Source organism: Delphinus delphis, chromosome 9 (assembly GCF_949987515.2).
Source record: "Delphinus delphis chromosome 9, mDelDel1.2, whole genome shotgun sequence".
Classification (NCBI taxonomy): domain Eukaryota; kingdom Metazoa; phylum Chordata; class Mammalia; order Artiodactyla; family Delphinidae; genus Delphinus; species Delphinus delphis.
In genome coordinates, this window is record NC_082691.1 from 47,294,672 (window position 1) to 47,438,850 (window position 144,179).

The 144,179-nt window shown below is 38.1% G+C and overlaps 1 protein-coding gene across 1 annotated transcript; it reads right to left on the reverse strand.

The window, feature by feature from the left end:
* Positions 1 to 2,087: 2,087 nt before the first annotated feature.
* SDHAF3 (succinate dehydrogenase complex assembly factor 3) lies at positions 2,088 to 84,011 on the reverse strand. The gene is made up of 2 exons (XM_060020476.1): positions 83,757 to 84,011; positions 2,088 to 2,324 (listed from the first exon to the last, which is right to left on the reverse strand). The coding sequence occupies exons 1-2, from the start codon at positions 83,928 to 83,930 to the stop codon at positions 2,121 to 2,123; spliced, it is 378 nt and encodes a 125-aa protein (XP_059876459.1). The 5' UTR covers positions 83,931 to 84,011; the 3' UTR covers positions 2,088 to 2,120.
* Between the last annotated feature and the right edge of the window lie 60,168 nt (positions 84,012 to 144,179).

Consider the following 144,179-nt stretch of genomic DNA (forward strand, 5'->3'; position numbering starts at 1 on the left):
AGAAACTAACATCATTGTAAAGCAATTATACTCCAATATAGGTGTTAAAAAAATCAAAGTACACATACATAATTATATATGCAAGTTGTTTTAGTGTACAATATTTTTTTTAATTCATAATCCCAGTCACATTCTAAAATGCTTTTTTTCTTTTCAGTGTATAAATTGACTTAAGTGTAAGAAAAAAATAATGAAAGTGTTTTTATCTCCCCATGAATTAGGCCATAAATGAGATTCTCAAAGTAACTACAAATTAAGGGGTCATCTGTTATTAACAAACACCAGAGAAATGTATTAAACATTGTAAAATCTAGTAGACAAATGGTAATATGTATAATACTGAATCCTAAAGCTTCTTTTTAACCTTTCATTGTAAATAAACAATGACTCAGGGAAAAGGGACATTTAAAAGAATAATCATATGTATTATTAAAGCAGAAGTGATGAAATTTTCAGGATAACAATGTATTTAAATAATAACCTTGCTGGACTTGAGCTCACCTCCTCACGCAAAAACTCCAAAATCACAATCAGCTGATTTTTCAGCAGAAACTCTGCAGGCCAGAGGGAGTGGCATGATATAATTAAAGTGATGAAAGGAAAAAACCTACAATCAAGAACAGCCAGCAAAACTCTCATTCAGATTGGATGGAGAAATCAAAAGCTTTACAGACAAGCAAAAGCTAAGAGAATTCAGCACCACCAAACTAGCTTCACAACAAATGCTAAAGGAACTTCTCCAGATTGAAAAGAAAAGGCTGCAAGTAGAAACAAAAAAATTCTGAATGGGAAAGCTCACCAGTAAAGGCAAACATACAGTGAAGGCAGGAAATCATCCACACACAAATATATCAAAACCAGCAATCATGAAGAGAGTTACTAATGCAGGATATTGGAAATGCATTTGAAATTGAGACCAGCAACTTAAAACAATCTTGTATATATATACACATATATATATATATATGTATATATATATATATATGTGTATATATATATATACATATATATATGTATATATATATATAGACTACTAAATCAAAACCGCATGGTAACCGCAAACCAAAACTACGATGCACACAAAAAAGAAAAAGCAATCCAAACACAACACTAGAGAAGAGCACAACAGAGGAAGGGGGGGAAAAAAAGGGCCTTCCCTGGTGGCAAAGTGGTTAAGGATCTGCCTGCCAAAGCAGGGGTCACACAGATTTGATCCCTAGTCTGGGACATGCCACAGAGCAACTGAGCCCATGTGCCACAACTACTGAGCCTGTGCTGTAGAGCCTGCAAGGCACAACTACTGAAGCCTAGAGCCCGTGCTCTGCAACAAGAGAAGTCACTGCAATGAGAAGCCCATGCACTGCAACGAAGGGTAGCCCCCAGTCACTGCAACTAGAGAAAGCCCACACACAGCGACAAAGACCCAACACAGCCAATAAATAAATAAATAAAATGAGGAAAAGAAAAAAGACCTACAAAAACAAATCCAAAACAATTAATAAAATGGCAGTAAGAACATGCATATCAATAATTTCCTTAAATGTAAATGGATTAAATGCTCCAACCAAAAGACACAGACTGGCTGGATATGAAAACAAGACCCTTATATATGCTGTCTACAAGAGACCCACCTTCAGATCCAAGGACACTTACAGATTGAAAGTGAGGGGATGGAAAAAGATATTCCATGCAAATGGAAATTAAATAATAACCTCAGAATTCTACATCTATCAATCAATCATTATCATAATAAATATACTTATAAAGCTAAAGCCATGAAGCTAATGGTTGAACAAGAATAGCATTAAAACGAATTTATACATAAAAAAATTTTTGGCAAAATTTCACAAGCTTGTCCATTTTAGAGCCATTCTTTCTTGTTCAATCCAAAAAACAAATCCTAGCCAGCAAGTGCTGTTACTTCAATAATGTAAAGTTTCATCCACTTATGATCCTGATCTGTATATTACAAAGAGCATTCATCCCCAGATAAAAGAATATTTCATTAACACCAGGCATTCTCAAAGCCTAAAAGCTTAAGAAATAATTTTTTAAAACCAATGACAGTTAAAATAAGGGGCTCTGAATTTGAAATGCTTTGTTAAACTTTATTGTATAGACTAAAATTTTGGTTTCCTGGACTCAGTAATACTAAACTGCCTATTGGGTTTAGTGGCTTCTTGCATCAGCTCCTGCAACTGTCCAATTTGTTCATCACGAAAGTCATTAAGTCTTTCTTCTGGTAGGGAGATTCCAAAACATGCTTTTTCAGTTGAATTGCGTCTGTTTTCATTAGCTTGTTGCCATAGCACCGCTGCATATGCCTAGTAAAAAGAAAAAAAAATTGAAGGTTATAGATATTAAAATCAGATCTGTATTCATTCATTTAATGTTGAAGAACTTAAAGAATCCTATCACTGAGTCTTGTGCATTTGGCAAATAAGACACGAACAATATAGAGCTGTGTCTTTACTATTCAGTGATAGTTTCAAATACATATATCTTATTTTTAGCATTTTAAGAGTTTTATTACCAAAGTCCTGAATCTGGAAATCTAGAAGGTTCAAGGCAGGTAGGAGTGGTCCATGAATGGGCTTCAGGAGCATGCATAAACCACCCAAAAATCATACACAAAATTGTATGTACACAAACATGCACGTAGTTCTGGGGCCATAACTTTCATCAGATTTTCAAAGGGGGAGTCATGGGTCTTATAGGCTTAAAAGTGGGTCTCAAAATTCTTTAGGTTCATTCCCCTGTCTTCAGTTTAAAAACGAATTTAAATCACACTTAGAAAAAATTTTCAAACCTTTAAGCTTTCAATATTTAACAACCATCTTTGCCAGAAAAAAATTCTACATTTTTCACACTAATTTTTCTCTCATTCTTTTAATCAGGCAGGAAGTACTGCTGTATTTCAGTTCATGAAGTTAAATTATGTGCACCCTCTGGGTAAGTAACAAATTAGTTAACTCTGGATAATGCTGCTATTGTATCTGGTTTAAGATAATTAAATTGCTTATAACTGTTAGATACCAGCATCACCAAAGAAACTTTAATTTCAGATATTCCAAACCTTTATTTGAATTGGAAATAATATCTTTGTCACATTTTACAGAAACCCATTTCATATAATACTAAAAAACTGCACATACCCTAGGGCTTTATAAATTCCACTTCTAAGTATATGCCCCAGAGCATAGTTTCTCAACCTCAGTACTATTAACAAAGTGTATAATTTGGATAATACTTTGTAATAGGGTGGGTGGGAATTTGTTTTTGCATTGTAGGATGCTTAATAGTGTCCCTGGTCTCTACCCACTAGATGCCTGCAGCACCCCTCCTCTTAGTCTTGATAATCAAAAATGTCTCCAAAGACTGCCAAATGTTTCCTTGCAAGCAAAACTGCCCAGGTTGTGAACTACTGTCCTAAAGACACTTTACAACATGTGGACAAGAGGCATTCAAAGAATGTTCATTGTGGCATTCCTTATAAAAGCAAAACATTGTTTATTAATAAAGTGTTTAGACACTTCTTTATAATCCATTAAGTAATTATATGTCTGTATTAACATGAATAAATCTCTAAAATAATCAGAATCCAAAAAGCAAGTTAAAAAAATTTATACATTTGTAGAAGTAGAAAAACCAATACTCAAATTCATATGAAAATGTGAGAGGCCTTGAAGAGCCAAAACAATCTTGAAAAAGAAACAAAGTTGGAGCATACACAGTTCCCAATTTCAAAACTTACTGGCTTTAGGGTAGATATATAGAGAATAATGGAATAGAACTGAGCATCCAGAAATAAACCCTTACATATATGGCCAACTGACTTTTGACAATGGTGTCAAGTCCATCAATGGAAAGAATATCTCTTCAACAGATACTGCTGGGAAAATTGGATTTCCACATGCAAAAGAGTAAAGTTGCATCCCTACCTCCCACCATATACAGAAATTAACACAAAATGGATGAAAAACAAACATAAGAGCTAAAACCATAAAACTCCTGGAAGAAAACAGGGGTAAATTTTCATGACTTTGGATTTGGCAACAAGTCTAAGATATGACACCAAAGGCATAAGCAACAAAAGAAAAACTAGATAAATTGGATTTCATCAAAATCAAAAACTTTTGTGCATCGGAAGACACTCAGAGTGAAAAGAAACTGCAGAATGGGAAAAAATATTTGCAAACTATGTCTGATAAGCATTTAATAACCAGAATATGTCAAGACAATAAAAAGACAACTCAAAAAATGGGCAAAAGACTTGAGTAGACATTTCTCCAAAGATATATAAACCATCAACAAGGACATGAAAAGATACTCAACATAATTAGTCATTAGAGAAATGAAAATCCAAATCACAATGAGATACCACTTAATACCCACTAGGATGACTATAATAATAGACAATAAATAAAAGGAAAATAACACATATGGGTGAGAATTTTTAGAAACTGGAAACTTGTACATTGCTAGTGGGAATATAAAATGGTATAGCCACTGTGGAAAACAGTTTGGCAGTTCCTCAAGAAGTTAAAGAATTACCGTCTGATCCAGCAACTCCACTTACAGGTATATACCCCAAATAAATCAAAGTAGGAACTCAAACAGATACTTCTACATCCATGTTCATAACAGCATTCATTATTCACAACAGCAAATATGTGGAAACATATCCATCAACAGATGAATAGATAAATAAAATGTGGTGTGAACATACAATGGAATATTATTCACACTTAAAAAGAATTCTGATACATTCTACAACACAGATGAAACTTGAAAACATTATGCTAAAACTGAAATAAGCCAGACACAAAAAAACAAATACTGCAGGATTCCACTCATGTGAAATATGTAGAACAGGCAAACTTATAGAGACAGAAGTGTAATAGAGGACACCAGGGGCTGGGGGAGAGGGAGTGGGGATGTACTGCTTTTGGGGCACAGAGTTTGTTTGGGTAAGAAAATGTTTTGGGTATAGACAGTGGTAACCGATGAACAAGACTGTAAATGCAATCAATGCCCCTGAGTGGTACACTTAAAAATGGCTAAAGTGGGGCTTCCCTGGTGGCACAGTGGTTGAGAGTCCGCCTGCCAATGCAGGGGACACGGGTTTGTGCCCCGGTCTGGGAAGATCCCACACGCCACGGAGCAGCTAGGCCCGTGAGCCATGGCCGCTGAGCCTGCGCGTCCGGAGCCTGTGCTCCGCAACGGGAGAGGCCACAACAGTGAGAGGCACGCGTACCGCAAAAAAGAAAAAAAAGAAAAGAAAAAAAAGGCTGAAGTGGTAAATTTTATGTTATATGTATTTTTACCACATTAAAAAAAAAGCTATGCAAGGAGTTCTACTCCCATTAATAGTGCAGTACCTTCTATCAAACCAACCCTCCTGCAGATAACATAAAGTCTACACAAAATATAATCAAACAACAATCCCAAGACACTGGAGAGCAACCAAATCAGAAAGTAGAAAGGAGCTGACAGAATGGTGAATGGCAGGGAACACAGGGTTAGACTGCCACTTTTATGGCATTTTTTCCGAGGGAAGATGCCAGTTGGTGCTGCAAGGTTACTGAGGACTCAGAGCACAGTGTGGGAGAACAGCAGCAGCTGGAAAGTAAGAAAGGGAAATCTCAGAAAAAGAACTACAAAAGGGGAACCCCAAATTCTGCAAATAAACTCTGCCAAAATCTCTGGCTAACCCCTTAACTAAGCATGCTCATGACAGACTAAAGCCCAGCTAAGGCAAAAAGAACTAAATAGACACTTTTTGTCAAGGGGGACACAGAGTTTGGAATATGAGTTCTGCCAAGTTAACTGCTTGATAAAACAAAAATCAATACACTTTGGAAGAACACAGTGGAATAATGTCTCTACAATGTATCTATCATTCACAGTGTCCAGAAAAAAATCCAAAATTACAAGAATCATGAAGAAACAGAAAATGTGACCCATAATCAAGAGAAAAGGCAATGCCTGAAATGGTTCAGACATTAAAACTAGCAGCAAAGGATTCTGAAGCAGCTATTATTTATGTTCAGATACATAAAAGAAAATGTCATAATAAATGCATAGATGAGAAATCTCAGCAGAAAATAAGAAACTGTAAGAACCAAAAGAAAACTCTAGAACTCTAAAATGCAGTTATCTGAAATTTAAAAATCCTCATTGACTGGGTTTAACAGCATACTAGAGATGAGAAAAGAAAGATTCAATGAACTTGAAAGTATGTCAGTAAAAATTATCCAACCTGAAAGTGAAAAACTATTAAAGAATGAACTTAATCTATATTCCTGTTTTTCTGCCAGTACCATACTGTCTTGATTACAGTAGCTTTGAAGGGAAGGCAGGGGGCCTGATTCCTCCAGCTCCATTTTTCTTTCTCAAGATTGCTTTGGCTATTCGGGGTCTTTTATGTTTACATACGAATTGTGTGATTTTTTTGTTCTAGTTCTGTGAAAAATGCCAGTGGTAGTTTGAAAGGGATTGCACTGAATCTGTAGATTGCTTTGGGGAGTATAGTCATTTTCACAATGTTGATTCTTCCAGGAACATGGTATATCTCTCCATCTATTTGTATCATCTTTAATTTCTTTCATCAGTGTCTTAAAATTTTCTGCATACAGATCTTTTGTCTCCTTAGGTAGGTTTATTCCTAGATATTTTATTCTTTTTGTTGCAATGGTAAATGGGAGTGTTTCCTTAATTTCTCTTTCAGATTTTTCATCATTAGTGTATAGGGATGCAAGAGATTTCTGTGCATTAATTTTGTATCCTGCTACTTTACCAAATTCATTGATTAGCTCTAGTAGTTTTCTGGTAGCATCTTTAGGATTCTCTATGTATAGTATCATGTCATCTGCCAACAGTGACAGCTTTACTTCTTCTTTTCCGATTTGGTTTCCTTTTATTTCTTTTTCTTCTCTGATTGCTGTAGCTAAAACTTCCAAAACTATGTTAAATAATAGTGGTGAGAGTGGGCAACCTTGTCTTCTTCCTGACCTTAGTGGAAATGGTTTCAGTTTTTCACCATTAAGGATGATGTTGGCTGTGGGTTTGTCATATATGGCCTTTATTATGTTGAGGAAAGTTCCCTCTATGACTACTTTCTGCAGGGTTTTTATCATAAATGAGTGTTGAATTTTGTGGAAAACTTTTGCTGCATCTATTGATATGATCATATGGTTTTTCTCCTTCAATTTGTTAAGATGGTGTATCACATTGATTGATTTGCATATATGGAAGAATCCTTGCATTCCTGGGATAAACCCCACTTGATCATGGTGTATGATCCTTTTAATGTGCTGTTGGATTCTGTTTGCTAGTATTTTGTTGAGGATTTTTGCATCTATGTTCATCAGTGATATGGTAATCAAGACAGTATGGTACTGGCACAAAAATAGAAATATAGATCAATGGAACAGGAGAGAAAGCCCAGAGATAAACCCACACACATATCGTCACCTTATCTTTGATAAAGAAGGCAAGAATATACAATGGAGAAAAGAAAAGTGGTGCTGGGAAAACTGGACAGCTACATGTAAAAGAAGGAAATTAGAACACTCCCTAAAACCATACACAAAAATAAACTCAAAATGGATTAAAGACCAAAATGTAAGGGCAGACACCATCAAACTCTTAGGCAGAACACTCTATGACATAAATCACAGCAAGATCCTTTTTCACCCACCTCCTAGAGAAACAGAAATAAAAACAAAAATAAACAAATGGGACCTAATGAAACTTCAAAGCTTTTGCACAGCAAAGGAAACCATAAACAAGACCAAAAGACAACCCTCAGAATGGGAGAAAGTATTTGCAAATGAAGCAACTGACAAAGGATTAATCTCCAAACCATACGAGCAACTCATGCAGCTCAATAACAAAAAAACAACCCAATCCAAAAATGGGCAGAAGACCTAAATAGACATTTCTCCAAAGAAGATATACAGATTGCCAACAAACACATGAAAGGATACTCAACATCACTGATCATTAGAGAAATGCAAATCAAAACTATAATAAGATATCACCTCACACTGGTCAGAATGGCCATCATCAAAAAATCTACAAACAATAAATGCTGGAGAGGGTGTGGAGAAAAGGGAACACTCTTGCACTGTTGATGGGAATGTAAATTGATACAGCCACTATGGAGAACAGTATGGAGGTTCCTTAAAAAACTAAAAATAGAACTACCATATGACCCAGCAATCCCACTACAGGGCATATACCTTGAGAAAACCATAATTCAAAGAGTCATGTTCCACAATGTTCATTGCAGCTCTATTTACAATAGCCAGGACATGGAAGCAACCTAAGTGTCCATCAACAGATGAATGGAGAAAGAAGATGTGGCACATATATACAATGGAATATTACTCAGCCATAAAAATAAACGAAATTGAGTTATTTGTAGTGAGGTGGATGGACCTAGTGTGAAGAGTGAAGTAAGTCAGAAAGAGAAAAACAAATACCGTATGCTAACACATATATATGGAATCTAAAAAAAGAAAAAAAATTGGTCAGAAGAACCTAGGGGCAAGACAGGAATAAAGATGCAGACCTACTAGAGAATGGACTTGAGGATATTGGGAGGGGGAAGGGTAAGCTGGGAGAAAGTGAGAGTGGCATGGACATATATACACTACCAAACGTAAAATAGATAGCTAGTGGGGAGCAGCTGCATAGCATATGGAGATCAGCTCAGTGCTTTGTGACCACCTAGAGGGGTGGGATAGGGAGGGTGGGAGGGAGGGAGATGCCAGAGGGAAGAGATATGTGGACATATGTATATGTATAGCTGATTCACTTTGTTATAAAACAGAAACTAACATACCACTGTAAAGCAATTATACTCTAATAAAGATGTTTAAAAAAATGAACTTAAGATCAGTTATCTGTGGGACAATGTCAAAACTTAAGATCAGTTATCTGTGGGACAATGTCAAAACTGTGTTTAAATGGAATCCCAGAAGACAATGAGGCAAAAATTCTTTTTGAAAAATAAATGTACAGGTTCAAAAAGATTAGCAAGCTCCAAGCAAGATAAATACAAAATGAAGCCACACCTAGGCATACAGTAGTCAGATTGTTGAAAAGGACCCATAAAGTAAAAATCCTAAAAGACACTTACATAGTATGACCATATGTGTAGAAAATATATATTCTTTAGAGTTATATACATATGTTCAAAATGTATGAAAACAAGCGTGGAAACAACAGACACCAATGTCAGGATACTGATTTCCCCCTTCCTTGTTTTTCGAGGCGAAGACTGGGGTAAAGTTTTAGCTGTACTTTTAGTATTCTATTTGCTTTTTAAAAGACTGATTTAAGCAAATACTGTAAAATGTCAGTATGTGTTAAATCTGGGTGGTGGATATATGAATGTACTTTATACAATTTTCTTCTTCCTATATTTTGGAAATTTTCATAATTTTATACTTAAAAATTTAAGTATACAAAATTCTAGAACATTTCACTGGGGTATAATTTATAATAATTAAGGTAACAATCTAATGCTTATCTTAAATTCTTATGTTTCTTGAGAAAACTAGAAATGCATTTCACACAGAAGTGTGAGGAGGAGGTCCCAGTTCAAGATGACAACAAAGAAGGCTCCTGAACTCTTCTCTTCCCACAAACACACCAAATCTACAGCTATACATAGAACAATTTTCCTCTGAAAAAAATCCAGAAACTAGCTGCACGACTCTTACATATTGGGTAAATAAAAAAAAAAATCCACACTGAAAAAGGTAACAGAGGCTGAGACACAATCTCCCCATAAACCCCAACCCAGCACTGAGGATCTGCAAATAGGTGGGCACCATCCTGGCATGCTCCCATTACCCTGCCACAGGTTGTCAGTATCTCTACGAAAGAAGCTTGTAAGGCTGGTCTAATAGTGATGAACTCTTTCAGCTTTTGCTTCTCTGTCAATAGTAAGTCCGTATCTATCAACAGTTATTTTAAATGTCATGAACTAAATTATTCAATCGAAAGACACAGAGTAGCTGAATGCATTAAAAAAACAGACATAACTATATGCTGCCTACAAGAGACTCAATTCAGCTTTAAGGACACAAACAGACACATGGAAAAAGATATTCCATGCAAGTGGAAACCAAAAGAAAGCTGGGGTAGCTATACTTACATCAGATAAAACAGACTAAGACAAAGACAAAAAGAGATACAAGGAAGGTCACTGTATAATGAAAAGGGGGTCCATCCAAAAAAGAATGACATTTTTAATATGTATGCAGCAAATATTAACAGATCTAACGAGAGAGACAGGAACTACAATAATAGTAGGGGGCTTTAATACCATACTTTCATCAATGTACAAATAATCCAGACAGAAAATCAGTAAGAAAACATTCAAGTCCATCTCGTGTAACATGCACTTTAACGAACATTTACAGAACATTTCATTCAAAAGCAGCATAGTACACATTCTTCTTAAGCACACATGACACATTCTGCAGGATAGACCTTATGTTAGGACACAGATTAAGAAGACCGAAATCACATCAAGCATCTCTTCCAACCACAATGGTATTATTACACTAGAAATCAATTCCAGAAAGAAAACTGGAAAATTCATAAATATGTGGTGATTAAATACCATGAAATTGAACAACCAATGGGTCAAAGAAGAAATCAAAAGAGAAATCAAAAAATATCTTGAGACAAACAAAAATGGAAATACAACACACCAAAACGTATAGGATGCAGCAAAAGCAGTTCTAAGAGGGAAGTTCATAGTGATAAATGACTACATTAAGAAAAAAGAAACACCTCAATAAAAAACCTAACTATATACCTGAAGGAACAAGAAAAAGAAAAACCTAAGCCTAAAGTTAGTAGAAGGAAGAAAATAACAAAGATCAGAGCAGAAATAAATAAAATAAAGACAAGAAAGGACAATACAAAAGTTCAATGAAACTAAGCTGATTTTTTGAAAAGATAAACCAAGTACACATACCTTTAGCTAGATTCACTAAGGAAAAAAGACTCAAATGATATTAGACATGAAAGAGAACAATACAACTGTTCCCACAGAAATGGAAAGGATCATCAGAGACTACAATGAACAATTATCCATTAACAATTCAGACAACCTACAAGAAATGGATAAACTGCTAGAAACATAAAACCTACTAAATAAGACCGAATCATGAACAAATAGAAAATCTGAACAGACCAATTAGAAACAAGGTGATTGAATCAGTAATCACAAACCTCCCAAAAAACGTAAGTCCAAATGGATTTACTGATAAATTCAACCAAACATTTTAAGAATTAATACCAATCCCTTTCAAACCCTTCCAAAAGACAGAAGAGAAGAGAATACTTCCAAACTCATTTTACAAGACCAGCACTATTACTCTGAGACTGAAACTAGACAAAACAAACAAGAAAAGAAAATTACAGGCCAATATTCCTCATAAACATGAATGCAAAAATTCTCAACAAAACATTAGCAAGCCCAATATAACAATACACAAAAAGGTTCATACACCATGATCAAATGTGATTTATCCCTGGGATGACATGGTTCAACATCAGCAAAACAATGTGATACACCACATTAACAAAACTAAGGATAAAAATCATATGATCATCTGAATAGATGCCAAAAAAGCATTTGACAAAATTCAAATTCAATTATGAAAACTCTCAACTGGGTACAGAGGGAACATGCCTCAACATAATAAAGGCCATATATGACAAGCCCACAGTTAATATCATACTCAGTGATGAAAAACTGAAAGCTTGTCCTCTAAGATCAGCAATGATAGAAGGAAGTCCACTATTGCCCCTTTTATTCAACATACTACTAGAAGTCCTAGCCAGAGCAATCAGAACAAAAAGAAAAAAAAAAGAAAAGGCATCCAAATAAAATAAAGTAGTAAAGCTGTCATTATTTGTAAACGAATTACATATAAAACCTTAAAGACTCCAAGAATTAGGTAAAGTTACAGGATACAAAATCCATATACAAAAATTAGCTGTATTTTTATACACTAGTAACAAACTATTAGAAAAATTAAGACAATCCCATTTACAACTGGATCAAAAAGAATAAAATACTTAGGAATAAATTTAACCAAGGAGCTGAAAGACCTGTATACTGAAAACTGTAAGACATGGATGAAAGAAATGGAAGAAGACACAAATGAAGAGATACTCCATGCTCACAGACTAGAACATTGTTAAAATCCATACTACCCAGGGCAATCTATGTATCCAACGTAACCCCTATCAAGATTCCAATGGCATTTTACAGTAAACAATACTAATATTTGTATGGAACCACAAAATAGCCAAAGCAATCTTGAGAAAGAAGAACAAAGCAAGAGGCATTACACTTCCTGCTTTCAAACTATATTACATAGCTTTAATAATCAAAACAGTATGGTATTGCAATAAAAAACAGAAACAGATCAATGGAACAGAAATAGCCCAGGAGTAAATCCGTGCATATATGGTCAACTAATTTATGACAAAAGAGCCACAACTATACAATGGAGAAATGACAGTCTCTTCCTGGATAAAGAAAATGTGGTATATGTGATTTTATATATATAATACCATATATAATACGATATATATACACGCACACAAAGGAATATCATTAAGCTATTTGCAACATGGGGGCATTGTGCTAAGTGAAATAAGTCAGATAGAAAAACACAAATATAGTATAATCTCACTTATATGAGGAATCTTAAAAAAAAAACCTCACAGATTCAGAGAACAAATTGGTAGTTACTAGAGGGAGGGAGCTGGGCAGAGAAGGGAGGAAATGGGTGAAGGTAGTCAAAAGGTACAAACTTCCAGTTATAAGATAAATAAGTCCTTGGCATGTAATGTATACATGGTAACCATAGTTAACAATACTGTATTGTATATTTGAAAGTTGTTAAAGAGTAAATCATAAAAATTTTCGTCACTAGAAAAAATGTAAATGTGTGGTGATGGATGTTAACCAACTTATTCTGGTAGTCATTTCACAATATATACACACATTAAATCATTATGTTGTAGACCTAAAACTAATACAGTGTTATACAATCATCCCTTGGTATCCACAGGGTATTGGTTGCAGGACCCCCTGTGGATACCAAAATCCAAGGATGCTCAAGTCCCTTATATAAAATGGTGTAGTACAGTCGGCCATCTGTATTAGTAATTGCGGAACTCACAGATACAGAGGGCCAACTACATGTCAATTATATCTCGATTTTTAAAAATTTGATAATTCAAGCCCATATTGGTTTGATAAAATGCCAAAAAAAAAAAAAAGATCTAAGGGGAATGATCAGTGAACATTTTGAGTGTAAAGACTGTCACAGCAGGGAAAAAGAACACCCTTCCCCCCTGCTGTCACCCTCTATTGCCTACCAGTCTGCCCCATGCACTTTCAACATTCCTCTATTGACAGGATACAAGAAAAATGTAAAACAAACAAACAACCCAACAACTTTAAGACAATCTGTATGTGTCCAAATATAGGGAGAAGCAGCAATAAAATATTAATTTTCTGACTAGATCCCCTGCCATGAAAACCTCCCTAGAGGGAGAAAGACAGAGAATAGAAAAACATCTCATATGAGCTACAGCACCCTTTGGTTTCAAGCTTGTCATGCTAGCCTCTAAGAATAAAGCTATCCCAGAATTTTCCTCAAGTTAGAAGACTCCTATGATTTGATCTCTTGAACCAAAAAGAATGCACAGTGCTTCCTCAGGTAGCAGAAAGCCATCAAAGGAAGACTCTTTGAGTATGGTGAGAGAAGGTGTAGTGAGTTGAATGATGTCCTCCAAAGATAACAAGTCCTGATTCCTGAAACCTGTATTACCTTATATGGTAAAGGGTTTGCAGATGTATTTAAATTACGAATCTTTGAGCTGAGGAGATTATCCTGGTGGGCTCTAAATACCATCACAAATGTTCATAAAGGAGAGACTGAGAGAAATTAGACACACCAGAGGAGAAGGTGTTGTGAAGACGGAGACAGTCTGGAATGACATGGCAACACGTCAAGGAATGCCTTCACCCACCAGAAGCTAGGAGAAGCAAAGCACGGTTTCTCCCTGAGAACCTCCAACATCTTGATTAGGACACAGAGCCTCCAGAACAGTATGAGAATAAAATTCTGTTGTTTTAAGTCACCAAGTTGTGCTAAGTTGTTACAGCAGCTCCAGGAAACTAATACAGCAGTAAACTACAGAAATACGATGTTAGGAAAGGCTTTTAACAGGAAAAACTACCCTTCATGCTATGGTAACAACTTGAAGTGTGGCTTGCTAATTCTCTTTCTCACTAGAGTTTTTAAAAAGGCAGAGAACCTAGACTACCAGAGTACCTAGTCTTATCAGTGACAATAATTAGAAATATTTTAAGAGACTAGTTATGCCTTCACTGTACTTTCTTATTCTTTATGTATTAAACTTGTCTATAGTCTGAATCCAACTGATTACCATTAAATTACTGGTAACAAAGTAGATAGAATCTTTTATAACATGACTTTCACTTAAAAGATAAAAATAAACTAAGTAGATAGAATCTTTTATAACATAACTTTAACTTAAAAGATAAAAATAAACTGTCCATCTAATAAAATTACCTCTAAAGCAAAGTATTAGCAAAATGCAGGCAAAGACTTTTTTAAGAATAAAAATGAACTGTATTAGATTTTTTTAAACCAGCTTTGGGACTTAAAAAACTAAAGGAATAACTCAAAAAGAGAAACAACCAGATATTATGGGCCTCCTCAGGGAAGTACTTAACACAGAAAATCTATCTGCACTGAATATCCTCTACATTTAACCCAATTTACAGAATACGTTAAATATCACTATGGAAATTCAATCAGCAGAATCCAGACTATGAAAAGCTACAAAAACAAACAACCCCAGTCTTAGAGCTAATAAAGAAAAAATAACTTTACAGTGGAGAAACCTAGAAGACACCACATTAACCAAATGATCAAGATTAACATTACCAGTAATAAGTGATACTGAAAACATCATGGTAAAGTAAGATGCTCCCTTTGTCTCTCCTCTTCAATCTGCAACCACTAAAACATCTGCCCTCAACAAAGGTACCTCTGCCCAACACATCAGGATGCCAGAGATCCACACATCTGTACATCTAAAGGTGGGTAGACTGGAACACATAGAGAAGACAGAACCAGAAAAAGAGCAAAGGCAGTGCCTGCAATCCCAGCTACCTGGTTGTGGCAGCAGAGCCCACAGCCCCAGGGAGCCCAGTAACAGCAGAGGAGTAGCACACATGACTCCAGACACCTGGCCACGTTGGCACTCCTGGCCATGATAATTGGGCAGCAGCAGCAGAGGGGCCTATGACCACATTCCTCCAGCCACAGAGGCACCCACCACTCTGACCCCTTGCTCAGAGCAGTGGTGCCTGCAAACACGACAACCCCAGAAACAGAAGAGGCAACCTTGCCCCAGCTCCTCCCCATTCCCCTCCCCCCACAGCAGCAGAGCCTGTGGCTTGGGAGATCCTGGACACAGCAGAAGCGCTTACCATCCCAGTGTCCCTGGTGGCAATGCCAGCAATACCGCAGCAGCAAGGCACCAACAACCCTCGAGGCACAAGCAGCAACAAGGTCAACTGGCAACGCCTATGACAGGTGGTAGAGGGTGGAAAGTGCCAACCCTCAAATATAACCAGAGGCAGCTAACGTAAGAAAAACGAAAAACTTGTGTCATAGTGTCACCCACTGGAAAACAAAAGAAAGGACTCTAATTTCTAACCTGTTGAATCCTTAGAATTAAATTAAAAAACCAAAACTAAAACCAATAACTTTAAAGAAGAAAGATGTTTGCTATTTCAAATGCACCAGCAGAGGAACAAGTCATCAAGTACCATGAAGAACCACAGTAACACTATATCAGCAGTCCCCAACCTTTCTGGCATCAGGGACCAGTTTTGTGGAAGACAGTTTTTCCATGGACCAGGGCTGGGTGGGAATGGGAATGGTTTCAGGATGATTCAAGCAATTTACATTTATTGTGCACTTTACTTCTACTATTATTACATTGTAATATATAAAGAAAGAATTTTACAACTCACCATAATGCAGAATCAGTGGACGCCCTGAGCTTGTTTTCCTGCAACTAGAGGTCTTGCCTGGGGGTGATGGGAGACAGTGACACCTGAAGTGTGTTGCTTATTTCCAGTCTACTCCATAAGATGCAGCTTAATTGTCACTTGACACTCACTGATAGGGTTTTGATATGAGTTTGCAAGCAACTGATTTATTATGGTCCCTGTTCAGTCAAACCTCGCTGCTAATGATAATCGGTATTTGCAGCCACTCCCCAGCACTAGCATCACCGCCTCTGCTCAGATCATCAGGCATTAGATTCTCATAAGGAGCACGCAACCTAGATCCCTCACATGCACAGTTCACAGTAGGGTTCACGCTCCTATGAGAATCTAATGCTGCTGCTGACCTGACAGGAGGCGGAGCTCAGGCAGTAACGCGAGCAATGGGGAGCAGCTGTAAATACAGATGAAGCTTCGCTCCCCTGCCCAGCACTCTCCTTCTGCTGTGCAGCCTGGTTCCTAACAGGCCATGGACTAGTACCAGTCTGTGGCCTGGGGGTTGGGGACCCCTACACTGTATCACAAAAAGAGAATGACAATTCTCCAGAAACCAAACTTAAAGGCATGTAATATTGTGATCTAACTGATAGAAAAGTCAAAATAGCTGCCACGAAGAAACTAATAAGCTTCACGAAAACTCTGAAATGAGCTCAGGAATAAAATTAATGACAAGAAGGAATACCTTACCAAAAAGATTGAAAGGTAAAAGAACCAAACAAATTCTGGAGATGAGGAACTCAATAATCAAAATGAAGACTGCATTAGAAAGCACTAAAAACAGAGCAGACCCCGTGGAACAGAGAATTACTAAGCCTGCAGATAGAAATCTATAAATAATATAGATAGAAGAAGAAAACGAATGAAGATCCAAAAAAATTGAAAAATAAAAAAGAAAGAATGCCATTTGCAGTGACATGGATGGACCTAGAGATTGTCATACTAAGTGAAGTCAGACAGAGAAAGACAAATATATGATATCACATATGTGGAATCTAAAAAAATGGTACAAATGAACTTATTTACAGAACAGAAATAGAGTCACAGATGTAGAAAACAAACTTATGGTTACCAAGGGCGAAAGGGGGAAGGGACAGATAAATTGGGAGATTGGGATTGTCATAAACACACTACTATACATGAAACAGATAACTAATAAGAACCTACTGTACAGCACAGGGAACTCTACTCAATACTCTGTAATAACCTATATGGGAAAAGAATCTAAAAAAGAGTGGATATATGTATATGTATAACTGATTCACTTTGCTATACAGCAGAAACTAACACAACATTGTAATCAAATATTCTTCAATAAAAATTAATAATAAATAAATATTTTTTAAAAAGAGGAAATTCTCTAAGACCTATCCAACTCTTTTAGGAAAGGCAACATTAGGATAATGAGTATCCCAGAAGGAGAAGGGAGGGAGAAGGAAACAGAGTTTATCTAAAGAAATAATAGCTGAGAACTTCCCGATCCTGGGGAAGGAACTGGATATACAAGTCAATGAAGCTAAGAGAACACCTAATTACCTCAATGCAAAAAGACTTTCTCCAAGACATTCTATATTTAAATTGTCAAAAGTCAATGACAAAGAATTTTAGAGGCAGCTAGGGGAAAATGTATGATAACTGACAAAGTAACCACCACTAGGAAATGAGCAGATTTCTCACCAGAAATTCTACAGTCCAGGTGAGTATGAAATGATCACCTCAAAATTCTCAATGATAAACACTGTCAGCCAAGGACACTCTATCCAGCAAAGTTATTCAGATATGAAGGAGAAATAAAGACTTTCCCATCTCTGAGGGAGCTCATCAACACTAGACCTGCCTTACAAGAAATGCTGAAAGGAGCTCTTCTACCAGAAACAAAAGGCCAGAGTACACAAAACTTTGCATAAAGTGATAAATCTGAACATTTCAACTCTACATCAGAATATTATTATAGAATAAAGGTTAAAGAGGAAAAAAAGCAGCAAAAATAACTATAGCTACTTCAATTTGGTAACGAACTCACAATATAGAAAAGGATAATTTGAGACAACAAAAACAAAGGCAGCAGGGGAGAGGAAAAGGACAGAACCCATTTAGGCAAATGAAGACAAGATGCTGTCATCACAAAAGAGACTATTTTACCTATGAGACATTTTATACAAACCTCATGTTAACCACAAAATACAAATCCAGAACACAGACACAAAATATAGAAAAAGAGGAAACTGAGAAAACACAGAAGACCACCAAAGGAAAACGGCAGACAGAAACATAAGGAAAAAGAAACAATGGAGACAGAGAGCAACCAGAAAACAAAGCATAAAATGGCAAACTAAGTTCCCATTTATTAATAATCATCCTCAATGTAAATGGAATGAATTCACCAATTCAGACCCAGAGTGCACAGCTGCATTATAAAACACGACCTAACTATATTCTATCTCCAAGAGACTCATCTCAGCTCTAAAGACAAACTTGGGCTCAAAAGTGAAGGGATAGAAGATGATACTACAAGCAAATGGCAGCCAAAAGAAAGCACGCATAGCCATAATCACATCAGACAAAACAGACTTCAAGCCAAAAAAGGTAACAAGAGACAAAGATGGACATTAATAATGATAAAGAAGATATTTCATCAAGAAGACATAACAGTTATTAATATAAATGCGCCTAACATAGGAGCACAAAATATATACAGCAATTATTAACAGACCTAACAGGAGAAATTGACAGGAACACAGTAATAGTAAGGGACTTTAACACCCCACTTACATCAACAGATAAATCATCCAGACAGAAAGTCAAAAAGGAAACAGTGGCCTTAAGTGAAGCAGTAGACCAGATTGATTTGATATGGTTTTATAGAACATTCCATCCAAATGCAGCAGAATACACATTCCTCTCAAGTGGACATGCAACATTCTTAAGGACAGACCATATGTTGGGATGCAAAACAAGATCAATAAATTTAAGACTGAAATAATATCAAGCATCTTTACTGATCACAGTTGTATAAAATTAGAAATCAACTCTAAGAAGAAAACTGGTAAAATCAGAAATATGTGGAGACTGAACAACAGGCTACTGAACAACTACTGGATCAATGAAAAACTCAAAGAGGAAACTTAAAAATACCTGAATAGAAATGAAAATGAAAATACAACATACCAAAATCTACGGGATACGGCAAAAGCAGTGCTTAGAGGAACATTTATAGCAATATAGGCCTACATCAAGTAACAAGAAAAAATCTCAAATAAATAAACTTACACCTAAAGCAATGAGAAAAAGAACAAACAAATCCCAAAGTCAGCAGAAAGAAGAAAATAAAAGAGATCAGAGGAGAAATAAATGAAATAGAAACTAAAAGGACAACAGAAAAGATCAATGAAACTAAGAGCTGGTTCTTTTAAAAGATAAAATCAACAAACCTTTAGCTAGACTCACTAAGAAAAAAGAGAAGGCTCTGATAAATCAGAGATGAAAGATAAGAAATAACAATGGATGGCACAGAAATACAAAGGATTATAAGAGAATATTATGAACAGCAATATGCCAACAAATTGGACAACCTAGAAGAAATGGACAAATTCTTAGAATCATACAACCTTCCAAGACTAAATACTGAATAAAACAAATCTGAATAGGCCAATCACTAGTTAAGAGATTGAAACACTAATCAAAATCTCCCAGCAGACAAAAGTCCAGGACCAGACAGCTTCACTGGTGAATTCTACCAAACATTCAAAGAAAATTTGATAACTATCCTTTTCAAACTCTTCCAAAAAACTGAAGAGGGAGGAATGCTTCCTAACTCACTTTACGAGGCCAACATTACTCTAATACCAAAACCAGACAAGGACAACACAAAATTACAGGCCAATATCTCTGATGAACATAGATGTAAAAATTTTCAACAAAATTATTAGCAAGCCCAATACAACAATACATTAAAAAGATAATACACCATGATCAAGTGGGATTTATTCCAGGTATGAAGGATGGTTCAACATCATCAAACCAATCAACCTGATACACCACACTAACCAAATGAAGGATAAAAACCATATGATCATCTCAACAGATGCATAAAAATGATCTGAAAAGATTCAATACCCATTTATCACAAAGTCTCTCAATAAAATGGGTATAGAAGGAATATACCTCAACATAACAAAGGCCATATATGACAAACCCACAGCTAACATCATACTGAATGATAAAAAACTGAAAACGATCCTTCTAAAATCATGAACAAGACAAGGATGCCCACTCCCAGCACTCTTACTCAACACAGTATTGGAAGTTCTAGCAAGAACAACTAGGCAAGAAAAAAATAAATAAAAGGCATCCAAACTGCAAAGAATTAAGTAAAACTGTCACTATTTGCAGATGACATTTTATTTAGAAAACCCATAAGACTCCACCAAAGAACTATTATAAATATTAAACAAAGTAAAATTGCAGGATACAAAATCAACAAAAGAAGTCTGTTGTGTTTCTAACACTAACAGTGAGTTAGCAGAGAGAGAAATTAAGAAAACAATCCCATAAAAATGTTATAGACAAATGTTACATGTGCTTTTCCTTTCCATTATTAATTCATGTATTTATCATTTTATACTCTGCTCTTTATTAAATATTTCATCATAAAATTAATCCATATCAAAATTCATCACAAACTTAAAGAAAAAAGAAAATCCCACTTACAATCACAATAAAAAGAATAAAATACCTAGAAATAAATTTAACCAAAGAAGTGAAAAACCTATACACTGAAAACTATAAGACACTGTTGAAAGAAATTGGTGAAGACACAAATAAATGGAAAGACAGTCAATATTCATGGATTGAAAGAACTAACACTGTTAAAATGTCCACATTACCTAAAGCAATCTATGGGTTCAATGCAATATCTATCAAAATCCCAAGGACATTGTTCATAGAAATAAGACCAAAAATTCTAAAATACAAATGGAACCACAAAAGACCCCAAATAGTCAAAGCAATTCTGAGAAAAAAGAACAAAGCTGGAGGTATCACACTCCCTGATCTCAAACTGTATTACAAATCTATAGCATGTTATAGCATGTTATAGCATCAAAACAGCATGTTAGCAGAAAAACAGATACGCAGATCAATAGAACAGAATTGAGAGCCCAGAAATAAACCCCTTATATGCGGTCAACTAATTTATGACAAAGGAGCCAAAACTATACTATGGGGAAAGGACAGTCTCTTGGGAAAACTGGACAGTCACATGCAAAAGAATCCCTGCCTTATACCATACACCAAATTAACTCAAGATGGATTAAAGACTTGAATATCAGACCTGAAACCATAAAACTCCTAAACAAAAACTATAGGCAGTACACTCTTTGACATCAGTCTTAGTAATATCTTTCTGGATATGTCTCCTCAGGCAAGGGAAACAAAAGCAAAAATAAACAAATGGGACATCAAACTAAAAAGCTTCTGCACAGCAAAGGAAACCATCAACAAAATGAAAAGACAATCTATCAAATGGAAGAAGATATTTTCAAATCACATATTTGATAAGGAGTTAATATTCAAAATACATAAAGAAGGCATATAACTCAACAAACAACCTGATTAAAAAATGGGAGGAGGAACTGAATAGACATTTTCCAAAGATGGCCAACAGACACATGAAAAGATGTTCAGCATCACTAATAATTAGAGATACGCAAATCAAACCCACAATGAAATATCACATCTTGCCTGTTAGAATGGCTATTGTCAAAAACAAGTGTTGGCAAGGATCTGGAGAAAAGGGAACCCTCATACTGTACTGGCAGAAATGTAAATTGGTGCAGTCACTATGGAAAACAGTATGAAGAGTCCCCAAAAAAACAGAACTACCATATGATCCAGCTATTCCACTTCTGGGTATTATCCAAAGAATATGAAAACACTAATTCAAAAAGAAATAAGCACCCCTAATATTAATGGCAGCATTATTTACAATAGCCAAATATGGAAATAACCTAAGTGTCCATTAACAGATGAATGGATAAAGAAGAAATGGTGTGTGTGTGTGTGTGTGTGTGTGTATGTGTGTGTGTATAACGATTCAGACATAAAAGAGATGAAATCTTGCCTTGTGACAACATGGATGGATCTTGAGGGTATTATGCTAAGTGAAATAAGTCAGACAGAGAAAGAAATATATGACTTCACTCATATATGGAATATAAAAAACAAAATAAACGAACAAGCCAAACCAAACAAAAAACAGAAACAACAAACACATAGGTCAGAGAACAGATTAGTGGTAACCAGAGGGGAAAGGGTTGGCAGGGCAGGGTGAAATGGGTAAAGAGGATCAACTGTATGTTTACAGGTGGAAACTAAATTTTTGGTGGTGAGCACAATGTAGTGTATAGAGAATTAGAAATACAATGTACACATGTTTAAAACATATGTGAAGTTATAATCCAATGTTACTTCAATAAAGAAAACTAAAAATAATACATGATATTAATATCATGACCCTCAGATAATTACACACTGAGATGGGTATTAAGCTCTGTAATATTCATCTCAGTAATATACAACTTCAATCTAAGCACAAGAAAATATCAGACAAACCTCAATTAAGAGACACTCTAGAGGGACCTCCCTGGTGGCGCAGTGGTTAAGAATCGCCTGCCAATGCAGGGGACACCACTTTGACCTCTGATCCAGGAAGATCCCACATGCCACAGAGCAACTAAACCCATGTGCCACAACTACTGAGCCTGCACTCCAAAGCCATGAGCCACAACTACTGAGCTCACATGCCACAACTACTGAAGCCCATGCACCTAGAGCCCATGCTCCACAACAAAAGAAGCCACCGCACCACAACGAAGAGTAGCCCCCACCCACCACAACTAGAGAAAGCCTGCACGCAGCAACAAAGGCCCAATGCAGCCATAAATTAATTAATTTTTTAAAAAAGACACTCTAGAAAATAACAGACCAGGAATCTTCAAAAGCTTTAATGTCACAAAAGACAAGGAAAAACTAAGGAACTATCACACATTAGAGGAAACTAAGGCAGCATAACAACCAAATCCAACGTGTAATACTAGATTAGGCCTTAGAACAGAAAACGAATATTAGTGTAAAAACTGGTGAAATTGAATACACTTAGTAACTAATATTGCACCAATGTTAATTGCTTACTTCTGATAATTGTACTATAACTCTGTAAGAAGCTAAAAGAATAAGGAAAAAATATCTAAAACAGATTTAATGGACATATCAACTAATCACAATGCATCAGTTTATTTGGATTCTTATTCAAATGAAGTGCTATTAACAAATAGACAACTAGGAAATTTAAAAAACTGATTAGATGTTTGATGATACATGAATTAGGAATTATTTCTAATTTTGGAGGTATTATGGTCATTATTTTAAAGTCTCTTAAATATTGAAATATTTGTGAATAAAATTATATGCTTGTGATTTGCTTTAAAATAACCTAGGGGTGAGAGGAAAAGTAGGTGGGAATACGGATGAAACAAGACTGGCCTTAAACTGATGTTAAAATGTTGGAAGCCAAGTGATAGGTACATGGTGGTTTCTTATATTTTCTCTATATTTGTATACGTTTGAATTTTTTTCCATTAACTAAAAACAATACGTACATACATATACACGTGCATATATAACATCTAACTTAAACAGAATTAACTGTGTACAAACAGCACTAAACTAAAACTATTCCCATCACTTATAAATTTCAACTATGAGTATGAAATTTAACGTACCTCCAAAGCTTCCCAGACACTGAAACGCTACCATTGGCCTAATCTAACCCCAAGCCTGCAACTCTAGAGAGTGCTCTCATGTTGCTTTAACTTCTCAAACCAAAAATCATAGCTCTCAATTATTTTTGTTTCAGTGAGTGATATTAGGTGTCTTCAATGCTAAATTTAAATTAATTTTTATGAATCAGCACAGAAAAAAGCAAACTTTTATTCAGATTCAAGTATTATTTGTTCTTTGCTGCCTCAACTTCTAAAATACCCTTCGGGGTTTTTGTTTGTTTTTGTGGATTCAGCAGGGTTCAAATAAGAAAACTAGGTAGCTTTGAGGGTATCTTTTTTCAGTCCTGAGAACTTTGTTTCCAATGATTACCTGGGTAACAAAGTTTCATCCCTTTTAGTCCTTGTTAATTAATCTTATTTGAGCCTCAGTCTCTCCTGCACCAATTAACCATTTCCTTAGGTTTCTCCTTCTTAAGTGTTCATTAGAGAGCACACTAAGGTTCTTTAATTTAAAAATACCCTACATTCATCATCCATTTTTCTTTTTTGTTTCTGACAATATTCTTAAACACTTTAGAATTACTATAATTTTTAAGACAGACACATTTTTAAAATTGAAGTAAAACATACCAAAATCTTTTTTTTTTTTTTTTGCGGTATGCGGGCCTCTCACTGTTGTGGCCTCTCCTGTTGCGGAGCACAGGCTCCGGACGCACAGGCCCAGTGGCCATGGCTCACGGGCCCAGCCACTCCGCGGCATGTGGGATCTTCCTGGACTGGGGCATGAGCCCGCGTCCCCTGCATCGGCAGGTGGACTCTCAACCACTGCGCCACCAGGGAAGCCCCAAAACCATTTTTAAATAGGCTTCACAACAATTTCCTCACCAAAAGAATAGAATTTTGAATTGATACTTTAACACATGCTTGTGACTGTTGATTAAATTCATTTTGTGCACCACTTAATTACTATTTGTATTTATAATTAATGTAAATCACTGAATTTGTGCTACCTGCCCCACAGGCTAGCATCAAAGTAGAATAAAATTCCTTATACACCTGACGTACAAAACTTGACACTGATTGGTTCTTATAAACAAAGCTGGGCCACAATTTTTAAAGATGCCAATGAGAAACACAGTTGGCAAGAAGAGAAGAGAATGGGATTGAATATGAGATGGTGATAGAATCTCAGAAAGCCCAGAAGCTATAGATTTCAGAGAATTGAGACTTTAAGTGCAAGTAACAGGAACATGTGGGCAGAAAAGATACTGGACATATTCATATCTTAAAAAAATACATGTATATAGAGAAAAATATAAGGATTGGTCAAATTAACTATGGTACATCTATGCTATAGAATAGTATGCAACAGTTAAAAGGAATAAAGTAAAAAATGTACTGACATAAAGAGCTCCCCAAGACAAGTAAAAAAAAAGCAACTTGCAGATTATGTGAATACAATTCCATTTGCATATGTTTTAAAAATATGTACAAATTTATACATGTAATAGAATTTTTATATATTTATGTAAACACAGAAGCTGAAAGAATGCCCACAAAAGTTTAGGGGGATGTCTTTCATATTTTGTTCTGAACATCTCACCTCTGTACTGTTTTGATCTTTTATAATGAACACTATTTTAATAGTTAATATTATTTAAGTAGTTAAATGGGAGGGAAAGAAAGCAAAGAGAAGCTTATATGAGAGATTTTGGAATGGAGGAAGTTACAACTCTGCTTTTTCATGATTTTCCTAACAGCAGAGACCAAATCAATTTGCCTATTGTGCTTAATTAACTTGGCCATAAAGATTAACAAAAGAAAACCCAAATTCCATTATCTTGTTTAATCACATACCTACTACTTGTCTTTCTTTGTTCTTTAAAACAAAATTACAACTAAATATCCCAAAAGCACAGTCAGAAACACTTTTGGTTCTGTAAGAAACCATGACATATGACAATCCAAACCGTCAAACTTTGTAAATAAAAGGATTGCGTCCCAAAAGGATATTCATATTTAGAAAAGCATTTATCATAGACCCCCTTTAATGAAACCAAATGGTTTAAGATATCTTTCTTTTGAACTATATAAGTCATATTATTAATTCCATTACAAGATAGGCATGTATGGTGCTGCCATGCCCACAATTTCCTGGAAAGCTAAAATGACAATAATTTTTCAGAGTTTTGGCAAACTAAATTATTTATACTCCTTCAGTGTAAGCTCACAAAGAGAAGGACAACTACTAGATCTAAAAGGAAAAAATTACCTTTTGCCCAAATTACTGAATTATTTAAAAATTTTATTTAGCAACATTGAACCAATAAACTTGTTTGGAGCATTTAGTCAAGCTTTCCCCAGAGAACTGATTAAAAATGCCATGCGTCCTCCTCCTCAAGGAACAAAACCAACAAAAACAGCCGCTCTGTAAGAAACCTGAAAGTTACCCGAATTACAATGACTAAATTCAAAGACACCTTGGGGATTTGAAGCACAGCTGCCTAAGTCATTAATACAGAATACTTTATATTACAGAATAAAAAAGGAATCCATGTTGTCAATAATAATAAATTTGACTTCTTGGCTCTCTTTAATCAGGTTTTATGATTTTCAAGTCACTGATGACAGATTATCCCTTTTTACAGCACAAAAAATATCAAATAACCACCTATGCTATTTCTTAGCCCCCCAACTCTTTTATTACATCACACTGACTCACAGAATACAAACAAACAAGAATACAAAGTAGCACCAGTGTCACCAATCATTGTATTTCTCAGGTGGCCATGAAGCTGGGCCTCCCTGGAACCAAGTTTCCCAGGTTCCTCTGCCCAGTGCAGTAAAGCAAACTCAGGTCTCACCTGTGACTCCAGGGATGAACAAAAAAGGTATTAATTACTACCTAAAGCAGGAAAAAAAGACTGGAACAAGAACATGGAAGATTCTTGGTTAGGAAAATAATAAGGAAATGTAGACAATCTGGTTCACAAATGCTCCTTACACTTGTTTACTATGAATTCTGTAGTCACATACAAATCAAATATGTCATGATGGCAGAAATGAGACGTCAGTGCAAATAAATAAGTTGTCAATTATCTAACTGCTATAAGGATTTAACAAAAATAAAATCTAGGAGAAGACCTTCAAGATGGCAGAGGAATAAGATGTGGAGATCACCTTCCTCCCCACAAATACATCAAAAAGACATCTACATATGGAACAGCTCCTACAGAACACCTACTGAATGCTGGCAGAAGACCTCAGACTTCCCAAAAGGCAAGAAACTCCTCACATACCTGGGTACGGCAAAAGAAAAAAGAAAAAACAGACCAAAAATAAGGGACGGGACCACACCACCCAGAGGGAGCTGTGAAGGAGGAAAGGTTTCCACACACTAGGAAGCCCCTTCACTGGTGGAGACAGGGAGTGGCAGGGGGGAAGCTTCAGAGCCACGGAGGAGAGCGCAGCAACAGGGGTGCGGAGGGCAAAGCGGAGAGATTCCCGCACAGAGGATCGGTGCCAGCCAACACTCACCAGCCCGAGAGGCTTGTCTGCTCACCCCCAGGGGTGGGGGGGGGGGGCTGGGAGCTGAGGCTCGGGCTTCGGGTGGATCCCAGGGAGAGGACTGGGATTGGCTGCGTGAAGACAGCCTGAATGGGGCTAGTGCACCACGGCTAGCCAAGTTGGGAGGGAGTCCGGGAGAAGTCTGGAGCTGCCGAAGAGATGAGACCACTGTTTCGGGGTGCACGAGGAGAGGGAATTCGGAGCACCGCCTAAACGAGCTCCAGAGATGAGGGCGAGCCGCGGCAATCGGTGCAGACCCTAGAGACGGGCATGAAACGCTAAGGCTGCTGCTGCAGCCACCAAGAAGCCTGTGTGCAAGCACAGGTCACTATCTGCACCTCCCCTCCCGAGAGCCTGTGCAGCCCGCCACTGCCAGGATCCCATGATCCAGGGACAACTTCCCCGGGAGAACAGGCACACCTCAGGCTGGTGCAACGTCATGCTGGCCTCTGCCGCCACAGGCTCACCCTGCATTCCCTACCCTGCCCCACCTGAGTGAGCCAGAGGCCGAGTCAGCTGCTCCTTTAACCCCTCCTGTCTGGGTGAAGACCAAATGCCAGAGGGCGACCTACATGCAGAGGTCGGGCATTATCCAAAGCTGAACCCAGGAGCTGTGTTCTGAACAAAGAAGAGAAAGGGAAATGTCTCCATGCAGCCTCAGGAGCAGTGGATTAATTCCCCACAATCAACTTGATATACCCTGCATCTGAGGAATACCTGAATAAACAACAAATCATCCAAAAATTGAAGTGGACTTTGGGAGCAACTGTACACTAGGGGTGTGCCTTCTGCATATAATTTGTTTCTAGCTTTATGTTCATCTTAGTTTACGATCTAGAGCTTATTATCATTGGTAGATTTGTTTATTGATTTGGTGGCTCTCTCCCTTTCTTTTGTATACAATATTATATTTATATATACTGATTTAAATATTTATATATTTTTTCTTTTCGTGACTGTGTTTGTTTCTTTGTGTGATTTTGTCTGTATAGGTTTGCTTTTACCATTTGCCCTAAGGTTCTGTCTGTCCATGATTTTTTACTACAGTTTTTATTAGCACTTGTTATCATTGGTGGATTTGTTTATTGCTTTGGCTGCTCTCTTCCTTTATTTTTAAATTACTTTTTTATTTTAATAACTTCATTTTCTTTTTTTCTTTTTTTTTTTTCTTTTCTCCCTTTTCTTCTGAGCTGTGTGGCCGGGTGTCTGGCCTGAGCCTCTGAGGTTGGAGAGCCGAGTTCAGGACATTGGACCACCAGAGACCTCCTGGCCCCTCGTAATATCAATCAGTGAGAGCTCTCCCAGAGATCTCTGTCTCAAGGCTAAGACCCAGCTCCACTCAACAACCAGCAAGCTCCAGTGCTGGACACCTCATGCCAAACAACTAGCAAGACAGGAACACAACCACACCCAGTAGCAGAGAAGCTGCCTAAAATCATAGTAAGTTCACAGATGCCCCAAAACACACCACTGGACGCAGTCCTTCCCACCAGAAAGACAAGATCCAGTCTCATCTACCAGAACACAGGCACCAGTCCCTTCCGCCAGGAAGGCTACAAAACCCACTGAACCAACGTTACCAACTAGGGGCAGACAACAAAAACAATGGGAACTACGAAACTGCAGCCTGCAAAAAGGAGACCCTAAACACAGTAAGTTAAGTAAAATGAGAAGACAGAGAAACACAGCAGATGAAGGAGCAAGGTAAAAATCCACCAGACCAAACAGAGAAAGAGGAAATAGGCAGTCTACCTGAAGAAGAATTCACAGTAATGATAGTAAACATGATCCAAAATCTTGGAAATAGAATGGCGAAAATACAAGAAACATTTTAGCAGGACTTAGAAGAACTAAAGAGCAAAGAAACAATGATGAACAACACAATAAATGAAATTTAAAATTCTCTAGAAGGAATCAATAGCAGAATAACTGAGGCAGAAGAACAGATTAAGTGACCTGGAAGATAAAAGAGTGGAAATAACTACTGCAGAGCAGAATAAAGAAAGGCTGAAAAGAATTGAGGACAGTCTCAGAGACCTCTGGGACAACATTAAATGCACCAACATTCAAATTATAGGGGTCCCAGCAGAAGAACAGAAAAATAAAAGGACTGAGAAAATATTTGAAGAGATTACACTTGAAAACTTCACTAACGTGGAAAGGAAATAATCAAGTCCAGGAAGTGCAGAGGGTCCCATACAGGAAAAATCCAAAGAGAAACATACCAAGACACATATTAATCAAACTATCAAAAATTAAGAACAAAGAAAAAATATTAAAATCAGCAAGGGAAAAGCAACAAATAACATACAAGGGAATCCCCATAAGGTTAACAGCTGATCTTTCAGCAGAAACTCTGCAAGCCACAAAGGAGTTGGTAGGCCATATTTAAAGTGATGAAAGAGAAAAACCTACAAGCAAGATTACCCAGTAAGGATCTCATTCAGATTCGACAGAGAAATTAAAACCTTTACAGATACGCAAAAGTTAACAGAATTCAGCACCACTAAACCAGCTTTACAACAAATGCTGAAGGAACTTCTCTAGACAGGAAACACAAGAGAAGGAAAAGACCTACAATAACAAACCCAAACAATTAAGAAAATGGTAATAGGAACATACATATCAATAATTACCTTAAATGTAAGTGGGTTAAATGCTCCAACCAAAAGACATAGAGTAGCTTAATGGATACAAAAACAAGACCCATCTATATGCTGTCTACAAGAGACCCACTTCGGACCTAGGGACACATACAGAGTGAAAGTGAGGGGATAGAAAAAGACATTCCATGCAAATGGAAATAAAAAGAAGGCTGGAGTAGCTATTCTCATCAGACAAAATAGACTTTAAAATAAAGACTATTACAAGAGACAAAGAAGGACTCTACATAATGATCAAGGGATCAATCCAAGAAGAAAATATCACAATTGTAAATATTTATACACCCAACATAGGAGCACCTCAATACATACAGCAAATGCTAACAGTCATAAAAGAGGAAATCGACAGTAACACAATAAGAGCAGGAGACTTTAACACCCCACTTTCACCAATGGATAGATCATCCATAATGAAAATAAATAATGAAAATAAATAATGAAACACGAGCTTTAAATGATACATTAAACAAGAGAGACTTAATTGATATTTATAGGACATTCCACCCCAAAACTCCACCCCAAAACAACAGAATACACTTTATTCTCAAGTGCTCATGGAACATTCTCCAGGATAGATCATATCTTGGGTCACAAATCAAGCCTTGGGAAACTTAAAAAAACTGAAATCGTATCAAGTGTCATTTGCGACCACAATGCTATGAGACTGGATATCAAATACAGGAAAAATTCTGTAAAAAATACAAACACATGGAGACTAAACAATGCACTACTAAATAACCAAGAGATCACTGAAGAAATCGAAGAGGAAATCAAAAAATACCTAGAACCAAATGACAATGAAAACACGAAGACCCAAAGCCTATGGGATGCAGCAAAAGCAGTTCTAAGAGAAGAGTTTATAGCAATACAATCCTACCTCAAGAAACATCTCAAATAAAGAACCTAACCTTACACCTAAAGCAATTAGAAAAAGAAGAACAAAAAAACCCCAAAGTTAGCAGAAGGAAAGAAGTCATAAAGATCAGATCAGAAATACATGAAAAAGACATAAAGGAAACAATAGCAAAGATCAAAAAACTAAAAGCTGGTTCTTTGAGAAGATAAAATTGATAAACCATTAGCCAGACTCATCAAGAAAAAAGGGAAAAGACTCAAATCAACAGAATTAGAAATAAAAAAGAAGTAACAACTGACACTGCAGAAATACAAAGGACCATGAGAGATTACTACAGCAACTACAGGCCAAAAATGGACAACCTGGAAGAAAGGGACAAATTCTTAGAAAAGCACAAACTTCCGAGACTGAACCAGGAGGAAATAGAAAATATACACAGACCAATCACAACCACTGAAATTGAAAACGTGCTTAAAAATCTTCCAACAAACAAAAGCCCATTTAGAGAAGAGCTAATACGCTATCCTTCTCAAACTCTTCCAAAATATAGCAGAGGGAAGACTCCCAAACACATTCTACAAGGCCACCATCACACTGATACCAAAACCAGACAAAGATGTCACAAAAAAAGAATACTACAGGCCAACATGACTGATGAACATAGATGCAGAAATCCTCAACAAAATGCTAGCAAACAGAATCCAGCAGCACATTAAAAAGATCATGCACCATGATCAAGTGGGGTTTATCCCAGGAATGCAAGGATTCTTCAATATACACAAATCAATGTGATACAGCATATTAACAAATTGAAGGATAAAAACCGTATGACCATATCAATAGATGCAGCAAAAGTTTTCAACAAAATTCAACACTCATTTATGTTAAAAAAAAAACTCCAAAAAGTAGGCATAGAGAGAACTTACCTCAATAAAGGCCATATATGCAAACCCACAGCCAAGATCATTCTCAGTGGTGAAAACGGAAACCACTTCCACTAAGATCAGGAAAAAGACAAGGTTGCCCACTCTCATCACTACTATTCAACGTAGTTTTGGAAGTTTCAGCCACAGCAATCAGAGAAGAAAAAGAAATAAAAGGAATCTAAATCGGAAAAGAAGTAAAGCTGTCACTGTTTGCAGATGACATGATACTATACATAGAGAATCCTAAAGATGCTACCAGAAAACCACAAGAGCTAATCAATGAATTTGGAAAAGTAGCAGGATACAAAATTAATGTACAGAAATCTCTTGCATTCCTATACACTAATCATGAAAAATCTGAAAGAGAAATTAAGGAAACACTCCCATTTACCACTGCAACAAAAAGAATAAAATACCTAGGGATAAACCTACCTAAGGAGACAAAAGATGTGTATGCAGAAAACTATAAGACACTGATGAAAGAAATTAAAGATGATAGAGATAATTAAAGATGGAGAAAATTAAAGATGGAGAGATATACCATGTTCTTAGATTGGAAGAATCAATATTGTGAAAATGACTCTACTACCCAAAGCAATCTACAGATTCAATCCAATCCCTATCAAACTACCAATGGCAGTTTTCACAGCACTACCACAAAAAATTTGACAGTCTGTATGGAAACAGAAAAGACCCCAAAGCACCAAAACAATCTTGAGAAAGAAAAATGGAGCTGGAGGAATCAGGCTCCCTGACTTCAGACTATACTACAAAGCTACAGTAATCAAGACAGTATGGTACTGGCACAAAAACAGAAAGATAGATCAATGGAACAGGATAGAAAGCCCAGAGATAAACCCATGCACATATGGTCACCTTATCTATGATAAAGGAGACAAGAATATACAATGGAGAAAAGACAGCCTCTTCAAAAAGTGGTGCTGGGAAAACTGGACACCTACATATAAAAGAATGAACTTAGAACACTCCCTAACACCAACACAAAAAGAAACTTAAAATGGATCAAAGACCTAAATATAAAGCCAGACAGTATAAAACTCTTAGAGAAAAACATAAGCACAACACTCTATGACATAAATCACAGCAAGATCCTTTTTCACCCACCTCCTAGAGAAATGGAAATAAAAACAAAAATAAACAAATGGGACCTAATGAAACTTCAAAGCTTTTGCACAGCAAAGGAAACCATAAACAGACAGAAAGAGAACACTCAGAATGGGAGAAAATATTTGCAAAGGAAGCAACTGACAAAGGATTAATCTCCAAAATATACAAGCAGCTCATGCAGCTCAATATCAAAAAAACAAACAACTCAATCGAAAAATGGGCAGAAGACCTAAATGGACATTTCTCCAAAGAAGATATACAGATTGCCAACAAACACACAAAAGGATGCTCAACATCACTAATCATTAGAGAAATGCAAATCAAAACCTCAATGACCTATCACCTCGCACTGGTCAGAATAGCCATCATCAGAAAGTCTACACACAATAAATGCTGGAGAGGGTGTAGAGAAAAGGGAACACTCTTGCACTGTTGGTGGGAATGTAAATTGATACAGCCACTATGGGGAACAGTATGGAGGTTTCTTAAAAAACTAAAAATATAACTACCATATGACCCAGCAATCCCACTACTGGGCATATACCCTGAAAGAACCGTAATTCAAAAAGAGTTATGTACCACAATGTTCACTGCAGCACTATTTACAACAGCCAGGACATGGAAGCATCCTAAGTGTCCATCAACAGATGAATGGATAAAGAAGATGTGGCACATATATACAATGGAATATTATTCAGCCATAAAAAGAAACGAAATTGAGCTATTTGTAGTGAGGTGAATGGACCTAGAGTCTGTCATACAGAGTGAAGTAAGTCAGAAAGAGAAAAACAAAAACAAACACCATATGCTAACACATATATATGGAATCTAAAAAAAAAAAGGTTCTCATGAACCTAGAGGCAGGACAGGAATAAACAAGCAGACGTAGAGAATGCACTTGCAGACACAGGGAGAGGGAAGGGTAAGCTGGGACAAAGTGAGAGTGTAACAGTGACATATATACACTGCCAAATGTAAAACAGGTAGTGGGAAGCAGCTGCATAGCACAGGGAGGTCAGCTGGGTGCTTTGTGACCACCTAGAGGGGTGAGATAGGGAAAGTGGCAGGGAGACACAAGAGGGAGGGGATATGGGGATATATGTATAGTTGATTTACTTTGTTATACAGTAGAAACTAGCACACCATTGTAAAGCAATTATACTCCAATAAAGATGTTAAAAAATAAAAATAAAATCTATATAAACAAAAAACCTGATGTCTTTTTTATTTCTATTTGGGAGAAAACATGTCAAAATGAGATGTATGGGCAACTCAGTAAGATATAAAATAAATGAGATATAACTATTAGAAAAGAGGAAAACTGATTTGTATATAATATAGTTATCAAGAAAACTTTAAAAAATTGACTAAAAGTATTAGGATTAATACAGGCACTCAGGAAAAAGGAGTTAGTACCAAAATGAATAGCACCACACACACACACACACACACACACACACACACACGCACTCACAAAATCAGAGACATACCTGTGTCAATTCTCCCCAAACTGATTCACAGATTCAATGTAATCCCAATCAAAATTACAGTAGGGTGTTTGTAGGAATTGACATGTTGATTCTAAAACACTTATGGAAAGTCAAAGGAAGTAGAAAAGTTCAGTTTTGAGAAAGAACAACAAAGTTGAACGACTTGCTTACTTGATTTCAAGACTTCACTATGAAAGTACAATAATCCAGACAGTGTGGTACTGGCAAAAAAGACAGACACAAAGAACAACAGAATGAAATAGAGAACCCAGAAGTAGCCCCAACAGCCAAATGATTTTTTACATGGCACAAAGGAATTCAATGGAAAAAGGATCATCTTTTCAGTAAAATATACTAGAACTGAACATTTATATGCAAAAAAGTGAAAACTCAATCCTTCCATCACACCATGAGCAAAAATTAAGTCAAAATTAATCATATACCCCAAAGTTAAAACCTCTAGAAAAAAACCCAAGGAAACATTTTTGTGACCTTGGGGTCACAAAACTTTCTTATGTACAACACTAAAAACAATCCATATAAGATAAAATTGATAAACTGGGCTTGCTTTTCTAAAGGCACTGTTAGAAAAATGAAAAGGCAAGCCACAGATTGATGAATATGTTCATCAAAACATATCTGACAAAGGACTTGTATTTAGGACATTTAAAGAATTCTCATAATTCAGTAATAAAGAGACAACTCAATTTAAAAAGGAGGGTGCGGCTGAGAAAGGGTTAATTTCCAAAATATACAAACAGCTCATACAACTCAGTATCAAAAAAAAAACCCAATCAAAAAATGGGCAGAAGACTTAAATAGACATTTCTCCAAAAAAGACACACAGATGGCCAACAGGCACGTGAAAAGATGCTCAACATGCCTAATTATTAGAGAAATGCAAATCAAAACCACAATGAGCAATCACCTCACACCGGTGAGAATGGCCATCATGGAAAAGTCTACAAATAATAAATGCCATAGAGGGTGTAAAGAAAAGGCAACCCTCCTACACTGTTGGTGGGAATGTAAATTGGTGCAACCACTACAGAAAACAGTATGGAGATTCCTTAAAAAAACTAAAAAAAACATATGATCCAGCAATCCCACTCCTGGGCATACATCCAGAAGAGACAAAAACTCTAATTTGAAAAGATACATACACCCCAATGTTCATAGCAGCAGTATATACAACAGCCACGACATGGAAGCAACCTAGGTGTCCATCAACAGATGAATGGATAAAGAAGATGTGGTATACATATACAATGGAATACTACTCATCCATAAAACAGAATAAAATTTCGCTATTTTCAGCAACATGGATGGACCTAGAGTATATCCTAAGTGAATTAAGTCAGAGAAAGTCAAGTATTATAATCACTTACATGTGAAATCTAAAAAATAATACAAATGAATCTATTTACAAAACAGAAACAGACTCACAGACATAGAAAATAAACTTATGGTTACCAACGGGGATGGCAGGGAGGAATAAATTAGAAGTATGGGATTAACAGATACACACTACTATATACAAAATAGATGAGCAACAAGAATTTACTGTATACCACAGGGAATGAAGTTCAATATCTTGTAATACCCTATAATGGAAAATAATATGAAAAAGAACATATATAACTGAATCACCGTGCTGTACACCTGAAACTAACACGATATGGTAAATCTACTATACTTCAATTTGAAAAAAGGGTAGGGGAGGAGGCAAAAGATTTGATCAGATACTTCACTGAAAATATAGGGATCGCAATAAGCACATGGAAAGATGCTCAAAATCATTAGTTATCAAGGAAATGCAAATTAAAACCACACTGAGCTACAACTACACACACATCAGAATGGCTAAAATTAAAAGGATTAACCATACCAAGTGTTAGCAAGGATGCATAACTTGAACTCTCCAACACTGCTGGGGGTGAAGTAAAATGGTACAACCACTTTGGAAAACAGTAGGGTAGTTCCTTAAAATGTGAAAAAAAATGACCCAGCTATTTCAATCTTAGATATTTACCCAAGAGAAATAAAAGCATATGCCCACACAAAGACCTGTACACATACCAACCAAAGTTGGAAACAACCCAAATTGTTCAATAAGGGGTGAATGAATAAACAAATTCTGTTATGGCCAATGTATTATTACTCAGCTACAACACTGATAAATCCCCAAAATAATTATGCTGAGTGAAAGCCAGACAAAAGCAAGTACTTACTGTATGATACCATTTATATAAAATTTTAGAAAATATAAACTGATTTGTACTGACAAAAAACAAACAAACAAACCCAGTGCTGTCCTGGGCCCAAGGCGGAAGGTGGAGTACAATAAAGAAAATAGAATAAAGTAAGGCACAAGGAATCTTTTTGGAGTTATTTTCTACATTTAAATATTATTTGAATGAACCAAATGAGGGAGTGTAGAATTATCATTATGACAATTATGTTACATGAGTTACCCAGAATCTACATATCTATAACTAAACCAAAAAACAAAAATAACTCAATCACTAAAGGAGACTACATGATTAAGCATACAAAAATGAACTTACGATATTTATTCATAGGTTTAAAAAGACATAACAGGAAGAGGGAACAAAAATTAGTAATCTTTTGTTACTTTAGTAGTGGTGATGGCTTCATGGGTATATACATAGGCCAAAATTCATCCAATTATACACTTTTAATATGTGCAGCTCACTGTACATCAATGGTACCACAGTAAAGCTGTTAAGAAAAAGGAACTAGCCAACCCATCCTTACCTACTCCCTATTTGCAACCTGATGCCACTGAATGGGGGAGGATTCAGAAAATTAGCAAGGAAATAAAATTAACTATAATAAAGATTGCAAGAATACAGTGAAATAAAAATGCATATACCCAACTGATGTAATAAATCATAGGGAACAGAAACAGCTTACATCACTGATACACTGATCGAAGAAAATAGAAAAAAAGGAAGATAATAATATACAGAATCAACATTATACTTTGTTTTTTCTTCTTAAATTGATACATTCCCCCCGCAGTTATCTTATTTATACAAGGTAAAAAAAAAAAAAATCACAAAAACATACAAGAACTAAAATGATAAATTTTTATAATTCATTTCTTTTTCACTCTACAGACATGTATTTTGTAAATAAAAAGCTGTATAAATTTATATATTTTTCTAAAACTCAATTTTCTGCATTTACCAATAGAGGATTTTTTTTTTACTATCCGTTTATCTACTATGCAGAATAATTCCATATTTTTTTAAAAAGAGAATAAACAATTATATAAAGAAAGATGATGCATTCAAATTATACTTTCGTGTAAACTTTTTAGAAAATCTTCGAGATTTTATCAAGAAAATAAAACGAGCAGTATGTTTTCTAACTAATTACTGCTTAATATTCTGGGTTGCATGAAAAAATCCATAGCAACCTACAAAATTCTCAGATACTCTCCACAGCAGTCTATTAAAAGATCAAGTGAGTTAGTCTATCGAGTTAAACAATGTATTTTAAAAATCACAGATGAAATTGACAGTAATTCCACACTTCAAATTGGGGTTGTGTGCCATGATCCAAAGCAGGCTATTATTACATTAAATACTACTTATTTCTGAAAGACAAATTTTAACAGAAAATTAAAATACACTATGTCTTAACAGTTATTTTCTACATTTAAATATTATTTGAATGAACCAAATGAGGGAGTGTAGCATTATCATTATGACAATTATGTTACATGAGTTACCCAGAATCTACACGTCTATAACTAAACCAAAAAACAAAACAAACAAAAATAACTCAATCACTAAAGGCGACTACATGATTAAGCATACAAAAAATGAACTTAGGATATTTATACATAGGTTTAAAAAGAAAAATAACGGGAAGAGGGAACAAAAATTCGTTTATAGAGCAATGATTTTTTAAAAAGTAAAAGGCATGAGGAAAACACAAAGCCAAAGTGTAAATCCATCTGAACACATCCCTCTTTAACTGCTCTGGCATGAAAAAGGCACTGAATATTGTAAAATGTTACCAAGTATTTTCAAGTGAGAGGGTGCCTAGATCAGCCAAATGAGTATCTTTATCCTTGAACACGACCTTCGAGTGGAAGAAGGTTTATCACTGTAAAAGCTTAATCGTAAAAGCTCTTTTACATCGCTCTGAGTATGCTTAATGAATAACTTTCAGACATGCATTTGATTCCTCAAATTGCAAGGATGGTAGCTATTATTTCTACTAATCTATAAGATCCTTCATCATCTGGCCCCTGCTGATGTCACCAGCCTCATTACAAACTGCCTGTAGTTCCCAAATATATTCCTGCTCGTTCATGCATCAACATCCATTTATTCCCTCTATGTGGACTGTCCTTATTTATTTCATGGCATACAACTTCAACACTCAGCTCATCACTTTCTTCTCCATGATGTCTGTACCCTCACTCTAGGTTTGCCTTTAGTGCTCTGCTGGCACTCTGTACACATTTCCTATAACACACATCTTAAGGAAGTTCATATATGTTATGTTGTTTGTGTTAGACTTTGAAGGTTTCACAAAGGAAATTGCCAATTTAACACCACAGTCTAAATTACCACAAAAACACAGAGAACTTGACAAATCTGAATGAACTTGCAAATTTAAACATCAGATTTCAGACCCTGATTTATCCCAATAAAATGAGGCTATTCAGTGAGGATTAATATAAACATGATTATTTGAGAGTGGTTTTAATTTCTCCTTTATACTGTTTTACAAAATCTTCCCTAATATCACTTTATTTTTTAATCAAAAAATATTATTAAAGAGGCAGAAAGGTCTCTTTAATCCCACATTTGAAAGTCAAATGTTATTTTTCAAATAAATAAAATACTTAAAAAACTGCCTAACAGAATACTAAACAGTAACCAAAATGAAAGCGAAACAAGCAAAAAAACAAACAGGAAAAAAGTTTCAGATACTCTAATTTGAAATCAAGAAATTAATTTTGCCAGTTATAAATACAAGTATAGTCTGATCTCTTAAAAATTCAACCTCAAAGCAGTTCTAAGGATGTCCATGCCTTCCTCTTCTCTTTTCTCTCTATACATGTAAAACCTGCATCACTAAAAATAGTCTCTGTAGTAAATAATTTATCACATCAGTTTCCTTTAGCTTTTATTTTTATTTAAAGGACAGTATCAATGTAGCCACTTTGCATATGTGTAAACTTTTTCAAATGATGATAAACCTAAAAGACTGCTTAATAAAAAACCACTGTTTCAGAGGATGATTCTCATGGAGACACTGTCTCTTTGCTCTTCAGCCAGCTACAGTTTAATCTTTTAAAAAGTGAGTTACTCCACTGATCAAAGAACTCCAAGCTATTGCTTTCCATTAGAATTTCCTCATAGCCATGATACATCATTTTAAACTATGTTCCCTAATATATTTATTTTGCCATCTTTCCTATAGTTTAAGTTCACTAGTTATTTACACGATAATAATATATTGCTTCAGTATGCAGCAAATTATAAAAAATTATGTTAGTCTGTCCTCCCTCCTTCCCCAAACTGGTAGACTACTTTCACTCTAAAACTTCACCCCCAGTTATTCACTGTGAACAACTCAAAAACAATTCATCAAGATGGCTGGTGGCCTAACTGTCAGAGCTATATAAAAGAACCATGAATCGCCCTGTGTTTAGTTTGGAGGTAATTATTACCTTTCCACTATATATTTAGAAACAATGACATTAACACAGTCATTCTCTTATGTTAGAAACCACAATGACATTAACACAGTCATTCTCTTATGTTAGAAACCACAATGGTGTCCTAGTTCCCACTGGATCAAATTTAAATTCTATCAACCAACCCCAGTTAACCAGTCCAAAATTATTTTCAACTTAAATTTAATTGGTATTCCCTATTCCCACAGTAATATATATATTATATATATATTATATATATATATTATATATATCTCCAACTCTACTCCGGCATTTATCACAGTTTTATTAATTTTTTATTTATACACCTATCACAGCTACTGGACCTAAAGCTCCTCCTTGGAAGGGAAGATGTTTTATTCACATAATAGACAATGAACAATCAATGAATGAACTAATAAGCAAGCAAATACCAAATCACCTTTCTCATTAGCTCCATCTCTATATCTGCTTTATTCTGCTTCTAAACTTTTATTCCAGCTATTCTCTCCACCTGAAATGCCATCTCTTTTCTTGTTTATTAATCTAAAACCTTACAGGATGGTAGGGAGACCAAGACTGAAACTGCAGCTATAAAAGCCCTTTGTATTTTGGGATTCATACTTTAAAAAGAACAACAATACTAGACAGCTAATTAAATAAGGTATCAATGATATATATATTAAATCAAAATTATTTATTCAATCTATTTGCATATTAGAAATTTTTATGCTTTCTCCTTTCCCTTTTCTGTACTTCAACCAGATGCTTACCAATTTTTCTTCATTATAGGTAATATGCATACAGTAAAAAGGCATTTTTGTGTTTATATGTAAGATCTATCAGCTGAACATCTAATTACGTGACTTAAAACTTAATAAAAAGTGATTGCCTCTGGGAAGCAAAAATGCAGGAATGGAGAAGGATAAGATAGGGTAATGATTTTTTTTTTTATTATAAATGTTTTGGTACTACTTGACTTTTGAAACTATGTAAACTTAAAACTGAAAAAAATTTTAAAAGAACATGTGATGATATTGCCTCTCTGGCAGGTAGGGTAGGTGTTTGTGAACTAGAACCAATTTTTCCATAACCCTGTATCTAATTGCTTCTTAGATTTCCAATCTGCCTTCATTTTTAAAGTGTAGTCTTCCTTCTGATTTTCCTGTCAGCCTTATCTGTCTTAAGTCTCTGAAACAGGAAACAGTCAGCGCCAGCATCAGCTGGGAACTTGTTAAATACGCAAATAATCATGTCTCATCCCAGATCTTCAAAGCAGAAACTTCAATTGGGATCCAGCAATCTGTGTTTAAGAAGCCCTCCACGGGCTTCCCTGGTGGCGCAGTGGTTGAGAGTCCGCCTGCTGATGCAGGGGACACGGATTCGTGCCCTGGTCTGGGAAGATCCCACAGGCCGCGGAGCGGCTGGGCCCGTGAGCCATGGCCGCTGAGCCTGCGCGTCCGGAGCCTGTGCTCCGCAACGGGAGAGGCCACAACAGTGAGAGGCCCGCTTACCGCAGAAACAAACAAACAAACAAAGTCCTCCACATGATTCTTATGTACACTAAAGTTTGAGAATGACTACTATAATGGTTCAACATTCTCTTTTCCTGACTCCTTCCTTCAGGAAGGCTGCAATCTGTCAATTTCCACACAACCATGTATGTAAGTGCACAGCCCACACAGAAGATCAGTTCTGCTTAACATAAATACCTGGGGAGAAGGCACCAATTATGATAAACACTGCTCTTTATTCTGCCCTCTAATATCCAGGGACGACAGGTGTTTAATGATAAATTTGAAATGTCATAAGTGTTTAATGAAAAGAAATAGTACGAAAAGGATGCCCTGGAGAACTTGTCACCAAATAAAAGTATCCTTTTTAACTGTAAGGTGCAACAAAGACAACTACTATAACAGTAAAAAACTGAGTGTACATAAAATATCACATTTTTGACCACTTTTACTTACCGTCCCTTAATTCTTACAATCAAATAAAACCACAGAACATGTCCTATAGCATATGCTCATAAATGCTAATAAACCAAAACACAGCTTCTAAGGATTATTTTTAGATTAAAATTTTAAAACTTTATAGTAGCAAAGAAAGACAGCTTAAATTTAATAAAGGATTCAAATAAAAATACTGTTTTTTTAAATGTCACATCATAAAGTGTGTTCAGTACTTCACAACAATAAATATTTGGAAAAGTCAACTCCCATTCTAAAGATAAAAAGCTAATATGGACCCTGGAACATTACTGAAATCAACTGAATGTCTGTTGGAAAAGAAAGTAACATAGTTAAATGGAGCTTAACTTAGTACCAAAGTAAACTTCAACAGAGGTACTGTGATCATAATCTGTTGGTAGTTTTAGTTTCTAAAAAATTATCATTATAAAATTAAAGTGATTCTAAAGGCCAGAGTCTAACTTGGCAAGATTTTTTTGTAATTTTATTCTACTTTGGTGTATCTTAAATTTCAAAAACTTTTAAACAAACACAAAAATATTAACATTCAGATGCTATCAAGGGCTTGGAGAAGGGTTACTTTCTTCAATAAAGTCTTTATTGAATATGTTTAAATGGCAATTTAACATATTCAATATGATCTCAGGATGAAAATAACAGACGTATAATTCATTATTAACGTAAGAACAACATTCTACAATATACACATTTCTATATATCATATTTAGCACAGGAAAATTTCTGGGATATTCATGGACATGAACACGTTAGCCTAGATTTACTAGAAACTAAGAGGTGCATGTTACGTTACATGTATCAAATAATCCCACCATTATTAAGTAAAAATTCTACACTTTAATCACAATAAAGAAAAACTGGACACATTTGCATGATGGTCAATCACTAAAATGACTCAAAATGAAAACCATGAAAAAATTTCTGGTTATTTATAATGCATGCACCTACTCAAGCTCAACTGTAAGTTCTGGCTTACTCCTCATAAATGTTATACCATAGTGTAGTAAAATCAGCTTAAGAAAAATAATTCTCTCTTACAAAACAAAAGTGCCATTTCATACAGTCTTATCCATTCTTTTTAAAGAAAATAACTTCTCAAACAGAATTAGGAACCTATCTTTAAAAGCCTCTTAAATACAGCTTAACTATAAAATTTCTAAGTGTAAAAATTATTAATTTCCATAACAGCAATTCTTAATCATCAGAATAATGAAGAGACATACAGGTCACACAGGGTTAAATTTGATGTACACTCCTCCTAGGTGAACTGGACCTTAGAATCTTTTTCCAAAGGCAGCCTGCCCTGCTAGACCACAACTTTAAACTTGAGATCAGAACCAATACAGCTACTAAAAATCTTAGTCCCTACAGGTACCAAGAAGAATGAGACAATGACTGAGTAGGCTGGACCCGTCTCCCATGCTGCCAAGTGAGTAAAGGGGAACCCTGCCAGCATGCTGTAATTGTCACCTTCCTCATTTCCCAGTTAAGCCCATATTAAGACAGTAAGAAAATGCAGAGAACTGGAGATGCTGCACTCCACAGGATTCCTGCCGCCATGTCCCTTAACAAGTTTCCCCATTTCACTGAGTTAAGTCCTGGGCTTATAATGAAACCAGCCTTCAAGGCGTGCACATATTCTCCAGTGCATACAGATTAATGTAAGTTTTTATACTACTCCTCATACAATAGAGTAAGAATACTTTAAAGAATACATATTCACAAAACTGAATATTCAACTCTAAACAAAATTTCCTTAAAATCTCTATACTTCATTAGTTGATATACAAATTAACATGTTCTAAACCAATATGCTAGGGGAAATGCTTTTGGTGTTTCTCCTTTCAACAACACAGTCTAGAGTATACTGTCCTATTCCAATTTTGTTTTAATGTTATTACTTTGGTAAAATACACGTAGGGAGCAATTAAAACTTTCATGATCATGTCCTTTCTTTTACAGTCTAATTACGGATTGATTTTTAAAAGACAACTTATGAGTCACTAGAGAGAAATTATTTTGCAATACCCAAGAGGTTATGATTCAGTCTATATTTATGAACTACAATTTTGAAATTTAATGAGATTTTTGGCAGTTGTAAATAATTAAAGCCTCTGGTATTTCACCCTGGAAATTAGTGAAATATATTGGAATTTTTAATAAATTTCATCTCATTGCCTTTTCATATATGCCTATAAGCCTGTAATAAAAGCGTTAAATATGAGAGAAGTAAAAACTGGAAGGGAAAGGAGAATGAGAAGTGGAAAACGGGGTAAGATTGGTTTGAATACTTGAAGGACTGGCTAGATAACAGAAAGTTAGTTTCGCTAAATTGGTTGTTCAAGATGATTCAGCAGAGATCAAAAAACTCTGGTATTAATAGTAACTACAAATAATCTACCTGAGTTTGAGGAGGGTAAGAAATTGGGAAAGTAAAAGAAAGGTAACAAATCAGTGACTCTCTGATAAAAACTAAGCAGAGAAACACTACTATTGATATCATTCCTTCTTCCAATCCCAACCAATGGCAGCTAATTGTGAAGTAGAGTCCCAAAGACTCTATACACTAAATAACTTTTTCAGAAATGACAAAGAAACTGGCACAAGGAGAAATTAATGTTAGTTTACACCAAATTCCAAAAATAATTTTCCCATTTGAAAAAGTTCTACTGCACCACACCAATTTCAGTTTCATTTTACACAACTACAGACTGTTCTCCAAACCTAAAGGCCTCAGAAGCCCTTTACTATTCTTTCTACAAATTCACTTCTGAGTTCCAGAGGTTCAACATTACCAAATCCAAACTCCAATCTCAAACCCTGACACCTCTGCCTTTCACTACAGTTCCACATTTACAACTGCCTACAGTGCATCTCCATTTCGGTACTTTTCCATTAGTATCAAATGGGTAATATCTCCTTGTCATTATCACCTCTTCTTTCCCAATGTCCTCAGGATAGAACCATTCTTAAACATTAAAAATCGTAGAACCAGATGTCAGCAACAATGGTGGAGTAGGGAACCCCCCAATAGTTAACTCCTCCACAAAAGCAACAAATACACTGGTGTAAATTGTCAAAACCAACTTTTCCAGAATTCTGGAAACTAATGGAAAGCTTGCAGTAACCAGGTAAATGTTTAGTCAAGGAAAAACAGCTGAATCTCAGTCAGAGAGCCTTGGGCTGGTCTTGAAGACAACAGCTCACGGTCCCAGAACGCGTACCCAGTATCAGAGGGAACAGAACAGACCTTATTCTCAAACAATTGGGATTATTTGTTGTGACCTGTTTGGTTACTCCCCGGAGGAGCAGCGTTCCTTTATCTCGTCCTACTCGGAAATCACCCAGTGCTGGGGGACCACCAAGGCACATTTGTCAAAAACATGTAAGGCAAATGTACACTGATACCTGGGGCAAGGGATAACAGTTGAGGCAAGCAACAGACTAACCAAAAACCCTAGAAGAAAAGGCTGAGGAATGAGATACCTTTGGGGAGTAAGGGTTTTGAAAAACACCCACATATTTCTGAGAATTTACAAGGTCATGCAAATGGCCACATGTCTAAAATGTTGACGGAGTTAAGATTCCAAAGTCACTGCTTAGAGGAGATCCTTCGGGAAAGCTATCTGAATAGGAACATCTACACACACTTCTCAAGAGCAAGACATAAATTTTTATATTAAGCCACCAAGATTTGGGGATTATTTGTTACAGAAGTTGGTGTTAATTCTATGAGTAATTCAGACCTAGAATCTAAAAAACCTAGAAGATATGCATGCTATTTTGCTGTGAAATAAAGAACCTGTTTAAAGAAAAATGAGTGACTTCTTTATACTATGTTCTTGTTTAATTAGGCTCTTAGCAAATATATTTTATTTATATTGTTGACTAACAAAAAAATTAAAAGGAAAAAAATACCAAAAAAATAGGCTGTTTAAATGTGTTTACAGATAGATATACTTTCCAATAAGTTACTTAGAGCAGTGTATGTTGGCTAGCCCAATCAAATCTTATATTTCATAATATAAGTCATTAGGTAAATGGAATTATATATGCTCAAATGTAACTTTGCTAGAATCTATCTTACAAGGTGAGTTTCTTCTGAGTCAGAGTTTTAGTATTAACATCTGGCAGAAGTAACTGTGAAAATAATAACTATCACTAGTTTCAAGCTAAAATTGTAGAGTAACATAGTCAATATAAATCTATTCAAATCCATTCAATTACTCTTCTGAAAATGCTTTAGATGAGGAATATATGACAAGAGAATAGCTCTGAATAATAAAAAGAGAATCATTTGAAACAATGGGAAGGCAAAGTAACGAATGCAAAAACATGCAATTGTTAAGTTTACCAGGAATGACCAAAACCTGCATTCATCTTGAATAAATATTTTTAAACAAAAAAATTAACAAGAGTTTCACGAAATTCACTAAAACATATACATTAAAAAAAATTCAGGAAACAGTATCTCAAAAATGTCAAACAGACATAAAATACTAATAACTTCCTTAAGCATGCTGCCATACGTCACACTTAAAAGTACCATGAGGGCTTCCCTGGTGGCGCAGTGGTTGAGAGTCCATCTGCCGATGCAGGGGACATGGGTTCGTGCCCCGGTCCGGGAAGATCCCACATGCCGCGGAGCGGCTAGGCCCACGAGCCATGGCCGTTGAGCCTGCGTGTCCAGAGCCTGTGCTCCGCAACGGGAGAGGCCACAACAGTGAGAGGCCCGCGTACCGCAAAAAAAAAAAAAAAGTATCATGAATTTCTTCTCCTTACAGCAGCATCAAAATGCCAGTTACTGAATTTTGCAATTTACCTTTCATATTTAGAGACTTAGCATTTAGTATTATATAGTTAATGTTAGGTTGGAATTTTCGGACTATTACATAGACCGTAAACGTTGAAATAAGTAAAAGTCATAGAAATATTATATAATGCTTGTAATACTGTATAAAATGGAATATATTATACTTATTTTCCTTAAAAAGATTATAGATACCCCCCAAGATCCCCCCCAACAAAACATGTATCGTTAACTATTACACTTGTGAAGTATAATAATATATAGTAGCACAGCTTGCCCAAATATTGCTTTATATAGAATCCATTAACTGGAATTCCTTAACAACAGGAATCAGTCATAAATGCCTAGAGATATATGCCTCACTTTATAGTGGAAAATTCTGAAAAAGTTTCATGAGTCAAATTTTGATAAGTTGAAATATATTAAATGAACTACAGAATGAAAGGGTTTCTTCCTAAATACTTTGTTAAGGCTTAAAAATCCCTTCAGAGATAAAATAGTCCTAATTAATCATGATTTAGCTTTATATGCTATACACTGGATTTCCTTAAAATGATCTTGGTCTATATTATTTTCTAATTTTTTTCCCAGTGTTACAGCACATGCATCTTCCCATTTCAAAGAGTTACTCATAAACATTGGGAAAATAGGAAAGTGTTTATTATAAGATGAAAAGAAATGAAGACTTGTTTTGAATAAAAGGCAAAAGAGCAAAAGCATTCATCTATACTCCTAGAGAATATAAATGTCAGCCTCCTAGAAGTACCCTCCTAATTAACCCACTCCCCAAAAGAAAATTTTTAAGACAGGTAATCTAGCAATGGCTGGGGTTTCTATATGGATTCCCAGGTTCTAACTAACTGGAATGTAGTAATGTACATCCAGTCTTGTTATCAGAAAACAGAAGGAAATGTCATAACAAGGAAACTGTGCACAAAGGAATAATAATGTGAGGAAGCCTGGAGAATACAGAAAAGAATCAATTTAGGGAGGTAGTAAAATGATCTCTAAAATTCTTCCAGTAGATCATTCGTCTCCAGAGCAGATGTGAGCACCTCAGGGATACAGGGATTACAGCAAGGCAATCCACTGGGGTAAAGGTAGAAAATATCAGAATTTCTATTTAAGTTTTTCATTCAAATATAAGAGAAATTTTATTTTATTGCTATTTAAATTACAGGCTATCACTGGCATCCTCATAACTGTGTAATATAGTCAAGGTCATGGAGGATTCAGGCAAAAGATAACATGAGGTTAGTTCTCCAGTTCCCCCATGTCACCGAACTGACAGAGACCTGTCCCTATAACCCGTGCATCTGCTTCTGGTGTACAGTATTTGGATGTACTCCAATGTGATGGGTCAGTTAAGTATATTTATAATTTATATTATCTAGTTTAATTAACTCTTATAAAATGAACAATGGCTTTAAGAGATGCCTATAGAGAAACTTCTGGTTGAAGACAATATTAATAATGCAAGCACAAGCAAAGAAGATAATGGAGAATGGACACTTTTCCAATGACGAGTACAAGCTCATCAGCCACATTAACAAGGTAAAAACAATGGCAATAATGTACCTTGATATGACGTGATGAGAATGGCATTTACTTCTTCTGTGGTCTTCCCCCCAAAACCTGTAATTTCAAGTCTATTCATGAGGAAAATATTAGATGAATGCCATTTGAAGGACATTCCACAAAACAGTTGACTTATACTCCTCAAAACTTAAGGTCATCAAAAACAGGGAGAGCCTGAGAAACTGTCACAGTCTAGAAGAGGCTAAGGAGACATGTAATATGGTCTCCTGGATGGGATCCTAAATCAGAAAAAGGTCCTTAGGTAAAATCTAAGCAAATATGAATAAAGAATGGACTTCAGTAAGCAACAGTGTACCAAGACTTGTTCATTAGTTGTGACAGAGGTACCATACTTTTTTAAAAAATGGAAATATAATCAGATCTAAAAAAAAATCAGCCACAAATTTTCAGAAGTATCAAGACTATTTGAAATACAAATTGACATCCACTGTTGTTAATGATGAATGCTCTACCCTAAGTTATAATTTGCTGCAGATATTAGCTAATCATAAGACATGTTCAGATTTTATAATAAATATATATACACATATGTAATACATGCTCCAAAAGCTGAGACCACAATTCTAGAAAATAAGTAAATTAACTAGATGTGATACTACTATTCATATCTCACCAATTATTTACTGAGCACACAATGTGAAGTACTAGAGATACAAGGATAATCACACAATTTGATTCAAGGCAGCTTATAATTTAGTGATGAAGCAGACAAGTAAGAAAGGTAATTAGCATACAATGTAATAATGAAGAGGAATGACCACATAATAATCGCCATAAATAGAAATGAACAGAGTTCAGTGGGAGAACTTGGGCTGAGAAACGAGACATGGGGCAGAGAAGGTGTCCAGGACAAGGTGCCATCTAAGCTGAGTCTACAGGAATAAGCTTAAAGTTGATTAAAGCTAAATAGGAAGAAGGGTTCCAGAAACAAGGAACAGTAGGTACAGAAGTCTAGAGCTACATTGTCCAACAGAGTAGCACAAACCAACATGACTACTGAGTACCTGAAATATGATTACTGAGAATACGAATTCTTAATTTTATTTCATTAAAATTTAAATTTAAAAACTGAAGCAGTTCAGCATGGTAAAGATGTCAATGCTCCCTAAGTTGATCTCCCCAAGTTTTAACACGATCCCTATCAAAATCCCCAAAATTTTTTTTTTTTTTTACACATAGATAAACTTACCCTAAAATGTATATGGAAAAGGAAGGGCCCTAGAATGGCCAAAACAGTTTTGAAAAAGAAAAATAAAGTGACAGGAATCACGCTTCCTGATGTTAGGGCTCACTATATCGCCATAGCAAACAAGACAGTGTGGTGAAGCATAGACACAAAGATCAATGGAAAACACAGAACCCAGAAACAGACTCACAGAAACATACCTAATTGATTTTTTAGGTGCAAAAGCAATTCAATGGAAGAGAAACAGCCTTTTCAAGAAACTGTGCTGAAGCAACTTGACATCCATAGGCCAAAAAATGAACCTTGAGTTAAACCTCACACCATATACAAAAGTTAGTTCAAAACGAATCACTGCCTTAAATGTTAAATGTAAAACTATAAAACTTTCATTAAAAAAAAAACTGGAGCAAATCTTCAGGACCTGGGAGTAAATGAGTTCTTAGACTTGACACCAAAAATATGACCCATAAAAGGAAAAAAACAGTACGTTGGACTTCATCAAAATTTAAAACTTTTTCTCTGAAAAAGATCTTGTTAAGAGGATGAAAAACAAACTATAGACTACAAGAAATATGTACAAACCATGTATCTGACAAAAGACCAGTATTAGAATATATAAAGAATTCTCAAAACTCAAGAGAAAGAAAATCTAATTAGAAAATGCACAAAAAGGCATGAACAGACATTTCACCAAAGACAACATACAGATGACAAATAAGCACATGAAAAGATGTTCACCATCTTAGTCTTTAGGAAAATGCAAATTAAAACACAATGAGATATCACTACACACGTATCAAAATGGCTAAAATTAAGAACAGTGACAATAAACACTAATGAGGATGTAGAGAAACTGGTCAATTATACATTACCGATAGGTATATAAAATGGCAGTCACTCTAGCATATAGCCTGGAAATTCCTTTCAAATGGACTTACCATATACCCCAGCAATTGTACTCTTGGGAATTAACCCAGAAAAATGAGGACATTTTATATAGGAGTTTATATACAAATGTTCATAACAGTTTTATTCATAATAGTCAAAAACTGCAAACTACCTAAATGTCCTTCAGTGGACAGTGGTTTAAGAATGGTTAAACCAACTGTGGCACAACTACACCGTGGAATATTACTCAGCAATAAAAAAGGAACTGTTGCTACACAAAGCAGTTTGTATGAACCTCAAGGGAATTGTGCTAAGGGAAAAGGCAAACCTCAAAAAGTTACATGATACCATCTATATAACATTTCTGAATAACAAAATTATTAAAATGGAGACCAGATTAGTGGCCAGGGATTAGGAATAGGGTAAATGTGCCTACAAAGGGGTAGCACAAAAAAGCCTTCTAGTGATGGTACATATCTATCTTCATTGTGGTGGTGCTTACCTATCCATATAAAATTGCACAGATCTATAACACACACACACACACACACACACACACACACACACACACAAAGTGCATTTGTAACTAGAGGAATATGAATAAGTTCTCTGGACTGTAAACAATGCCAATTGCTTGGTTTTGATATTGTACTATAGTTATACACGATGTTAACACTGGGCAAAGATGGGTCAAGACCCCTGTACATTTCTTTGCAACCTCCTATGAATCTATAATGGATTCAAAATAAACTTTAAAAAAAACAACTAACATAAAATACCTTCCTAGTAAACACAACTTTCTTGTTTTGATTTCGGTTTAACAGTTGCTTTGTGTAAGATATCATTACTGTATTATACTAGGGGGACGGGAGTGCAAGCATTATTTCTAGTATTACACACAAGCATATTAACCAATCCAGTTAGTGTGAATGGATTGGTCCCGCTCAAGTGATGTTTTTATAGGCACCAAGGTAACATGTATTAGAATACTTTATGCAAGACAGAATGACTTACAGTGATACCTATTAATTGGTAATTAAATCAAAATACTTACTTTTAAAGTTAAAATATAATTAAATTTGTTTTTAAGCTTAAAAATTTAGTACGGACAACTTTTAAAATTTAATAGAAAGGCATATTACTGATGCAGAATCGAGTAGATGCAAAAGCTAGTACAATGACCAAAACATTAAAAAAGAAAAAAAAAAGGACTGGAAGAAGGTACTACAAATTTCATGATGAATGGCAACTGCAATTTACTAGAGCACAGCAAAATGAGAAGGCTATTTGTTTTTGTGCTGGTTATTAATTTACAGCCACAGCTCCAAATTCGCTCAAAGCCTGCTCTGTGAAATGCATCTGGGCCCTTTAACTATTCTTCCTTTGCCAGCAGGCTGGATGTTAAGCTGCGTCAGGAGAGGGCATGGGAGAAAGTGCAGGAGGAAGGTTTTGCCTTCTTATTCTGGAGTGCTTAAGCATGCACAGCTTTCTCCAGAGCCACTCCTGTAGCACTCACATCTCCTGTGGTGCCCGGTAGCCAGCAACAACCAGCAGCCCACAGCTCCTCTAGTCACCCCGCTCAGAGGTCCCCAGTGAGACACCTCCCTGTAAACAGCTTTCCTCAGCACCCTTAGGTGCTAATTTCTGGCAAGTTCTGACAACACCGCACCACAGCAACTTCTCTGCCATCCAGAGAGCTATTGCTGTGCCCTCTCCAACAAGGTCTGGCTCTCACCTGGAGTGGGGGGACATGGCTTTGTGCACTCTCCCTCAGCCCTGAGGGGAGTGGTTGCTCATTTTATGTTATTCCTATTCTCTTCACTTCTTCCTAGCCAATCTCTTGTTACTCCAATCTCTTGTTATAATTACTAATTCTTTATATTACACCTTCCTATTCAAATTACTGTGTGGTTTCCCCTGCTGATTGGTCCCAGTCATGTAAAAGAAGTACTTTTAAGATAAGAGACAATCTAAAGAGACATTTTTAGTAAACGGTGATTTTGATAAGTTTCCTTTCAAAAGTTAAAAAAGAACTGATAAAATTAGTTACCTAAAATCAGAATTACATGTCAAGTAAAGAAATTTTAAACAATTTTTAATAGGATCTGAGCCAGCTATGAAACAAATAAAATCAAGTGCACAGAGGCACAGAGGGTCCAGAGATATAACTCCTTCTGGTTGGGAGTAGAACAGTCAAATAAGTTTTTGACTCTACTTCCCTTACCAAATACTTAGTCTACCAGGCAGTTCTGCTCTGGTCTGTGCTTCACCCAAATACAAAGCTGCCATTCTGTAGGCTCAGCAGGAAACATGGTTAGGTACATGTGAAATATGTAAGGGAAATAGAGTATATAGGGAAAAAAACACAGAGTTTGAACCTACCAGAGTAGTTTCGTCATTTAACATACAGCACAAATCTACAACTATTTATGTATATTGTCTGGCAACGCTTTTTTATTTTGTTATCAACTCTTTTGGTACCAGTGTTAAAAAAAATGCATCTTGAATAAAAAATTAAGTACAGAATTTCCATTTCTTAAAAAAATTTGATAATAAATGTGCAACATGGACACTACTGCAGGCAGTATCACTGACCACATGAAAAGCAGCAGATACAATTCACTGATTCAGCACCAGTATCTACTTTAAAGTTATAATGAAGTATTTTAAGAAGACTGTGCATGGAGACAACCTAACATGTGTAGCTACAGATACTATGTTTACACATTACACTAGAAGCATTTTTTTCAATTAGATCAAATCTCTAATCGTCTAAATTAATTTTACTCATTTCTACTCTAGATTATCATCTGCTTAAATAAAAAGCAATCACTGTTAAACTGTTTGCAAAAGAGTAACTTTGCAAAAACTTAAATGATGTTAGCTTGGTATCAGTGATACCAGATGCTTCAAATAGAAAACCAATTAAATAATAGCTTGATTTCTTTATCCAATTCATGGAATCAAAGTAAAGCTATTAGAAATTCATTCTTAAAGGTGAAATATCTGACACTATTGAGCTACTATAAATTCTGTTTAAAAGTTCAACATGAAAGATAAAATTACTTGTTTTTACAGTGATAACATGAATATAAATTTTGGTAGAGCAAAATGCCAAGAAAAAAAGTTACTATTAAATTTAGAGACCCTTAGAGAAGCAATGTACTTGGCATTGGTTGTGGTATGTACATAATTTATAACTATGCCCAAACTGTGATATTCTACTAATCAAAGCAGAATCTGTTGTCAAAACTGATACATTTTTTTAAAAACTCTGTAGTTTATACAGAAAGAATAATCTACAAAATCTTTATAACAAGGCTGACATTGAATGCAACAATTCAGCATTGCTGTATGAACTTTCTCTTTGTGCTATCACATACAAATTTTAGAAATACTGAACCTTTTAAAAACCTAATTTATAAATCAACTTAAGTGTCCTACACAGATACTGAACTTTTTTGTAAAGGAGTTCCTTACATTTTGGTTGCATTTTGTTAAAATCAGTAGGAATTCTTCAAATATGAGACAAAGAAGCAAAAAGCTTAACCTTTTAACTCTTAACAAATGGCATTTTTTGAAAATAAAGCTTATAAACAGGAAGACTGAGATTTACTGCTACAAAAACAAGAAACAATAAATTAAAATTAAATTTTAAGAACACAAATGGTATACAAGACATAACTATGAAATTCTATCATTGCATATTTATCTCAACTTCTAGGAACAATCTTTTTTTTTTAAGCAAGGTAACTTCTTTCATTTTTTATTTTTTTAATTTATTTTATTTATTTATTTATGGCTGTGTTGGGTCTTAGTTGCTGCGTGCGGGCTTTTTCTAGTTGCGACAAGCAGGGGCTACTCTTTGTTGTGGTGCATGGGCTTCTCATTGCAGTGGCTTCTCTTGTTGCAGAGCATGGGCTCTAGGCATGCGGGCTTCAGTAGTTGTGACATGCGGGCTCAGTAGTTGTGGCCCGTGGGCTCTAGAGCGCAGGCTCAGTAGTTGTGGTGCACGGGCTTAGCTGCTCCATGGCATGTGGGATCTTCCCGGACCAGGACTCGAACCCATGTCCCCTGAATTGGCAGGCAGATTCATAACCACTACACTACCAGGGAAGCCTCCTGGGAACAATCTTTTGAAGGATCTCCAATATTTACAGTTGGATGTATTTATATTCATACCAAAATGGATGAAAAATTAAAAGGGCCTGTGATTTTGGACCAGCTGAATCTGATAAAACATTCAAAATAATCAATAAATAAAGACAATTTATCTAACGAGTTTTGTCTTATAAAAATATTTGTTGGGACTTCCCCGGTGTCCAGTAGATAACACTGTGCACGTGGGGTGAGAGAGAAGTCAAGATGGCAGAATAAGAAGACACAGAGTTCACATTTCCTCACAACTAGGGCACGTACCAGGTTGGGGCTCGGACACCTAGAGGGACGGGACAAATCCCCACACAACTGGGTAGGACACGGGCAGTGAAGGATGGGGAAAGTTAAAGTAGAGGCGGGTCATGACCAGCACCCCTGAGGGGCGGCTGGGGGAGGGGATGGGTTCCCAAGATCAAAGAGGCCCACCCACGGAGCAGGGATCAGTGAGGACAGGGAGAGACCTTGAGGGAATCAGGGGATTGGAGGGAAACACGACTAGTGACTCCCCCAACCACTTGGGCCCCGGCGAGCCAGCTGGGGTCCCGGACCTAAACCTCTGCCCTCCAGGGCTCCCCTCCATCCGAGTGGGTCCTGGGGGCGTGGGAGTGAGGGATAGGGGGAGGAAAAGTGGAGGTGTGAAGGGACCGGCACCCCTGAGGGGTGGTGGGGGAAGGAGTTCCCACTCTGAGGGGCCCACCCACAGAGTGGGGATTCACAGGAATGACGAGAGACCATCCAGAGATCAGGGTGGAATGCAACCAGCGTTTCCCCTGTCCACTCAGGCACCCACGAGCCTGCTGGGGTCCCAGGACTAAACCTCCGCCCTTCAGGGCCCCCTCCATCTGTGCTAAGCCTAGGCCCCACCCCCTACCTAAGCCCCCCCCTGCCTGAGCTGCCCCCCCCCCCCCGCACCACCAAGGCCTTTTCTGGTCTTTTTGGCACTTGTTTCATTTATATTTTTATTTTTTCAAACATATTTTTCATTTTTCTAATTTTATTTTATATTTTATTCTTTGTCTTTTTTTTTTTTTCCCCACACAGCTTACAGGATCATAGTTCTCAGGCCAGGGGTCAAGTCTGAGCTCCTGTGGTGGGAGCGCTGAATCCGAATTGCTGGACTAACACAGAACCTCAGACGCCGGGGAATATTAATCGGTGTGAGGTCTCCTGGAGGTCCTCATCTCAGCACCAAAACCCAGCTCTACCCAACTTCCTGCAAACTCCAGTGCTGGACACCTCAGGCCAAACAACCAGTAAGAGAGGAACACAGCCCCACCCATCAAAAAAAAAAAAATGAGATGACAAAAAAATGTTACAGACAAAGGAGCAAGGTAAAAACTTACAAGATCAAATAAATGAAAACAGTCAACCTACCTGAAAAAGAATTCAGAGTAATGACAGTAAAGATAATCCAAAATCTCAGAAATAGACTGGAAGCACGGATTGAGAAAATACAAGAAATTTTTAACAAGAACCTAGAAGAACTAAAGAACAAACAGTGATGAACAACACAATAAATGAAATGAAGAATACACTAGGAAGAATCAATAGCAGAATAACTGAAGCAGAAGAACGAATAAGGGGGCTGGAAGATAGGATGGTGGAAATAACTGCTGAGGAACAGAATAAAGAAAATAAACATAAAAAGAAATGAGAACAATCTTAGAGACCTCTGGGACAACATTAAACACTAAAACATTTGAATTATAGGGGTCCCAGAAGAAGAGAAAGAGAAAGGGTCTGAGAAAATATTTGAAGAGATTAGAGTCAAAAACTTCCCTAACATGGGAAAGGAAATAGCCACCCAAGTCCAGGAAGTGCAGAGAGTCCCATACAGGAGAAACCCAAGGAGAAACACACCAAGACACATACTAATCAAACTAACAAAAATTAAATTCAAAGAAAAAATATTAAAAGCAGGAAGGAAAAAGCAACAAGTAACATACAAGGGAATCCCCATAAGGTTATCAGCTGATTTGTTCAGCAGAAACTCTGCAGGCCAGAAGGCAGTGGCAGGATATATTTAAAGTGATGAAAGGGAAAAACCTACAACCAAGATTACTCTACCCAGAAAGGACATCATTCAGATTCGACAGAGAAATCAAAAGCTTTACCGACAGGCAAAAGCTAAGAGAATTCAGTACCACCAAACCAGCTTTACAACAAATGCTAAAGGAACTTCTCTAGGCGGGAAACAAGAGAAGAAAAAGACCCAGAAATACAAACCCAAAACAATTAACAACATACATATCAATAATTACCTTGAATGTAAATGGATTAAATGCTCCAACCAAAAGACACAGAGTGGCTGAATGGATACAAAAATAAGACCCATATATATGCTTGTCTACAAGAGACCACTTCAGACCTAGGGATACATACAGACTGAAAGTGAGCAGATGGAAAAAGATGTACCATGCAAATAGAAATCACAAGAAAGCTGGAGTAGCAATACTCACAGCAGATGAAATAACTTTAAAATAAAGACTTATAAGAGATAAGGAAGGACACTACATAATGATCAAGGAATCAATCCAAGAAGAAGATATAACAATTACAAATATTTACACAACCAACACAGGAGCATCTCAATACATAAGGCAACTGCTGCCAGCCATAAAAGGGGAAATCGACAGTAACAAAATAATAGTGGGGGACTTTAACACACCATTTACACCAATGGACAGATCATCCAGATAGAAAATAAACAAGGAAACACAAGCTTTAAATGACACAGCAGACAAGATAGATTTAATTGATATTTATACGACATTCCACCCGAAAGCAGCAGAATACACTTACTTCTCTAGGGCACACAAAACATTCTCCAGGATAAATCACATCTTGAGTCACAAAACAAGCCTTGGTAAATTTAAGAAAACTGAAATCGCATCAAGCATAATTTCCGACCACGATGCTATGAGATTAGAAATCAATTACAGGAAAAAAAACTATTAAAAACACAAACACGTGGAGGCTAAACAATGAGCTACTAAATAACCAAGAGATCACTGAAGAAATCAAAGAGGAAATCAAAAAACACCTAGAAACAAATGACAGTGAAAACACAATGACCCAAAACCTACAGGACACAAGAAAAGCAGTTCTCAGAGGGAACTTCATAGCAATTCAATCTCACCTCAAGAAACAAGAAAAATCTCAAATAAACAACCTAAGCTTACACCTAAAGCAAACTAGAGAAAGAATAACAAAGAAAACCCAAAGTTAGCAGAAGGAAAGAAATCATAAAGATCAGAGCAGAAACAAATGAAATAGAAATGAAGAAAACAATAGCAGAGATCAATAAAACTAAAAGTTGGTTCCTTGAGAAGAGAAAGAAAATTGATAAACCTTTAGCCAGACTCATCAAGAAAAAAAGGGAGAGGATTCAAATCAATAAAATTAAAAATGAAAAAGAAGTTACAACACACACTGCAGAAATACAAAGCATCATAATAGACTACTACAAGCAACTCTGTGCAAATAAAATGAACAACCACAAAAAAAATGGACAAATTCTTAGAAAGGTACAACTTTTCAAGACTGAACCAGGAAGAATTAGAAAATATAAACAGACCAATCGCAAGTAATGAAATTGAACTGTAATCTAAACTCTTCCAGCAAATAACAGTACAGGAACAGATGGCTTCACAGGCGAATTCTATCAAACATTTAGAGAATAGTTAACATCTATCCTTCTCAAACTCTTCCAAAAAACTGCAGAGGGAAAAACACTGCCAAACTCATTCTATGAGGTGACCATCACCCTGATACCAAAACCAAAGATATCATCGAAAAAGAAAGTTACATACCAACATCACTGATGAACACAGACACAAAAATCCTCAACAAATTTCTAGCAAACAGAATCCAACAACACATTAAAAGGATCATACACCATGATCAAGTGGGATTTATCCCAAGGATACAAGGATTCTTCAATATGTGCAAATCAATCAATGTGATATACGATATTAACAAATTGAAAGAATAAAAACCACACGATCATCTCAATAGATGGAGAAAAAGCTTTTGACAAAATTCAACACCCATTTATGATAAAAAATGGGTTTCTCCAGAAAGTGGGCATAGAGGGAACCTACCTCAACACAATAAAGGCCATACGACAAACCCACAGCAAACATAGTTCTCAATGGTGAAAAACTGAAAGCATTTCCTCTAAGATTAGGAACAAGACAAGGATGTCTACTCTCACCACTATTATTCAATATAGTTTTGGAAGTCCTAGACATGGCAATCAGAGAAGAAAAATAAATAAAAAGAATACAAATTGGAAAAGAAGCAGTAAGACAGTCACTGTTTGCGGATGACATGATACCATACATAGAGAATTCTAAAGATGCCACCAGAAAACTACTAGAGCTAATCAATGACTTCCGTAAACCTGCAAGATACAAAATTAATGCACAGAAATCTCTTGCATTCCTATACACTAACAATGAAAGATCAAAAAGAGAAATTAAGGAAACAATCCCATTCATCACTGCAACAAAAAGAATAAACTACCTACAAGTAAACCTATCTAAGGAGGCAAAAGACCTGTAACTCAGAAAACTATAAGATATTGATGAAAGAAATCAAAGATGACACAGACAAATGGAGAGATATACCATGTTCTTGGAATGGAAGAACCAATATTGTCAAAATGACTATACTACCCAAAGCAATCTACAGATTCAATGCAATCCTCATCAAATTACCAATGGCATTTTTTACAGAACTACAACAAAAAATCTTAAAATTTGTATGGAGACACAAAAGACCCCAAATAGCCAAAGCAATCTTGAGGGGAAAAAAACGGAGCTGGAGGAATCAGACTCCCTGACTTCAGACTATACTACAAAGCTACAGTAATCAAGACAATATGGTACTGGCACAAAAACAGAAATACAGAACTATGGAACAGGATAGAAAGCCCAGAGATACACCCACACACCTATGGTCAACTAATCTATGACAAAGGAGACAAGGATATACAATGGAGAAAAGACAGCCTCTTCAATAAGTGGTGCTGGGAAAACTGGACAGCTACATGTAAAAGATGAAATTAGAACACTCCCTAACACCACACACAAAAATAAACTCAAAATGGATTAAAGACCTAAATGTAAGACCGGACACTATAAAACTCTTAGAGGAAAACACAGGAAGAACACTCTTTGACATAAATCACAGCAAGATCTTTTCTGACCTACCTCCTAGCGTAATGAAAATAAAAACAAAAATAAACAAATGGGACCTAATGAAACTTAAAAGCTTTTGCACAGCAAAGGAAACCATAAACAAGACAAAAAGACAACCCTCAGAATGGGAGAAAATATTTGCAAACGAATCAATGGATAAAGGATTAATCTCCAAAATATATAAACAGCTCATGCAGCTCAATATTAAAAAACAAACAACCCAATCAAAAAATGGGAAGACCTAAATAGACATTTCTCCAAAGAAGACATACAGATGGCCAAGAGACACATGAAAAGATGCTCAACATCACTAATTATTAGAGAAATGCAAATCAAAACTACAATGAGATATCACCTCACACTGGTCAGAATGGGCATCATTAAAAAAATCTACAGGGGCTTCCCTGGTGGCGCAGTGGTTGAGAATCTGCCTGCTAATGCAGGGGACATGGGTTCGAGCCCTGGTCTGGGGGGATCCCACATGCCGCGGAGCAGCTGGGCCCGTGAGCCACAACTGTTGAGCCTGTGCGACTGGAGCCTCTGCTCCACAGCAAGAGAGGCCGCTGTAGTGAGAGGCCCATGCACCGCGATGAAGAGTGGTCCCTGCTTGCCGCAACTAGAGAGACCCCTCGCACAGGAACGAAGACGCAACACAGCAAAAATAAATAAATTAGTTAAAAAACTCCTACCCCCAACATCTTCTTTAAAGAAAAAAAATCTACAAACGATAAATGCTGGGGAGGGCATGGAGAAAAGGGAACCCTCTTGCACTGTTGGGGGGCATGTAAATTGATACAGCCACTATGGAGAACAGTATGGACGTTCATTAAAAAACTAAAACTAGAACTGTCATATGACCCAGCAATCCCACTACTGGGCATATACCCTGAGAAAACCATAATTCAAAAAGACACATGTACCCCAACATTCACTGCACCACTATTTCCAAGAGCCAGGACCTGGAAACAACCTAAATGTCCAGAAACAGATGACCAGATAAAGATGTGGTACATATATACAATGAAATATTACTCAACCATAAAAAGGATGAAATTGGGTCATTTGTAGAGATGTGGATGGACACAGAGTCTGTCATACAGAGTGAAGTAAGTCAGAAAGAGAAAAACAAATATTGTATATTAACACATATATGTTGAATCTAGAAAAATGGTACAGATGAACATATATGCAGGGTAGGAATAGAGACACAGACGTAGAAAACGGACATGTGGACACAGCAGGGGAAGGGGAGGGTGGGACGAATTGGGAGATTAGGATTGACATATATACACGACCATGTGTAAAAGAGATAGCTAGTGGGAACCTGCTGTATAGCACAGGAAGCTCAGTTTGGTGCTCTGTGATGACCTAGATGGGTGGGATAGGGTGTGGGGTGGGAGGGAGGTCCAAGAGGGAGAAGATATATGTACATATATAGCTGATTCACTGCGTTGTACAGCAGAAACTTACACACATTGTAAAGCAACTATGCTCCAATAAAAAAAAAAGTTTTTTAAAAAAAAGACCCCACACTTCCACTGCAGGGGGCACAGGCTAGATCCCTGGGTGGGGAACCAAGATCCCACATGCCACACGCCACGGCCAAAAAATATATATATATATATAGATCAAAAAAAGCTACTATAAATGGAGATAAAAAGACAGTACCTGTTAAAATATTGTGGCTTAAATATTTATACAATTCCAATACAAAAAATATTGATTTGAAAATATCCTCCATCGAGCAGAATTTGCCTGGAGCTCCTCTGATATCTCAACATTTATAGAAAGTTTTCTCAATTAAAGAAGTCAACAATTCAAATGCATTAGCCATAAAATGTAACTTTGATAAAGCTTGTTGCAAGCAATTGTAAGAAAACAATTTAAATAACAAAACCATATTGCAAAACCTATATTCTTCAGAAAAAATGACACATTACAGACAACAACATCTAAAAAAAAGTACTTTAATATATCCGAGTAATTATTCTATTTATCTTCTTTTTGTAATGGTCAGATAATCATTATAAAGGCCATGTTTTTGGCCTTAAACAGATATATATAATTCTCACATTTTAAAAACTTATTTTTGAGAACAGTTTTCATAAAGAACTATTTTATAGCTATATCAATATAATAAACCAAATTTATAAGTCAGTAAGTATACATTTCAGATGTGTATGTGTGTTTTATGATTTTATTTTAGTACTTCTAAACTTCCAAGTGTCCCAGTTTTAACAAATTATACAATCAAATTCAGACATAAGATAAAACTGCACATTGAAAAAGACCAGATCAACTATACTTCAATAAAAAATTTTAAAAAGCTTAATGAACATCAATATGTAAAAATAGGAGGAATGGGGAAGATGGCAGAACAGTAGGATGCGGAGATCACCTTCCTCCCCACAGATACATTAGAAATACATCTACACGTGGAACTGCTCCTATAGAACACCTGCTCAATGCTGGCAGAAGACCTCAGACTTCCCAAAAGGCAAGAAACTCCCCAGGTACCTGGGTAGGGCAAAAGAAAAAAGAAAAAACAAAGACAAAAGAATAGGAAGAGGACCTGCACAAATGGAAGGGAGCTGTGAAGGAGGAAAGGTTTCCACACACTAGGAAGCCCCTTCGCGGGCAGAGACTGCGGGTGGCGGAGGGGTGGGAGAAGCTTTGGAGCCGCGGAGGAGAGCGCAGCAACAGGGGTGTGGAGGGCAAAGCGGAGAGATTACCGCACAGAGAATCGGTGCCGACCAGCACTAACCAGCCCAAGAGGCTTGTCTTCTCACCCGTCGGGGCTCGGGTTTCAGTTGGATCCCAGGGGGAGGACTGGGGTTGGCAGTGTGAACACAGCCTGAAAGGGTTAGTGCACCACGGCTAGCCGGGAGGGAGTCCGGGTAAAAGTCTAGAGCTGCCGAAGAGGCAAGAGACTCTTTCTTCCCTCTTTCTTTCCTGGTGCGCGAGGAGAGGGTAGATTAAGAGCGCTGCTTAAAGGAGCTCCAGACTGGCGCGAGCCGCGGCTAACAGCGCGGACCCAAGAGCTGGGCATGAGACGCTAAGTCTGCTGCTGCAGCCACCAAGAAGCCTGTGTGCGAGCACAGGTCACTCTCCACACCTCCCCTCCCGGGAGCCTGTGCAGCCCGCCACTGCCAGGGTCCCGGGATCCAGGGACAACTTCCCTGGGAGAACGCACAGCGCACATCAGGCTGGTGCAACGTCACGCCGGCCTCTGCCGCCGCAGGCTTGCCCTGCATCCATACCCCTACCTCCCCCAGCCTGAGTGAGCCAGAGCCCCGAAGCAGCGGCTCCTTTAACCCCATCCTGTCTGAGCGAAGAACAGACGCCCTCAGGCGACCTACACGTAGAGGCGGGGCCAAATCCAAAGCTGAACCCAGGGAGCTGTGCAAAGAAAGGGAAATCTCTCCCAGCAGCCTCAGAAGCAGCAGATTAAAGCTCCACAATCAACCTGATGTACCCTGCATCTGTGGAATACCTGAATAGACAACGAATCATCCCAAATTGAGGAGGTGGACTTTGAGAGCAAGATTTATTATTTTTCCCTCTTTTCCTCTTTTTGTGAGTGTGTATGTGTATGCTTCTCTGTGAGATTTTGTCTGTATAGCTTTGCTTTCACCATTTGTCCTTGGGTTCTGTCCGTCCGTTTTTTTTTAATTAAAAAAATTTTTTTTCTTAATTATTATTTTTTATTTTAATAACTTTATTTTTTATATTTATTTTATTTTATCCTCTTTCTTTCTTCCTTCCTTCTCCTTTCTTTTTTCCCTTTCTTTCTTTCTCTTTCTTTCCTTCTTTCTTTCTTCCTTCCTTCCTTCCTTTCCCTCCCAGTTCCATGTAATATCAAACGGCGAAAATCTCCCAGAGATCTCCATCTCAACGCCAACACCCAGCTTCACCCAACGACCAGCAAGCTACAGTACTAGACACCTTATGCCAAACAACTAGCAAGACAGGAACACAGCCCCATCCATTAGCAGAGGCTGCCTAAAATCATAATAAGGCCACAGACACCCCAAAACACACCACCAGACGTGGACCTGCCCACCAGAAAGACAAGATCCAACCTCATCCACCAGAACACAGGCACCAGTCCCCTCCACCAGGAAGCCTACACAACCCAGTGAACCAACCTTAGCCACTGGCGACAGACACCAAAAACGGGAACTACGAACCTGCAGCCTGCAAAAAGAGACCCCAAACACAGTAAGATAAGCAAAATGAGAAGACAGAAAAACACACAGCAGATGAAGGAGCAAGATAAAAACCCACCAGACCTAACAAATGAAGAGGAAATAGGCAGTCTACCTGAAAAAGAATTCAGAATAATGATAGTAAAGATGATCCAAAATCTTGGAAATAGAGAAAATGCAAGAAACATTTAACAAGGACCTAGAAGAACTAAAGAGGAAACAAGCAAGGACGAACAATACAATAAATGAAATTAAAAATACTCTAGAAGGGATCAATAGCAGAATAACTGAGGCAGAAGAACGGATAAGTGACCTGGAAGATAAAATAGTAGAAATAACTACTGCAGAGCAGAATAAAGAAAAAAGAATGAAAAGAACTGAGGACGGTCTCAGAGACCTCTCGGACAACATTAAACGCACCAACATTCGAATTATAGGTCCCAGAAGAAGAAGAGAAAAAGAAAGGGACTGAGAAAATATTTGAAAAGATTATAGTTGAAAACTTCCCTAATACGGGAAAGGAAATAATTAATCAAGTCCAGGAAGCACAGAGAGGTCCCATACAGGATAAACCCAAGGAGAAACATGCCAAGACACATATTAATCAAACTATCAAAAATTAAATACAAAGAAAACATATTAAAAGAAGCAAAAAAACAACAAATAAGACACAAGGGAATTCCCATAAGGTTAACAGCTGATCTTTCAGCAGAAACTCTGCAAGCCAGAAGGGAGTGGCAGGACATATTGAAAGTGTTGAAGGAGAAAAACCTGCAACCAAGATTACTCTACCCAGCAAGGATCTCATTCAGATTTGATGGAGAAATTAAAACCTTTACAGACAAGCAAAAGCTGAGAGAGTTCAGCACCACCAAACCAGCTCTACAACAACTGCTAAAGGAACGTCTCTAGGCAAGAAACACAAAAGAAGGAAAAGACCTACAATAACAAACCCAAAACAATTAAGAAAATGGGAATGGGAACACACATATCGATAATTACCTTAAATGTAAATGGACTAAATGCTCCCACCAAAAGACACAGATTGGCTGAATGGATACAAAAACAAGACCCAAAGACATAGACTGGCTGAATGGACACAAAAACAAGACCCAATGGACACAAAAACAAGACCCATGCTGTCTACAAGAGACACACTTCAGACCTAGAGACACATACAGACTGAAAGTGAGGGGATGGAAAAAGATATTCCAAGCAAATGGAAATCAAAAGAAACCTGGAGCAGCAATTCTCCTATCAGACAAAATAGACTTTAAAATAAAGACTATTACAAGAGACAAAGAAGGACACTACATAATGATCAAGGGATCGATCCAAGAAGATATAACAATTGTAAATATTTATGCACCCAACATAGGAGCACCTCAATACATAAGGCAAATACTAACAGCCATAAAAGGGGAAATCGACAGCAACACATTCATAGTAGGGGACTTTAACACCCCACTTTCACCCATGGACACATCATCTAAAATGAAAATAAATAAGGAAACACAAGCTTTAAATGATATATTAAACAAGATGGACTTAACTGATATTTATAGGACATTCCATCCAAAAACAACAGAATACACATTTTTCTCAAGTGCTCATGGAACATTCTCCAGGATAGATCATATCTTGGGTCACAAATCAAGCCTTGGTAAATTTAAGAAAACTGAAATTGTATCAAGTATCTTTTCCGACCACAACGCTATGAGACTAGATATCAATTACAGGAAAAGATCTGTAAAAAAATACAAACACATGGAGGCTAAACATATATACTACTTAATAACGAAGTGATCACTGAAGAAATCAAGAGGAAATCAAAAAATACCTAGAAACAAATGACAATGGAGACATGACGACCCAAAACCTATGGGATGCAGCAAAAGCAGTTCTAAGAGGGAAGTTTATAGCAATACAATCCTACCTTAAGAAACAGGAAACATCTTGAATAAACAACCTAACCTTGCACCTAGAGCAATTAGAGAAAGAAGAACAAAAAAACCCCAAAGTTAGCAGAAGGAAACAAATCATAAAGATCATATCAGAAATAAATGAAAAAGAAATGAAGGAAACGATAGCAAAGATCAGTAAAACTAAAAGCTGGTTCTTTGAGAAGATAAACAAAATTGATAAACCATTAGCCAGACACATCAAGAAAAAAAGGGAGAAGACTCAAATCAATAGACTTAGAGGGCTTCCCTGGTGGCGCAGTGGTTGAGGGTCCACCTGCCTTTGCAGGGGACACGGGTTCGTGCCCCAGTCCGGGAGGATCCCACATGCCACACAGCACCTGGGCCCGTGGGCCATGGCCGCTGGGCCTGCGCGTCCGGAGCCTGTGCTCCGCAACGGGAGAGGCCGCAGCAGTGAGAGGTCTGCGTGCTGCAGCAGTGAGAGGCCTGCGTACCACAAAAAAAAAAAAAAAAAAGAATTAGAAACGAAAAAGGAGAAGTAACAACTGACTGCAGAAATACAAAAGATCATTAGAGAGTACTACAAGCAACTCTATGCCAATAAAATGGACAACCTGGAAGAAATGGAAAAATGCTTAGAAATGCACAACCTGCCAAAACTGAATCAGGAAGAAATAGAAAATATGAACAGACCAATCACAAACACTGAAATTGAAACTGTGATTAAAAATCTTTCAACAGGGCTTCCCTGGTGGCGTAGTGGTTGAGAGTCCGCCTGACAATGCAGGGGATATGGATTCATGCGCCGGTCCAGGAAGATCCCACATGCCGTGGAGCAGCTAGGCCCATAAGCCATGGATGCTGAGCCTGCATGTCCAGAGCCTGTTGCTCCATGACGGGAGAGGCCACAACAGTGAGAGGCCCGCATACAGCAAAAAAAAAAGAAACTACAATGAGATATCATCTCACACCGGACAGAATGGCCATCATCAAAAAATCTAGAAACAATAAATGCTGGAGAGGGTGTGGAGAAAAGGGAACACTTTTGCACTGCTGGTGGGAACGCGAATTGATACAGCCTCTATGGAGAACAGTATGGAGATTCCTTATAAAACTAAAAATAGAACTACCATATGACCCAGCAATCCCACTACTGGGCATATACCGTGAGAAAACCATAATTCAAAAAGAGTCACGTACCAAAATTTTCACTGCAGCTCTATTTACAACAGCCAGGACATGGAAGCAACCTAAGTGTCCATCATCGGATGAATGGATAAAGAATGGCACATGTATATGTGAATGGATATATATATATATGAATGGATAAAGTGGCACATATATACAACGGAATATTACTCAGCCATAAAAAGAAACGAAATTGAGTTATTTGTAGTGAGGTGGATGGACCTAGAGTCTGTCATACGGAGTGAAGTAAGTCAGAAAGAGAAAGACAAATACCATATGCTAACACACATATATGGAACCCAAGAAAAAAAATGTCATGAAGAGCCTAGGGGTAAGACGCGAATAAAGACACAGACCTACTAGAGAATGGACTTGAGGATATGAGGAGGGGGAAGGGTAAGCTGTGACAAAGTGAGAGAGTGGCATGGATATATATACACTACCAAACGTAAAATAGATAGCTAATGGGAAGCAGCCGCATAGCACAGGGAGATCAGCTCGGTGCTTTGTGACCACCTAGAGGGGTGGGATATGGAGGGTGGGAGGGAGGGAGATGCAAGAGGGAAGAGATATGGGAACATATGTGTAACTGATTCACTTTGTTATAAAGCAGAAACTAACACACCATTGTAGAGCAATTATTCTCCAATAAAGATGTTAAAAAATATGTAAAAATAAAATAGCTTCTTGATACACATCATTTAAAAAAAAAAACAGAATGTTACTAACCAAAACAAAAATTGCCATGTTATTCCCCCCCTTTTTTTAACTAGATCATCTATCACCTAGTGTTCAAAAAACAAACAAACAAAATACCTTGGTCTATTTACATTTTCACAAAATTTCCATATGTTTATTTTGATGTTTTTCAGGTCACTGTTCTTCTAATTCATGCTTTCAGAAGTAATCTACCATAACTATGTAAAAGCTGCATACTCTTTAAAATTTTATGCAAAGTATACTGCTTTATAAGAACCACAAACATCAACTCAAACACAATAATGTATTTGGTAGCTATCTGCCTTGTAAGATTGTGAACTCCAGCAAATGAAGATTACATCTAGTGAATTTTTTTTTTTTTAACACTATCAATTATCATTGTTGAGGGCACTATGTGAAGCGTGGTAAATATTTAACAAACATATACAGAATGAATGAATTTTTTTTTTTTTTTTTTTTGCCACACTGTACAGCATATTAGTTCCCCATCCAGGGATTGAACCCTAACCCCCTACATTGGGAGTGTGGAGTCTTAACCACTGGACCGCCAGGGAAGGCCCCAGAATGAATGAATTTCTTAAATTAATACAGGGAAGATTTCAGAGAAGACCTGACAGTGATAGAGAAAGGGAGGCAAAAAACAAAACAGTCAAGAGAGCATGAGGCGCATTCACACAAAAGAATGTATGTTGAATTGATTCCTTAATTTCCAATATAAAGTTGAATAAAAGTCCACATATTTGGTTTCACACATTTATCTATAAATAGTAAATAACTGAACTCAATCTCCACTAAACTGGCTTACTAAGAAAAAAGACATTTACCAAAACAAGTATTTAAAACACTATTCAGAGGAGACCCATGAAACCTTCAAAAATGAATTTAAATTATATAAAAGAAATCAGGAAAAAAATTCTTTTTAAAATTTTAAAATTAGTGAAAACATTTACAATGTTCAAAATACCAATAACTATCTCTATCAGACAATACAAGTGTGAAAATTACTAGCAGAAATGTGAAAAGACACTATTTCAGATAAAACTGAAATACAAAGTTTTCTGAATTTCATTCAATAACGTGTTTCCAGATATCTTCTGCCATCATGTGGAAATTTTTGAAATTACACTTACACAAAAAATTCCTGTATCTGACTGGAGTATTCCAGTCAATACTAGAAGGAATGAATGAATCTGGTTGTAAACAAGGTAAATATTCTTAGAAGAATTTAGTGAAAATGACCATGCACAGTTGCTCCTAGTTTCTCTCTTCTTCTGGAGAGAAGATGGTGTTCATTGTAGCTTAAGGAAACTGCATGACAGACACCCAACTTCTTTTTCTGTTTCCAAGATTCTTAGCAATTATGCCTGTCCTAGGACTCTCCCAGTTCTTGATCTTAAATTTCCTAAATACTCTTTAATTATCTCTCTCCATTCTTAGGCACTTAAAACACTATATTAAATGGAAAAAGAAAAAAATATATATATATAAAAAAAACTGAACCAGGACATCCCTGGTGGTGCAGTGGTTAAGAATCCGCCTGCCAATTCAGGGGACACGGGTTAGAGCCCTGGTCCGGGAAGATCCCACATGCCGCAGAGCAGCTAAGCCCGTGCGCCACAACTAAGCCTGTGCTCTAGAGCCCACGAGCCACAACTACTGAGCCCGTGTGCCACAACTACTGAAGCCCACACGCCTAGAGCCTGTGCACTGCAACAAGAAAAGCCACCACAATGAGAAGCCCACGCACTGCAACGAAGAGTAGCCCCCACTTGCCGCAACTAGAGAAAGCCCGCGTGAAGCAACCAAGACCCAACGCAGCCAAAAATAAATTCGTTAATTAATTTTTTAAAAAAACCTGAACCAGCTATTCATGCATTCATATGCCTACTGACTTGACAGCATATCTAGATAAAAACATGGATTAAAGTGCTTGGAATAAGCCTAGTACACTATGAAATATAACACTGAATTCTCATTTATTTATGAAATACAATTTAAGAATTGCCATAATCAGGCTAAAAGCCTTTGCTTAAACTATTAATCTTTATAAACTATAATTCACATATTTGGTTAACTTTTTATCCAACATGTTTGGTCTTCATCTGAAAAATCACACATTTTTCTTTTGGAGGAAAAAACCAAGATTTACTGAGCATCTATCATAAGCAAAATACTGTCCTAGGAGCTTTAAGGTACACAAAGATACATAAAGCATAGTTTTCGTCCTCAAGGAATTTACCCTCTACTAGCACCAAAAAGGATGTACACAAATAATTATAATACACTGTAGAAAGCATGAAGAAAACAAAAATACAAAATAATGTTTTAGAAAATTAGAAGACAGAGTTTTGCTTTTTATTGGGAGAATTAATCAAGAAACAGTTGATAGCAAAGGATTGGAGCTGTTATGAAAGACATTTTAGGATTTGGCTATACAGAAAAAGACAGGAAAACATTTAGGGCAAATGAATAGTGAGGCCAAGACAACTTAAGGCCACATTCTCTGTTGAGTATGACTGGAACTTAGGAAACTTGAAAAAGAATATTGAGATGTAAGGTAGGAAAAACATATTCAAGTCAGATTTTGCATAGTTTTTAACTTGGGTTCAAGAGAGGTCAATCGGGAAAACAGTGATGGCTTTTTACAAGGGCAATAATATGATCAAAGTTGTGTTTTATAAGCTGACATTTAAAAGGGACTAAAGGCAAGCTTATTTATGAAATTACTACAAACATCCAGAGGCAAAGAGAATGGAGACAACAGGTCAGAGTTCTGATATGGTAAAAGGAATCAACCAGATTTGGAAACTAACTGGATATGGAAGATAGGAAAGAAGGAAGAATTAAGAATAATGAAATAACAAAATTTGTTTTCAGTACCTTCAAAACTCCTTCCTATCAAATCTCCTTCCTACCACACGCTACAGCTAAAATAGTTAACACTTATTGAGAACTTACCATGTACAAGGCAACTATTGCGCATATATTATCTTATTTCATCCTTAACCTTTGAAGTAAGTACTGTTGGTATTCCCATTTCACTGATGAGGAAACTGAGGCTTGGAGTGGTTAATCAAATTATCCATTCACACAGTAAGTAGCTGGATGTTAATCAATGTCATTGTTAATCATTAAAGTGTTAGCTGCCAATAATTTAAAATGGAATCTCTCATAGGGTAATTATATTTTAAAAAGACACTCAAAGATAAAAAGATCTTCAAAATCCAACAGAACAGAGTCAGAATAAGGAACAGCAAGTGACAGGGTAGATATACTGGTTAGAGAACTGCCTAACAATCATAAATTGAATGGCTAAGGGAAAGAGAAGTTTCCTCCTGTAATCACACCACTCTGTTTGCCCTGCTGCCAGAAGACCAACATTCTCAACTACTACTCTTTAGAGTACAATGAGTCTTCTTCTATCTTATACAGACATGTACCACGCTTATGAACTCCTTACAGATACTGACCATTAATCTCTGTATCCCCTGAAAAATAGTAGGCATTGAATGAATCAGTGAACAAATAAACTCAGTTGGGCTCCTCCTGTCTAGTCCTCCCAGCCTCACACAATTCAAGACCTACATTTGGAACAATTTCTCCATGTCCCACCTTGAACTTGTTGCTGAAACCTCTCCTCCTGATTCTTTGCTTTCTTTCCAGTTTTTGTCCTTAATAATGTCGTCTAGATTATCCCTGACACTCAACTTGTTAAGGCCATGAACAAACAAATGGCTGGCCTTATTTATATTAGAAGACGTGTCTCTACTAGATCCCAGGACATTTCCAAGGGTTCTCTAACCCACTGACTTCTTCCTCAGTTATCGAGGAAAGGCTTTACTTTCCATGGAATCAAACAGTACCCATGTTAAATCATGAGGGCTTCTCCTTTGACTGACTATCCAATAGGTTGTGCAGCTGGTCTAAGAGATGGGGCCAAGTTCCCAATGCTCTAGACTTTAATTTGTATATACTTTCCCAAAGAAACAGTATAACAAATAGTAGTAAGGCTCCCAGACAGCCCTGCAGAAAAAGTCTATTTAACCACAGTACAGTTAAAATATTACACAATGGCAATTACATTTTTATTTTTTCATCATAAATATACCACATTTATGCTATACTGTGGATTAATAGCTGTTTATGGTTAATACTGGTTAACAAGATTTCAGTATCCAAACTAAAAGAAGGATGAGTTATCTATCATCCAAGTATCAAGCAGAGGAGTAAACTGCTGGGTATCACCCAACTACAGTTAAGTAGAAAGCTAACAAACATAATTAAAAGCAACATATACATCTACCTCTGTAAGTACAGGCTAAGATAAAGCAAAATTTTTAAAGACAAAAATCATTAAGATTTGAGATTCCAGTTATGCTTTTAAGAAAAGATAAAACTACTAAATAGCTTTTTAAACTTTTATAACTTCACACTAGCTCTATTACTATTTAAGAAAATATACTTTAAAAATATACTACAGTTCAATCTTAACATATGAACTTCTTGCCACCCCTTAATTAAAGGTGCAGAGCATATTTTGATAGCAAAATGCTATCTAAAATATGCTTTAGTTGAAAAGAATAGAACTAAAATAATCTGGTATGTCTTACCTTATCAAAAGTGCCAAATCTGAATTTGTTCTTCACAAACAGAAATTAAATTTTTCTTTTTAGACACATGCATCGACATTTGTAGACAAACCCTATTTAAAACAAATTTCATGTATGCAAATGCAGGTTTACACAAAGAAGGAAATTATGGGCTGATTATTCATTTTACAAAAGGATTAACAAAAGAATTTCTTTAAATAGTTAATCTGCCAGTATACTTAAAATACAGTTAAAATTTTTAAAAATCAACTTATAAACAACTTTTCAGAAATGCACTCATAGCATAAAAGTAGTTACAAAAGTATCAAGCTTCCAAAACGTTATTATTACAATCTTTGTCCCAATCGCTTGACTAACCTAGCAGGTGACACAAAAAGATTAAATACAATAGCTGAAAATGGCACAGAAAAGCAAATTTTATATAGTTCTTAACTATATACATGTATGTCTACCATAATCATTAATACTGGTTTCTTGTTAACTGTTTCTTTACTGCGTGCAGTAAAACTGCACGCAGAGGCTAGCAAACAATGAATCAATACGGCTGAAGGTGACCTAAGAAACCACAGAGCAAAGGGTCTTCTCTGCCTTCATTGTGCAGGCAAGCCAGAGGTACAAAAGAAGAAAAATCCAAGAGATCCCATCAGCGTTGCAGCTTGTTTTTGATTTTTCCTTTGCAGTTTTCTAAGAAGTGCTCTGAGATACAGAAGACAATCTCTGGGAAAAGGAAATCCAAATCTGATGATCCAGAAATGGAGCATTGTGGAAGAACTAAGAGAAGCAGGAAGGACCTAATGCTCCCGAGTAGCCACTACTGGGAGTGTTCTGTTCAGAGTTCCACCCTGAGATCAAATCCACAAACCCTGGCACCTCCACTGAAGACCAAACAGACGTGGAGTAATCCGAGAGCAAAAAAAGCAGCCTTACAATAATAAGGTAGTGAGGCTGAAGGAGAAATAGGAATAAGGTTTAGCCAACTCAGGAAAATCTGATGGTGCAAAGGAGACAGATGTTGCCTAAAAAACGGAAGATGAAGAGGATGACAGGAGGAAGAAGGGGGTTGAGAAAGAGGAGGATAGAGAAATAAACTTGAGTATCTAACTCCACATGAATTCCAGAGTAGGGAAAAATACAACAAACTTCTTTGAGATGGCTCTGCCCTCATTAGATTTAATTACAAAATTCGAATATAATCATATTGCAGTTTCTAGAAGTGTACTAGAAATTTTAAGTAATTTACATGAAGTAGCCAAGGTCGTTATTAGTACCCTGAAACTGTATCAAAGTTGTATATATTTCCAAGTATTTTAAAATAAGACTTTTTCTCACTCTGTGCATCTTGCTTAGCCTAGTAAAGGCATTTAAATATGTTCATGGTGTTTTTTAAGTGGTGTTAACTATGGTTATTGGCTAGAAATCCTGCATTATCAACTGTACATACTTATACCTTATAGAATGAATAAGTAGGCAGCCAGGCTGGGAAGTGTGAGGCAGTGAACAAGCTACCTTTTGGAGGGGTTAGAGCTTTGGGTCTGTGCTGTGAGGCTAGACCCATTGATGCTGCATGCTGATGTTATTATAGTTGTTTGTTTGTTTATAAATTTATTTATTTATTTTGGCTGCATTGGGTCTTCGTTGCTGCATGTGGGCTTTCTTTTTAGTTGCAGCGATCCGGGGCTACTCTTCGTTGCGGTGTTCTGGCCTCTCATTAAGGTGGCTTCTCTTGTTGTGGCGCATGGGCTCTAGGTGCGTGGGCTTCAGCAGGTGTGGCACATGGGCTCAGCAGTTGTGGCTCACGGGCTCTAGAGCACAGACTCAGTAGTTGTGGCACACGGGCTTAGCTGCTCCGTGGCATGTGGGATCTTCCCCAGACCAGGGCTCGAACCCACGTCCCCTGCATTGGCACCACTGCACCACCGGGGAAGCCCTATAGTTGTTTTTATATATACGTATTTGCCATGCCATCAGCTGCCATTCTTAGTGTGGAAAGGGGAAAGTTCCTATGAGACGTGTGTGATTTTTTTTTTTATTCAATGGGATAGTTTTAAACAAACTAGACAACTTCATCTGCAGCAAAGTGAAGAGTCCTGCAGCAAAGTCCAGAAAGCTTTGCTACTTAAACATACAATATACAACATTCTGCTATTTTTTTATGTTTATAATGATGAAATGTTTTTTGAAAAAAAATAGGGCATGTTTAAAATCTATTCAAATAAAGCATAAATATTTAGTGTTTGAAAGCTTAGAAGTCAAAATTCAATTTATTTTAGAAATGCTCCAAGTTTACTAATTTAGAATTAGGGAAGACCAAAAACTTCTAAATAAGATAAATATGATCCTCCCTTGGGAACTGAGCTAAAAAAAAAAAATCACACAATGGGAAACATCTGAATTCTCTCAGGCCCAGAAGACCAATTAGGTAGCTTAATCTATCAACACACTGATAATAATAATAATGCTTTGGCAGGAAAAAATGTGCTTAAAATAAAAATAAAGTATCAAGAGGGGGCAAACTTCCTAACGTGTGTTCAGCACTGTCCAGGAAAAAAGGGCAGTGAAGCATGAGGACCCACAATGTTTTCTACTACAAGGCCTGATGAAAAATCTCTCATGCCTACCCAGTTCCCATTATTTTAATTCCGTGTTTACGAGGCAACCTTCTAAACATTAATTCAGTTTCCTAGAAAGCTTAATAGAGGTCCACAATCCCTTACTTGCAATTCTGATGTCAAAGAAGTTTCAAAAAACAAAAGCTGTTTCAGAACTCATCTGGTAGCAAATCCGGACCTAAATGGATTATGTGAAGCATTTATTTACTCTGCTTAATATGAACAGTCAAATGCTTTACTGCAGAAATATTAATGTACTTGATTACAGGGTACCACTCCAGATCCCACAGGGGTGTGTCTTAAAATTCAATCATACTCCTTCTTACCTTTCTAAAATCTAAAAAATTCTAAATTCTGAGACACCTCTGAAAGAAGTGTCCCTGGATCTAACTATGAATATTCTGACTCCTGGAAAAGGAAAGCCCTCTTCATCGGCCCCCACTCCCCAACCCATAGAAATCAGCATTCTAGCTTATACTTCAGTATTACATAAATTTAGTGTGAATCTGAAGTCAATATTCAATCATCTCTGAGTATGCTGATAAAGTCCAATTCCAAATGTACAAGATCAATTACCAGAACTTACAATGACAATCTTGGGTGGCACAAACCTACCTAGAATCTCCTTCCTAAGCCTACTGGTTTCCAAGCCACCTTTCATCCTCTCTGTCTCACTCGCCAGAAGACAAACCAACAGTTCACCAATTTCCTCTGCCAGTCCTAATACACTGTCAGCCTTCATGCAACCTTCTACAATACTCAGAAAAAGGTAAAAAATTAAAATAGATTTCTAACAGTTATTAAGTAGCAACTTAATTTTGATTAAATGAAGTTATTGGAGAATTATGACTATTTAAGTATGATCTCTAAGAAATGAACATGAGAAGATTCTTCACGTTGCTTAAAAAGACTTAAAACTATACCAGATAGATGGCCCTGATGACTCTTTTCTGATCTCAGTTTAGAGCCCTAAAGATTCTAAATTCTAAATATGTCTTCTAGTGGTTAAGGAAAAAACAGTAACTAGATAAAAGTTTAATTTTTAATCCACACGTTTATTCTTTCCCAGCAATGCTTTGTAGTTTTCAGTGTACAGGTCTGAACATCCTTTGTCTGAATTTTCCCTAAGCATTTCATATTTTTTGATGGTAAGTGATATTTAAAAAGTTTAATTTCCAAGTTTTCACTGCTAGTATATAAAAGTACAGTTAATTTTTATATACTGACCATGTATCATACAACCTTGCTAAACTGACTTATTAAATTCCAGAAGTTTTTTAGTAGATCACATCAAATTGTCTACATAATCATATCTCCTGTGAATAAAGGCAGTTTTCTTTCTTTCTTTTCAATCTGGGTGCCTTGTATTTCTTCTCTTATTTCCGTGGCCATTTACAATACTGAGTAAAAAAGTCTACACATTTACATTGTTTTAATTTTACAAAACTCAGCAAGAAATAATTAAGGTACATAGCTGACATTATTTATGAAACATGAAGAAGTCTAAGTTTAACCTACAAAATTTAAAGAGCAAAATTAGGAACTATATTTATAAGGTGCTAGTTGACTCAATGTATGTGTTTTCCTGTGCTTTGTGACACAAGATTGGTAACAAAAATGCTGAGCATATCCAACTGCATCGTTTAAAATCACATTTATTGGCTTTCTTATAATCACTAAAGTAGCACATGATCTGGAATTCTGAGGTACAAGAAAGAAAATTATAATCATCCTTAATCCCAGCACCCAAAGATAAACACTGTTTATTTTTAATTGTATCATGAGCAGTTTTCTATACCATTAATTCTTCTGAAACACCATTACTAAGAGCTGCATACTAACCCATCCATCATATGGCTATGTTATAATTTCATTCTTCTGCCATCACTGGACATCTATACTGATTTAAATTTTTCACTATTACCATATACATTCAACACAGAAGTTAAATTCATATATAAATGAGAGAATGACCTCTTATTAGAGTCCCTTTTGCCCATTCCTGTATTAAAGCTGTTAAGTGTTTTCCCAGTCCAAGCTAAGTTCTTTTTATACTAATGCTATCAAGCATCTATCACATTAATCCCAAATACATTCCATTTGCCTTTTATTTTAACTAATTTTTAATTCAGGAATTATTAACTTTATGTTAATGGTAAGTATTACAAAGAGAAATAAAATGTACTGTATTTTTATTGTCCGTGGTATTACTATGGTAACACACAACCCTAAAACTAAAAGAAGATTAAAGAGAGAAATCAGTGGTGCCAATGAAAAGTGTAAAGTGGGTTAAGCCGTTTGATATAGTTTTAACTCATCTCCTAATATAATCATATCTTAGAGGTAAAAGAGAACTTTTTGGTCCATCTGTAATTTCAAGGGTAAAATATTACTTCCCCTACTAAGACAACTGAAGCCAAAAATCACACAGGAAATATATGTGCCTGACTAGCACAACAGTTTAACAGTTACATTACAGCAACTTCTATTCTCATGTCATTAACGAAAAAAATCTTTGAGAAAGAAATGTGTCGCAATTAGCACCTTGGGATAATAAACATACAAATAAATCATCACCTAAACATTTCCTAATTATGCTAGAGGTGTATTAGGTAGAAACATGATTTAAAAAAAATCTTCCCTGTCCCTTAGGAAAAATACCAAAAATGGAAAACAAACCAAATATACAAATAAACTGTAATAAGCAAACAAGCAAAATTCAAAGAAAAAATATATAATCATTTTACATTAAACAAAAATTGAATAGTCTTTTGGAAACATTAATTTCCAAAATCTTAACTGATTTTCATGAGGCGAGAGCACAAGATTTTCATCGTACCTAGTTGTGTGGCACCAAACAAGTCATTTTACTTCCACAGGCCTTAGTTTCTTCATCTTTAAAATGAAAACACTGAGAATCCCCAGTTTGAGATGGCAGATTGGAGAAATCACAGAAGCTTATTTCTTATTTCTTCTCCCTTCCAAAACTCCACTGAACTAATAAAAAAACTTTTAAAGGAGCGATCCATAATGACTAAGAAAGGAGCCATTAGAAGCCAAGAGATTTCAGTAAGGTTCTCAAAATGGAAAGCAGGTGGAGAAGTTTAACTAATAAAACAGCCTCAGTAGAAGCAGCCACAGCTTAGAAAACAAAACAGAGAATAACAGCTGAAGATAAAGCCAAACTGCCAGAACCAACGGAACACAAACACCAGGGAGGTAAAGAAAATGAGGAGCAAGAAGCAAATCCAAGGGAGATTTACTGAAACTCTGTGATCCTAAAAGTAATTTTCTAATCAACAAGCCTACCTATATACAGAGTTCTCAGTTTCTTATTGCTTTACTTGTAAATTTGGACAGATAACAAAATTCACAAGATACCTGAAACCTGAAAGACACCAAAATAAAATGAAAAATGTCCCCAGAACAGATAAATTAAGGAATAGAAAAGAATATATTGCTCTTTATTATAAGCCCTCCCACACTAATTTTTTTAACCACATACATACATTACTTTGGTTTTTCAAAAAAGCTGAAGAGCATTAACCTAAAAAACAAGTTTACTGAAGCAATGTGAAGCCCCTTTCAATCAATTCTAATACTCCCTATGTAAAATTTCAAACATCTGTTCTTATTAAGCAACCGTAAAATAATTTATCTCATAAAATAATAGGTAAACCAGTAAAATCAATATTATTAAACCAGTAAAATCATATTATGCATATATATAACTGCATATATATATAATGCATATATATATATATATAATCCTTTTATTAAATTCTACGGAAAAACTTACTTCAAATTCTTAAGTCTGTGTGGTATATAGACATACACACAGCCCTACACACACACACAGATCTGTTTTAGAACCATAACTAATAGCATATTAATACTATCATTCTATTACCATTATTTTAAATCTATAAATTCCAATAACTTTAAAATCACTTAAATAAAAGGACGTACCTCTGTGTTCCAGTAATATAGTATAAAGTCAATAATATTTGCAATGTTGATCAAACTATGATTTTTAAAAACATCTTAAGTTACTTTATAACATAAGCACTGTTATAACACAACTGACACCAATAAAAGTTAAGTATTTCTAAACAAAAAATATCGTAAAAGCTTCCAAATACTTCAGAAATGAAAAAAAGAAAAAAAAGAAACATTTTATGTTCCAAGGATATACTGTTTCAAATCCTCACCTTCACCCCTTTTTCAACCATTAGTTAAGGACCACAGTACGGCTAAAATTTTTTAAATGGTAAAGCTTAATGTGGAAAACACACATGTGTAACATATCAATAAACCATCACCACCCAATAAACCGTCACAAAAACACCACACTGAGTAACATGCGGAATAAACAGTACAACTAAGAGGTTCCCAGATGACTCCCTCATCCTTGGTAGATGATCCCCCACACACACAATCCATCTACTGAACAGAGAGGTAATTCATTCCTTTTCTCCCACAAACTAAAATACAAAGTTCAAATCAGGATGTTCAAAACCAACAAAATGAGGTCCTCAAATTAGGTAAGAGAGACGTACAATTATAAAAACTGCAAAATATCCATCCAACCCTAATTATATTAAGTTAAGGAAACTCTAAATATAGATGACATGCAATGTAATCATACATTTTTTTAATCTGATGATCCACTTCCAACTCGTAAGATATCCCACATGAGTTACAAATGCACAGTTACATGAAATTTGAAGCATTTCCTCCTCTCTAAAATGAATACAACAAAATAAAACAAAAAAGCAAATATTATGATAAAGACTATCATACAAATCTAAAGTATGTTCCTTTGCAGAAGTAGCTTAGGAACAACTGAGTACAGAAAAAGAAAAGAACAGAACAGTTCCAGCACTACACTACTACTACCTTCATTCTCTTTAACTCCTAAATGTTAGTGGTCTATCTTTGACCACTATCTATCTAGCTTCCCCCTTTATACCCAGCCTGGGCACTTTAATTCACACCTTTGGACCATCAATTACAATTAATGAATTCCAAATCTCTATCTCCAGCCACAATCTGTCTCCTGAGTATCAGGGTAAATATATCTCAAAACATCTCCACTTGACTGTCCCACCAGAATTTTTAACACAAAAATGTACCATACTGAACTCATCCTCCACCTCCTCCTCCTATATACTTATTCTGGTTATTGGTATCGTATTCCAAAACTTGAGAGTTATCCATTCTATGGCCTCCCCTCTAATTAATCCTGTATCAGTCACCAAGTCAAATCCCATTCTACCTTAAAAAGGGTAACGCAAAAGCCCATACTCTCCATCCTCAACATCTCTGTCTCGGTTCAGGCACATACATATTTGGGATTACTACATCTCTCCTAACAGTTCTCCCTACCTTCAATCTGTCTCATTCTTCAATCATTCCTTTCTATTGCTGTTAAAGTGATCTTTCTAGAATATAATTTGAATCATTTTCACCACTGCTTAAAATCTTTCAATGATTCAAAATAAAGACCTAAAATCCTTAACAGAATATCCTGTCTCTTGTCACCTCTTTAGCTTTATCTCTTCCTTATCTCCCATGTAATACACTAAATTCTAAACACATCACTGCATATCCTGGGAAAAGTCATACTGTTTCTTACCTCAATAACTCTGCATAGGTTATTCCCTCTTTCTAGAGTCTTTTTCTCGACAAGGTAACTCTGACCTGCTCAAACCTCAGCTCAGACATTACATGTGGCCTCAGTTTCCTCCACTCCCTCCTTGCCCCTATAGCACTTCAGAGACACCTTTTCATACTATAATCGTCTATTATACTCTAAACTTGCACACCATAAAAGTAAAACACATATATTATTCATTATGTGTCCTACAATGCCTAGCACTTTGCCTGGCAATAAGTGATCAATAACTATTTAAAGAATGTTTAAGCATTTTGCTTTTTCCAGAAACTTCCACCATAAACCTCCCCCAAGAGACACAGAGCAAAGCAGCTACTTAAGGAAAACAATGGAAACCAGGCAAGAAAGCAACAGACATAAATAAATGGGGCAAAAAAAATGAAAAATTAAACACACGGAGTCTTTTCAAAGTGGCTCCTAAGGAGCTGTGTTTCGTCTCACATTCTAACACGAAGGTCTTCTACTTGCTATTTAATTTTCAACGTTTATTCTAATTTCCCAGAAAATAGTGGTAAGAAGTTCTTCTCTCCACAACTGGGTCGGCGCAGAAAGAAAAATGGAAAGCATTACCTAAAACAGCTATTCTTCAAAACTGAGCATAGTCAGAACTTTAAAAGTGTCATAATAAGTAAGACCCCCTGATCTATCCTGCCCCAATTCCACTTTTAACATTTGTCCCCTAAAAGGCTCGGGAATAAGATTACAAGGGGTATTTTACTAACCAGTTATCAAACATCTCTCCCTGAACTTAACATTTTTTCTCTATGGTAAGGAATTATACAAATTCACTATTTACTCTGTAAATATGCATTTACATTTTTATCCTTAAGATAAAATGAAATACTTTCCTCATACCTTCCCCCAAAGGTCCTTGAACAGAAATTTCCCCCGATGAATTTGCTCTAATATTTGCCAGTCTTCTGTGATCAGAAGGGAATAGATGAAAGGGAATAGGGAACTCTCCTCCCAATACCGAGTCCTCTCATATTCCTGACCCTTCCTTTCTCTTCTCGTGGTATCCATACCCAACTTTGCCTTTTAAAGTAAAGCAAATTCAAGTTCATAAGCAATTTTAGAAGTGTGTGAAAGAATCCTAGAGACCAAATGCCACATAGCACTAGGAGAGTTTTTTGGTTTTTTGTGGGTTTGTTTTTTTTTAAGCTGAACGCCTGACACCAAGTCTCCTCAGTTGATCAACACATTTTTTTTTTAAACCAGTTTTTTAAAAATGTCTCTTTCCTGTAGCCTATTACCAATTTATTCTGGGTTCCTACTCTTTCCCTAAAAAGCTTCCCAGTTCTTAGGACCTCCCAAAGTGCTTCCCAACATAGAGGTAGACTTCTTCCTGTCCTGCCACAAACTGACTTGGCTTAAAAGATGTCACTTACATTTACATACACTAATTTAGAGGTGCATATTGTAAATACTGTTATGATTTTACAGATAAGAAAATAAGACTAGGAAAGGTGACCTGACATTTAATAAATGCCGGTACCTGAGTTTGAATCCAGTTCTTCTGGCTTCAAGACCAAGTTACCATATTAAAAGAGAGCAGTCTGCAGCAGTCTGCATTTTAAGATTCAACCTCCCTGGCTCTAGGCAGCCTCACTACATCTAATACACATAATTTTTAGGCAAGTTCTAAATTTCACCGTTGTCCTAAATGTCCCTCTTGCAAGCGTACATGAGTCTACAATAAAAAATTCTGCAATTCAGTGAAAGAGTTCGGTGTTCACCCTAATGTTCACCCTGTGTTCACCCTTTATGATTTTTTTAAAAAAACAGACTTCAATAATCTCTATAGCCATCAACTTTTTAGGCTGAAAAATTGCTTACCTCAGTTCTTAAACCAACACTGCTTCATGCTTTCAAATACCTGTCGCTCTAATTGCCAATTTCATTCATTTCTTTATATTTGCAAATAACGAGGGGCAGTGCTGCATGGCTCCCAACCCCACGAAACACTCTAAATGAAACACGCTGAATATCATTTGACTTCACTCAAAAAAGGGAGGGAAAAATCAAAGGGTTAATCCCTAATGCATGTGTCTCATTAAGATTTAGTGCAATGATGCAGAGCAATTCAACAGAATAACGTGACTTGAGACTACGAAGAAACCAACTTTCACCTGACTTACCTCTGACCAGCACTTTTGCCCACCGCTTGTAATTACCCCCAGTCTTATCCGATTTCTGTTATCAGTCAACTGAGAATATTATTAAGACCCAACAAAGAGCACTGGGATTTTAAAAATAGTAATTATAGAAACAAGCCTCTAAAACTCTGAAAACTAGTAACGAGAAAACCATTAATTTATCAATAGGCGCTTGCTACGTGCAAGGCACTGGAGGAGACAAAAAAGCTGCCAAACGGTAAGCTCTTTAAGCACCTGACGGTGACTTATTCAATTTTGTAACCTCCATCCTCACCCCTCCAGCGCCTGGCAAAACTTGAACTGAACTGGACACGCTGTTGTAACGGGATGTGCTCCAGCGAGGAATCTGTGGGATAAACAGACCAGCTTGGGACGTAACTTTGGGAAGTATTGTTTGAACGGCTTTGCGCTGTTTAATTCAAACGGAACAGGCTGCCGCTGTGTTCGAGCTCGTGAGGCCCGGGGAAACCAGCCGGGTCAGGCGGCCTCTCCCAGAGACAAACCGGGACACCGCTGAGGGACCTCAAAGATCTGGGGCGAAGAAAAGGGGGTAGTTACTTGCCTCCCATTCCTGCAAGAATCGCTCGGCCTCGTCAGAACCAACCGTCTTATGTCTCCTAAATTCGTCCTTCACGTACTGGTCACCAAGGGCTTTGAGGTCTGGGGGCAGAACCCGGTGCAGCAGCAAAATGCGCCGATACAAGGCCCGGACACGCGAGACCTGCCGAACAGGCATAACTCCGAGCGTGGACCACAGGCCGCGCCTGCGCAGAGAGACCGCGCGCGCCTGCCTCTCCTTACATGCTGAGTATAAGTAACCCAAATACAAGCGGAAGAGGGCGTGCGACTTGCATCCGGTTGGGTCCGGCGTAATATCAGGACCTTCCGGAAACGCGAGGGGCAGCGGCGGGCAGAAATGGGCCGGTCCTTCTCTGAAAGGGGCGTAGCTTTCGTGGAGCGCCAGCGCAGCGACTACTTAGGGCCTGCGTCTGGGGCGGAGCGGTCGTCCACCAGGAGTCTGGCTTGGGTGCTTGTTAACCACTCCGTTACACCCCATCATCTTTTCCATTCATCTTACCCCTTTTCCTCCTGATAAAGGCTTAAGAAAGGCTCCGTCAAAATCGGACTCCTCCAGGAAGCCTTCCATGGTTGGCTAAAGACACTTCAGATGTCTTTGCAGTGTTCCTGCGTTCTGCGAGAGGGATCGGAATGGGATTAATCTCTCCATTCAGAAGCCCACCCACCCACGTACCTTGCACAGGGCTGTGCTCCTAATTTGTACCCTGAAGGCGTGGCCTGTTTCATGTAACTCAAGTGAGACCTGAGCCAGCAGGTTTCAATCCTTAGCTCATGTCAAGTTGGCTTTAGAAGAATAATTAGAGACCATTTTAAATGTATTGTGTCCAAGGTCACGATCCAGGAGATTCTGATTAAATAGTCTGAGATGAAAACGTAGAATCAGAACGTTCACAAATCTTCACCTTTTACAACGGTGATACTGAGAGTGTGACCAATAAAAGCTGGCAGCAGTTTAGCCTCGTTCTTTCTGTCCCATCACACCTTTGGACCTTCAACAAATCCTGATGGCTCCACCAACAAAATGTATGCAGAATTCGATCATTTCTCACTACTCCCTATTCCACAATGGTCTCTCTTTACCGGATGCTGTAGTCACTTTTTGTGTTTCTGCTTCTGCCATGATCAGCTTTGATCATGATCCACCTAAACTGTAACAGCCTCTGCTACTGGTAGTATCTGGCTGCCTTAGAAATCCTTGCTGGTTCCCATCATTCTGACCACACCTTTTTACATAGCTTTTTATTAAATTATTAATAGGTTTAAAAAAATAAACAACAGGGCTTCCCTGGTGGCGCAGTGGTTGAGAGTCCGCCTGCCGAGGCAGGGGACACGGGTTCGTGCCCCGGTCCAGGAAGATCCCACATGCCGCGGAGCGGCTGGGCTCGTGAGCCATGGCCGCTGAGCCTGAGCGCCCGGAGCCTGTGCTCCGCAGCGGGAGAGGCCACGACAGTGAGAGGCCCGCGTACCGCAAAACAAAACAAAACAAAACAAAAACATGTCACTACTCTGCTCGCCAAAATCCTCCAGTGGCTTCTCACTAGAGTAAAACGCAAAGCCTCTCCGCTTCTTAGCTGTCTAAATTTTCTCCTACTGCTCTTTCCCTAGTTGGCCTGTTCCAGCCACACTGGCCTTCAAAGCCCCTAATTCATCTTTGAACAGGCCAGGCACTCTCCCAACTGAGGGCCTTGGTATTTGCTCTTCCATCTGCTTGGAATGTTCTGCTTCAGGTATCTTTCTTGGCTAACACCCTTATTTCACTCAGCTCATTATTTCAGGTCTCTTTCTGATTAAGATCCTCCCTGGCAAGCATATGTGATATTGCTACAACATCATGCTAAGAACTCCCTAAGCCCCCTCTCTGCTTTATTTTTCTCTGTAACACATACATATTTTATTGTTTGCCTATTGCTTGCCCCCACTAGATTACAAATTCCCGGAGGGCAGGGATTTTGTGATTTTAAGGGTGTCAGGTGATTTATATGACCTGCTGGTGATGAAAGGGCAAGAATGTGGGAAAATTTATGTGATTCCCTCCGAGACCCCAGATTTTTTTTTATGCAAAGACTTCTCGAAAGACAAAAAGACACACACCCCTCTACCAAGGGCAGGGACTTAACTCATTTTAGTATTCTTTTCAGGGTCCACCGCAGTGCCTTACAAATAGTAAGCACTCTAATATTTATTACCTTGAATGGACTATTTTCCTTTTGCTGAAATTGTAGAAAAATATTTGTTTAAAAGAACACAGAACATCTTTTTAAATGAATTTAATTTGGTTTTTTGACAAACCACATTCATGGCAAGGATTGAATGGCAGCATGGTTATTTTACTTCAGGAAATCTTTTTCTAACCATACTTCATCTCTTAATATCCCTGTAAATTAAAAATTAATTTATTGTTCCAGTTTACTTTTTTTCTGATTTCCTTTGGGGTTAAAGTACATGTATAATAAATGCTTCTTTTAGAGCCAAAGCTCTTATAAAAATGTGGGAAAAAATTCTGCCGGTAAATTAATAAAACATAATAAAAGAATTAATTCAGCATAAAGGGAGCAGAAAAGGTCCATAAAGCTTTGAGTAATCAATGCTCAAAAATGACAAATGATGGGTAAGAGAAAAGCCAAGACATAATGGTTAGAGGAGAGGAATCAAGAATAACAGTGAGAATAATGGTAGATGACCTTTATTTTTTTACAGTGGGCTGGACAATGAGTTATGTTTTGAGGACAAAATTTTCTGTTCTTTTGACCTACCAATTTAGGCTGACCAGTTTTCCTCTTGTGGTCAAAACAGCCACGAACTGAAAATAAGATCTGAGTTCTATTCCTGGCCACTAATCCAGATCAGTACACTTCATGCAGGCCTTTCCTTTATCCTTCCTCCATGTAATTCATTTTCCTGTGTGTTATTCAGCAAGTCACTCAACCATTCTGCACCTCGATTTTCTCACGTGTCAAATAAATTGGGTTAGGTAATTCTCAGTACCTTTCAACTCTGCTAATCATGATTTGTCCCCAGTCCCTTCCAAAATTTTTTGTAAAAGGAGCAGCAGATATGCACCCACTCTGAAATAATTGCTTTGAAAAGATTTTTGTTTAAGAAGGGGAAACTCCTCAAAATTTGAATCAAAGCGGTCTCCATGTTTTCCTTTATGGAAGTGCAATTGACAAAGAAAAATCAGGAGGGAAAATTACTTTTGGAAATGCATTTTACTTTACTCATACTGAGTTTGCAGGGACAGCCTATGTTAAATGATGCATTGAACAAGTTGCCTAATAGTAAAAGTGCTGTTGGTCTAAGTCAGTGGTTTTCAACTTTGGCTGTATATTACAATCACCTGGGAAACTGGTTTAAAAAAACTGATAAGACCCACTCCAAACCACTTGAATCAGCATCTTTGCGAGTGGGGTGAGGCATGGCTATTGCTTAGAAACCCCTCCAAGTGATTCTAATGTGCAACCAGGATTGATAACCAATGGTCTAAGTTTCCAACTTGGAAACACCTGGGTTCCAGGAATAGTACCCAAGTTATTGACACTGTTAAAAACTGATTACTAAATATCCAGTCCTTCAATATTAAAGTGTTCCTGCAACAATGGGGTAAAGATTTTGATATAGCTAAAAATATTTTAAACATAAAAGTAAAATGGGGGGGATAAATTGGGAGATTGGGGTTGAAATGTACACACTACTATACATAAAATAAGTAACTAATAAGGACCTACTGTATAGCACAGGGAACTCTACTCAGTACTCTGTAATGACCTATATGGGAAAAGAATCTAAAAAAAGAGTAGATGTGTGTATATATATAACTGATTCACTTTGCTGTACACCTGAAACTAACAGCATTGTAAATTAACTACACTGCAATAAAGATTTTAAAAAACATAATCAAAACGAAAGAGAAAAACAGTAAAACATCTCTGAGAAAGAGGATGTAAGAGTGAAAAATAAGTTATATAACTCCAGGCTATATGCACAATTATCAACAGGAGGTGATTAATAACTTAAGGGCTATCTGAAGAGCTCACTCCAGAATCATCCCACTTCCCACATGCCACATCCACAGCACCACCGTGTCTCCCAGAGGACATGGTTTAAGCTTTCCAAATAAGTAATGAACATTTAGAACACAGCTTACTTATGCAAACTTGGCACTCAATAAAACTCCACAAAATCTCTATCATCTGTACTCTCCTCCAACCCAAGCCTTCCACTAGAGCTCTTGATTGTATCCCAACTCTTCTGAGAGGTAGCTTCATAATTATCCCCTCATTCTTTCTCTCACTGGCATCTTCAATTATTCTCTTCATAAACTAGTCCATTCAGCTCATAAACATTCACAAGAACACTTCACATTAAAAAAAAAAAATCCCTCCATTCTACCTCCCCCTCAAACTACCATCCTATCATCCTGCTTCCTTCGTTGGCAAACTTGAAACAAATATTTCTCCATTTCCATTCTCATTCCCTGCTTAATCCCTTTTAATCTATTGTCCCCACTACTCCTCTAAAATCACTTTCTTCAAATTCCCTAGTTATTTGCTTCTGTTCACACATCTACTCTCCCCTGACCTTCTAGAAATCTTTCCATCTTTCGGCTTCCATATGTTTGTACTGTCCAGGTGATCCACCTCTAGGGCCCCACTGTCTCTGTGTCCTTAGCTAGCTGCAGTTCTTCCTGCCTCCAAATGAGAATGCATCAGTCCAAACAAACATCGGTGTCAGTGCCCTTGTCCTGGCCAGCTGTCCTCAGCAATTGGTGATGCTCTGCTGCCCCCACCTGGCCAACCCCATTCTAACCATTTTGGAGGCCCTCGCTGGACCCTTACCTGGAAAGGGTAAGGACATCTTAACCAACTCTCACACCCACCCCGACCTCTCTACAGTTTCAACCTTCCTTGCTAAGCACTGGATAAATTCAAATTGGATATCCTGTCATTCCTTCAGAGTCTATGTCGCAAATTAAACTCATCATTTTTCTCCAAAGACCTTTCTCTCGCCACCTTTCTTAAATTTACCTAGGCTCAAGACTTAGGGTTCTGGGGCTTCCCTGGTGGCGCAGTGGTTGAGAGTGTGCCTGCTGATGCAGGGGACACGGGTTCGTGCCCCGGTCCGGGAAGATCCCACATGCCGCGGAGCGGCTGGGCCCGTAAGCCATGGCCGCTGAGCCTGCGCGTCCGGAGCCTGCGCGTCCGGAGCCTGTGCTCCGCAACGGGAGAGGCAACAACAGTGAGAGCCCCACGTACCTCAAAAATAAAAAAAAGACTTAGGGTTCTGTAACATCTTTCACCCTCTTCATGTATCTTGTTATTGAGGAGCCCTTGTTGAGACTTCTTTTGTAAATCAGTCACTTTTTTCCCATGTCATTGACCCACCTGCCTTGACTCCATATCCCTCGTTTAAATGACTACAACAGTCTTCCGATTGGATTCCCTTTCTTCAAAATTCGAAAGATTTTTCCATTGTCTTCAGTGTGAAGTATGTGCCCCAGAATATAAAATTGTATTTAAAAAATCACATTGCAACCAAAGGCAAGACTTGCAGCTGAGCTATTACTGATCTACTTTTTCATTATAATATACATGTATAAAATTATATTTTCATTATAATATACAACTATACATTATACAATTTTCTTAAAATTGAAGGAAAAATTCTAAATGATAACTTCAGACAGAGATTTCAATTTCATAATGCCATTACACTTTTAACCTGCAGAAAGCAAAAGTAAGTAAATAAACAAATGCAAAAAGTAATTGTCTTACAAGAGAAGGCATTCCTCTCCCCACCCCCCAAATTAGAATAAGTTCACAGTATGTGTTCTTCAGGCTCACAAATTTAAAGTGACTAAATTATATTCATATATCATTAGATTCCAGCTTTACCATTTCTTAACTATGTGATCTTGGACTAGTTGTTTAAGCTTTCTGAGTCGCAAGTTTCCTTCTCTTAAAATGAGAATAGTATTACGTACCTAAAAAGCTTCCTGTGTGCTTTAATGATTTGATATGTAAAAGGGATTTAGACTAGTTTGTCTGCAGCATATAGAAAGTGCGCATAGTGTTAGCAATGATGATGATGACATAAAATGATAGCCAGGGGACTTCCCTGGTGGTCCAGTGGTAAAGAATCCACCTTACAATACAGGGAACGCGGGTTCGATCCCTGGTCAGGGAACTAAGATCCCACATGCCACGGGGCAACTAAGCCCACGCACCACAACTACTGAGCTCACAAACCTCAACTAGAGCCCACGTGCTGCAAACTACAGAGCCCAGGTGCTCTAGAACCCGTGAGCCACAACTACAGAGCCCACGTGCCCTGGAGCCTGTGCACCACAACTAGACAGAAGTCCATGCACCACAACGAAGAGCCCGCATGCCACAACTGAGACCCGACGAAGCCAAAAATAAGTAAATAATAAATAAATCTTTTTTCAAAATTAAAAAAAAAAATGATAGCCAGTAAAAACTGTGAATCTTAGTTTAAGGTTTTTTAAAACAATTTCCCGCTTCAGAATACAACAATCTTAGAGGTATGAAACTTAAACTAACTGAAATGATATAATGCAATTACACTGTGACACCTAAAATTATAAACCAACATTTGTGCCTGAGCCCCTACTATACACAAGCATGATGGCTTTCCTTTGAGCAACAAGAACAGTTGCTCTTGAGGTGAGAATCTCCTGTAAATCTGGACTGTGTTTATTGATTCAAGATAAATCCTGCAGTATCTAACAGGCCCTCAGCATCAACAATGGGAACAGAACTTTTCAGTCTTGGGCTTGTGTTGTGAAATCACTTGAATTGCTATTACTCATGATGGCTGGGAATGACTAACAAATTAAAGGAAAATTAGTGTTTAGTCTCTGTCTACGATACTGTAGCCATGAGGATGAGGAAGGAGGATCATTTATCTACAGAATAAAGAGTGGGGGCTGGATAATTCTTGAAACTACATAATTCTGAACCAATAACTTCTTAAAAATTAATTTCAAGATTGCACTAAGAGTGGTTAAACAAAGAAGCATTTGTTCTTGCTTCATTAGACAAGACTTTGACAACAAAAGATGACAGTATTTCTTTAAAAATATAACAGCAATTATCATATACATATTAAATTCAGCTCAAGTTTTAGAACAAATCATAAATTTATTTTAATTACTTTGTTTAATCGAACCCCAAATGGCCTTTCAGATAGTACAATAACGTTCTTAAGCAGATGAGATTATTTTAAAATTGTTACATTCTTTCTCAAGAATGTGACAACACATGCAGCCAGTGATGAAATATCCATTTCAGTTAGATCAAATAGCGTCTATATTAATGAGAAATTTCAAAAGAAGAGCGTAACTCTAGTGTTCCTTTATGGATATATGATGTGATTATAGCCTTTTTCAAAATCTGTGGCAGAATAAACATTCTATAGAGAAGCTACTTTGCCACATATAGGTATATAATACTAAAGAAAATTTTTTGTTCACAAGTACCCAATTTAAATGTATTCATAAATGAATAGTAAATCGATTTTTAATGTACTAATTATAGTCCAGAACCATTACAAATTAAATTCAGACATAATTAAAGGGGAGACTTAAAACCTTGTGCAGTGATTCTTCATTTTTATTCTATGTAGCAGACTTCTAATGAGTCCATAAAAAGGCCATTCAAGATGCCTAAGGAAGAATCTAACCTGAGCATACAGGATGTTTTCCACAGTCTTCCTACTGGAGAACCTACATAATGTCTCAAGGAGATGAGTCTGAGGGAATTGGTGCTTCTCCAACTGTAATGTACTCACTAATCATCTGGGTATCTTATTAGAATGCAGATTCCAGTTCAGTTGGCCTGGGGATGGCCCTGAGAGTCTGTAGCTCCAGCAAGCTCCCAGGTGATGCTAATGCGGCTGGACCACTCGCTTTAAGAAGTGAGGTCCTAAAACATAATACATATCGGGAGCAAACAGAGAAAGACATCTTAGTTCCCCAAACTTCATCTTCTTGTTTAGATGTATATCGAATGTGGATATTTTGGCTGACTTGTAAACATTTAAAATTTCTCCAAATTGAAGTCCTATTTAAAATATTTGCATTGCCCTCAGAGAGAAGTGGTATGAAAAGCAAAGAGAAAGGAGAGTTATTCTTTGTCAAATAAATATATCATCTGAAAGGATAACATAAATCATTGAGAGCAGAGAAGAACAAAAATAAGGCTCAAGTATGATAACCTTGAGTGAAAGAACCAAGGCAGGAGGGAAAGGAGACTACAAAGGGAAGATGAATCAGTCCAGCCTCAGACGTATTGCCTTCAGGGGTGGGGCTCGCCCAGCCTCAGTGGATAACCTTGGTATGGGGTATGGGGGAGATTAAGTCTTAAGTACTTAAGGCTCAAAGTATTCACGAAGACCTACAGTTGCCTAATCAAACTGCTTTTATGCCTTTGGATCAGCGTTACATTACCCCACAGGGAACTTAAACACAACATAAACATGTATTTAAATGAACTTAAAAGAAAGCTCGTTGTCCCGTCTCCCGTTTTAATTAGATGTGTCTTATATAAATGCAGACTCTGTGGTTTCCCTGGCAAGGCTACAGCACTAAGTAAATCCACTATAGCATTATTTTGTTTGCTTTTTTCCCCTTAATTAAGTTTTTAAAGTTTCCTTAGCTCTCTGTGTGGCTGCTTCAGCTTAGGCAGCCGGGTTTGTGGTGAAGGGTTGGGAGAGCACATACCAGCCACCTCATATCCCTCCTGGGCGCCTTATCCTACCTCCTGTGCAGCTAGATAGAAAAGCAGGAGGAAAAGGAGGGCAAAACATCCCAACTGCACAAGTAAATGCCCTTCATGGAAACCTCCTTATATCATACATAAGAAAAGCCCATCATCTTCCTAGCATATTGACAGAGTGGGGATACTCAAAACCCTTAACATCAAGTACGTGGACAGCCTTCCAAGGCTTATGCAAAACAAGGATACTGTCCAATTTTATAGTGCCAACGTATTACAATATTTTGCTGGCTCCTGTGCTATCTTCACCGTAGATCTCTGGCCTGGAGGCTCCCTCGACAAGCCAATTTCAGAGGCTGTAATCATGTCTTAGCAAAATAACCAACAAGGGGGCAATCAATACACAGGCCTCTAACATCTTTTGTGCAAGCCTTAGTGAGGAAGGCAAGGTCTGACTAATGGTCACACGCTGAACAGCTGCCTGATTAGAAGGCTGAATGGCCTCAAAACGTTGTGAGGTTTTGCCTGCCTTTTTGTTTTGGATTTTGTTTTTAGTTTAACATTAATTCGACTTTAAATTAATGCTGCTAAAATGGAGAGCAAAGAGGAGCACAGGTATAATACGACGTGTGTGTGTTGACACAGCAGGCTCCAAATGTGTGATTAAGCTAATGGTGACTCACATAAAATATAGGTATATGTTTACATATCTTTTTTATGTTTTCAGACTAGAGCAGAGAAGACAATAAATCCATATAGTATTCTTTAATTTATGCTTCTGTTCTTCAGGTTATATACTTGGTTTAAATAAATGACAATTTATATATGAACAAAGATATACATAGGAAAAAGACTGGAAGGAATATACCTACATGTTGGAAGTGATTACCTTTGAAAAGTGAAATGAGAGGTGATTCTTTTTATTTTTTATGTGTTTCTTCTCTCCTCCCTCCCCAAATTTCTGAGCTGTTTAAAAGAAAAGCAAACAAAGAAGACTATACTACAAGCAGAATTAACGATTCTTCTTATTGATACTTGTTTCCACAGCTATTTTACATAGGTTACTTAATTCAGTCATTCAACGCAATTTATTAAGAATCTCCTATGTCCTAGACACTGTGCTTGGCACTGCAATGCACTAATATGCATACATTACATGTGTTTATCAAACAAATATTAGCCAAATCCTCTTCATTGACCTATGGAAGGGTGCTAGAAATGCAGGCTCCAAGTTACACCTGGATCCTTACTCTCCACCTTTTCTTAACGTCACTGAGAGTAGACTTACTCTGACTAAGCAAACGTTTTTTAATCACTTTGTTTTGATCTTTAGTGAAAGTAATGTCACTTGATGTTTGCAGCGGAACCGCCTTCAACCCTGAAGGCACAAGTGCGCAGGCCTCACATCTGTCTTTTTGTGGCTCTGTGCTAAGAACAGCAATGCCACAGCAGCTCCCACACCCCCTCGAGGCAGAGGCAGGCTTGGGGAGATGTCTGCTCCTCTCCCTTCTGAAGACACTCATACTTAGGAAGCCCCAAAGAAAGCTCTGTGAGAGCAGGCTCATCAAACAGAATAAACAAAAACTGATTAAACACTCAAAGACCAAAGTCTGGAAAAGATGCTTAGCTAGTTAAATATAGATCTCTTCAAAATGAAACTTTTGTGTATGCCCCCAGGTTCCAGAAGAAACCACCGTGATTAACAACTTCCAGCTAACATTTAAATTCCAATGTGGCTAAGTGGTGTGCCTGCACTGTCTAGGTGTAGCGTGTTATTTAAAAACATCTTTTGTCAAGCCCAGCCTGTTGCTTTCCACAACAGACAGCATATTAGAAAGATTTCTTGACTGGGCACTCACAGTCCTTCATACACTGATCCCAGCCCTTGTTCCTCACACTCTGTGTCTGCATGACCTTTCTCTCCAGTCAACTGTCATAACTAGTTAGTCCTAGAACATGCCTCTCATTTTCCCTTTTTCGTCTCTTAATCTCAAAAGACTTCCTTTCTTTTCTCTATTTTATCCATTCTCCAGGTGACATTTACTTCTTCAGTAAACTTCTTAAGAGGACTTCAACCTCCAGAAGGCCCTCTATCCTTGGACTCCATTGTGATTCTCTCTATAGAACTCATTAGGCCATGAGTGGGACTAAGGGGGCAGATGGTTGCAATTGGGTGAGGCTGTCGATCCCCAGTCTACACACTCTTAGAGCATCTTCTCTCTCCAGCTCCTTACTGTTGCTTTGGCTTTCTTGTCTTTGGCCTGCATAAGGCAGCCCATCTAATAGCGAGCTTAGATGGATCTTCAATGGGCCATAGGGTTCTTTTGTGTTACAGAGCACACGAAGAGTAACCAAAGAAATGTTAAATCATCATTTTATAACCTCGTGGCTCTTTAACTTTTCAAGATTGAGTCTACGCAAGTAGACTTCATGTTCTTTGGAGACAAGTATCATCTCATACTCCTTTTATCTCTCAGGTTCCCAAGGCAATGCTCTGCATTATATTTGGTGCTCCGCAGATTAGTGTTTCTTTATGTTTTTATTCAATACTTTCAATGACAAAGTGGTCCCCTAGAGATACCACAAAGCAAAATACCCATGACATTTTTCACAGAACTAGAACAAATAACCGTAAAATTTATATGGAACCATAAGAGACCCAGAATTGCCAAAGCAATCCTGAGGAAAAAGAACAAAGCTGGAGTCATAACCCTCCCAGACTTTAGCCAATACTACAAAGCTACAGTAATCAAAACAGTATGGTACTGGCACAAAAATAGACATATGGACCAATGGAACAGAATAGAGAGACCAGAAATAAACACACCTATGGACAATTAATCTTCAACAAAGGAGGCAAGAATATACAATGGGGAAAAGAGAGTCTCTCCAGCAAGTGGTGTTGGGAAAGTTGGACAGCTGCATGTAAATCAAGGAAGCTAGAACACACCCTCACACCATACACAAAAATAAACTCAAAATGGCTCAAAGACTTAAATACAAGACAAGACACCATAAAACTCCTAGAAGAGAACATAGGCAAAATGTTCTCTGACGTAAATCATAGCAATATTTTCTTAGGTCAGTCTCCCAAGGCAAAAATAAACAAATGTGACTCAATCAAACTTATAAGCTTTTGCACAGCAAAGGAAACCTGAAACAAAACGAAAAGGCAACCTACAGACTGGGAGAAAATATTTGCAAATGATGTGACCAAGGGCTTAATTTCCAAAATATACAAACAGTTCCTACAAGTCAATAACCAGAAGAAAACCAAACAACCCAATCAAAAAATGGGCAGAAGACCTAAATAGACATTTCTCCAAAGAAGACATACAGATGGCCAGGAGGCACATGAAAAGATGCTCATCATCACTAATTATTAGAGAAATGCAAATCAAAACTACAATGAGGTACTACCTCACACCAGTCAGAATGTCCATCATTAAAACATCTACAAATAATAAATGTTGCAGAGGGTGTGGAGAAAAGGGAGCCCTCTCACACTGTTGGTGGGAATGTAAACTGGTACAGCCACTATGGAGGTTCCTAAAAAAAACTAAAAATAGAGTTGCCATATGATCCAGCAATCCTAATCCTGGGCACATATCCAGACAAAACTCTAATTCTAAAAGATACATTACCCCAATGTTTATAGCAGCACTATTTACAATAACCAAGACATGGAAACAACCTAAATGTCCATTGACAGATGAATGGATAAAGAAGATATGGTACATATATACAACGGACTATTACCCAGCTATTAAAAAGAATAAAATAATGCCATTTGCAGCAACATGGATGGACCTAGAGATTATCATACTAAGCGAAGTAAGTCAGAAAGAGAAAGACAAATACCATATGATATCACTTACACGTAGAATCTAAAACATCTACAAAACAAAAACAGACTCAAAGATATGGAGAACAGACTTGTGGTTGCCAAGGGAGGGGAAGGGAGGGCAAGGGAAGCATTAGGAGTTTGGGATTAGCAGAAGCAAACTATTATACATAGAATGGATAAACAACAAGGTCCTACTGTACAGCACAGGGAACTATATTCAATATCCTGTGATAAACTGTAATGGAAAAGAATATTTAAAAGAATACATATATGTTTAACTGAGTCACTTTGCTGTACAGCAGAAATTAACACAACATTGTATATCAACTATACTTCAATAAAATTAAAAAAAAAGAAATACCACAAAGTAAAAACTGTCCCTTGTAAATCTGGAGCTGATCAGCTATCTGGCTCCATTCCTTTTGGACCCTCAGTCAGACCTCTTTTATAATCTGGATATTCTGCAAATATACTCAGACTAGATATGGTTGCAGTGGCTCAGACTAGAGTGAAGGGGGCACAAGATCATCATTGTAATCATACCTTCTACCAGCATTTCTATGTGGACTCTGTAACTCCATGATAACTTTGTGGCAGAGACTATTTATTGTCCCTGATACTATCCTCACATCTCCCTTTTAGAAATAGAAATCTCACATTTTAACTGAACCCATGGCTGCCAAGCTGGCATCATACTGTCTAGTTCTCCTTGTACCTAGGGAGAGGCATATGACTAAATTCCAACCAGGATACAATCTCAGATATACTCCCACCCAGTTTGCTGAAACACATGTGTTGAAGCCCTGAGATGCCATGTTAAGAAATTCTACCTTTCAGCTGCCATGCGGTGAGGAAGCCCAAACTAAACCTACAAAGAGAGTCCACAAGGAAAGGCCTCTAGGACTATAGGAAGAGAGAGATGACTGGCCAGCTTCCAGATGTTCTAGTCGTCTACTATTCCAGCTCCAACCACTGTCTAACTATAATTAGATGAGAGATTCTGAGACAGAACTACCTAGCTGAGCCCTTCTTGAATTGCTGTCCCATAAAAACCACAAAATATTATAAAATATGCTGTTATTTTAAGCCACCAGGTTTTGGGGTAGTTTGTTACACAGCACAGATAACTAGAACAGTCACCCAAAGTACAGAGCTCACTACCCAGTTTTGCTGGGGCCATGAGGGAAAAGGAGTTTTTCCAGCCAGAGGCCTGGCTGCCTGAGAATTTCAGCATACAGACCACAGGGTTTGGAGGTAAGAGTCTTAGTCTTTCCCCTTTGCCCCAACTTGCCTGAAAAGGATGAGTTTAAGCAATTCACCTGAGTTTTTGGATTCCACAGACTCTTCTACAAAGAGCCTATGTGGCTTTTAGGAAGGCTGTGAGCGTCAACAGGACACAGAAGGAACAATCCTCCCAAGGCAAGTGTTCAGTAACTGTCACCTGTGGCTTGATATCCTCATGCCCGCTCATCTTCATGAAAATCTATGAAGAAGCTGAAGCTGCATGACATAGATAACAATTTGATGAGCAGACTTCCTCTAGTGCATCTCCACAGACTCAGTAGAGCCAATGGACTCCAGGTCAATGTCAGTTACCTTCTGACTTGTTAAATTACAGATGAAAGGCACTAGCCCTTCCATGATTTGCAGAGGGGAATGCTGCTTCCCATCCTAAATCTCTCTTCCGTGTAACTCCACAGGGGGAGGCCCCATTGCTTTTCAATGGGAGGAACAGTAGAAAAAGTCTTCTCTAAATGGCCTCTTTTTCTGGGCTTTGCTCTCTGTGAGATCTCAGAGAACACATGTGGTCAGCATCATTTCTTCCAGCACCACAGCTCTTTTCAAAATTCCTTCTTGGGCAGCCAGCACATCTCTTACAATCCCCCTGGAAATAGCTTTTCCCTGAGAATAATCGCCCTGGCAATGAGGCAGGAAAGAACACATTACAGTGTCCCAGGAAAGCCCTAAGGCCATCATTTAATGGCAATCCTAGCATGGTATGGTGACCACTAAAGGAAAATAATGCTTTACTACAGAAATCAGGCTCTGTGGCTTCTCAGCATGGGTGGCCAGCCAACCAGGTGGGCAGCAACTGCGGACACAGTCCTTAACCTAGGATACTTCTAATGTTCAATGGTTAAAGGAAAATACTGAAAATTAATTATTTTTACTATATATTTCAGTATTTATCCTGCCTGCAACCAGACAGAAGCAGAACCAGAAATAGCTGCTACCCTAAAAGCTAAAATTGAGACTATTTTCTGAAAAATAATATGTCTATACTTCTACACATATGCAAAATGAATTGTTTAATCATTGTAATTTTTGAGTGAAACTCTTAAGCAAGCTACTTATTAATAGTAAGGTGAGCCAAGCTCAATATTTTTGAAAAAAGAAAGTTGGGCACAGATCATTGATATTGCACTACTTAGGATTCTGGAAATGTAACTAAATACTTATGTTGAAATCGATTTTGATTGCATCAGTATAACTGATAACATCCCATAGAAAGGTATAAATTTAGAAGAACAGGCTGTATTTCATAGGCTATGTTTTCGGTAATATTTTTCTCATCTTTCGATCTGTTCCCACAACCCCGTTTTTGCCAGAGCAGGAACACAAAGAAATTCTGTTTCTGGCTTCAATTTTTAAAAATCTAAAGTGAAGCAAAACTCAATTCTGAAGACTACTTTGCCTCTCACTTTTAAAAATATTAAAAATACTAATTATTGGACATAGGAAAAGATATATGCTTTTGAAAAGATTAATAGATTCAAAGCAATTTTTAAATCAGCCTTTTTCCTACTATTATAATTTTTAAGTGTTTCAGGCTTTTTAATGGAAGCTTTCAGAGCTGTATCCTGAGTCATTTAATTTCTGTTAACAGATCTGTCCTGGCTTCTCATTGGCATTTATTCCTGTGCCACCCACGTAGAACTCCAAATGTGGATCCAACGACTGCTGAGCTGTGAACACTCTATTTGTGTAATTCTGCCAATGACCACCCTTAAACCTCAGAAGAATCAAAGGAAAGCAAAGATATGCTGAAATGTTAAAAAAAACACACACACACACACACACCAATTTTGAGGACACAAACAAGAATGTGAGTTCTTCTATACTGCACCCTGTCAAATAGGGCTCCTAAGGGTCAGGACCACCAATGTACAGTTTTTAGCTGTGAAGGGCATGATCTGTGGCAAAGCTGTATATGCATCTGTACCAGCCTGCCCAGTGCTCCACACAGAAACCAAGACTAACCACAGCTGAAAGAGGAAACCTTCATCTGGTGCAAAGAATAGGTGAATTGTGAGCCCTGGGTCAAAATACCTTCTTTTACCTTCCTCTGTCCTTAAATAGGATTTGTGTCTGTGTGCGTGTGTGTGTGTGTGCACACGCACACACATGCTTTGTACCTTAAATCACAATAAAAAGACATCAGACAGTAAGGCTCAGCAACTATGGATTGGGCAAAAGCTAAACAAAAAGAATCTATAGTAGTCATTTGAACCTTAACTACCAACTTTCTTGCCAACATCACTAACACTAAAACCTTTGTTTCATTTTGATTTCAATTTGTAATTTCAGTTTTATTCAGTGCTCTAAATTAAAGTGAGGGTAACATCAGTTAATTATAAGTTAATTTTGGCATAATCTGGAATAAATTAGAAGATTGCTTCGTTCCCATAAATATATTGTAATCATAAATTGAGACTTTAGACTCTGAAGGGTGCTTTGAAATTATTTCCTGTCTAAACCTCTCATTTTAGAGATAAAAAAATATATATATGGAGTTCCATTGTGATTAAGTGACGTGCCCAAGGTCATACAGCTAATTAAATGTTGAGTAAGAACTAGATTCCATGTCTCCAGCTTCCCCATCTGCTGTTAGTTTTTTCTATTACACCTCAACTTTTGATTAATCATAGTAAGAGGTAGCAGTGAGCTGGATTAAACAAAATAGCAAATAAATTCCGTGCCCCTTCCTTGTTCCTGGGCTCCTTGAAAATGGGGTTTTTTAGATTTGTTTGTTTATTTAATTATTTTTATATCCTCCATAGTATCTAACACAGTATAGGTTTTCAGCAAAAACGTGTTGAGTTAAATAAGCACTGAATAATTGGGGGAAATCAACTGAGATATCTTTCGAGGAGCAGCAAATTAGGTTAACATTAGCATTACAGATGGTGAAGGAAGTCTGCCAGAGAGATGGAGAATGACGGGGGAAGTTGGTCTGGAATTTACATTTTCCATTTCTATACCACAAAGAATACACTTCATGGAGGTAGCAGAGATTTAACAGGAAAATACAAATAGCAGTATTATTTATATTATGTGAATAAGCCATTCCTTTTTCTCATTATCCTCCTCAAGTTGCTAATGAATCATATTCTAACACGTATAACTCTCACAGTTTGTTCTTATTTCTCAGATATAACTTAAGTCATCTCCCCATTGTGTATAGTACAACTAGTTCTGAGCTTATGAAGATTCAAAGTAGGTTGCTAATTTAACTTGTAGCAGAAGGGGTATCATACATTATAAAAAGCATTTGAGCTGGAATTTGGAGACGTGGTTTCTAGTCCTGAACGTGTCAATAATAAGCTGTGTTACTCTAGACCAGTAGTGCAAACCCACTTCTCCTATCTTCCTTCCAGCTTTTTTTTTTTTAAACATCTTTATTGGAGTATAATTGCTTTACAATGGTATGTTAGTTTCAGCTTCACAACAAAATGAATCAGTTATATATATACATATGTTCCCATATCTCTTCCCGCTTGCGTCTCCCTCCCTCCCACCCTCCCTATCCCACCCCTCCAGGCGGTCACAAAGCACCGAGCTGATCTCCCTGTGCTATGCGGCTGCTTCCCACTAGCTATCTACCTTACGTTTGGTAGTGTATATATGTCCATGCCTCTTTATCGCTTTGTCACCGTTTACCCTTCCCCCTCCCCATAGCCTCAAGTCCATTCTCTAGTAAGTCTGTGTCTTTATTCCTGTTTCACCCCTAGGTTCTTCATGACATTTTTTTTCCCTTAAATTCCATATATATGTGTTAGCATACGGTATTTGTCTCTCTCTTTCTGACTTACTTCACTCTGTATGACAGACTCTAGGTCTATCCACCTCATTAGAAATAGCTCAATTTCGTCTCTTTTTATGGCTGAGTAATATTCCATTGTATATATGTGCCACATCTTCTTTATCCATTCATCCGATGATGGACACTTAGGTTGTTTCCATCTCTGGGCTATTGTAAATAGAGCTGCAATGAACATTTTGGTACATGACTCTTTTTGAATTATGCTTTTCTCAGGGTATATGCCCAGTAGTGGGATTGCTGGGTCATATGGTAGTTCTATTTGTAGCTTTTTAAGGAACCTCCATACTGTTCTCCACAGTGGCTGTATCAATTTACAATCCCACCAACAGTGTAAGAGGGTTCCCTTTTCTCCACACCCTCTCCAGCATTTATTGTTTCTAGATTTTTTGATGATGGCCATTCTGACTGGTGTGAGATGATATCTCATTGTAGTTTTGATTTGCATTTCTCTAATGATTAGTGATGTTGAGCATTCTTTCATGTGTTTGTTGGCAGTCTGTATATCTTCTTCGGAGAAATGTCTATTTAGGTCTTCTGCCCATTTTTGGATTGGGTTGTTTGTTTTTTTGTTATTAAGCTGCATGACCTGCTTAAAAATTTTGGAGATTAATCCTTTGTCAGTTGCTTCATTTGCAAATATTTTCTCCCATTCTGAGGGTTGTCTTTTGGTCTTCTTTATGGTTTCCTTTGCTGCGCAAAAGCTTTTAAGTTTCATTAGGTCCCATTTCTTTTTGTTTTTATTTCCATTCCTCTAGGAGGTGGGTCAAAAAGGACCTTGCTGTGATTTATGTCATAGAGTGTTCTGCCTATGTTTTCCTCTAAGAGTTTGATAGTTTCTGGCCTTACATTTAGGCCTTTAATCCATTTTGAGCTTATTTTTGTGTATGGTGTTAGGGAGTGATCTAATCTCATACTTTTACATGTAGCTGTCCAGTTTTCCCAGCACCACTTATTGAATAGGCTGTCCTTTCTCCACTGTACATTTCTGCCTCCTTTGTCAAAGATAAGGTGACCATATGTGCATGGATTTCTCTCTGGGCTTTCTATCCTGTTCCATTGATCTATATTTCTGTTTTTGTGCCAGTACCATACTGTCTTGATTACTGTAGCTTTGTAGTATAGTCTGAAGTCAGGAAGCCTGATTCCTCCAGCTCCATTTTTCGTTCTCAAGATTGCTTTGGCTATTCGGGGTCTTTTGTGTTTCCATACAAATTGTGAAATTTTTTGTTCTAGTTCTGTGAAAAATGCCAGTGGTAGTTTCACAGGGATTGCATTGAATCTGTAGATTGCTTTGGGTAGTAGAGTCATTTTCACAATGTTGATTCTTCCAATCCAAGAACATGGTATATCTCTCCATCTATTTGTATCATCTTTAATTTCTTTCATCAGTGTCTTATAATTTTCTGTATACAGGTCTTTTGTCTCCTTAGGTAGGTTTATTCCTAGGTATTTTATTCTTTTTGTTGCAATGGTAAATGGGAGTGTTTTCTTGATTTCACTTTCAGATTTTTCATCCTTAGTGTATAGGAATGCCAGAGATTTCTGTGCATTAATTTTGTATCCTGCTACTTTACCAAATTCATTGATTAGCTCTAGTAGTTTTCTGGTAGCATCTTTAGGATTCTCTATGTATAGTATCATGTCATCTGCAAACAGTGACAGCTTTACTTCTTCTTTTCCGATTTGGTTTCCTTTTATTTCCTTTTCTTCTCTGATTGCTGTGGCTAAAACTTCCAAAACTATGTTGAATAAGAGTGGTGAGAGTGGGCAACCTTGTCTTGTTCCTGATCTTAGTGGAAATGCTTTCAGTTTTTCACCATTGAGGACTATGTTGGCTGTGGGTTTGTCATATATGGCCTTTATTATGTTGAGGAAAGTTCCCTCTATGCCTACTTTCTGCAGGGTTTTTATCATAAATGGGTGTTGAATTTTGTCAAAAGCTTTCTCTGCATCTATTGAGATGATCATATGGTTTTTCTCCTTCAATTTGTTAATATGGTGTATCACGTTGATTGATTTGCGTATATTGAAGAATCCTTGCATTCCTGGAATAAACCCCACTTGATCATGGTGTATGATCCGTTTAATGTGCTGTTGGATTCTGTTTGCTAGTATTTTGTTGAGGATCTTTGCATCTATGTTCATCAGTGATATTGGCCTGTAGTTTTCTTTCTTTGTGACATCCTTGTCTGCTTTTGGTATCAGGGTGATGGTGGCCTCATAGAATGAGTTGGGGAGTGTTCCTCCCTCTGCTATATTTTGGAAGAGTCTGAGAAGGATAGGTGATAGCTCTTCTCTAAATGTTTGATAGAATTCGCCTGTGAAGCCATCTGGTCCTGGGCTTTTGCTTGTTGGAAGATTTTTAATCACAGTTTCAATTTCAGTGCTTGTGATTGGTCTGTTCATATTTTCTATTTCTTCCTGGTTCAGTCTTGGCAGGTTGTGCCTTTCTAAGAATTTGTCCGTTTCTTCCAGGCTGTCCATTTTATTGGCATAGAGTTGCTTGTAGTAATCTCTCATGATCTTTTGTATTTCTGCAGTGTCAGTTGTTACTTCTCCTTTTTCATTTCTAATTCTATTGATTTGAGTCTTCTCCCCTTTTTTCTTGATGAGTCTGGCTAATGGTTTATCAATTTTGTTTATCCTTTCAAAGAACCAGCTTTTAGTTTTATTGATCTTTGCTATCGTTTCCTTCATTTCTTTTTCATTTATTTCTGATCTGATTTTTATGATTTCTTTCCTCCTGCTAACTTTGGGGTTTTTTTGTTCTTCTTTCTCTAATTGCTTTAGGTGCAAGGTTAGGTTGTTTATTCGAGATGTTTCCTGTTTCTTAAGGTAAGATTGTATTGCTATAAACTTCCCTCTTAGAACTGCTTTTGCTGCATCCCATAGATTTTGAGTCGTCGTGTCTCCATTGTCATTTGTTTCTAGGTATTTTTTGATTTCCTCTTTGATTTCTTCAGTGATCACTTCGTTATTAAGTAGTGTATTGTTTAGCCTCCATGTGTTTGTATTTTTTACAGATCTTCTCCTGTAATTGATATCGAGTCTCATAGCGTTGTGGTCGGAAAAGATACTTGATACAATTTCAATTTTCTTAAATTTACCAAGGCTTGATTTGTGACCCAAGATATGATCTATCCTGGAGAATGTTCCATGAGCACTTGAGAAAAATGTGTATTCTGTTGTTTTTGGATGGAATGTCCTATAAATATCAATTAACTCCATCTCGTTTAATGTATCATTTAAAGCTTGTGTTTCCTTATTTATTTTCATTTTCGATGATCTGTCCATTGGTGAAAGTGGGGTGTTAAAGTCCCCTACTATGAATGTGTTACTGTCGATTTCCCCTTTTATGGTTGTCAGTATTTGCCTTATGTATTGAGGTGCTCCTATGTTGGGTGCATAAATATTTACAATTGTTATATCTTCCTCTTGGATCGATCCCTTGATCATTATGTAGTGTCCTTCTTTGTCTCTTCTAATAGTCTTTGTTTTAAAGTCTATTTTGTCTGATATGAGAATTGCTACTCCAGCTTTCTTTTGGTTTCCATTTGCATGAAATACCTTTTTCCATCCCCTTACTTTCAGTCTGTACGTGTCTCTAGGTCTGAAGTGGGTCTCTTGTAGACAGCAAATATATGGGTCTTGTTTTTGTATCCATTCAGCCAATCTGTGTCTTTTGGTGGGAGCATTTAGTCCATTTACATTTAAGGTAATTATCGATATGTGTGTTCCCATTCCCATTTTCTTAATTGTTTTGGGTTTGTTATTGTAGGTCTTTTCCTTCTCTTGTGTTTCTTGCCTAGAGAAGTTCCTTTAGCAGTTGTTGTAGAGCTGGTTTGGTGGTGCTGAACTCTCTCAGCTTTTGCTTGTCTGTAAAGGTTTTAATTTCTCCATCAAATCTGAATGAGATCCTTGCTGGGTAGAGTAATCTTGGTTGCAGGTTTTTCTCCTTCAACACTTTCAATATGTCCTGCCACTCCCTTCTGGCTTGCAGAGTTTCTGCTGAAAGATCAGCTGTTAACCTTATGGGGATTCCCTTGTGTGTTATTTGTTGTTTTTCCCTTGCTGCTTTTAATATGTTTTCTTTGTATTTAATTTTTGACAGTTTGATTAATATGTGTCTTGGCATATTTCTCCTTGGATTTATCCTGTATGGGACTCTCTGTGCTTCCTGGACTTGATTAACTATTTCCTTTCCCATATTAGGGAAGTTTTCAACTATAATCTCTTCAAATATTTTCTCAGTCCCTTTCTTTTTCTCTTCTTCTTCTGGAACCCCTATAATTCGAATGTTGGTGCATTTAATGTTGTCCCAGAGGTCTCTGAGACTGTCCTCAGTTCTCTTCATTCTTTTTTCTTTATTCTGCTCTGCAGTAGTTATTTCCACTATTTTATCTTCCAGGTCACTTATCTGTTCTTCTGCCTCAGTTATTCTGCTATTGATCCCATCTAGAGTACTTTTAATTTCATTTATTGTGTTGTTCATCGTTGCTTGTTTCATCTTTAGTTCTTCTAGGTCCTTGTTAACTGATTCTTGCATTTTGTCCATTCTATTGTCCATTCTATCTCCAAGATTTTGGATCAACCTTACTATCATTATTCTGAATTCTTTTTCAGGTAGACTGCCTATTTCCTCTTCATTTGTTAGGTCTGGTGGGTTTTTATCTTGCTCCTTCATCTGCTGTGTGTTTTTCTGTCTTTTCATTTTGCTTATCTTACTGTGTTTGGGGTCTCCTTTTTTGCAGGCTGAAGGTTCGTAGTTCCTGTTGTTTTTTGTGTCTGTCCCCAGTGGCTAAGGTTGGTTCAGTGGGTTGTGTAGGCTTCCTGGTGGAGGGTACTAGTGCCTGTGTTCTGGTGGCTGAGGCTGGGTCTTGTCTTTCTGGTGGGCAGGTCCACGTCTGGTGGTGTGTTTTGGGGTGTCTGTAGACTTATTATGATTTTGGGCAGCCTCTCTGCTAATGGGTGGGGTTGTGTTCCTGTTTGCTAGTTGTTTGGCATAGGATGTCCAGCACTGTAGCTCGCTGGTCGTTGAGTGAAGCTGGGTGCTGGCGTTGAGATGGAGATCTCTCAGAGATTTTTGCTGTTTGATATTATGTGCAGCTGGGAGGCCTCTTGTGGACCAGTGTCCTGAAGTCGGCTCTCCCACCTCAGAGGCACAGCACTGACTCCTGGCTGCAGCACCAACAGCCTTTCATCCACAGGGCTCCTTAATTTGGGATGATTCGTTGTCTATTCAGGTATTCCACAGATGCAGGTACATCAAGTTGATTGTGGAGCTTTAATCCGCTGTTTCTGAGGCTGCTGGGAGAGATTTCCCTTTCTCTTCTTTGTTCTCACAGTTCCCAGGGGCTCAGCTTTGGATTTGGCCCCGCCTGTGCGTGTAGGTCGCCGGAGGGCATCTGTTCTTTGCTCAGACAGGACGGGGTTAAAGGAGCCGCTGATTCGGAGGCTGTGGCTCACTCAGGCCGGGGGGTAGGGAGGGTCACGGAGTGTGGGGCGGGCCTGCGGCAGAGGCCGGCGTGACGTTGCAGCCTGAGGCGCGCCGTGCGTTCTCCCGGGGGAGTTGTCCCTGGATCCCGGGACCCTGGCAGTGGCGGGCTGCACAGGCTCCCCGGAAGGGCGTGTGGCTAGTGACCTGTGTTCGCACACAGGCCTCCTGGTGGCGGCAGCAGCGGCCTTAGCGTCTCACGACTGTCTCTGGGCTCCGCACTTTTAGCCGCGGCTCGCGCCCGTCCCTGGAGCTCTCTCAAGCAGCGTTCTTAATCCCCTCTCCTCGTGCACCAGGAAACAAAGAGGGACGTAAAAGTCTCTTGCCTCTTCGGCAGGTCCAGACTTTTCCCTGGACTCTCTCCCGGCTAGCAGCGGCGCACTAACGCCCTGCAGGCTGTGTTCACGCCGCCAACCTCAGTCCTCTCCCGGCGCTCCGACAAAAGCCGGAGCCTCAGCTCCCAGTCCCGCCCACCCCGGCGGGCGAGCAGACAAGCCTCTCGGCTGGTGAGTTCCGGTCGGCCCGATCCTCTGCGCTGGAATCTGTCCACTTTGCCCTCCGCACCCCTGTTGCTGTGCTCTCCTCCGCGGCTCCCAAGCTCCCCCACTCCGCCTGCCGAAGTCTCCACCCGCGAAGGGGCTTCCTAGTGTGTGGACACTTTTCCTCCTTCACAGCTCTCTCCCGCTGGTGCAGGACCCGTCCCTATCCTTTTGTCTCTGTTTAGTTTTTTCTTTTGCCCTAACCAGGTACGTGGGGGGTTCCTTGCCTTTTGGGAGGTCTGAGGTCTTCTGCCAGCGTTCAGTAGGTGCTCCGTAGGAGTTGTTCCACGCGTAGATGTATTTCTGGTGTATCTGTGGGGAGGAAGGTGATCTCCGCGTCTTACTCTTCCGCCATCTTCCCGGAAGTCCCTTCCAGCTTTAAAATCATAGGACTCAATATCCTTTCTTAATGAATCATAAATATTAATCTAAGACTAGGTATGTGTTTATTGCTCTAAATAAGGTAACTACACCTCATTTGGAGAGAGCAAACTTTACCACCATCATACACAGAAGACTCAAGTCACATGTTAGGCAATGACAAGGTGATGATGAGGGGCAAGGGGATTAAAGAAGCATAAAACAGGGTCTCTGTCCTCCAAGGCATTAACAAGGCAGGTGGGGAGACAGACTTTCACGTAAGAAAATAAATAGATAATGTTCACATTGGTCTTGTACACGCTACGGGTCTAATTGGTGTCCAGGTAGTTTTACTGGGGCAATGTTTTTTTTTTTGTTTTTTTTGTTTTCTTTTTTTTGCGGTACGCAGGCCTCTCACAGTTGTGGCCTCTCCCGGTGCGGAGCACAGGCTCCGGACACGCAGGTTCAGCGGCCATGGCTCACGGGCCCAGCCGCTCCGCGGCATGTGGGATCTTCCCGGACCGGGGTGCGAACGCGTGTCCCCTGCATCGGCAGGCAGACTCCCAACCACTGCGCCACCAGGGAAGCCCAATGTTTTTTAATAAGTACTAAATTAGGTTATATAATCTTAAATGCCATATGCATACAGAGAGACAGAAACGTGACCTAGACTGGAACCACATAACCTGAAACTGGAAGACTGCGGCAAGATTAACTAGCCCAGGTGCCTCCCACAAAAAGACAGCGCAGTCACACAGGGCCAGGTGCTGGAAAGGTCCCACAATTGGGGTTTAATGCTCTGTGGCTGCTGTCTTGAAATTCTTAATAATGTTACCTTTGGATCTGGATTTTGTGAGTGAAGTCCAACGAGGCAATGGAGCATGCGCCAGGATCTTAGCGCCTCCGCTCCAGCGTGATCCCGCCTACCTCCATCTTCCCGGGACTGGTTCTCAACGGCCTTCCCCCCTCACACGCCCACGCCCCACACACTAGGCAGTCCGACCTCCCCCTCCCGCCCCAGCACTGCTAACGCCCTCTCCGCTGGCAGGAGCCCGGGCGCAGTGTGGGGACAGAAGGGATGAGTGGTGGCCATTGCTCGCCCTCAGCAGACAGCAGCATCTGCTGGGCAACCAGCCAGAGGCTGCGTCTGGGCGTGGGCGAGCCTCTTCCCTACCCTGATCCAGATCCGCAGCACCTGCAGGCCCTGAGGTTTAAAGATCTCAGGGGGTCATCCATCTTGCTGTGGCCTCAATTTCCCTAGACCCCGCCCCCAGCCAAGGCACCTTGCCTGGGTTGACAGCTGCCAGAAGCAGAAGCTGGTAACTGTCAAGCCCAAGCACACACGACCTTGGGCAGCTGTGAGGGGCTGCACTCACCCCACAAGTACCCCCAGCTCCTGTCTGGGGGAGCCCTCTCTTCCTCCTTCCTCCTGTCTGAGTACCGCTGGTATTTGCTCTTCTGGTCCCCGAGAGCCAGGAAATATTTCCACTTCATTTTTACACTGTGCTCTGATATTTATTAAAATTGACATTGCACAATATAAAAAGTGGGAATACTCATTTAATATCTAATTTTTATTTAATATCTATTTTTTTCTTTACTTAGAATGACTTTAAATAGCAAATTAAAAAAGAAAAACACCATGGCAAGGTCAAGAGAGAGGATGGCAAAAAGGAAAAAGCTTCTCATATACCTTCTTTTTTAAAAATAAATTTATTTATTTATTTTTGGCTGTGTTGGGTCTTCGTTGCTGTGCACGGGCTTTCTCTAGTTACGGCGAGCAGGGGCTACTCTTTGTTGCAGTGTGCCAGCTTTTCATTGCGGTGCCTTCTCTTATTGCAGAGCACAGGCTCTAGGTGCGCAGCCTTCAGTAGTTGTGGCACGCAGGCTCAGTAGTTGTGGCGCACGGGATTAGTTGCTCTGCAGCATGTGGGATCTTCCTGGACCAAGGCTTGATCCTGTGTCCCCTGCATTAGCAGGCGGATTCTTAACCACTGTGCCACCAGGGAAGTGCTTCATATACCTTTACTTTTCCACCTGCTTTCTAAACAAGGGCTCCACATTTTTCTTTTTATCTTGCAAATTATTTAGTCAGAAAGAGTTTTTTTATGTAGTGTATTATTAACGTATTATGTAGAGATTTTTTTGTTTTTATTATGTATTACAAATTACATAGCCAGAAAGAGTTATTTTCTCAGAGAGAGAGGAATTCTGTCCTAAAAATGTTTACTCACTTATAATGATGTGTATATACTTTCGAAAGGTTGAAGGATTTCCACCAACCCCTAATTTCCTGATCCTCTTTATTTTATTTTATTTTTATTTATTTATTATTGCCTCTGCCATTTCCTTGAAGACTCCTCAAGCTTCCAGAAAACTTGAGTTTTAACATCTGATGCTTGGAAACAGTTGCTCCACTCCTAGTTGCACACGTCGCGTCAACCATTTTGAGGCAAAACTATTCCCTAAATACAAACTAAATGGCAGGAAGAGAGACCCTGGAAGAATAAACAGCATCCATTGCACAATATACTGAATGTGGGCGAGCTGAAGCTAAAGGTCTTATAGACTCCACTAGGTACCACTGGCTGAGACAGCACATTAGCACTTGGAATATGGCGGAAATTTAAAGTGTCATTTAAAGTGACAATAGTGAGTGTTTAATATATATTATAAAGGAAAGTATCATGGAGGCAAATCATATTTATAACAAATCAATTATAATATAAATGGCATTTAGGGACTATGAGTTTACAATTTTTTATTCTTCACTTGACTTCAAAATGTCAAATGTATCTGCTATAATTTATTTAGTATTTTCTTGTCTTTGGACATTAGTTGTTTCTGGTTTTGTGTGCCAAACTCTTCTGTATTTAGAGTTATTTCTTTAGAATAGTTTCCCAGTTATTGGGACAAAGAATACGATATTGACAAAGAATATTGATAAGTATTTTCAATTGCTTTCAAAAAATATTACAGGGCTTCCCTGATGGCACAGTGGTTAAGAGTCTGCCTGCCAATGCAGGAGACATGGGTTCGAGCCCTGGTCCGGGAAGATCCCACATGCCGCGGAGCAACTAAGCCCGTGCGCGACAACTACTGAGCCTGCACTCTAGAGCCCACGAGCCATAAGTACTGAGCCCGTGCGCCACAACTACTGAAGCCTGCGCGCCTAGAGCGCAGGCTCCACAACAAAAGAAGCCACAGCAATGAGAAGGCTGCGCACCACAACGAAGAGTAGCCCCTGCTCACCACATCTAGAGAAAGCCTGCGCGCAGCAAGGAAGACCCGATGCAGCCAATACGTACATACATATATATATAAATAAATAAAATTAAAAAAAAAAAAATTACAGACAGCCACTATGGAAAAGAGTATATGTTTCAGCAATTCCACTCCTGGGTATTTAACCAAAGAAAATGAAAACACTAATCTGAAAAGATATATGCACCCTATGTTCATTGCAGCATTATTTAAAATGGTCAAGATATGGAAGCAACATAAGGTTTCATCAACAGATGAATGGATAAAGAAGGTGCTTTATGTATGTGTGCGTATATATTCATATATGTATATGTATATATACGTACACACACAATGGAATATTACTCAACCATAAAAAAGAATGGAATCCTGCCATTTGTGACAACACAGATGGACCTAGAGGGTATTACATTAAGTGAAATAAGTCATAGAAAGATGTACTGTATGATTTCACTTATATGTGGAATCTAAAAAACAAAACAAATAAACAGACATAACTAAACAGAAACAGAGTCATAGGTACAGAGAACAAACAGATGGTTGTCAAAGGGGAGGGAGCTGGGGAGGGGAACAAAAGAGGTACAAACTTTCAGTTACAAAATAAATTAGTCCTGGGCATGAAAAAAATTACAGAAATTTCCACCCTACAAACTTATGTCTTTTTACAAAAATGAATAGACTATGATGGCAAAGATGTGCAATATCAGCTTTAGGCTTACATCCTACTAGCATAGCAGTGCCAGGAAAAAGAGCCTCTCTTTCCCAAACTGACTGTCACTGCCTGGATAGGATAACACACACACACACACACACACACACACACACACACACACACCACTGAATCAGTCACCATGTGTAAGGGATAGAGTGGCACCTTCATCAGTGAGGCCTGGTCCATGTGCCAACCATAATGCCAGGGGATGGAGTCAACCCAGTTGAACTGGGAGCAACAAACATCACAGCCCTGAGCCGGACTAAGGAAAACTACACAGTCCCCAACTTTAGACATCATGGCATATGGCTTAAATGTATTTCCATGCCTTCAACTGGGGTAAATGCTCCCAGGCTAAAGGGAATTGAGGAACAAATAATCAGAAAGTAATCATTTGTAAAAGGCAAAATATACTTGCAGATGATCAATTACCAAGTACTTCACTGCCCACAGACAAAAACTACGCTCTCTTTTAGAACTAGGCATCTGCTACTAGGCATCTGCTAAAAGCAAGCACTGGACTAGATCTATTGCACACAGTATTTTATGAAAACATCAAGTTGTATCCTTAATGCACGCCCAAACAAACTTCCTTTGACACATCAGTCATTATTATCTTTTCCTCTGAGTGAAATTTGTCAGGCATGAAATAGAACAATAAAAACCTTTGCAAAAAATAATAATGGAAAAGTATCTCTTAAAAAGAGATACACTTTCAGCTTACGGGGTTCAGATAGATATAAACCAAGAGAAGCTGATTGAAATGAATTTTGAAATCTTGAAGTTCAACAATGCAGGGAAGTATATAATAAAAGAGTCCTCTGAAAGTGTAAATAAAAGGACCATGTTACATAACACGACTCCTTAATCACACTCTTTTCTTTTTGGATCACAAAGAGACAATGTATCACGAAGCATCAACTCAGATTTACTTATGTTGGCCCTGAAATGTATGTTAGTATCATATTCTTTCCCTCTATTTTTCACTTCCCCTTTCATTGCTGGGGGGAAAAGTGGGAGGGGGGTACACAAAGAAGCTAAGTAACTTGTCTGAAGTCACACAGACATCACTAACAGCCAGAAACCAAAACCCCGTTTCCTTTAGTCTAATCCACTAAATCCTTCCAACAAGCATCACAACCTCAGCAACCGGATTTTTCTGGGTGTGTGTCCCAATGGCTAGAAACTGTAAATGCCACCAGCAAGTGCTAAATACGAACTTGTGAGCACCCAGAGCTGAACCCAAATCCCTACTCTAAACACTCCATAGTCAACCCATTTTCCACATATTTCCCTGAGTTCTCCTGGATATTATTACAGCTCTGTAAAGAAAGTTGGTTGGAAAACTTGGCATCAACTGTGCAAATAAAATGAAATGAATAAGTTTTTCTTTAAAGAGAGTTTGTTTCTTCAAAACATCAGCTCAGAAGCTGTGGAAGCAGCCGTATTTAATTAAACAAATGCTAAGAAACCTCATGTTTTCAGTAGAGCAGACATGGTTTTTGCCATCTGTCTTTTTGCAATTGTAGAGTCTCCACACAGTAGATGTGGTAAAAAGAAATCATGATGGGTTTCTTCCCTAACAAACATTTTTCATGAAAATTGTCATCATCTTAACTACTGTCAGAACGAACAAAATATGACAAAACAGATATAAAAGGAGTAGAATTTCCAAGCAGGTTTTTGAAAAGGTCCTGATTTCTGTGATATGCTGTCCGTTTCCTCATTGAAAATGTATATACAGTTGTCTTCCATTCCAAAATGAACAACATAAAAAAAAATGGGGGCTTTTAGACAGATGGATGAACACGTCTTGATTTGGAAGGTAGCAAGGTAACTGGAAGTGCCTTGAAAACCTATAGTTAATAAAAATGCAGAAAAAACAGATATCACATGTGCTATAACACAATATAAAACAAGTTGACAATATAAAAGAAGGTGACAGGATTCCATTTTCATCTTGTATAAAGCTCTAAATATATGCAGGTCTTCCTTTTGTATTTGCAGAGTTGTAGTAATAATAACGTTACTCATACTCAGAGGGACATTTTACAGTACCAGGTAAGAGGATGTTAAAAGCAAATACTTCATAGTATTATTACAGTCATTTCAGATTCTCACTTCTAAAATTATTTACAATGTAGAATCCTATAAATCCCACTTCCAATATATCTCTTGAATCTCCATATTTGTCTTCATCTCCATCATCATAACCCTAATTTAAAATGACTTGGGGACTTCCCTAGTGGCACAGTGGTTAAGAATCCACCTGCCAATGCAGGGGACACGGGTTCGAGCCCTGGTCCAGGAAGATCCCACATGCCGCGGAGCAACTAAGCCCATGCGCCACAACTACTGAGTCTGCACTCTACAGCCCACAAGCCACAACTACTGAGGCTTCATGCCACAGCTACTGAAGCCCACGCGCCTAGAGCCCATCCTCCACAACAAGAGAAGCCACCGCAATGAGAAGCTCGCGCAATGCAACAAAGAGGAGCCCCTGCTCGCCGCAGCTAGAGAAAGGTCGCACGCAGCAACGAAGACCCAACGCAGGTAAAAATAAATAAATAATTTTTTTTTTTTTTAATGACGATCTCATATCAAGACTGCTTCAGCACTCTCCCAACTCATATTTCTGCCTCCTTTCTTGCTAAGGGCTGACTTCAAGTCCTGAAAAGATTATGGTTCTGTCTCCCAACCCCATGTAATTTGACTAAAATTGTGATTTGTCTTTGAAAAGACTTTAGCATGTGACTCTAGAAAACTGTTTACTTTTTTCTGGTTTTCAAGGTAGGCATGTGACTTGCATTTATATAAGAATAACGTTTGATACAGAAGCATCTCTGTGTTTGAGGGTCTGTACTCTGGACCATATTAATTAGAGTCTAGAAGTAAGTACTGATGGGTAAAAAAAAAAAAAGCCATGACAATCATAGTTTCATAGGCATGAATCTTAATCAAAATTTCGAGCTCAAGAATCACTGTGCATAGTAAAACGGAAATGCTACTTATGTGGCACTTCATATTTTTGCAAGTGAAGATGCTTTTGAGAAGCGCACATCTGCTGTTTTTGCCCACTCAGCATCTACTGACTGTTCCTCTTTGGGAGACCAAGTCTCATTCATTGGCTATGCCCTTGAGAGGACTGAAATCAAGGAAATGAGCATGTGATCAAGATTAGGCCAATCTGAGGCTCTCTTCCTAGAAACTGAATCTCGAGCAAGTAACAAGAACTAAGATAAATTCAAGTTCATTCATTCTGATGGCAGTGACCTTAAGAACTGTCCTCTGATTCCTGTTACCTCTACTCCTGGAGCTATTCTAATTCCCATCCTCTTAGAGACCAGGCACTTTGAGTTCTGGCAACAGTATCCTTCTACTAATTTCCTTTTTTGTTTAAATTAGCCAGAGTTGGTTTTCGTTACTTGCAACCAAAGAACTGTACTTAGGACAGCTGTCACACCTTTTTAATTTAAATACTAAATTAATTTACCTAAATAATGCCTACATAGTACTGTAAACTTAATTTCACAACGAAGAAAATTATAAAAATAATATAATTAGGAGAAAATCTGTAACACGTGGTTCTGGTCACCCTTTTCTTCAGTATCTTTTTAAATAGAAGATGGTGTTAAGAATATTCAAAGTTTTTTTCACTAAACACACACACACAACATACACACACGCCCTTTGAGTAGCCATTGAACTTGCTATTAGTACAGAGTGAGGCAGCTCAAATACACATTTCTCACTTCTGTTAAGAGCATCTACAACTGAGGATTCTTGGCTACTCCCCAGTAGTTCCAGTGTGCTAAGATTTCTTTTTACAACTCTTCCCATATCTGAGGGTCTGAATGCCTTCTGCCAGGTCACCAGAGGACCTTCAGATGAAGAGGAGCAGGAGAGACTGGGGTTAATACAGCAGTGGCCATGTCCAGCTCAGCTGCTACCCAATCAACGCTCCTTTCATGATTTTCTTAGCGACAAAATTCCTCTGGCTTCACTGGAGACTTTCAAGTAAGTACTTTATTTTCCAGCTTATTCGTGTTTTTTTTTAAATTTTTATTGGAGTATAGTTGCTTTACAATGTTGTGTACATTTCTGCCGTACAGCAAAGTGAATTAGTTATATGTATACATACGTCCCCTGTTTTTTAGATTTCCTTCCCATTTAGGTCAACACAGAGCACTGAGCAGAATTCCCTGTGCTATACAGTAGGCTCTCATTAGTTATCGATTTTTTTTTTTTTTTTTTTTTTTTTTTTTGCGGTACACAGGCCTCTCACCGTTGTGGCCTCTCCCGTTGCGGAGCACGGGCTCTGGACGCGCAGGCTCAGCAGCCATGGTTCATGGGCCCAGCCGCTCCGCGGCATGTGGGATCTTCCCAGACCAGGGCACGAACCCGTGTCCCCTGCATCGACAGGCGGACTCTCAACCACTGCGTCACCAGGGAATCCCCCAGTTATCGATTTTACACATAGTGATGTATATATGTTAATTCCAGTTTATTTGTAATATCAAAGTTAACCATAAAATAATGAGACTTTGAAAAGTAAACAGCAAATGCATACATCCAAAAGAATATTATTTAAAGTAGACACCTTCAGGTTTTATACATTTTGTGAACAGGACAAAATATTTTTGTAAATCCTCTGTTAGAGTTAGGTAGTCTCACTATCTTTTTGACCATCAAAACATCTAGTGTGGGTTTCCCTGGTGGCGCAGTGGTTGAGAGTCCGCCTGCTGATGCAGGGGACATGGGTTCATGTCCCGGTCCGGGAAGATCCCACATGCCGCAGAGCGGCTGGGCCCGTGAGCCATGGCCGCTGAGCCTGTGCGTCCGGAGTCCGTGCTCCACAACGGGAGAGGCCACAACAGTGAGAGGCCCGCATACCGCAAAAAAAAAAAAAAAAAAAAAAAATCTAGTGCTATTTTTTCTGTCTGAAAATCAAGTTTATCCCCAAAGAACAAAAATACAGTCATTCAAAGGAGGCAAGAATATTCAGGAGAAAAGACAGTCGCTTCAGCAAATGGTGTTGGGAAAGCTGGACAGCTGCATGCAAATCAATGAAGATAGAACACTTCCTCACACCATAAACAAAAATAAACTCAAAACGGCCTAAAGACTTACACATAAGACATAACTCCATAAAATGACATGACTCCATAAAATGACATGACATGATTTTATGACTCCTAGTAGAGGACATAAGCAAAATGTTCTCTGACATAAATTGTACCAATGTTTTCTTAGGTCAGTCTCCCAAGGCAATAGAAATAAATCCAAAAATAAACAAATGGGACCAAATCAAACTTATAAGCTTTTGCACAGCAAAGGGAGCCATAAACAAAACAAAAATACAACCTACAGAATGGAAGAAAATATTTGCAAACAATGCGACCAACAAGGGCTTAATTTCCAAAATATATGACTGCTCATACGATTCAATATCAAAAAAACAAACTAATCAAAAAATGGGCAGAGATGTAAATAGACATTTCTCCAAAGACATACAGATGGCCAATAGGCACATGAAAAGATGCTCATCGCGAATTATTAGAGAAATGCAGATCAAAACTATAATGAGGTATCACCTCATACCAGTCAGAATGGCCATCATTAAAAAGTCTATAAATAACAAATGATGCAGAGGGTATGGAGAAAAGGGAACCCTCCTACACTGTTGGTGCTAATGTAAGTTGGTGCAGCCACTACAGAAAACACTATGGAGGTTCCTCATAAAAACTAAAAATAGAGTTGCCATGAGATCCAGTGATCCCACTCTTGGGCATATATATGGACAAAACTGTAATCTGAAAAGATACATGCACCCCAATTTTCATAGCAGCACTATTTACAATAGCCAAGACATGGAAACAACCTAATTGTCCATCACCAGATGAATGGATAAAGAAGATGTGGCATATATACACAATGAAATACTACTCAGCCATAAAAAAGAATGAAACAATGCCATTTGCAGCAACATGGATGGACGTGGAGATTATCATACTAAGTGAAGTAAGAAAGAGAAAGATGAATACCATATGATATCACTTGTATGTGGAATCTAAAATATGATACAAATGAACTTATTTACAAAACAGAAAGAGACTCACAAACAAACTTATGGTTACCAAATGGGAAAGGGGGTGGCAGAGGGATAAATTAGGAGTTTGAGGATTAGCAAATACAAACTACTATATATAAAACAGATAAACAACAAGTTCCAACTGTATAGCACAGAGAACTATATTCAATATCCTGTAATAAACCATAATGCAAAAGAATATAAAAAATAATATATATGTGTGTATAACTGAATCACTTTGCTGTACACCAGAAAAGAATACAACATTGAAAAACAGCTACATTCAATAAAATTTTTTTTTAAAAAAAGAAAATATTGTTATTTTCCAAAGAATACTCAAAGTTTCAGAACATTGTGTATATAAGATCCCATTTTAGGGAACTAGAGAAAGAAGAACAAACAAAACCCAAAGTTAGGAGAAGGAAAGAAATCATAAAGATCTGAGCAGAAATAAATGAAATAGAAACAAAGAAAACAAGAGCAAAGATCAATAAACCTAAAAGCTGGTTCTTTGAGAAGATAAACAAAATTGATAAACCTTTAGCCAGATTCATCAAGAAAAAGAGGGAGAGGACTCAAATCAATAAAATTAGAAATGAAAAAGGAGAAGTTACAACGGACACCACAGAAATACAAAGCATCCTAAAAGACGACTACAAGCAACTCTATGCCAATAAAATGGACAACCTGGAAGGAATGGACAAATTCTTAGAAAGATATAACCTTCCAAGACTGAACCAGGAAGAAATAGAAAATATGAACAGACCAATCACATGTAATGTAATTGAAATTGTGATTAAAAATCTTCCAACAAACAAAAGTCAGGACCAGATGGCTTCTCAGGTTAATTCTAACAAACATTTTGAGAAGAGCTAACACCCATCCTTCTCAAACTCTTCCAAAAAACTGCAGAGGAAGGAACACTCCCAAACTCGTTCTACGAGGCCACCATCACCCTGATACCAAAAGCAGACAAAGATACTACAAGAAAAGATAATTACAGAGCAATACCACTGAAGAATATAGATGCAAAAATACTCAACAAAATACTAGCAAACAGAATGCAATGACACATTAAAAGGGTCATCCACCAATGATCAAGTGGGATTTATCCCAGGGATGCAAGGATTCTTCAATATACGCAAATCAATCAATGTGATACACCACATTAACAAATTGAAGAATAAAAACCATATGAACATCTCAATAGATGTGGAAAAAGTTTTTGACAAAATTCAACACCATTTTTGATAAAAATTCTTCAGAAAGTCGGCATAGAGGGTAACTACCTCAACATAATAAAGGCCATATATGACAAACCCACAGCAAACATCATTCTCAATGGTGAAAAACTGAAAGCATTTCCTCTAAGATCAGGAACAAGACAAGGATGTCCATTCTCGCCACTATTGTTCAACATTGTTTTGGAAGTCCAAGCCATGGCAATCAGAGAAGAAAAAGAAATAAAAGGAATACAAATTGGAAAAGAAGAAGTAAGACTGTCACTGTTAGTGGATGACATGATACTATACATAGAGAATCCTAAAGATGTCACCAGAAAACTACTGGAGCTAATCAATGAATTTGGTGAAGTTGCAGGATAAAAAATTAATGCACAGAAATCTCTTGCATTCTTATACACTAACAAAGAAAGATCAGAAAGAAAAATTAAGGAAACCATCTCATTCACCATTGCAACAAAAAGAATAAAATACCTAAGAAAAAACCTACCTAAGGAGGTAAAAGACCTGTACTCAGAAAACTATAAGACACTGATGAAAGAAATCAAAGATGATACAAACAGATGGAGAGAGATACCATGTTCTTGGATTGGAAGAATCAATATTGTGAAAATGATACTATACTACCCAAAGCAATCTACAGATTCAGTGCAATGCCTATCAAATTACCAATGGCAATTTTTATAGAACTAGAACAAAAAATCTTAAACTTTGTATGGAGACACAAAAGACCCCCAAGTAACCAGAGCAATCTTGAGGGAAAAAAACTGAGCTGGAGGAATCAGGCTCCCTGACTTCAGACTCTACTACAAAGCTACAATAATCAAGACAATATGGTACTGGAACAAAAACAGAAATACAGATCAATGGAACAGGACAGAAAGCCCAGAGATAAACCCACACACATATGGTCACCTTATCTTTGATAAAGGAGACAAGAATATACAATGGAGAAAAGACAGCCTCTTCAATAAGTGGTGCTGGGAAAACTGGACAGCTACATGTAAAAGAATGAAATTAGAACACTCCCTAACACCATGCACAAAAATAAACTCAAAATGGATTAAAGACCTAAATGTAAGACCTGACACTATAAAATTCTTAGAGGAAAACATAGGAAGAACACTCTGACATAAATCACAGCAGGATCTTTTTTGACCCACTCCTAGAGTAATAGAAATAAAAACAAAAATAAACAAATGGGACCTAATGACACTTAAAAGCTTTTGCACAGCAAAGGAAACCATAGACAAGATGAAAAGACAACCCTCAGAATGGTAGAAAATATTTGCAAATAAAGCAACTGACAGAGGACTAATCTCCAAAATATACAAGCAGCTCATGCAGCTCAATATCAAAAAAACAAACAACCAAATCCAAAAATGGGCAGAAGACCTAAATAGACATTTCTCCAAAGAAGACATACAGATGGCCAAGAACCACATGAAAAGCTTCTCAACAACACTAATTATTAGAGAAAAGCAAATCAAAACTACAATGAGGTATCACCTCACTCCCGTTAGAATGTGCATCATCAGAAAATCTACAAACAGCAAATGCTGGAGAAGGTGCAGAGACAAGGCAACCCTCTTGCATTGTTGGTGGGAATATAATTTGGTACAGCCACTATGGAGAGAAGTATGGAGGTTCCTTAAAAAACTAAAAATAGAACTACCATATGACCCAGCAATCCCACTACTGGGCATATACCCAGAGAAAACCATAATTCAAAAAGACACATGCAGGGGCTTCCCTGGTGGCGCAGTGGTTGAGAGTCCGCCTCCGATGCAGGGGACACGGGTTTGTGCCCTGGTCTGGGAAGATCCCACATGCCGTGGAGCGGCTGGGCCCGTGAGCCATGGCCGCTGAGCCTGCGCATCCGGAGCCTGTGCTCTGTAACCGGAGAGCCCACAACAGTGAGAGACCCATGTACCGCAAAAAAAAAAAAAAAAAAAAGACACCAATGGGGGAAAGTTGGGTGGGGGGTGGTGGTGTGATGAACTGGGAGATTGGGACTGACATATATACACTAATATGTATAAAATAGATAACTAATAAGAACCTGCTGTATAAAATAAATAAATAAAATTAAATTTTTAAAAAAGATCCCATTTGTTAAAACATTTACAAATATGTTCAAGACATATTTCTTCCCTCATTTCAATGTGGAAGTGTTTTTTCAATCCCTCAAACTTATTATCAAAATAACGGTTCAGGGCTTCCCTGGTGGCGCAGTGGTTGAGAGTCCGCCTGCCGATGCAGGGGACACGGGTTCGTGCCCTGGTCCAGGAAGATCCCACATGCCGCAGAGCGGCTAGGCCTGTGAGCCATGGCCGCTGAGCCTGCGCATCCGGAGCCTGTGCTCCGCAACGGGAGAGGCCACAACAGTGAGAGGCCCGCGTACCGCAAAAAAAAATAATAATAAATAAATAAATAAAATAAAATAACAGTTCATCAATCATTGGCATCTGAGAAATGAAAAATATAGATAATCCAAATATCCCCAAGTCACATAAAGAACAAACTAATGGTTACCAGTGGGGAGAGGGAAGTGGGGAGGGGAAATATAGGGGTAGGGGATTAAGATGTACAAACTATTATGTATAAAATAAGCTACAAGGATATATTATACAACACAGGGAATATAGCCATTTTATAATAACTATAAATGGAGTATAAACTTCAAAAGTTGTGAATCACTATATTGTGCACCTATAACATATAATATTACACATCAACTATACTTCAATTAAAAAAATTTTGTAGGTTAATCCTGATTTGAAAAAAAAAAAAATCGCCAAGGCTTCCATCCTACTTTAATATCCCTTTCTAGTAATATCCAAATCGAGTGGCTTAAATTTTTACCCAATGTCTACAGTATCTAGCAATCATCCCAAAGTGTCTTGGGATTACTTTACAGCAGTTATCATCACCATCTCTGGGCCCAAGTATCTACTCTGGTTAATTTTTTTTTTTTTTTTTTTTTTTTTTTTTTTTTTGGCTGTGTTGGGTCTTCGTTGCTGCACGCGGGCTTTCTCTAGTTGCGGCGAGCAGGGGCTACCCTTCGTTGTGGTGCGCGGGCTTCTCATTGCAGTGGCATCTCTGTTGCGGACCATGGGCTCTAGGCGTGCGGGCTTCAGTAGTTGTGGCTCGCGGGCTCTAGAGCGCAGGCTCAGTAGTTGTGGTGCATGGGCTTAGTTGCTCCGCGGCATGTGGGATCTTCCTGGACCAGGGCTCGAACCCGCGTCCCCTGCATTGGCAGGTGGATTATTAACCACTGCACTACCAGGGAAGCCGTGCTCTGGCTAACTTTTTGATCTACATTCATCACCTTGCTCGCCCTCCCTTTCTGCTCATCTTCAAGTGCTTCTGCACTGTTAGCCATCTTCATTTCCCAAACATTAACACAAAGTTTCACAGATATTCCCACTTTTACTAGAATTTGAGGGAAATGGAGACATATTTCAAATCAAATAGTAAATAACATTAAATAGAATTTTCTAAATCTTATTTATTCTTACCCATCTCAGTCCTAAGGAATTTCTCAATGTCAGTTTTTCTCCCTGGGCTCCACTTTCCACCATACTTGGGGGGATCTATCTCTCCTTGATGCATACATCTTTTTCCAATTTCCTCCCCTTTCAGGCCTAAGAGGGCACCTTAGACCCTCTCTCCCCAGCTGCTAGAGGAAACTCAATAATTCTAACATTTTCTATGCAGAATAATCTCTTAACCTCCACTCCAGAACAGGTAGACAAAACATTTCATACCAAAAAACAAAGCCATTGATTTACTTCAAAACAACTGTAGCGTGGTGGGGGGAGTGATGTACATGGATGAAACAGATTGGACATATGTTGATTATTGTTGAAACTAGGTGATGAATTCATAATACTAATAGCTCTACACTTATAATCATAAAAAGTTTCTAAAAAGATAACACTTGTGGGGTAAATATAAATATGAGTTGTTTTGTTTTTTTCTGTAGAGGTAGATATCTCTTTTTTGGAAGTCTATATGTATCTATGGGGCAACTCCTACAAATGGTTAGAAGTTGTGTAGAAGCCCAATCCCACTCTTTAAAAAGACCTGCTACGGTGGTTTTATAAAATACAAAAATTTACAATTTATGTGAACTTCGAATTCTCTCTCTCCTTTCTGAAGTTTTGCACACGCTAGTCCCTTTACCTAGAAGACTGGCCTCGTCACCTTCCCCTCACATTTACCTCCTAAGTTCTATTTGTTTTTCCGATCTCACCTCCTTTGGAAGGCAGTTTTCCCTGGGCTAACCTGGGTTCTCCTGTTATGTGCTCCCACAGCACTCCTAACCTCCCCTTCCCAACACCCCATCACACATTGTATGCGTGTGTTTATGTCTAGATTGTATGCTCCACGAAGGCAGGGAAAAAATATGTCTTGTCCTTGGGTATAGCCAGGGTGTTTAGCATGGTGCCCAGGATATAGGAGTTACTCAATAAATGTTCATTGAATAAACAATTGGGTGATTGATTCAATGAAACTGGGTAAAAGCACTATCCCAGTTTCTGGTCAAACAGCAGATATAATATATGAGTTGAAAGAAGGAAAGGATGGAGAAAAGCAGATTTAGAATCAGTGTTGTACAGAAAGGAAATGTATGTAGATATAAGTGGAATAAAATGAACATACAGCACTGAAGCTAGATAACACTGACTTCCTCAGTGAAGTAAGAGGTTAAGAAAATAGTGAGTAAATGGCAAGCAATAAAAACAAATCACATACAGACAAATGTTGATTATTTTCAGACCTATTATATTTTCTTTCAATCTATGGTCATTGCTTTCATGCTTGACTTATCTGTACTTAAATGTCTAGCAGTCCTACCGTCACCTAATATTATTATTATATTTAACCCAGGAACAAAGCACATTGACAGTATATTATTTTAAGATAAACCTATTTTTCTGTGTTCGTTCTGTGAAAGAATGAGCCAAGATGCTATAGGAATGGGTAATTAAGTATCTTTTTCTTTTGTGATCTATGTCTCTGTGCATCTTTGTGTGTGACTAATATGTGTTTTTATAACTTTGGGTGAAAATAACCCCCTCATTGGGCTGGTGTGGTAGACATTATTTAAACATTAAAAGTAACATAAAAATTCCCTGCTTGTTTTTTTCCTTAGAATTACTGAGTTGTCAGGGTTTTCTCTGGTAATTTTCTAATATTTCCCCAATCATCACAGCAGGACTGATATCTTTATCCCTAACTCAGAAAAAGCATTAGGCCTAGCCTTGAAATGAAGGTTTTCAGAATATTTAATCCTTTTTTTTCTTCCTTTGCTGTAGCCTAAGTCCCATTACTCCTGGTCCCGTCCTTGTTGACTAATGAGGATAATTGGTCCCTTTCCTCCTGAAAACATCCTTTTATGTATTTTGGAGAGTTATTATAGCCCTTTTCAGGCCTCTCTTCTCTAGGCAGAACCAGCTTGATTCTCTTCACCTTTCCTCACAGGGCTGATTTTCCAAACTTGATCATTTTTGTTCTTCCCCTCTGAACCCTCTCCAATTTGTCTATCTCTTTTAAAATGTGGTGCCCAGGAGAGAATTAAATCCTTCCGTTGAATCTTACCCAATATGTTATTAACCTGGTCAATGCTTACAGCATGTGTAATAGAATCTCAAATATTACTTATCCAAATTCTTGTATGGAAGTTCCTTTATTTAAAAAATAATAGAAATGAGGGATTTTAATTTGACATTCAAGTGTTCTTTAGGTAGGCCACATGATAGTATACGACAGTATTTGAAAAGCAGTCAGATGTCAAACAACAGCGAACAGAACTTGAGTTGGAGATAGAGGATAACATTTTTAGAGCGGATGACCTTCCTAAAGGAATATAAATAGAGCTCTTCAAATACTGAGAAAGATTTCCACACTATTCTATGTCATTCTACTCTGTCTGTGTAGGATCACATGTTTCTACGAGAATTTATTTCATGCTTACGTTTCCCTGAGAATCTCCTGAGGATAAACTTTCACAACTCAAGTTGATCTAAGGCTTATTTTACTGACTCGTGTAACAACTTAGCATCAAAAACTATAGTCCTTCAGCTGGTTGGACAAAAGGAAATAGAACTTTTCCACTGAAACACGAGGAAAGTTTAAGGAATGGTTTAGAAGAGGATATGTTTTCCTTATTTTACACCATTAAAAAACAGATTGTACCAAAACATCTGCCTAAGTTCTTCCACTTGTACCATTCCTTCAAATAAAGTAATTCGGCACCCCCTACCCCCCAATTCAACAAAAAACCTAAGGAAAATACAAAAATACATATAAGACATCAACCATTGCTTTTGCAGGATTTGAACTCTAGCAAATAAAACAAGATAAAGAAGCATGAAATACTAGAAAAGCAGTTTAATGCTAAACAGTGTGGTACTAAGTATAAATAAAATAGGAATTCAGAGAACAGAGAGATCAATGTAGATTTAAAGAATAAAGAAGATATGGCTTCATAGAGGAGATGAGCTTACACTGAGCCTTGAAAGATAGGCCACAGAATAGAAAGGGAGAGAGAACAAAGGCAGGAAAGGAGAAATTAAGATGATGGGTCCAGAGGACAGTGAGGAAACTGATTTGACTGAAATAGAGAAAAGAGTTGAGGAACTGTGAGAAATAGGTAAAGTGGATTATTCTTATGGGTGGTTAAAAGCTAGGCAGGCACGTATGAGTTCAGTGTGGTGGGCAACTGAAGGACTGAGGAGAGTTACTCTGCAGGACGATTAGTCTAGTGGCAGCCTTCTGTGTGGATGGGATGAAGCGGGCAGGGGCAGTGCTGAAGCAAATGGAGCACCTGCGAGCATTCAATCCATCACCATGTGCTTTGGGCTGTCAAACTTGTCCTTTTAAATACTTGAGCCCAATTATTCTCCCTTTACTATACAGCTAGGTGACTTTCATTACAAGTCGAAGAAATAGTCAGTTAAACATTTCAGTCGTAATCCATCAACACATGTATTTGAAGCACGTGTTGGAGACCCAGAAAGACCATTTAAGTGTGGATATTAATAGAGAGATTCAACTTGAAATGCTTAACTCTGATAACATTGTTTCTTTCGTGGGGGGAGTCAAGGAAAGAGAAAGAAGGGAGAGAGAGAGAGAGAGAGAGAGCGCGAGCGCGAGGGAGAGAGGTGACCACTAGATGTCACTGTTGCTAGCCTACCTCAGGGTTAGAATTAGAAGTACAGTGCGTTTTAAATAGCTTTCAACGCAAGAGAAAATTTTTAAATCCATAATACTTGCAGCCAAAATGCTCCATAACCCAGATCTCCCCCACATCCAGTCTCTGCCCAGGAGGCAAATTCAGGCTACCTGTCTGAGGGTATATTATAATTTCTAAAATAGGCTGGCTGCAAAATGTTGCATTCTTATTTTTAATTCAGCTTTCTTCCTTAGCACTGAGCATACTGCAGTGCCGTGCTTAGGACTGGGATGTTGTTTCTTAAGCAGTATATGCAGCCATATTGACTTAGTGGGTTAGTTCTTTTTCAAGTGGTTTTTAAAATTTTTTGATCACTTGATATCTGACTTTGAGCGTTCCATTTAGTTACATGTGTCACAGGTCTATTGCTACATCAGAATCCCTGAATTCTGTTTCACTGTTTCATAATGTGACTTTTAATACAGTGGGCAATTTGGAAGCTCAAAGCACACTCTCTCATGTGTTTACACAGTTCTCATTACTGAGCCATTAAAGATATTTTGGATATTTTAGTTATTCGAGATGTTTAGGCTATAGCTTATGTTCTGAACATAGCATCTTATAACAACATTTTGTGTGCCTAATAAAGGCTCTTAAGTAGCATTGTATGTCTTTTTTGTAAATAGATACTACATAAAATACCTTATGAAATATTTAATGACCATCCCCTATGGTAACCAAATTGTATTTAACCCAGATTCTTTGAGTTTTTTTCCTACTCCTCAAAGATACTATTTAAATTAAGGTGGTGGGAAGCCAGCCACACACGAACGTGGAAGCAAGGATTCACAAGCCTGCCATCTTAAGCATCTGAGTTCTTCTGCATCTCCTGTTTTTTTCAGGGTAACAGAATCATGTGATTCCAGCTCCTGTTCCGTCTCTGATTGTAATTTCATAAAGGAGCTAAAGAAGGGGATATCACAAAATACCATTTCATTGAATGAAGGGATTATAGATGCATAATTGTTCTTCAAATTCATGAGAATGGGTATAGATTTTTTAATCAGAAAGTTTTGTTTTTTAATTTTTGATGTGTCCAAACCTCATTCTTTTTTTTTTTTTTTTTTTTTTTGCAGTACGCGGGCCTCTCACTGTTGTGGCCTCTCCCATTGCGGAGCACAGGCTCCGGACGCACAGCTCAGCGGCCATGGCTCACGGGCCTAGCCGCTCCACTGCATGTGGAATCTTCCCGGACCGGGGCACGAACCCGTGTCCCCTGCATCGGCAGGCAGACTCTCAACCACTGCGCCACCAGGGAAGCCCCAAACCTCATTCTTTTTCAGGAATTTTGGGAGGCATATGCGGCCAGGTCCTCCATGACTTGTAGGACAAATTACCTTTTTTTTGCAGTCATCTGCATCTGTGGGGAACTACTTGGTCACTTCCTCAGCTGGACTCCTAAGAGCACAAAATCTGAGAGATTCATCTCACACCGTGTTCCAGTTCATCTCGCACTGTGATTTCAGCACACCAGACATTCCAGTTTCAGGGCAATGCAGAGAATTCAGGAGATTCTGAGGGCAAAGGCCTTCTACATCCCAGACATGATGTGCTGGTCCCGCAGTGTGCAAGCAGCCAGCTTTCTGAGGGCGTGGCAATATACAAGAGGAAGATGTTCTTTCTATTCCCTTCATCCCCTCCAAAGAAAACTTTCTTTTCTTTCCATCTAACCTAGCTCATCACAAGGGACAGAGTCAGGCTGACAAATTCCTTGAGCAGCTAGAAAGCTTAAGCAATCTGAAAAAACTGATATTGTGGAATCTATATTTTATAAGGTAAAATGTTTAGCCACAAAGAAAGTTTACATATTTTCCATTTGGAATCATGTTATTACTTCTTTGGGGAGTTTGTTAATTCATTGTATGCTACTTCAGAGCAACTAAAAGAAACTACTAGTATTCCTCTATTCTATCAGAAGCCATGCAAATTTTCCCTAATTTATATGATGCAATAATATTTGTAATGTAAATGGTTATTTGAAGTCAAAATGTGGTAACAATAGAAAATCAGACAGTTGGTGGAAATCCCAGGTTTAAGCTTAAAGAAACAGAAAAACTTTTTGATCACTAGTAACTAGAAAAAAAAAAAAAACTTTGTGTTTAGTTATATTAAAACGTGTTTGCAAATTAACAATTTGTTATCGGCAGTAAAGTTGGTGGGATGCTTTAATCTGAACTAAAATTTAATAGTTCAGATGGAAAGCCCAGATTATAGGGGAAAAAATTCAGTTACGACCCTGGGCAAAACGTCCCAGGAGATCTGTGTTCTGCATGATGACTTGTGTAGAGTTCTCTTTGGAAATGCTCTCCGTCCGGATGCTCCCACACTCCAACGTGGGACCTGTGCCAGTTGCACACCACATCCGAGCGAAGAGAAGGCATGTGAAATCAAAAGTTTGGTTTGGCTTTCCCAAGCCCAAACCCTGCACAGTCAATAAGAGGGCAGAAGGAGCTTGTGGCTGTGCAAGGCTCATCTCATAAACTGGTTCAAAGCATTTAAATATATTTTACATATATTAATTTCTACATTTACATCTGCTTATCCCTTCAGGTGTTACTGTTTGAGGTTGTGTGGTTGGTGGCCTCCCTAAAGACACCCAGACAAGGGTGCTCAGGCATGAGTAGGCTGAGCACTGGCCAGGGCCGTGGGACCTAAAGGAAGGAGCTCCGTGCTCTAACTCCAACAAGGCCTTCCAGGTGCTAGCAGCAGCCTTTCATCCTGTCTACTGTGCTCCATCCTTTCTCCCTAATGCCACCCCCTACCCCCATGCACCTTAGGAGAAGAGGCAACATTGTACATTCCCGTGTGTCAACTACAGTAGCTTATTCCCCCCACCGCTCCCATAAGTGAATAACTGGGCAACTATGAGATTTCGAGAAATCAGTACACTTTAGAGAGTATATTTTCAGGCTCTGTCCTCACCTGTGAACGTAGGCAACTAGAACCAAGGCAATAACCACAGAGGAAAGCAAGAGCTGGGCTTTCTAGGCAGTCAGCAGCTGGAGTAGAAGAACGTCTCCATGATGCTGTGCTTGGAGGAGTCTGAAATGCCTGCATAACCACCCAAACGTCTCCACCACAGCCTTCTTGCCGAACATTAAAAGTTCATCTCCTCTTTTGGCTGAGACATACATTCTCAGTGGGAGTGATATCTCCCCCAAGCGGAAGAAAATTGGTTCTTGAAGGGAGAAAAAAATCTTGCTCTTTTTATGTATGGATATACAGATATTCCATAAAGAAATATACTGTTCATCTGTGGCATTAAAACTTCACGGTAAAGGAGATCAGCAAAAGACGCCTGTAGACGTTCCTGCAGGGAGGACTGTGCAATAATGAAAAATGTTGAGAAACACTGGATTCAGGCATTTTTCTCAGAAAAGCTCCGTCAAGATTATGTGAGCAGGAACAACACAGAATCAAATGACTGACCAACAATTATTGAGCAACATTATACGTGGCCCACTTTATCAGTTATTATAAGAGAACAAAAGAGATACAAAATTTGATTCCTTTTTTAAAAGTACGTATAGATGAGTTGGGTAGTGAGGATCTAGCCCAGGATAAATAGATGCTGATGTGGATATCAACATCTGAAAATACAAAGAACTATTTAAAAGATTTTAATAATGTGAAACAGTTTATGAAAAGGGCTAATTACACAAACAATAAGGTCAAGGGTAGCTCAAAGGACAGAAAGATTAGGGTGGTGATCAGGGAGGGTTTCATACAGCAAATGGGATATGAACTGGACCTAAGAGATGAGGGGGGTTGACTCAGTGGAGAAGAGATGGGAAAGTACCCAAACAAGAAAGCGGCTCTGGGCTGAGGCCTTGCATCAGAACACAGAGTAAGACTCTCAAGCCCAGAAGGAAAACAAAGTCTCAAGGGATCTAGGAGAGAGTTTAGAGGCCTGAGCCAAGTCTTGGCCAGTTCGAAGGTCTCATTGGGACAGTCTTCATTTTTTTCCATTAAAAAACTTTTTTACGATAGCAATCTTAGTGCATGTGATGTGGTACCTCACTGTGTGTTTCTTATAATTTTATTTTCTTTTACTTAGTAAAACAAACGTAACATAAAATTTATTGTTTTAACTCTTTTCGGTACGCGGGCCTCTCCCTGTTGTGGCCTCTCCCATTGCGGAGCACAGGCTCCGGACGCGCAGGCTCAGCGGCCATGGCTCACGGGCCCAGCCGCTCCGCGGCATGTGGGATCTTCCCAGACCGGGGCACGAACCCGTGTCCCCTGCATCGGCAGGCAGACTCTCAACCACTGCGCCACCAGGGAAGCCCTGTTTTAACTCTTTTTAAATGTACAGTTCAGTGTCATTAAGTACACTCACACTGTTGTGCAACCATCAACAACTATCCACCTCCAGAACTTTTTCACCATCCCACACCAAAACTCTACTCCCATTAAATAATAACTTCCCATGGCCTTCTTCTCCCCACCCCTGCCAATCACTGTTCTACATTTTGTCTCTGTGTATTTGACTTTCCTAGGTACCTCGTATAAGTGCCCTTTTGTGTCTGGCTTATTTCATTCAGAATAACATCTTCAAGTTTCACGTATGTTGCAGCATGTGTCAGAATTTCATTCTTTTTTAAGGCTGAATAATGTTCCATTGTATCCAGCCCTTTCTTCTTGTTCCAACTTCCTTGATAATTTAGCTGAGAGACTAGAAGTTCAGGTATCCTTTCAAAGGTCTTAGGGTACAATGCTATAGCCATGGGAGGCCATATTACTCCAGGTTGAGCTGTAGTCACTGAAAAGACCCTCTAATCAAGGGTACATATAAACTCCGTCAGGAAAACTTCCCTTCAGAGACAGGACTGGGGGAGGGTGGTACAAAGCAGAGCACACAGAACATGCCAGACCAGCAAGCTGCATCCCTGGCCCCAACTGGGGAAGCTCTTCTGGGAGCTACCACAGTGACTGAGGAGGGCCAAGAAGTACTGAAGGTCACAGCAAGAGGAGGAAATAGTATCCTTGGAAACAAAATCAGGGAGTGACTTGGTGTCAAATGTCACTGTTATTTTGATTCCCAGGACTCAAAGGAAAAGAAAGACATGCAGAAGGCTTGACCTGGCTTAGAGTTGCAAGATGTGTTAGAGAGGGAAAGCACTAAAAGGTAAGAAGATATGGTGGTTATTGTGACACAGTGACAGAAGAAAAAGATGCAGTGGGTAGTAGTACTTCTATAGGCGTATCTGTTAGCTACTGCTGCATAACAAACCATTCCAAAATTTAGTGGCTTAAAATGATTGTGTATTATTTCTTGTGACTCTATGTTGTCTGGAGTATTCTGCTCGGCTGTGCCAAGCCCTTCTGATCTCAGCTGGGCTCACTCATGAATCATCTGTTGTATCAGCTGGAGGCTGGCTGATCTAAGATGACATCTTCTGAGCTGACTTGAGTCTTCATGTGGTTTTCTTCTCCAGCAAGCTAGCCAGGGTTTATTTTCATGGTGATAGTAGAGGTCTGGGAGAGCAAGGAGAAGCAATGAAAGGCCTCTTGAGGCCTATGCTTGAAACTGGCATGTCATGATTTCTACCATGTTTTGGACAAAGAAAGTCACAAGTCCAGCCCAGATTCAAAAAGTAGATTCCGCTTCTTGATGGGAGGAGCTGCAACTTCATGTTACAAAGGGAGTAGAGCAGAGAGGGATGGAAAATTTGAGCCATTTTTGCAAGCAATCTTTCCACAGAAGGAGAAAAGAATCAGGGCTTCAAATATACAATGTATATGAAAGAAAAAAATGTGTTTCTTCATTTCCTATAACCAAGCTTATCTTTCTCATTAGACTCCACTGCCCTAAGTATGACTCTGAGGTCAAGAAAACTTCAAGCGTCTTAGTCTCCCTGTTGTAAAGACACTTTGCAATAATTCAATCTCTTTTTGAAAGCTGCTCCTTTAGATTCTCTCTCTCCCTGTTCCTCCCCAGGATGACATCCCATTGTTAGTAAAGCTCATGTGACATCATGGCAATGGGGTAGAAAAGACTCGGAGTCAAGATGTGGAAACAACATAAATGTCCATGGATGAATAAATGGATAAAGAAAATGTGGTGTATATACAACAGACTCTTACTCAACTGTTTAAAAAAGCTTTCCTCTTTCTCTCAGTTTAAACTCTTCTATGTCATATCTCTCTTCTACCCTAGGGCAGAATTTCACAGCCTACCCAACACAGGTAGAAGCTAAATATTCCTGAGACTATGGAGAAAACTCTAAGGTACACATTGGCCAGACATGGGTGTGAGATCTGTGGCTCAACTAGGAATTAGGGATTGCCAAGGATAAAAAAATCAGTTTAACAACCTCCCCATCCCAAATATCATCCCTGTTACAGAAAGAAAAGAGAAAGGGTCATCAAGGTCGATTGCAAAGTTTTCCACCTTTGTGACTGGGAGAATTTTGGACTCCTCGAAGAAAGAGGAAAATCAGAAGCATGATGATAAGGTCCATCTGCCTGAGTTGGAGGTAATTATGGAATCAATTGAAATGTCCACTTGAAGATATATAACTGGACTTTGGAAGAGAGGTTTGAAAAAGAGAAGCAGAATCTAGGCTCATGTGCATTCATAGGCTCCTGTGCTGAAAAAACTCAGCACTGAAAGAACTATCTCAGAAACAGGACACTGACAGTGTCCGTGGGTGGGGAAGTCAGAGAGATGGATGATTTAAGAGTAAGGGAAGACCCACCTGAGGGCAGGGGCCATGCCTTTATCACCTATCAGCTGACTGAGGCTGACTTGAGTACTGTGATAAGAAGGATTCTGAGGCCAATTCCAGGCCGAGTCAATTTTGTGCTTTCATCTTGCTATTCAAGTGAGATGACTGTCAGGGTATAAGGAGGCAGGGTGTGGCTATGTGAAGCACATATTTACCATCTCTGCAATGTGGTTCAGGATGACTAGGAAGTATAAAGATCTATCATTGACATTGCTTGCTATTTTCTGGAGGAGGAGACATTTGAACTGAGCCTTGAAATAAGTAAATTTTGGTGGAGAAGGAAGAAGGCAGACCTTGGTGTTACGTTATACATGATATCATACATCACGCGTCTAGGAGAGGTAAGCAAGGAAGCAAGGACTGGTGTTAAAACCATGGACTAGCTTTCTCAAACTCCATTCACCATTTTTCTAGTTTCCCTCATGTATAGGAAGACTTCTTTTCAGCGAGGATTCAGGCTGCAAAGACATGCATTTTTTTTTTCCCATGTAGAAAGCAGACATGAAGGAAAGGCCATTTTCATACCCCTTTGGGCTCTTTATGCTAGCTACACGTTATGGAAATGAATTTTTGGTTTTTTCCCCCACATTCTGGTGTTTTTTCCTCAGCTTCTTTGGTTAAGAGGCAACTGCAACAGCAGTGACAGCAGTAGTTTCTGATCCCTGGATTGTTGCAGCATTTCTTGAATTAAATCTGTCTGTTAGCAGCCTCTATGATGCTCCAGGGGTCGTCCTTGGAGGCCCAGCCTAGACTCTTCCTCCAGCCCTTCTGACACTTTAGTAAGTACCCAACTGCCTGTATGAAATCCCTCGCTGCCTCAAACATCGCGAATGACTTCTGCTTTCTACACTGAACCCCAGCTGGGATCAGGATAGTCAAAGATGGTGGAAAAATATATGCTATGATCAGGAAACAAGGAGGAAAGCTGCTTGACTGAAGAAATGGGATTGTTTGGGGAGCTCAAGGAGATGGAAATATACTGGATTGATGGGGTCAGAGCCAGATTGTGGAAGCCTTTCATGCCATGGTATGGAGTTTGGGCTTGATCTCGCAGGGAATAGCTATCACTGGTGAGGCAGATTGAGGGTGAGGCTGGTGGAGTGGAACACAGAGAGACTGAAATTGGAGGTTATTGCAATAGCAGTGCTTGAGACAAGGAGGACCTAGGATAAGGTAGGCTGGGAGTGAAAAGGAAAGAGTAAATTCCAAAAGTATAAGGAAAGACTGGAAGTTGTGCATAAGGTATAAAAGATGCAGTATTCCTGACCTCAAAAGCTCATTTGAGGGGCTTCCCTCGTGGCGCAGTGGTTGAGAATCTGCCTGCCAATGCAGGGGACATGGGTTCGAGCCCTGGCCTGGGAAAATCCCACATGCCACAGAGCAACTGGACCTGTGAGCCACAACTACTGAGCCTGCCCGTCTGGAGCCTGTGCTCCGCAACAAGAGAGGCCGTGACAGTGAGAGGCCCACGCACTGCGATGAAGAGTGGCCCCCGCTCGCCGCAAGCAACTAGACAGAGCCCTCGCACAGAAACAAAGACCCAACACAGCCAAAAATAAATTAATTAATTAATTTTTAAAAAAAAACCTCACTCACTTAAAAAAAAATCTCATTTGATTAAAAATATTAGTTTGTCACAAAATTGATGTGATGGTAAATAAGTCAATATATATGGACATCTGTATAATTTGAGGAGTTATGACTTTATTCGTTTAAAGTGAAAATTTGTATTCTTCTCATTTGGTTTCTTCCTTGTACAGGAGAGTGGGGAAGGATTTGGTAAAATAATATTAGTTAGTCAAAGTTAGACAAACTGATTCTGCTCCATCTACACAGGCTCATCCACTGAAGCTGCTCCCTTTCACTGCTGAATCATTGCAGAGAGTGGCCAAGTAAAATAATAATCCCTGAGATTCTGGAATATTGCCTATCCTAGCAGTATAAACCTAGCAGAAGAGGGGCCAAGAGTGAAGAAATGTCCCCTGAGAAGTCCCGCTCCCAAGCCACCAAAGTTTCTGCCCTAGTTCCCAGGCCAGTCAAGCTCTCTTAAGTTATAGTAATTGTTCCTCTTTATCAAGTGTCTACTATGCCCAGGCTCTGAGCCAAGAGATTTACATCTGTCATCTCATTTTACCAACGTGATAATCTTTACAATAAATATTTCCTTTGTAATTAATCAAATTACAAAACTGGGGCTCAGAAAGTTTATAAAACTTTTGACGAATTCATACAACCAATTTATTTTATCACCTTAAAATTGGATATCATGGTAAATCGTGGGATTTAGGAAAACACAATCAGCCTATCCTCGCCTACCCAGATAATACCGAGTCTCCCAAGTCTGGTAAGGCATTACCCTGGTGAGATATTTTAGAAAACATATGATGGAAATATTGAGGCTTTTCAACGATCCAAATTTCTATGGCTCTAAAGTTGTTTCTATATCAGCCTTTGACCACATGATTTCCTGATTAGTGATTTAAAATTAAGGCCTAAGGAAAAAGAACAAAGTTGGAGGCATAACCCTCCCAGACTTCAGACAGTACCACAAAGCTACAGTAATCAAAACAACATGTTATTGGCATAAAAACAGACATGTGGATCATTGGAACAGAATAGACAGTCCAGAAATAAACCCGCACACCTATGGTCTATTACTATATGACAAAGGAGGCAAGAATATACAATGGAGAAAAGGCAGTCTGTTCAGCAAGTGGTGTTGGGAAAGTTGGACAGCTCATGTAAATCAGTAAAGTTAGAACACACCTTCACACCATGCACAAAAATAAACTCAAAATGACTTAAATATTTAAACATAAGACATGAAACCATAAAACTCCTAGAAGAGAACATAGGCAAAACCTTCTCTATTTTTTGCCAAACATAAATCATATCAAAGCTTCCTGAGGTCAGGCTCCCAAAGCAATAGGAATAAAAGCAAAAATAAACAAATGGGACCTAATTAAACTTACAAGCTTTTGTATAGCAAAGGGAGCCGTAAACAAAATGAAAAGAAAACCAACAGAATGGGAGAAAATATTTACAAATGATGCGACCAACAAGGGCTTAATTTCCAAAACATACAAACAGCTCATACAACTCAACAACAAAAAAACAAACAACCCAATAGAAAAGTCCACAGAAGACCTAAATAGGCATTTCTCCAAACAAGACATACAGATGGCCAACAGGCACATGAAAAGATACTCAACATCACTAATTATTAGAAAAATGCAAATCAAAACTACAATGAGGTACCACCTCACACTGGTCAGAATGGTCATCATTAAAAAGTCTACAAATAACAAGTGCTGGAGAGGGTGTGGAGAAAAGGGAACTCTCCTACACTGTTGGTAGGAATGTAAGTTGGTGCAGTCACTGTGGAAAACAGTATGGTGGTTCCTCAAAAAACGAAAAATAGAGTTGCCATATGATCTAGCAATCCCACCCCTGAGATCCAGACAAAATTATAATTCTAAAGGATACATACAGCCCTATGTTCATTGCAGCAGTATTCACAATAGCCAAGACATGGAAACAACCTAAATGTCCATCGACAGATAAATGGATAAAGAGGATGTGGTATGTATATACAGTGGAATACTATTCAGCCATAAAAAGAATGAAATAATGTCATTTGCAGCAACATGGATGGACCTAGGGATTATCATACTAAGTCAGAAAGACAAAGACAAATACCATATATCACTTATATGTGGAATCTAAAATACGACACAAATGAACAAAATCTACAAAACAGAAACAGACTCACAGACATAAAGAACAGATTTGTGGTTGCCAAGGGGGAGGGAAGGATTGAGAGTTTGGGACTAGCAGATGCAAACTATTATATAGAGAATGGATAAACAACAAGGTCCTACTTCATAGCACAGCGAACTATACTCAGTACCCTGTGAGAAACCATAATAATGGAAAAGAATAGAAAAAAGAATGTGTATATATGTATAACTGAATCACTTTGCTGTACAGCAGAAATTAACACGACACTGTAAATTAACTATACTTCAATTAAAAAATTAAGGGATTTTTCTCAGACCAAATCTATTCTATTTTGTTAATATGGAGGCTTTAAATAATTCCAGATTACATATCAACCAACATTCACAACACCTGGAATTGATTCTCATTAATTGTCATGATAATCATGTAAATGGAAAAGAGGAAAAGTAGAATTTCTAAATGAAATTTTCTCACGTCTGGCCTTTAAAGACAGTGATTAGTTACTGTAAATTTTTACATCCAACTTTTTTAGGTTTAAAAAAGTCAAAGAAGTTAAGAAAAGTTCAGCCAGTGCCTGGTCCTGTAATCTTGTCTCCCTTTCATTATCCTACTTGGTACAAAAAGAATAGTAAGATTCGCAGAATCCCAGGAGCACTGGGCAGACTAATTAATAGCTATAATATGCTTTCAAATGCAGAATGCTATATCTGTATGTGCTAACTTTTTTTTCCAGTAATCATGTTAATACCTTATTCATCTCACTGGTAATTGTATAGCGCCATCACCGTAATGTAATGATGTGCACCATGCAAAAGTCAGATGAGATGATCTAATGATGTCAAGATGAAATGCTGTCAGCGTAAGTCTATAAAGATAGTATAACACTGTCAAAAATAAAAGGAAATTATGGCATTGTAAGTTCTACTAACATTAAGAGATGTTAGAAGGAAAGGGTTCTACAATCTGGAGCAATGTCTGTTATGACAGATGTGCTCAAGCAACTTAAAAGACAAACTGGCATTCCTCGTCTAATTTCCTTTATCCAAAGAGTTTTTATTAAAATTCTCTGTTAATTTCCTACGTGAACGTCTTCAAGCCAAGAATAGGACTATGATTCTCAAGAGCAATTTGTGTTTGAAACATTCATTGTTCTTTGGGTCTATGGTCCAACATTAATTGCACCAGACAGCCATTTCTTTTACAAGGGCAAGGAGTACATTTTTCAAAGTTTTGTGAAAGGTAATAGTCCTCCAAGTTTCACTCTTTGAAGAAACCTTGGCAGTAAGAGAGACATCTTTGTTGTATACGTCACACCTCACAGAAGAAAAGAAATACAGCCCTTTAACACAAGGTCAGTTTAGGCATAAGCATTTATCCTCTCTATACACCAGATTTTGAAAAGCTTTAGGAAGGTCCAAGCTTAAAAGAAAACAAAATCTCTCCGTATAGTTTTGTGCATTTGGGAGTCTCGGGTTTCAGTTCCCTGAAGTTTTCTATTATGTGGGAGACTCAGATTAAATGATTTTTTAAATATAGAGGCGCGATTTCTGCCAAGACTGTTAAAAAGATAACAATCAAAATGAAATAAGGGATATAGAGTCAACACTTAGGAAAAATTAGACAAAAGATTGAACTTTGTTGTACTCAGAGATTCTCCCAGTCTATGTGGTGTCTGTGTGAGCTAGAGACAGATGCACCTTTCTTGGGGCAGATACAGCCCCTCGCCTGGATATATGGCTGGGAAAGTATGGTACAGGCTGGATTTTAGTTCCCATTCTCCCTTCATCATTGCACCCTTGTGCAGCGCACAACCTACACAATCACAGGTGGTGGTCCTGACCATCCCTAAACTCCTGGATACAGGCCCAGTAGCTCAACCCCAAGGCATCTAGGAAACCTCTGCTCTCCCTACCATGAAAATTTCCATGATGTCACGCTACTGAACAGGACTTCCCAAGGTGGCCTCCTGAAAGACTTTGGGGAATGTCAGAAGTATACCCTAAAATCAAGATTTGGCCAGGATAATTCCAGCTTACTCCTTTTGTCCTAGGGTAATTATTACCACCTCCTTTTCATTTTCAAAAGTGTCCCGGTTTGAATGATATGGTCAACTTACACATAACTTTGATAAGAAACTGAAAATTTGTTAGAATAGTCTATAGATAGATGTGTGAGACATAGGTGAATGTGAAGGGGGGAGGAGAAGAAAGAAAGGAAAGGAGGCAAATGGTAGAATGAGATCTCCAGCTCAGTTTTATGTAGACTGTCATTAGTTCCAGGGACCAATTGTTCATTGCCATTTAACATCAGTTATGAAATTAAGCTTTCTATTAGAGCAACTTCCCCTGAATTTTCCTGGTTCCAATGCTGAGGACTCCCAAACCCCAATTTACATCATACCTCAATTCAACTTCCTAGGTTAATAACCAGCAATTGTATCCTAAAGAAAAGTGAGGTTCATTTAAGGAAAGGAAATTGTTGATGTAAACAAACCTTTACAGGGACTTCCCTGGCGGTCCTGGTAACTAAAGCCACAATTCTTTGCTTTCATTTTCCACAGGTTAGAGGATTTCCAGTTTGGGAAATTTTTGGAAAGTTTTGCAAGATTCCCCCATGCAATAAACTTACCAGCCACAGGAGCGTAATTAAGATTCTTAACCTCTCTGTCTCACATCCCTCCATGCAAATGGGATAATGAAGGCACCTCCTTACAGGCTGTTTTAAATGAAGGGACTTCCCTGGTGGTCCAGTGATAAAGAATCTGCCTTACAGTGCAAGGGACTCGGGTTCAATCCCTGGTCAGAGGACTAAGATCCCACATGCCATGGGGCAACTAAGTCCACGCGCCACAACTACTGAGCTCACGGGCCTCAACTGGAGAGCCTGTGTGCTGCAAACTACCTGCACGCCACAACTACAGAGCCCATGCGCCCTGGAGCTTGCGCGCCACAACTAGAGAGAGAAAACCCGCACACCACAACTAGAGAGAAGCCTGAGCGCTGCAACGAAGACACCACGCACCACAATGAAATATCCTGCATGCCTCAACGAAGATCCCACATGCCACAACTAAGACCCGACTCAGCCAAAAATAAAAAAATTTTTTTAAAGAAATGAAAAAATATATGTAAAGCAATTAGCACACAGTAAATGCCTAATGAATGTTGTTATTTTACATAGTAAAAGAGTACCAGGGCTTCCCTGGTGGCGCAGTGGTTGAGAGTCCGCCTGCCGATGCAGGGGACACGGGTTCGTGCCCCGGTCCGGGAGGGTCCCACATGCCACAGAGCGGCTGGGCCCGTGAGCCATGGCCGCTGAGCCTGCGCGTCCGGAGCCTGTGCTCCGCAACGGGAGAGGCCACAACAGTGAGAGGCCCGCCTACCGCAAAAAAAAAAAAAAAAAAAAGAGTACCAAATTTGTTTATGACCAACTTTTTTTGGTGTGTGTATACAGATAGCATTTTAACCATGGGAATTTTGACTAACCTTAGGTAACAGCAGAGGTTTATGTAGTGAAAATAGGAAGTTAGGAAGTCAGATTTCTCAGTGCCCTACTTACCTCTCAAGAATATTGTGGAGGTAAATATTAAATTATAAAACCCGCTGAGATTTTTTTTAAGCTTAAAACTCTAAGCAAATTCAAGGTATTATTATTATAAAAGTAGACTCTTTGGGCTTCAGTTTACTAATCTGTCAAATAGGTATTCAAGGAGTACCTTTTATTCAAAATAGATGTATTTGAAAGTGGATATGCATTTCTAAAGAGCTAAACAAATATAAAGTTCCTAACCAGAGTTCCTGCCAGCGCTACCTCCCTCTGGCCCACCCACCTGGAGTGCAGCTTGTCTTCCATGGGCAGGGGAGAGCTGAGCCAGGCATCTCCCTTCCTCATGTGCCCACTGACCTACAGGGGCAGGGGCTTGGGCAAGCGCAATGTTTAGCACAAGGAAAAGGGGAACACTGCAAGGTTGGCAGTAAGAGGGAAAGAGGGATGAGGCCAGGCAGGGAAGGGACATTCACTTGGCACCGCTTATACCAGCCCTCAAAGGCCAGGTGCTTCAGTCCCAACAGTAGCGGCTGGCAGCCAGTGCCACCACATCATGGCTCAAATCTGCCAATAAAGGGTTGGGTAAGAGTGCCAATATGGAATATGAGCAAGTCCAAGTTAAAGGAAAGGCAAATATCTAAGTTGAAGACCAGCCCTAACAGCCTGACATAGCTACTTCTCAAGGCTACTGTGAAAGGAGAAGTGAATCATATATGAAATCCCTTTGGGAAAAACCATTTAAAGGCCTATAAAATTTGCACAAGACATGCCAAATGTTCACCATAAGACTATGAAGAGGAAAGGAACCCAGTAACATATTGGGAAAACTTAGAGAATGTTTTCCTAAACTGTGATATTTAGGGTCACGTTGAATTTTAATGACCCAGGAAAAGAAAGTCACAAAGGACAGAACTGTCATCAGCACCTTCTACCCCATTTATTGCAAACTCTCTGGGAAGTGCTCCCCAAAAAACAATCCTTGGGTGGACACACGCTTTTCCTAAATGCCACCCCAATGACTATTCTAATTCAGAGACAGAAGAGTGGTCATTAATGCCTGGCTGTTTCTATCCTGCTGTTCTCCATCCTTCTACTTCTCTTCCAATCTTTTCCACTGTGCTTGTAAGTTAAGGGGAAATTATCAGGTGATTTTAATTACTAAATTAACTAAAATCACCAGTTTTACACCTAACTCACTGGTTTCAGGAATAATTCTATTAAAAATGTTATCACTGTAGCAAAGATGAGCTCTTTGGTTCATCTCTTTTTCTCAATGCTAAAAAATTCTCCTTATCCTCTCCAAGTTTACTATGTAAGTTAACTACCAGTGACCTAGCACAGTTACTCTATAACATGACCCTGAAAGTGTCTGAAACTCTTAAACAGCAAGTGTGAAAAAGCTATGACAGCACACCCCTGAAGCAGCGAGAGACTCAAATAACAAAGAGGCAAGGGAAAAGTGTAGGGAAAGAATAGTGCATCCACAGTATATTCTGAATTTCTTCATGTATGAATACAGCTACTCTAGCCTGTGTCCGTTATTTGTTTATTTAATTTGTTGATTTCCATCTTCACTTCTTTTTTTCCTAGGAGAGGATTTAATACAATATCTGTTTATAATTCTGTGGCTAGCTGAAGTCCAGAGTTTCATAAAAAAGAAGTATCTTTTCCCTCTACAGTTCCAAGCATTCCTGGAACTTGTAAGTAAAATTCCAGATATCCCTAAACCCCATTTTATTTTTTCTATTGAGATATAATTGATACTTATATTAGTTTCAGGTATACAACATAATGATTTGATATTTGTATATACTGCAAAATGATCACCACAGTCAGTCTAGTGAACATTGATTACCATACACAGTTACATTTTTTTCCTTGTTATGAGAGCACTTAAGCAACTTTCAAATATGCAATATAATACTATTAACTATAGTCACCATGCTGTACATTACAGCCCCATGATGTTTATTTTATAACTGGAATGTTTTACCTTCCGATCTCCTTCACCCATTTCACCCACTCCTCCAACCCAATTTTAAACTGACTATAGTGCAAATAAATAAATATTTTTTTTAAAAAAAAAAGGAAAGAAAACTAACAATAGTGCATGCAGACACATAGTATGTTGATTGCAAAATGAGGGCTGTTGAAAAGTTGCAGTAGCAGCCAAAGTGTTCCGCGATTTCCGAAGTAACCAATTAAAATGCATACACCATTCAGGGGTAAAACTGAGAAAATGCACTCAAACCACTGGGAACCTGCAGTCACATACGCCAAGTTGTAACCCAGGATGCAGCAATAAATTACATGAATGTATATGTTTACAATACTTTGCTAAATGCACCATCTAAGAGTCTGCTGTGTTGAGAAAGAGAAATAAAACTAAGACTTGGTGTTGCAAAAGAAAAATTCTGCTTAACTGCTCTTGGTCTATATAAGTTGACTATTACTAAGATTCTGGGTACAAGAAGGGTAAGGTATCTTTTCTGTCCACAATTTTTTAAAAAATGGACTCCATTGCTGTGTCAGCTACACTTCACTTGGAAAGCTATTGACTTTTCCTTCCCGTTGCCTTTATTTTCTTCTGCAGGAGCACAGAGGGATGCAAGTCCAGGTGGGCACTGTGCCTTCCACTGATTATGCTGTGTAACACAGCAGGGAAACCTCTTATCTCAGGCTGGGGTTGCCTATTTAAGAATCTTTCTCTTTACAAAAGGTATAAGGTAGTAAACACAGCTGTACAAAAAGGTTTGGTATTTTCTTGCTGTTTGTTTTAATCTATTAAAATGATATAATTAAGGCAGGGTGCAAAAATATCTATAAAACTGTATTACCCACCTGAGTGCATATATTTGTGGGCCAAGTTTTAACCCAGCTCACAGTGATTGGATAATCTGAACGGATTTGACTTTAGGAGTGATTTTTTACACCTTTGCATACAGTGTTGTCAGATCATAAAAACACAGTGGCTTAGGATCAATGAACTTTAAAATTCTAAACTGATCTTGGAATTAGAATGTTATTAAAAATGACTTAAGCTTCACTCTTGCTATCTCCTTGCCAAAATTGGATCATTGCTCTGAATTCCTGTCTGCCAATTACTTTTCTTTTAACTCCACAAGGGGTATTTTTTAATTGGAATTTATGTATCTTTAAGAAGAATAAAGGTTTTGTAAATAGTGTCACAGCCAAACCTTCTTTTCAAGAAGATGAAATCTGAGTTTAGGAGGAAGAATATGACTCAATTTCAGTTTGCGAAGACTTATAATGATATAATCCCATTTACTTCCTACTTAGATGAACTTGAAGTGTTTTCAGCTGTGGTATATTAAATTTGTCTCATAGAGAATAGATTTGAGTGGATACTTAAGGCCTTTTCCTAAGCAGTTATGTTTAAGTTAAATGAATAAACACATTTTAATGTCTTAATTATAAAAACAAAATCTGCCAAAGTCTATGATCTGCACTATCATTTGGAAATAGACTGAAAAGTCCTATTAGCTTGGAATTAAGCGGAAAATAGTTTCCCCCTCTGGGGATTTTTAATTTATTCAGAATATTTATATAATTGCCTGCTAGTGAATCCTCTGAGATTACTTTGTTGGAGATGCTCTTTAACTCCAAACACATTTTTCTTGAGGGCAGGGGGGTACAGTAATTAATTTCAGCATGGGAGGAATCTTTCTTTTTACTTATCCTTTCCGTCACCTCCCCACACCCCCATTCCCTCACCTCCCTCCCTGGGTGACCTCACT

Coding starts and splice junctions, on each gene's coding strand:
- SDHAF3 (XM_060020476.1), bottom strand. CDS start 83,930: ATGCCTGTTCGGCAGGTCTCGCGTGTCCGGGCCTTGTATCGGCGCATT. Junction 2,325..83,756: donor GATTCTTGCAGGAATGGGAG/GCAAGTAACTAC, acceptor TCTTTTTACTAG/GCATATGCAGCGGTGCTATG.